The 127,810-nt window shown below is 40.4% G+C and overlaps 1 protein-coding gene across 1 annotated transcript; it reads right to left on the bottom strand.

Annotated features, from left to right (window-relative positions):
• Positions 1-6,835: 6,835 nt before the first annotated feature.
• LANCL3 (LanC like family member 3) lies at positions 6,836-99,746 on the bottom strand. Its single transcript, XM_019718415.2, has 5 exons — positions 98,650-99,746; positions 21,159-21,282; positions 19,022-19,219; positions 10,883-11,090; positions 6,836-7,132 (listed from the first exon to the last, which is right to left on the bottom strand). The coding sequence occupies exons 1-5, from the start codon at positions 99,220-99,222 to the stop codon at positions 6,973-6,975; spliced, it is 1,263 nt and encodes a 420-aa protein (XP_019573974.1). The 5' UTR covers positions 99,223-99,746; the 3' UTR covers positions 6,836-6,972.
• Between the last annotated feature and the right edge of the window lie 28,064 nt (positions 99,747-127,810).

Genomic DNA, 127,810 nt, shown 5'->3' with positions numbered 1-127,810 from the left:
GATCATAAAACAAAACTTATGCGGGCAGCATCAGAGGTCCCACTAAAACAAAAGCAAAAACATCATTTGGTAAAGATTGACAGCTGCCAAGTATAGTCTATATCTTCTTTAAACTGATTAAGTCACAGCTACTTTACACACTTTACAAAAATAGTACACATTAAAGCATGTAAATTAACACAACACACAAAATATAAAAAGAAAGCATCAGCAAGACCGGTATTACTACTTAGGAAACTGTATTCTGTGTTTACACATACGTATACACATCGAGATGTTTCTCCCCTCATCTTTTTAGAGTGCTCATAATTTCTGGAAGAATAAGAAAAAGGTGTGTATTTAGGTACTGTCTGAAGATCTACGTCCATGTGCAAGGCATTACGCCATCAGCTGGTTTCGATGTACTAGGTGGTTCCAGAACAAGAAGCTATAGCTTGGCTCTCAGGTGATTCTGAATACAAAGAATAAGTAGAGATAGGCTCCCAAAAGAGTGGAGGAGGGGAAAACACAAAGTTTTTTCTTATATAGAGATACTTGTGGCAATTTCTGGAATTCTCGTCCCCAAAAGTGTAGTAAAGAAAGACCTCAGGTTTCTGTGAGTGCAAGATAATAGGGACTAATACTCTGGGATAGAACCATTGTTCTAGTATCTTTAATGGGGGCGGGGGGTGTCGAGTGAGGGGAAGGGTGTTAAAAGTCCTCTGTAGAACAAAAACAAATATAAGCATACCATAAACGTACCATGCCAGACACTAACCATGTTTTTACAGCAGTGGCTGGGCAACAGGGACTATCAGGAGGTTGACGTTACCGACACAGAACTCAACAACTTCAAACTGGTTTCTTTACTCAAGGAGAGTTTTCTCAGAGTCTATGATACATTAATCCACCGTGTAAATCTCCACAAGGGGGTAAAAGAATAGAACTTTCCTAACTTACTTAATCATGGAATATATTTTTCCACAGGGCAGCTCTTGGTACTAGTGCTCTGCATTTGAGGAAACACCTCAATAATCAAGTAACATGCCGTGTTTTGTTGCCCTTTTCTCTCCTAACAACAAAAACGTACATTAAGCTGTAGAAAGAAGACCTTATCATTACTATGAAACCTGCACTCTTCAATACAGAGGCCAAGCGACATGTAGCTCTTGAGCACTTGAAATGTGACTAGTCCGATTTGAAATGTGCGGTAAGTGTAAAAATACACACCAGATTTTGAAGATTCAGTACCAAAGTACTGATTACATATTGAAATGATAATATTTTGGATATACTGAGTTAAATACATCATTAAAATTAATTTCACTTTTTTGTCTTCACTTTTTTAATCTGGCTACTGAGAAAAATTTTAAATTACCTGTGTGGCTCACATTTGTGGCTCTGTGAAACGCACATCTGTTATCTTCTACAGATGGCTACTAATGGCTTAAACATGGCAGAAGTTTTAATGAAAATGAATGCTTAAGACAGACAACTAGAAGTATAACTAGGGCCCTCATTAATTATGTGCTAATTTGTTAGACAGCAATTAACACCCAATGAAGACCTATTCATTAATCAATGTATGCTTGCATATATCCGTTCACTCAGATGTATCTAATAGCTAAATGTTGGGTTTTGTTTCATATGTGATACTGACTCTCCCTAAGTCATTCGATCTCTCTCTCTCTCTCTCTCTCTCTCTCTCTCTCTCTCTCACACACACACACACACACACACACACACACACACACTCACAGAGTCCTACAGGCACTAAGAAAAACCAAAGGGGAAACAAACAGCAAGTACCTGCAAACTGTTTTCACAGTCCTTGACAGTCAAGCCTTGTGTATCTTTTCTCCCTCTCCCTCTTTTTCCTCCAGATTGTGTAGGAAGGAGAAAGGCACACTAACAACCCGCCCCCCCAAAGAACAAAAATATGGATGATTTGGTTTTCATTTTAAATACTTTTTCAAATTCAGTTCAGAGGGGTAACAGGTACACAAAGGCAAAAGAAGATGCAGGAAATTCTGCAGATAAGAGACTGCCATTTGTGGAAGAGTCTTGATGGGAATGGCAGGGTTCAATACTTTAAGAAAATAAAATCAAATATTTTTTAAACCCTAAAGACATCATTCATCAGGCCTCTATTTATTAGCACTTTCAATTAAAGAAATCAGGAGAGGGCACCCCCATGATGAGATTTATGATAATGCAAGAGGCCCAGATATTTAATGTCACCATCAACTTTTCTTTTCTTTCACAACAGTACAAATAAAATGGCCAGGAGGAGAAGCAGGATAAATGCAATCACCATTCTATTCTCATGCACAGCTGCACTTGAGGTGGCTTGTTCGGGACCTGTGATCTGACTACAGTGGGCCCAAGTCCTTCTGCTGCTGACCTTGAGGCCGGCCCTTCAGTCCAGAGTGGAATCCAGCCTTATTGAGCCTGTAGCTCTTAGCTACAAATTGACATGGATGGAAGACATAAGGAGAAAACCTGCCCTCTCAGGATAAAGTAGGTCAAATGATTAAGCAGACATAGGAAAACAAATTCAGAATATACTATTAAAAGAGGAAAAGGACTAGAAGTTGCTGAATGAGGGAGGGGGCATTAGAAGTCCCAGGAAGCAATAAAACCCATTAAATGTGCATCCATAACTCCCACTGAAATGCTGAGCTGCAGAAAGTTTTCCTCCACCTTTTGCCTGCCTTCTCATTTGCTTTCCTTGCCAAGTTTATGCCAAGGTCACATGGCTTTTGTGAATATGAGGCCTACTTATTTAGCTATTAATTTAGGATAGCATTGAATAAATAACCAAGGTCCCCAAAAGAAGGCCTTATATGTGACTGAGAATATATTTGTATCATTATGTCATGCAGTTCTGAGGCCTGAATTAAAGTACAGACCAAACTCAACCCAAAATATTTTATTTCCCAGTTCATTTTTGCCCGGGAGCTCTAGCCTGCCAACTCCTTTTCTCACACTACGGGCACTGTAATTGTTTGTTTCCAGCAAGCAAAATAAATATTTGCATTAAAAGGAGTTCTTGAGCTAAACCAGCCTATTTCTATATACTACGCCCTGGTGAATCAGAACCTTCTGAGGCACAAATGCCATAGTCAGGATTGGTTCTAGAATATAAAAAACATACACTTTGTTTTTACCCATCAAGTGATCCAGACCCTGAGTACTGCACCCACATATGGAGATTCCATTTGGCTGAAATGCTTATTAGAAGTCATAATTGAGCATGATTTTCTATGCATTGTAATAGGTACATAAAATAGTGTCCCCTTTAAATATATAAAGGACCTGCATATTACAAAACTGTCATATCCATTTCATCATTGACAATCCTCACGACAATTCTGTGAAGTGGAGAGGGTGATGGTGATGATGATGATTGCCCATGGAAGTGGCAGAGAAAGGTTTTAAGATTTCCAACACAGGGCTCTTTGTATTACTAATGTGTTTTTTTTCTCCTTTTAATCATGTTTCCTTAATATGATTATATCACAAACTTAAGTTTGTTGCATTGAAATTACTGAGATTGAAACAATTTGAGTACTACCTTAATTAAAATCTTAGTGTGTCAAAGAAAGTTAAAGATACAAATTGCCATGGAAGAGTTCCAATTTAGCACAGACCAAGAAAATGATTGTTTCTCGAGTTATCAGAAAGTGAATACTATTGTTTAATAATTAGTCAGTTACCTGAATCACAGGGGAATATATGCTGTCAATCTCTGTTCTCACTTATCCGATTACAAATGGAACAAGGAAAGTAAAAACCGAGGACTGATATGAGATTGGGCATAATGAAGATATATAATATTTTAGGGTACGTATGGAAGAGAAGGCACATAATTGTGTTAGTGCAACAAAATACACAAAATTGAACTATGTCCCCAAAACTTGGTGTTCTCAAGGAATAATGCAGTCTGCCCATTGTTCAGAGATTCTTTCAATCTATCCTCAAATATTTCCACTGTTACCTTCAGGGTTTACAACAGTTCATGCTATTAACACACATAGTAAATAATATTAAAGTTATACTAGTTGTGGTGAAAATGCCCCCATAGCCTTCAAGAGGCAAGATGCTTGATTAAGCACTATTTAAAAATAATGTAGAAGGGAACAAATTGGTTAATTAAAGAAGTGACATGCCACACTTTTTTATAGCAACACTTCGGGATATTTTTTCCCCTTCTTGGGAAAACAAGATAGAAAAGGACCTTCCCAAACCTATAATTCTACTCTTTCAGGAAAATTAAAACTTAAAACATGTTTAAGTGCTAAACAAGCTTACCCTGGCTTCTAATTTCCCGAGGTGTCAATTCATAGACACACTCAAACATGGCCTTTGCTTGGATTTGACACACAAAAGAGTTGCCTTTTTACAATGGGCAGCACAACAAAGTCAGTTACCATACTGGACCTTGCAAGGGCAGGTGAGCAAGAATGAGTCCAGTTTTTCTGAAGTTCCCAGAAATGAAACTGATATTTTGAGCTAGATAATCACTTCTTAGTGTTTTAGGTTTTAGGTCTCAAGGATGAATGGTGGAGCCACAAACAGAAACAGATGGTAACTCCCAGGGGTTTTTTGTTCACTGCTATAGCCCCAGATTGTAGTCTAGAATGATGGATAAATACACTTGGGAAGTGAAACCTAGATTTGAATCCTCACGCTTCCCCGTCCTAGCTATGAGACTTTGGACCAATTCCCTAAAGCATCTCAAAGGCTTTCTGGATAATGAAAAAAGCATGTGTTCCATAAAGTCCTGTTTATCAGATGCTTATTACCTTCAGCCCATAGGGGTCAAATGAAATGAACTTAAAACCAGATGGTGGAAGGTAGGTACCACTATCATTTCAAAAGGAGCCTACACTGTCAAAGGCATTTTGTCTTAAGGCTTTCTGAGAGGTCCTTGATTATTCTTGAAAGAACTTCTAGAATCCAACTTTAGGAGTCATCTGAAAGCTGCTGTTTATGTGGTATGGCCCCAACATGAGTATTTTCAAAGATAAACAATTGAGGCCAATTTTATATGTTTATATCTGAGGATGTGAAAATGAAACAAGAAGCTAAACAAGTACATGCTATTCAAAATCATTCTGTCCTAGTTTGTTCTGATGGGTGTGAACATAAACAGTCACAAAATATACAAAGGTTCTTAACTTTCTTCAGTCACAGATTCTTTGAGAATCCTATGAATGCCAGACATCCTCTTCCCAGAAAAATGAGCACACACACACACACACACAACACACACGCACACATGCATACATGCCAACACACACACGCACCCCCACAAATATTTTTCGGCAACAGAACACTCCCCAACTCTTCCCAAACTTCATATATGAATCAAGAACTACTGAACTAAATAAGTACTTGGATTTACATGGGGATAGATGTAAAATATTTACACATATCCACGTATTTAATGGCTATTTAAATAATTCTTAAATCTTATACAGTACATAACTTCCTCCTCCACTCTGATACATGAAATTGCCAGTGACCAAATTCTAGGGAAGGGGTAAACTCGTGTTCTGAGTATTGAAGTGACAGATGCTCGTACAGTGTTCTACAAACCACTATGACTTGAAGGAGTTTTGCAACCTCTATGTGTGTACAGCAGGGTTGAATTTAATGTGACAACTTGGCTCAGTGGGTATTGTAGACAATTTCTAGTGCAGCCTGTGTGTTGAAAGATAAGGTGATTAGCCAGGGAGTTCACTCATCTCTTAATCTAGCAGCATAAAACTGAGCTACGTTCTTTTCACAATCACTAGCTCCTTTTTCAGCCAGTGTCTGTCTGTTCCAGGGCACACAGTATTATACCATCAAAGGCAAAAACATCACACTTTTGTAGTGGTTACCCTGATCTTTGAGATTAGTGACTTTTACCAGGAGTATACTTTATAGTTCAGCAAATAGCTTCATAGGAATTATATAGGCGTTTAAAAAAATGACAATAGACAATAACAGCTCACACTTCAAATTGAGAAAAACATTTGACAGCAACACTTGCTACAGTATTTACTAGCCTATGAATTTTACTATTCTCACTGAGCTTTAGGAAAGAAATAGCAACCAGGAAAAAAGATGCTCTAAGACTTAAGGAAATTGTATTTCAGGGTTGAAACGAAGTTATGATATCTTTCAAGTGCCCAGGGTAATGATAAAAATAGAGATTCATATGCAAAGTTCTCCATTCAGTAAAAATCATGAATTTCAATAACTAAAGGCATAGGATAGCCAAGAGTTCCCCTTTTTGTCCTTCAGCAAGCTGACACTTCATCCCTCCTAGCAGTTTTCAGCTGGGCAATTATTTTAGCTTTAGATTGTCTTTATTTCTGAATTTAGGTGTGGAGGGCACCCACAAATGATCAAATTTTCTCTTCATTTGCAAAAGTATGGGCATTTTATTGCTGTAGTCCACATTTCAGTTTTGCCCTAAGTGAAAAAAAAGATGATTTCTCTTACTCTTTCTCCTCTGATCTCTGGTGTCACATCCAGTCCCTGAAATATTGAATCTCTACACTTTTTAGAAGAGTTTTGTGGTGTCTTTATTTTGCAGGTTCTCAGCCCATCCTCCCTTAAGTCTGGTATCATGTTGCCTTCACCTGCCTCCTTCCTTCCTTCCCTTCTGTCTTTCCTTCCTTCCTTCCTTCCTCCCTTCCTTCCTTCCTTCCTCCCTCCCTCCCTTCTCTTCTCCTTCCTTCCTCCCTCCCTCCCTCCCTCCCTCCCTCCCTCCCTCCCTCCCTCCCTTCCTTCCTTCCTTCCTTCTTTCCCTCCCTCCCTCCCTCCCTCCCTCCCTCCCTCCCTCCCTCCCTCCCTCCCTTCTTTCCTTCCTTCGGGCAGCAATGTTAAGGCTCATGGTTGTGATACCATTGAATGTGGCTTGTGTGGAAACTGCCTCAAGTAGGCTCAGGAAATCTCCAGGACCTTCTGCAGGGCCACAGTAGGAGATGGAGCCTTCTAAACAAAGACGCTGAAGAGCGGGAACTCAGCCTGACTGGGCTGCAGCAGATCAATCAGAAAGCACACCGTCCCGGAGAAGCCTTCATACAAGCTGTATATACTCTCAAGGACCCGAGAACCGGCCTTGAATTCCTCGGTAAATAAAAATTCAGCAAACCTAAGAGAAGAAGAAGAAAATATGAAGAGATTTAACATGAGTGTTTCCACATTGTTGGCCTTGGGTTGCTTCTTTCTCCTCTCTGCTGAGTTAAAGTTTTAGCATCATTTTCTTTCCAGAATTGTATAATGTTTTAAGAGAGACTTTTTCTCTGTTCAAACAAACAAACAAACAAACAACAACAAAAAACAGAGGAGCCCTACAGAGGAGCCATTATGTAATTGTATATGTTTCACAACAAATCATGTTGACAGGCAAATTCAACTATTTTGAGCATTTGCAAAGCATAGCAGTTTGGTATTTACTGAGGATTTCAATCCTTCTGTCATCCAATTAAAAATAAAAAAAGACAGATAAGTAGCCATACTTTTATTTATTTTGAACAGAAGCAAGCTGATGTATGACTGTTCCTTTAAAAAAGTAAATATGCTGTCTTTCTGCAGGCATATTATTGCTAAACTAGGTTTCATTTATATGTGACAGGGAACAGAGACTATGAAAATAAATGGGCAAGTTTTTAGACACTCTGCTTTGGGCAAACAAGGGAATACGATGAATGGGAAAAGGCAAGCCACATTTTATAATCATGACATCAAATAGCAAGATAGATTATTTTTCGGACATCTGCCTTAAAAATAAGTCACTGGCCTCTAAATTCTCTATGAAAGAGCTTTTTTCTTTTACTGATATTTGCCACAAATCCTATTCAAATTGTTTATCATGAGTAACATTTTTAGTAATGAACAGCATTTAAAGTTCTGTCAGCTATGTCATCTCTTTACTGACTAGCTCTCCTTCTTCCCATCAACAACAAAAATAATCACCAATTCAGAGGCTGGCGCTCAAGGGTTAGTAAGGCCTGACAGCTGATCCTGCCATGATTTTGATGATTGCTACTACACAGGGGGTCTTATGAAGAGTAATTACTTATTTGATCTTTGTAGGGTTCTTAGAATTATTGCTGGCAGCTTAAAATAAATCAGCAGGAAACACTGCAATTTTGTTTGGTACGAATTTTCTATCAACTGTTTTCCTGAAGATGTAACAATTTCTAAATGGAATTCAGAATTTTAAACAGTAGAATAATGATGCATCTTAAGAGTTTATTCAAAATTTGTAATTATACAATCAAGCTTCATTGTATAGCTTCAAAGAGTCTTAACCTTTTTAGTGCTATGGATTATTTGGCAGTCTGGACTCCATCTCAGAAAAAAGTCATCAAATACATAAAATAAAATACACAGGACTCCCAAGAAAATTAATTATATTAAAACACAGTTAGCAAAATTTTGCAGCCATTATGAAGGCAGTGTGGAGGTTCCTCAAAAAATTACGAATAGAATTACCATATGACCCAGCAATCCCTCTCCTGGGTATCTACCCAAAAAATCTGAAAACATTTATACATAAATGTTTTGTGTACTCCAATGTTCATTGCAGCTTTGTTTACGGTGGCCAAGACATGGAAACAACCAAAATGTCCTTCGATAGATGAATGGATAAAGAAGTTGTGGTATATATACACAATGGAATACTATTCAGTGGTAAGAAAAGATGATATAGGAACATTTGTGACAACACGCATGGATCTTGAGAGTATAATGCTAAGCGGAATAAGTCAGACAGAAAAAGCAGAGAACCATATGATTTCACTGATGTGTGGTATATAAACCAAAAACAACAAAAGAACAAGACAAACAAATGAGAAACAAAAACTCATAGACACAGACAATAGTTTAGTGGTTACCAAAGGGTAAGGGGGGTGGGGGATGGGAGATGAGGGTAAGGGGGATCAAATATATGGTGATGGAAGGAGAACTGACTCTGGGTGGTGAACACACAATGGGATTTATAGATGATGCAATACAGTACTGTACACCTGAAATCTATGTAATTTTACTAACAATTGTCACCCCAAAAATTAAAAACAAACACAGTTAGCAAAATTTTTAAAACCAAATTTGTGATATAATAACATATGTATTCTTTATTAACATATTAAATAACAAGATCTAGTAGTGGGTCTAATAATTGCAGACATTTCTAACTAATGATGGGAGTGAAATATATTTCACAATATCTGCAAAAATAGTAACATGATGATATGTGAATATCTTTGACATCTATTAGTGACATTTTTAATAGTGAACAGCATTTAAAGTGCTGTCACCTATGTCATCTCTTTACAGATACTGCTAATTGTCCTGTGGCTTATTACCTATATTCAGATTTGAAGGCAATGTTATATTTCAATTTGAGACGTAATATTTTTCTCAAGTAAATTCACAAACCCTAGATTAAGAAGTGCTGGTGTAGTAGAAAGAGCAAGAACTTTAGAGTTGAATTATCCAACTCTGATAATTTCATGTTATATGACCTTTGGCAAATATCTTAATCGACTTTAACATGGTGAAGTTGCAGAATTGCATAAAGTTACCTGTGAAGATTAGAGATATCATATGCTAGTCTCTGAGCATATAGCAAACATTCAATATATGGTAATTTTCATTTTTTTCACTTAAACATATTATAGTGGAATAGTTGTAAAACAGAGACAACCATTGCATACTTTAAAAGAAACCCACAGTTAATTTTACTCTCTCTTCTTCCAACTTTTTCCCCCCTAAGCTTTGATTGATTTATTACATTGTTGACATTGGGCTGCATAATATTTGGTCTCCTACATTGTTTTACTTAAAAATAATATGATAAACATTTTTTGTGCTTTTCAAAATAATTTCTAAATGATATACAGCAATTTACAAGAGCACCAACAATGTGTGAGAGTAGCTGTTTCATTGTATTCTGGCATGTCATCATATTAACCTGAAAATGATTTGTTTTCAAAATCTACCCAATGGTACAGAATTAAAATTAACAAACTCATTTTTCTAAAAAATTCTGTCAAAATAGAAGTCAGAATGGTAATTAAAGTGAAATACATCAGTCACAAAAAGACAAACACTGCATCATAACACTCATATGAGGTATCTACAATAACCAAACTTATAGAAGCAGAGAATAGAATGGTGTTTGGCAGGGACTGGGGGAGGAGAGGGAAATGGAGAGTTACTTACTGCTCAGTGGGTATAAAGTTTTAGTCATGCAAGGTAAGTGCTAGAGATCTGCTGTACGACACTGTGCCTATAACTAACAATATGGCATTGTGAACTTTAAAATATGTTAAGAGGATAGATCTCATGTTAAGTGTTCTTAGCACAATAAAAAAAAATCACAAATACACATATCCTTTGGCCCAGAAATTCTACTTCTAGGGATTTATGTTTCAGATATACCATACATGTACAAAATGATGTACAAGGTTATTCATCATAGCATTCTTGGTAAAGGAAAATACTGGAAATAATCCAAATGTCCCTCTGGGACTGGTTAAATAAATTATGGTTCTTTCATACAAGGTAATACTATGCAAAAATAAAAATCACAAGTCCTGTATACACTGATTTGGGTGATCGCTAAAATAACAAGTTGCTACCATTTGTGTAAAAAAAAAAAGAGGCAGATTTTTTTGCCCTATTTGCTTGTATATATATATACACAGACTATCTCTGAGAAGATAACTAAGAAACTGGTGACACTGATTATCTCCTGGGAAGTAAACTAAATTATGTACAGTGCATAGTTGATGTATTTCTTTTTACACTTTTTAAACTATGTGACTCTATTATCTATTCAGAAAATTCGTTAGAATAACATTTGGCAAAAAAATACATGTGAAGAACAGCTGACCTTTGGGCTCGGTAGATGTACTTAGAGTTTCCTGTGAGCCGGTATAGCAGCAGGAAGACATAGGCACTGCCAGCTACACCATGGCAAATCCCCGGCCCCTTCTTTAGCAGGCCCTTCTGCCATGTGAGTTCTCCACATCGGATACATGTGTCCAGGTACTGTGGTTTCTTGGAAACCAGATAAGCTTTGGCAAACAGATAGGCAATTCCTGTGAAAACATCAAAAGACATTAGAGGTGACTTTCAGGGCTTAATACTATAGAGTAGAACTTCTCAGATTGTAAAAGGGTCACAAATCACCAGTGTATTGGTAAAATATGCATTCTAATCTGGCAGGTCTGAAGTGGGCCCCAAGACACTGCATCTCTAACAAGTATACTGCCGGGGACCTCATTTTGAATAGCAAGGCTACAGAATTTTCTACAAAGAAGTCTTATTTTACCTGTGAGATTTAGTTTAAGTTCTTTGAATTGTATCATGGTGTTGGCTGGTGGAGAAAGAGCAACAAGTACATAGGTTGATAAAATCCATAATTTACAAATGGGTTAATATTTAATGCATACTCTGGTGAGCATTATGCATATCTGGCTGTTTGGAATGGCTAAATGTTTACAGTTTGCCCATTCCCCTTCAGAGGTTCAGAATTTGTCATGTTAAAGTACTTATAACTCTACACCTTTTCTTAAGAACAAAACTGGTAGTCCTGCCAAAAACAACAATGATCCCAAACCACTGAGCCAAGACTTCTATTCCAGCTGTGAAGTGAATTTTTTTTCCCAATTTGATTGTTCCAAGGAAGGACACTTTCCTTCAAAACTTCTCAACAAAGGCAATCTCGATTACACAGGCAGGAACAGAAACAAGAGAAGTGACAACTATTAATAGAATCATTTCCCCCAAGCTCCAGGTGCTCATACGCAGAGTGAAGATTAGTGACCTAAGATAACTCTCTCTCCTGCGTGGCCTATCGTCTCCTATATAAAGTGGGAAAGACTGAATTTTAGTTGGTATCTTGAGTAGCTCATCCATGAGGGTTTCCCTGCCTTTCCTTGTCTTTGACTAGGCTCTTTTACAACTCTGTAGAGATAGGAATTACCATGTAGAAAACTGATAGTAATGTAAAGAATTCCTGTCCCTAGAAACTCACATTGTCTGGTAGCAGTCAGACTGATTCTTTCAACCCTTGTGGAAGCAGCCAGGTTTTCATCTATTAAGCAAATTCATGTCTGCATTCCTAATGGCCTGTAAATCCATCTGCTCTTTGGATTTTCCTTTGAACCAGTCGTAACACCTTTCTGGTTCCGTCATTAATTAATGAGCAAATAAAATTACTGACATACATTTATTTTATATTTGTATGAGAGTTAACTTTATTCTCTTTTAAAATTTATCATTTAACACTTCCTATGATTAGCACTTACATAACAGGCTCTCCTCAGCCAGTGCTTTCCAGTCAACCGCTGATAATGTCACGTATAGCATTGTCGTCCTTCAGTTTTAGGAACAAAGTATCTCCCACAAACTAAAGGATGATTTTAAAAGAACTGAACTGATGTAATTATACATCCATTCATTCACTGTATCCATTCATTTGAAAGTGTTCATTGATTATCCATCCACTGTATGCAGAGGCCTACGCAGGACTGGCTTTATGGGCATGTGACCTGTACAGCATCACAAGGGCCTCCAGAAGGGCCTGATGCTGGCTTTAATGCTCTGCTGTCGCCATCTTGAAATTCTTCCATTGTTTAAAAAGAGGTTGTATTTTCATTTTGTACTGGGCCCCCCCAAATTCTGTAGCCAGTCCCAGCCCTGGGTGATATAAAATAAGTGCTAAACATGATCCCTGCCCTTCAGGAAGGCAGTGTCTAGAAAGGGAGAGAAAAATAGTACATGTGACTGACATATAATAGGACGTGTAGTTCATGATGCTAATGGAGCATGAAATGAATGGTGCTATCAATAATACTAGAGGGATCAGAATAGTGGAAGCTCCCTGAGGGAGACAATCAGATGAAGCAGCGTTTCTTCAGGACTTTGTAGAATGCCTAGGGAACTCCAGGCCCAGGGTGAGGTAGAGAGAGCATCCTAGGCATCCAGATGGGCAAGGGCAGGACAAACAAGCCACACAGAGACCAGCAGGTCAGTGCTCTAATCAAGAGGACAGTGAGGTGGAAAGGAAGATCGGGTTCACATTATGGATGGTTTTTGTTGGGTTTCATGTTTTGTAGTTTGTTTGTTTTTTCAATCTAGTTGTGGAGGGAACAGCTCCACTGGCCCATGTATGACTTGAACCAGAGACCTTGGTGTTATGAGCACCGCGCTCCAATCACTGAGCCAACCGGCTGCTGACCGGCAGCTCAGCTCCAAGCTCAAGCCGTTGTCTTCAATCTAGTTGTGGAGGGCGCAGCTCACTGGCCCATGTGGGAATCGAACTGCAACCTTGCTGTTCAGAGCTCACACTCTAACCAACTGAGCCATCTGGCCACCCCCATTATGGATGGTTTTATAGGTCTAGTTAGGCAGTTTGGACTGTATTCTGTGGGCAATAGGGAACCAGTGGGAATGTTTTTGTTGTGGATTGGTTTTTATTTTTAATGATGTAATTAATTATTATAAACAAAATACCCCACAGTGGTGTTAAGAGAGACCTAAAGAAGGGCAATGGGATAGCTATGAGCTGATCATGTTGGCAGAAAGATGGCAAAGGGGCTAATGAAAGAGACAGCTTACAGGATTTGGTGGCTGTTTAGATATTCCTTGAGCCCCGACTATACGCCAGGCACAGTAGTAGGTGCTAAGCCTTCATAGTGTTTACAGCCTAACTGGGGGAATTGATTAGGCTAAGTGAGAGGAAGCAGAGGTGCTGTGGAAGCACACAGGAAGGCTCCGAACCCACACCCGGAGGGAGGAAAGGCCCATGCTGGGGAGTGACACCATCTCACCTGAGTACCAAAGGATGAGGAGTTATTAGCCAGGCGAACCACAAGCCCTTGGTGCTCTGCCAGATCCCCTTTACCTCCCCAGCAGCAGGTGCCCCATCTCCCAGTAGCTATGGCCACTAACAAAGCTCATATCTGCCCTCTTCTTGGGAGATTTGCCCTCCGCCAAATGGGAGACTGGGCCATGCACCCACCCCCAAGCAGATTTCGGCCAATGACTGACTGACACGGGTACAAAAGAGCAGCCACTGCCTTACGACAAATGAACGCTGAAGTGTAACCTGTGCCTCTTAGTTTCCTCTTGGAATCCAGGTGAGGCTGGAATCCAGGTGAGGCCAGTATCCAGGTGAGACACAGAAAGCCCTTTGTGACCCAGCTCCTACTCTGTTCTCCTGCCACTTCTCCTCCATTCCCTACTTGCAGTTCTTCACTTAAGTAAAGCCAAAGCACCTGAAGTTCCCCTTCCTTTGCTATGTGGTTCCATGCCTCTGACTGACTTTTCTTGGAACTTTCTACCTTTCCTGGCCTGGCCAACTTACCTCAGGCATCAGCTCCTCCCGGAAGCATTTTCTGAGGGAGAGGCACCAGGAATCCCTCTGAGTTCCCATCACTCCCTATACAAACCTTAGCACTTATACAGGATCATATTAAAATGACCTGTGTACATGTCTGCCTCCCCTACTATAGTGCAAACTAACCAAGGGGGGACCTCTATCTTGTTCATTTTTGCTCCCCTAGTCTGTGGCGTAGTGTTTGACACATGGCCAGGGCTCCACACTTGTCTGCTGACCTTATAATGTCTCATTTCTCACACCAGCACAGGCCAACACTGAGGTAGAGATGAGAGATGTGGAAGGAAGAAGGGCTGAGATGGTCCAATTGTGATACTAGGCTATTAGCCCCAGGCAGTTAATGGGTATCGATCCTATGGTTCCAGCCAGAGAGAAAGGGCCTCTTCCTGCAGGCTGGATCACAGAATGGTACACGGAAGGGACCTTGAACAACTTCTTAAGCTATTGTCTCCTGACTGGACTTAATGAAATCCACAATAAGACAGCTTAATCTATAAGAAATAATGTTGAATTTCTTTGCTTTTAATGGGAATGTGTCATTTCATCCTGGGAACACTGATTATGGTGCATTGATAAGAAACCTGAGTCAGCCACAAATCTATATGTCTTTGCCAAATACAATTGGAGAAAGGAATTATTACTTAAGAAATATGGTTTGAGAAACTAAATCTTTGAAAACATGCAGTCTAGCAGAGGTTTGTGACAGCCGGACTTGGCACACACAGTTTCAACTTAGGAGAATCACCAGGCAGGTCCATTCCGGGATCTGTTATTTCACATAGGCATACATTGCACAGTGTGCACTACAAAGCTTAGCAACCAATGATACCTGCACTGCATAAGCCCTTGTTGCTCTCTATTCAAAGTCACCTCCCCAGGAACCTTTGTGAAATGACTTAGAAAAAGAAAGCCACACCTGTGTTTCACACAGAGGAAAGGAAACGCACTATCAGTGTTACCACAGTGATAATGTAACATAATGCAACCTAGAGTTTATTTTAGCCACAGTATTTGTTTTAATGATTTTGTAAATGATTCTCATCCTGTATTGCAGAATCATTAAGGCTACGAAGAGGTCATATCAATCTGCCTGCTATACTTCTTGCATTTAGTGATAACAACTACACACCATACTGGGTATTTATAAATGTGGTGTCTACAAATCTTTTGGGACATATCCCTCAGCGACAGCAAGGATCCACAGGATAAAAGGGGTCTGTGGTGAAACAAGATTGAGTTTCCCTACTTCATCTCAATGTGCTCATTTCACAGATGAAAAAACAAAGGCACAAAAGACACAATGTGGTTTTCTCAAGGTCACTTAGCTGGTTAGTGTTGGAGTCACAATTAGAACCCAGAGTTATTAACTCAGAGTCAAGAACTATTTCTATACTTCAAAAATGATGACTTACGCTGTCACCTGTAGAGGTGAGTTGAGAAAGCCAATAGGAAACAATCATAGGGGGAAATAACATATCATTGATGAAGTTCGATACTGTGGATTATTTCTGGAAGGTTTTAAATCACAGAATCAGTCTGCTGACCCAAACCATCTGCACTGTTCATAAATATACTCTCAAATATTTTCCTCAAACAAATGAAAATTATTTTTCTAGGTCTTCTCCTGTTTTAAATTTTTGGAGAGTTTACTGTTGCCAACTTCAGAGAAATCTTGGTGGTCTCTGACCTGCACTTATCAGATTTATAATCACTCTTGATGCTGTTTTCAGCACATCCCATAAGAGGAAAACCAATATCCTTGAGATGGGAGTGCGGATTGGCAGAAATAAAGGGCCCCAAGTGGTTCTTTATTCATTTGCAAATTGATTTTTGGTAGTCCAGTGAATACGTGGGTTGAACGACTTTACTTTGCAACCTGTGTTTAATCTTACCAAGATATTAAACATGAATGATACACGAGGATAATAAAGTCCCCAAGCTGATGAATCCTGTGCTGTACTGTTACGGTACCTGATTTACAAACAGATGGAAGGTACAGAAATGATGGAATAAGTGCCCTTCGAGATATCTACATCAATGAACTGACCCACTCGTGTTAGATTATCTTTCTTTCCTTTTACAACTAATACAACTGAGTCCTTTTAAAATATTCTGTATTTAACTTGGGACATCTCTAAAATTCAAGGATCCTGAGGTGCGTGGAGGATATCCAGACACCATCCCTGAAAATGATTAAAGAGAATGGGAAAAAGAATTGCTGAGTGTAACATGAAGAGCTATAATTTCCAGAATGGTAAATAACTGCTGTTTGTCTCCAAAAAGCTCAAAGAAAGAAGAAGTGAGCTCAAGTTGGAACTGGCAGAATTCACCTGGACATTACGCACGATGCGCTGGCACTGGCACCAGCGCACACAGGAGCCTGCGAAGTCCCTTCCTTCCGTAAGTGTGGCAGGCAGAGAAAAGGTGACCAGGGGACTAAGACGTATGTTATTCATCAACTCAAACTGGACTAAGGGAGAAAAGTGAAATTACAGTTGGATTAAAGGACATTAATTAGGTAAGGAGAGGGAAGGAAGTAATAAAAATCAGGTAACAAACTAAAGAGAAATCAAGTGTATTTTATAGCTGTGCTCACGGGATTGAGGCATATCCTGGAAAATTAAATCCAAATCCAGTCTTACAAAATAAAGAGGCCACCAACTGAATGGGAGAAGATTTTTGCAAACAGTGCCTCCGATAAGGGGCTAGTATCCAGAATATACAAGGAACTCATGCAACTCAACAACAAAAAAACAAACAACCCAATTGAAAAATGGGCAGAGGACCTGAAGAGACATTTCTCCAAAGTGGACATACAAATAGCAAATAGACATCTGAAAAAATGTTCAACATCACTAATCATCAGAGAAATGCATATAAAAGCCACAATGAGATATCACCTCACCCCAGTCAGAATGGCTATCATCAACAAATCACATAGTAACAAGTGTTTGAGAGGCTGTGGAGAAAAAGGAACCCTCATGCACTGTTGGTGGGAATGCAGACTGGTGCAGCCGTTATGGAAGGCAGTGTGGAGGTTCCTCAAAAAATTAAAAATGGAATTACCGTATGACCCAGCAATCCCTCTCCTGGGTACCTACCCAAAAAAATCTGAAAACATTTATCCATAAAGACAACGTGTGCTCCAATGTTCATTGCAGCTTTGTTTACGGTGGCCAAGACATGGAAACAACCAAAATGTCCTTCGATAGATGAATGGATAAAAAAGTTGTGATATACACAATGGAATACTATTCGGCAGTAAGAAAAGATGAAATAGGACCATTTGTGACAATATGGATGGATCTTGAGACTATAATGCTAAGCGAAATAAGTCAGACAGAAAAAGCAGAGAACCATATGATTTCACTGATATGTGGTATATAAACCAAAAACAACAAAAGAACAAGACAAACAAATGAGAAAGAAAAACTCATGGACACAGACAATAGTTTAGTGGTTACCAGAGGGTAAGAGGTGTGGGGGGTGGGAGATGAGGGTAAAGGGGATCAAACATATGGTGATGGAAGGAGAACTGACTCTGGGTGGTGAACACACAATGGGATTTATAGATGATGTAATACAGAATTGTACATCTGAAATCTATGTAACTTTACTAACAATTGTCACCCCAATAAACTTTAATTAAAACAAACAAAAACAAATCCAGTCCTAATCCAAAAATGTGCTATTTGGTATTTTAAATCTCTCCCTGGCCATTCAACCAAAAGTAATGGATTTATTAGAATTAAACTTCTTTCAAATTGCCCCTTCTCCAAAGGCCTAATTAGCAGTGTAATGGGATTTAAAGAAAAAGGCAAAGATGGGGTCTGATAAGTTTCCAGGCTCAGTTCCAGAGAGTTCACTGCAGACAGCTTTTTATTTCTCTAGACTTTTTTATTAGGTGATGATTGAAAGCCTCATTTGAAAAAAAATTCTAGAATGGTGCCATCTCAAACTCTAATGCGCATACTAATCACTCAGGGATCTTGTTAAAACTGATTCTCCTTCATTGGGTCTGGGGTGGGGCCTGAGATTCTGGATTTCTAACCATCTCCCAGGCTGCCCATGCCAGTAGTCCAGGGACAACATTTTGAAATGCCCGACTTCAGATTTGCACTGTCCAGTGTAGCTACTGAGCAGTTGCAATGTGGCTACTCTGAATTGAGATGTAATTTAAGTACAAAATATACAGTGGATTTCAAAGATTTAATATGTCAAAAAGTGAAATACTTCGATTTTTAAATTGGTTACATGTTGAAATAATACTTTGGGTATATTGGGTTATGTAATATATAGTATTAAAATTAATTTCACCTGTTTCTTTTTACATTTTTAATGGCTACTGAAATTTAATTTGATATGTGGCTCATTATATTTTATTGGACGGTGCTAGTTTAATTGATATACAAATAAATGTAGATCATATATTTTTAAAAACACAGGATCATTTCTGGAGATCCTTTATAGATCAAGAAAGATATTTTGGCTTTGAAAAGTTTCACCTTGACCTTTTTATCTCATGTAGTAATGATGTAGAGGAGAACTACCCTCACTTCTCAAAAAAGGTATCTCTGGCTAAGCCCGATGAAAGGCAGTGTTTTCAGATAATAGTGAGTGTGAGACCTGGGGCGCCGTGGCACCAGTGTACCAGCTCGTTCTCTCTCTCGATGGCCTCGCCGAGCTCAGGTGGCCAGTTGCAGTTCTGCTCCTGCTCCATAAGGAAGTCCACACTCTGCCATACCAGTTCCTGATCTGAGGGCTTGAGGTGCTCATGGTAAGAAAGAAGCATCTGGAGAATGGACGACAGGCCATGAGCTGCTCCTATATTGGCAAACAAAGCATAATTAATTTACATAATTGAGAGGTGAGCCGGTTTAATTTAGTGAAAAGACAGTCACAGTATAAATAAAAAGAAAGGCAATAATACTTGAAAGCACACATAGTGACATAATCATTGAGTTGCCTAAGAACGAGGCTTCTGGGGAACATAGGTTAGAGCAGGAGTTGACAAACCACAGCCTGTAGGCCAAATCTGGCTCACAACTTCTTTTTGTAAATAATGTGTTTTATTGAAACACAGCCACACTCATTCATGTATTGTCTATGGCTGCTTTTGTACTACAACAGCAGAGTTGTATTTGTGAGATATCATATGGCCCACAAAGCCAAAAGTATGTATTATCTATATCTTTATAAAAAAAGTTGAGTAACCAACCCGTTTTAGAGAAAAGACTTTTTTAAAACTTTGTAATGAACATATCTATAGCTTTTATGAAAGTGCTTCTAAAGTGCTTGAAATAATTTGTTCTTGGTATCCTAAACATTCATTCATTCATTCGACACATAAGAATTAAGTACCTACTATGTGCCAGATACTATTCTAGGTGCTGAAAATAGATCAGTGAACAAAACAGACTAAATCCCTTCTTTATTGATTGAAGCAGAGAGTTGCGGAATAAACACCCCAGCTTTCTTACCCCTTGGGTGGGACAATTCTGAGGCATGTTCTATACAGTCTCCAAGTGTCCCCTGTGGAACTGAGCCTCAGTTATCCACAATTGCTCATTACCACATGCTCTATTAATTTCTTTGTCTACCCTGTCCGATTTCCTTACTCTTCTATCAACACTTTGTGAGATCACCTCCCAAATAAACCATTTACACCCAAATCCTTGTCTCAAGGTCTGATTCTAGGGAAATTTAGAGCAGGAACTTAAAGGTTCTTTGAGAAAACTCTCAGAGAACTGCTAGTCTATAAGCTCATTGTTCATCAGCCATCCATTCATTCACTTGGGCACTTGGGCTCATTATGTGCAGGGTCTTGGTAAAGGTCCAGGGATCACAAAGATAAATGAGAGAAAGTCTTTATCCTGAAGGTGCACAGAACCTGCTAAGGCAGTTGGACAGGTAAGCCACTAATTACAGTGCGATGTGATAAGGGCTCCAATAGGCAGGGTGATATGACACGACCCAATTGTGCTTCAGGGCAAAACCTGAACCGTGTAAATGTTTCTCCCGAGAGGGTTCAGTAAACCTATTTTCCAAAAACACACAGTTTCTCAATAGAGCTAATGATGTTTGAGCAGAGCCTTGAAGTCTGGGTGTAAGTATTGCAGATAGATGAAGGGGTTGGGGAAAGCCAAGCATTCTAGGCAAAAGGAACAGGCACAAGAGTTACACAGATATGAGAACACTTTGCTTGCAGAAGACTATGCTGGACAGAACCAGCAAGGGGAGATATAAAGCTTGAGTTTGGAGAAGCAGGCAGTGATCTACAAAAGGCCTTGCAAGTCATGCTCGGGGTAAGGGTTCAAAAGAGAAGCAACTAATTTTCACTTTACAAGCCTCATAGCTCAAAAGTCGCGATTGTTAGTCAGTAATCTATTATTCATCCACTAATATTAAAAACTTGAAAATGTTAGAGGAACTGAATCCTGTTTCCCTGTATAGAGGCAGTATTTGCAATAAGCCTGTGAACTGCTCACAAACTCAGCAAAATTAGGCCAATGAACTCACAATCTAGAATAAAATCTTTATTTTAGTCTTCAGTGAAATTATTGTTAAAATGGCTATACTTGTCAGGCAGACTGTGAAAACAAATATTAAACTGTGACTTGTAATATCTATCAACAGTTGCTTTTTAATGGCATTTCAAAGTATTTCTAGTTAAATGAATAGTGATGACCTATGCAAAAACAAAATCTTCCCATCTTTAGTCAATGCTGATATTAGAGACTCCTTCACCAATGCCTTCACTCACCCAAGTATTCGGTTCCATAGTAAGAATACATCAGGGGAAATGGTTTCCTCTTTTTCATGGCATACTGCTTCCCAGAATCCAGAATCGCCTGGCAAATTGATTTGATCTGTGCTGGGGTCAGCACCTGAGGAAGGAAGTCAAGAGACAGAAGTCAAATCAGGATCTTTTTTCCTCAGAAAATGTGTTTTCTTGCTTAAAACGTCCATCAGCATATACCCCAAATCCTTTTCTTATGTGTAAGTAAGCTCAACCAACCATACCTAGCTTTTAACCTCTGATTCTCTCCTTGTTGTCATTTATCAGCCCCTTTCAGAAAATTTGCTGCTTTGACGGGAAATACACACCTTTACTGCTATAGGCTTTTATAATATGCAAAGACCGTCTTACAGTTGTTATATCATTAATCTTTGTCACAGGAACAAGAGATTGCTCAGAAAAGAAGACGGGTTCGAACCCATGATGTTTAACAAAGGTGTTATTCCTGGTGTACGGTGCAGATCTGCCCCAGACAATGGGCCTTCAGTTTGTGTCACTAAACAGTGCTTAGAGAGCCACAATTCTATGACAAGCTACTGCTACATGACAGATTCACTTTTCCTGAATGAAACCAAAGTCCAAAATGTACCAAGGCAAAATTACTTCTAATTTCAAAATGACTCTGAATAGAGAAAGGCTAAACTACAATGATTTGCAGTTGTCAATACTTTATTCAGTCCACCAACAGTCATTTTCAGGATAATAGAGATAAAAATGTTCTCAAGCCTACAAAGCATCATTGAGTTTATTACAATTCTGCTCAGGTTTCAGATTCTTTCTTCCTCCCACTCTACCTCTGGGCAGATTAGATGCTCCCTTTGGCACACTCTTGTATGAGGTGAGACAATTAAGTTTGTGAACTCATCCTAGAAAAAGTGCTACATACCTCATTGCTTAATATCACTACGGTCACCTGTTAAGTACTCCCCTTGGGAAGCTGTGCACCAACGCCAGTCCACTCTTCAAAGCAGTTTTGGAACTCTTTTTCTGGAATGGCCATCAGACCTGTCATTGTATTACCCTTGATGTCCTGAATGTCATCCAAATGTCTTCCTTTCAATATTTCCTTTATCTTCGGGTAAAGAAAGAAGTCACTGGGGGCCAGGTCATGTGAATAGGGAGGGTGTTCCAATCCAGTTATTTGTTAACACGTTGTGTACGGATCACGAGAATCTTCACGAGGGATTTAAACCCCGCCGTACGCAATGTGTTAACTAGTTAAAAACTCCCTCACAGACAGTGCCGTGTGAGCTGGTGCATTGCCGTGATGCAAGAGCCATGAATTGTTGGCGAAAAGTTCATGTTGTCTAACTTTTTCACGCAGCCTTTTCAGCACTTCCAAATAGTAAATTTGGTTAACTGTCCAGTTGGTATAAATTCATAATGAATAATCCCTCTGATATCAAAAAAAGGTTAGCAACATCGTTGCAACAAGTTCGCGAACTTAATTGGAGACCTCAGATCACCATGACTCCTTGGTGTAGCACTTATCAACCTAGTGTGTTACGTCTCTCTCTACTAGACGATCAGTTATTTGAGGGCAAAGACTATGGCATCTCATCATTTTGGTATCCTTGGTTCCTAGCACAGAACCTGAGAGGTCCTTTGGTAACAGATAAGTGAGTAAATAAGTGCCAGGTTTACCAGCATGAAAAACAGAGCCCTCCCTCCTGTCTTTCCTTCATTCCCTCTCTAACCTCAATCCCTCCATCTTTCTTTCCTTTCCTTCCACAATTGTCTCTTAAGCCCCTACTATCTGCCAGGGAAGCCTGTTCTAGATGCTGGAGATACGACAGTGAGGAAGATAGACAAGACCTCTGTTCCCATGAAGTCAATTTTCCAGAAAGGCTGACCTGCACAAGAAAAGTACTTGTCAGAGTAAACACACACACACACAGACACACACACACACACTCACACACACACACACACACACACGCACGCCACCTATAGTTCAGCCCTAGCCTGACTGAATGAATCTGGGATCAAGGGAAAAAGTCCATTGGATTTTGGCCTCTCTCCTAACACACGAAATTTTCCTACCTGATACCTGCCCTTAGATTCACCAATTCCTTTTGAAATAAAGTACTAATGACTCCTTAACTCATAACTTGCTCCTTTGATTTACCCAACATTAGAAGGGTAAAATATAATCCAGGTTTTGGCCTCCTCAAATCTGGCATCTAATTTGGAAAAATAATTACATAAAGAAGAAGCTGTTCATTAATTAATTCTGCCAATTAACATTTAGTGAGCCTTGTACTAGGTACCATAGGGGGGATTCTAGAAAGCATGGGACACATTTTTTTTTTCCTACAGGGAACTTTCTATCCAACACTGGAGATGAGACATAGACAAAAGTCTACAATAGAGCAATTAAAGTTCATGAGCCTCAGGGAAAGAAACAGTAAGGCAGAGTATGGCACACAGGCAATGAAGCACTGCTCAGCTTCACTAAGACTTTACTATGTCCTCGGTTTCCATGTGGTTGTTCAGAAACAACTGACTTCAATTTTCCTTTTATTAGCTACCCATTTTGTCTCTCGGGTTTACTCCTTGTTTCTGCCTAAAATTCGGAAACACCCTACCTTCCCATGCATTCCCACAATCATCTCAGGACTCAGCTTTGGGTCTTTCCTTAGCCGAACAGCAAATTTCTCCTAAATGATTTCTGCTCTGCATCTATTCAAATTACTACCAAAACTTTCATTTGCTGTTAAAAACGTCTTACTCTGTGTGTCTTCATCAGTACCGACTGGGCTTACATTTAGTCTTACTCTACTTAATATGCGGCATCATCAGCCTCATATTAATCCCCCTGTCCTGGTTCACTCTCGGAAAGCTGCTAAGACCCTTGAAGGGCATGAACGTAATAGGACTCTAACCTGGTCCCACTCCCTATTTTCCCAGTAATATATCTGGCTCTTTGAACTTGGGTCCTGTCTGCCGATACTGGTACTGAATCCATGTGAAAGAGGCAGTTTTCATGACAGGAAAAGGTCACTGCATTTTCGGGGTATATACTCATTTGAATTACTCAAAATCTCCCTATTTGACTCCTGCGCCAATAATTGAAAATCAGCTTATTCTTTCCTCAGTTGAACATTTATTCATATACCCCGACCCGTGTGTGTGTGTGTGTGTGTGTGTGTGCGCGCGCACGCACATGTGTGTGTACTCTCCTGCTTAGTTTTAACCCAGATTTTTAAAAAATCAACTTAGGTTATATGTGGTGCATTCTCCCATTCTTTCCATACCTAATCCACAGCTCAGACTAGAGAATGACTTTATAAAATATTTCAAAACCTCCCCAGTCACGCACCATGTCTGGGTGGTTTCCTCTTATCTCTCAGAAACACTATGAAAAACAAAGAGAAACTGTGCTTGTTTGGCTGGATAAAGACCGGTCATGCATGCAGTTCTTTATCTTTGGGAACAGACAAAACCTACCCTTGGGTTTACTGATCAGTAAATAAAAAGTGAAAACAGTGCTCATTAAAAGTATGTGAAGGGGAACACTGAGGAAAAGGGCGCTCTTTTTCCCCTCTACACAAACAGTACAGAACGAAGAAAGGAGAGGAGTTGTAAGGGGAGGGGCCTGTTCTTGTTCTCTCATTTGCCTGCTTTCTCAGCATTCCCCGCTCCCAGCACATAGGAACACGCGCATGAACACGTATACTACCTCCAAGAAGATGACCTCCAAGCTTCTGAAACACTCTGAGGCCCTGGGAATGAGGAAATGGTATTGCCAGTGGGAAAAAGTAACTGTGATGGCAGGGAGGGGCACCCAGCCCATTAAGCCTTTATCAAAACAACCCCAAATTCCCTCTCCTGTATTTGGAGCATATAAGACATATGCACATGGTGGTATCTTGGTGGATTTAGTTCTCTTTTTTTTAAAATTAAAGTTTATTGAGGTGACAATTGTTATATCATCTATAAATCCCATTGTGTGTTCACCACCCAGAGTCAGTGCTCCTTCCATCACCATATATTTGATCCCCTTTACCCTCATCTCCCACCCCCCACCCCACTTACCCTCTGGTAACCACTAAACTATTGTCTGTGTCTATGAGTTTCTGTTTCTCATTTGTTTGTCTTGTTCTTTTGTTGTTTTTGGTTTATATACCACATATCAGTGAAATCACATGGTTCTCTGCTTTTTCTGTCTAACTTATTTCGCTTAGCATTATACTCTCAAGATCCATCCATGTTGTCATAAATGTTCCTATATCATCTTTTCTTACCGCCGAATAGTATTCCATTGTGTATATATACCACAACTTCTTTATCCATTCATCTATCAAAGGACATTTTGGTTGTTTCCATGTCTTGGCCACCGTAAACAAAGCTGCAATGAACATTGGAGCACACGTGTCTTTATGTGTAAATGTTTTCAGATTTTTTGGGTAGGTACCCAGGAGAGGGATTGCTGGGTCATATGGTAATTCTATTCGTAATTTTTTGAGGAACCTCCACACTGCCTTCCATAGCGGCTGCACCAGTCTGCATTCCCACCAACAGTGCGTGAGGGTTCCTTTTTCTCCACAGTCTCTCCAACACTTATTACTATGTGTCTTGTTGATGATAGCCATTCTGACTGGGGTGAGGTGATATCTCATTGCGGCTTTTATATGCATTTCTCTGATGATTAGTGATGTTGAACATTTTTTCAGATGTCTATTTGCCATTTGTATGTCTTCTTTGGAGAAATGTCTCTTCAGGTCCTCTGCCCATTTTTCAATTGGGTTGTTTGCTTTTTTGTTGTTGAGTTGCATGAGTTCCTTGTATATTTTGGATATTAGCCCCTTATTGGAGGCACTGTTTGCAAAAATCTTCTCCCATTCAGTTGGTTGCCTCTTTATTTTGTCGATGGTTCCTTTTGCTGTGCAGAAGCTTTTAAGTTTCATATAGTCCCACTCATTTATTTTAGCTTCTACTTCCCTTGCCTTTGGAGTCAAATTCATAAAATGCTCTTTGAACCCAAGGTCCATAAGTTTAGTACCTATGTTTTCTTCTATGCAGTTGATTGTTTCAGGTCTTATGCTTAAGTCTTTGATCCATTTTGAATTAATTTTGGTACATGGTTGAGGATTCTTTCTTTGTCGTTGATTTTTGACAGTTTCAATACAATGTGCCTTGGAGAAGGCCTGTTGGGGTTGAGGTAATTAGGTGTTCTATTTGCTTCTTGGATTCGAAGATCTAGTTCTTTCCACAAGTTTGGGAAGTCCTCATTGACTATTTGTTTGAATATACTCTCTGTTCCCTTCTCTCTTTCTTCTCCTTCTGGTAAGCCATTATTCTTATATTGCTCTTTCTGATGGAGTCAGAAAGTTCCTGTAGAGTTCTTTCATTTCTTTTAAGTCTCTCGTCTCTTTCTTCTTCCATCCGTGTCATTTCCAGGTTTCTATCTTCGATGTCACTGATTCTTTCCTCTGCCTGGTCAACTCTACTACCTAAGCTGGTTATTTCATTCTTAATTTCTTCTATTGAGTTCCTAATCTCCAGAAATTCTATTTGGTTCTTTTTTAAAATTTCAATCTCTTTGGTAAAATGTTCATGTTGTTTTTTTATTGTGTTTCTGAGTTCATTAAACTGCCTTTCTGTGTTTTCTTGCATCTCTTTGAGTTTTTGCAGAACTGCAATCTTGAATTCTCTGTCATTTAAGTCACGTATTTCCATATCTTTAAGATCATTTTCTGGAGACTTTTCACTTTCTTTCTGAGCTGTCTTGTTGCCTTGATTATTCATGGCAATTAATGATTTATTATTTCTCTTTGTAGACAGCTACAGGAGTGGGTTCTGCAACAGGTTGATAGGAAGAGGTTTTTCTTTTGTTTTCCAGCACGTGTTTGTAGAATGTTTTATTTTCTCTCCGACTGCAGCCTTTTTTTCTCTCTCACACGGTAGTGCTATGTTTTCTCTGCACTATTCCAGCTTCTCACACAATGGGGCGATTCCCTGGAAGGCGGGCTTCTCCTGTGTTAACAGTTCGCCTGGGTCATAGGGCACCGCGTCGTGTGGGTATGCAGAGAGCTTTTGAAGTTCCAACGCTCTTCCTGCACCAGATTCAGAGCCCGTGTGTTTCAGCAGTTCTGTTTACTCCTGTCTGCTGTGCAGGGAGTCCTTTGTGGAGTTACAGTTTTTCAATTTGTTGTAAATTCCAGGGGAGATTTCCAGAGGCTCACCTCACACCGCCACTTTGATCAATTTAGGTCTTTAAAAATGTTTTTACACTGAATTAAAATAAATTAAGATATCTTAAAAATATCTTTTTTTAAAATACAAGTCTGGTGGTTTGGTTTAAAGAGTTTCATTAGTTTAATCGATTCCCTTCACTGATCCTCAAACAGAGGAGTTTGCTGTGAAATTTTCCTGTTGGGCTGGGCTCTGAATAGGAAGAGATGAGACAGCAATGAACCTCATGCTATGCTTCTTGGCCCTAACTGAAGGTTGTGCTGTGACTGAAACACCGCCATGCTGAGGAAAGATGACCTTTGTTGTTAAGGAAATGAATGAAATGCACCAACCACAGACCCTTTACCAGGGCAAGTGTCCTTTCCACAGGCAGTCTGAAGTGGCAGTCTTTGCTACTATATATCAACCACTGCCAACATCACCAAGCAATAGTCCAAAATGCCCTGAATATATGACTGCCCATCTACATGAAATGTAAAAACTCACTCCAACAGCATGCGAAACACATACTTAACAGAGTAAGAATCTGATATTAACTAAGGTGTTTTCCTCCAGCAATGTATTTCACCCCAATCTTTTGTCCCCTCATTCTGGTGGTAGCAAAGGCTTCTGCTCAGAGAAAGAAACAAGCCATTTGACTACCAATGAACATCAAAATGACTTTTATTACCCATGGACAACAGCTTTGAGGAAAATACCATAAATAACAGACTTGAAGAGTACGTAGAATCAGGAGGGAGCTGAAAGCTGTTCAAGGTGGGAAGAGATGACATGGAAAAGAAACCAGGAAGTTGAAAGTCTGGGTGGAGTTCCTGCTACATCCTGTTGTGCCAAGCCTTAGAAGAGATCCTATAACTCCCAGATAGGTTTGAGGGTCGATAGGTAGTTAGGATGTATGCCCCCACTCTGCCTGGAATTTGGGGAGATGGTAGCCTCAAAGATGTGTGTCCTGCCTCAGGGTATGGGGCCAGTAAAAGAGATACTACCAGATGGCACAATCCATGAGACAGCCAGAGACAATCCTGAGTTTCCTGTGGGCACCATGGTAGACCAGAAAAACATCTTATCCCCAAAAGTAAATTTATTTTTCAAAATTCCCAGTCAAAATAATTTCAAATTAAATAGTTGGGGACTTATTTTGCTTAGCATAATAATTTCAAGATCCACTCATGTTGTCGCAAATGGCATTACTTCATCTTTTCTTATGGCAGAGTAGTATTCCATTGTGTATATATACTACAACTTCTTTATCCTTTTATCTACTGAAGGACACTTTGGTTGTTTCCATGTCTTGGCCACTATAAATAAAGCTGCAATGAACATCGGAGCACATATATCTTTATGGATAAATGTTTTCAGATTTTTGGGGTAGATACCCAGGAGAGGGATTGCTGGGTCATATGGCAATTCTATTTGTAATTTTTTGAGGAACCTCCACACTGCCTTCCATAACGGCTGCACCAGTCTGCATTTCCACCAACAGTGTATAAGGGTTCCTTTTTCTCCACAGCCTCTCCAGCACTTGTTACTATTTGTCTTGTTGATGATAGGCATTCTGACTGGGGTGAGGTGATATCTCATTGTGGTTTTTATTTACATTTCTCTTTTATGAGAGATCATATCAAGTCAAAAATGTAAACACAAAATCTCTGAGACCAAGAAGGGCAGGTTCTCATGGTAACCCAAGCCTGGGTTCAATATTTGAAATTAATGTACTGGAAGTTTCAGTGAGGGTCAGAGTGAAGAACCCAAGGCTCAATTTCAGTCTAGCAGACTCTGCAGAGATGAAACACGTGGACACCAGTGACATCGATATGCTCGGCTTGGTTTCAGGGAGATAGACTTCTCCATTTGTTAAGGACTTGATTTTTATTCTTCCCTTAAATGAAACTTTTTTTCTTTTAAAAAAAAGTTAGGGAAACTTTTTGTACAAAGTCAATATTCACAATTGATTAGATTTTTACTTTTGATGTGTCTTTGGGGTTGTGGTTCGCCTGGAACCCACTAGGTTACAGGGAAGAGTCAGGCCTTTAGAAAATCTCCAAGCGGTTCGAGAGTTACTTCAGGTGTGGAGATGACAAAAAGTCAGGGGATTTGCTTTGAGGCAGAAGTTTCAAGAGACAAGGTAGGGCTAAGGGAAAGCTTTCAAGCAGGAAACAGATCTTGATGAATCTAACAATTCATATTATATGCAAAGCCTGTGCTAGGCACTTTTGAGGGAAGATATAATCTTAATAATTAGACTAAGCTAACATCTGAACCATTTAAACAATGAAACATTCAACATTTGTTTAAATTCTAAAAGTCAAGACATACAGGTATAAGGTGGAGGGAGTAAATATTGGGGGCTTCACAGAGGGAGAGGGTATGAGCTATGCTTTGAAGGACAAGTAGGAAGTAGATAAATGAAAGTAGGGGGGAGAGAGGGCATTTTAAGCTATAGGGGGAAACCCTGTTTATTGGGCAATGCTTCTCAAATTGCAATGTGCACAGAAATCACCTGGTTAAAATGCAGATTCTGATTCAGTAGGTCCTGACTGGGGCCAGGATTCTACAGTTCTAACAAGCTCCCAGGTACGTAATGCTGTTGCTGCTGGTCCATGGAAAACACTTGAAGTAGAAAGGGATTATGGGAACAGAGAGGCTGGTTCCCACAGCAGAGAATTTCTCTTGGGAAGGGTGAGAAATTAGACTGTAAGAACTACAGGACATTCCCAAAGACATTCAAGGAAGCAAGAGGGCGCACCAGGCAAGAACACTGCACACCGTAATTTCAATGATCAGCTTACCCAGGAAAAAAGCAGCGGCAGCAATGGGAAATTCTCTTCCAATATGCTACATGTAGGAAAAATGTGTCCAAAGTTGCAAACCCCAGTGGGGCGCTCTCTTAGCCAATGTGGGCAGGTTTGTTGTTTTCTTAATTAGTCTCCAAATGGGGCACGTGTGCTGGTGCAGAGTGAGCAGGTCCCTTCCATCTGGCTTTCCTGATGCTCCCTGACCATGATTATGCTGGGCAATGAAGAATGGGAGTTGGGTTGCTCCAGTAATGAGTATCTTCCAGTCATTAAAAGGATTCAGCAGGGAATTTCAGTTGTAAACATTTGGTTCCAGATACCATTTCAGAGCTGGTTCTTTTCCTTTCTCATGTCAAGAAACACAAGCCAAGAAAACACTGGAAACCAGCAAAGTAAAACAGGTTTTACCCCATTCCTGTAGGCTGACTGCTGGCTTTAAAGATTTATTACAAGTACCTGGTAACCCAGTCTGCACCGGGTGTCACTAGGTGATTTCAAGTTTCCTGCAAGAGACTAACTGTCTCAGAGCCTGAGCTTCTTTATCCTAAGATGATGGTGAGACTCTTATGAAAAAGCAGTTCCCAGTATTTGGCTGCACACTGCAGTCACGTGGGGAGCTTTTACAAATCCTGATGTCCTGACCACACCCCAAAACAATTTCATTAAGACTCCGGGTGTGGGACCCAAGGCATCAGGATATTTTAAAGCTCCCCAGGAGATTCCGAAGTGCGGTTAAGTTTGAGAATCACGGCTATGAAATACTGAATGAATGTAAAAATAGTTTTTCAAAACAAAGAAGAATGTCATGGTGATGATGACTATAATGATGAAGACAGCTAAAGAAAAGACAAGCAAAAGACCTCCCTCCCAAGCCAAAGGCACTCGCAGGTACATAGAAACATCTTTGGTCTGAGTCATGGAAGCATGGAAGGGAGAAACCCTATGTGCACATGAATAGACATGCTGGGTCAGGCCAGAGGGCCACTGAACCTCAGCCAGTGTTTCTCACACGGACACTGATGCACATTTGTGGGAGAGGAACAGAACACATCAGCCGGTGCACTGGACTAGGATTCGGGAGATCTGGGCTTGAGATCCAACTTTGCCACAGTAACTATGGCTAAGTCATCAGAGCTCAGTTTCCTCATCTGTAATATAAAAGGACGGGACTAGATTTTGTGCACTAAGTCTGTGCGTCTTCGATTTTAGTGTACATACAAATCATCTAGCGAGCTACGGTGTTTCCCCGAAAATAAGACCTAGCTGTACCATTAGATCTAATGCATCTTTTGGAGCAAAAATTGTTATAAGACCCGGTCTTATTTTACTATAATATAAGACTGGGTCTTATATTCTATAATATAATAATATAAAATATATCATATAATACCAGGTCTTCTATTAATTTTTGCTCCAAAAGATGCACTAGAGCTGATGATCCAGCTAGGTCTTATTTTGGGGGAAACACAGTAGCTAAAACATAGCTTCCCAGGCCTCACCCTGAGAGATTCTGACTCAGTACCGTGTTTCCCCGAAAATAAGCCCTAGCATGATTTTTCAGGATGACATCCTTTGAACATAATCCCTAATGCGTTTCTTGGAGTCAGAATTAATGTAAGACCCAGTCTTATTTTCAGGTAAACACGGTAGCTGTGGAATGGGGCCACATGTGCTGGGCTGGGAAGCACACACTGAGCAGCACTAGGTGACCTCTAAGGTTCTTCTAGGCTCCAAACCCTCCAGTTCTCTAAGGTATTGGAGGAAATCTGGCTCTTGAACCAAAAAAGGAACAGCACGGTGATCAAAAACATGGGCTTTGGGGTCAGATAGACCAGAGTGCCAAACTTAGCTTCATCACTTCCTGGCAGTGCGGATTTAGGCAAGTTACTTAATACTTTCTAAACCTCAGTTTACTCATGTGTAAAAAGCAGCAACAATGAGACCTAGCTACCTCACTGGATTACTATGCGGATTCCATATAAAGCACTTAGTACTGGTCCTGCCATAAGGCACACACACGACGCATGGAGCTGTAGTTAAAACAGACATCCAAAGTCCAGTAGTGATTCAGCTCCCAAGATTCAGCACCATAGGTCATGGAACTCTGCGCTCAGGGTATCACCCATAAAATAACCCTGGGAGATGGATTGCTCACCTCCCACCCCACCTTCCACTCAAGGACCAGCTTGTGTCAGCTTGCATTCCTAAGTTGTTGTCACTTGTAATTCATAAACTAGTCAAGTATGGCCCTTCATGTCTGTGTATTTACTTTTTTTTTCTCATCACCACACTTTGAGCCTTTCACTATCCCAGTTTCCCCAAACCACTTTTTTTTTTTTTTGCTATTTCGAAATATTTGTCAGGTTTATCTGGTTTCTAGACAAGTCTCTGTCACCAACTATGTATATTTAGCCCAACCATGTAACCTCTCTTGACCTCAGTTTCCTCATCTGAAAAAGCCAGGACTAAAGCTGCGGCAGTCTTTAATGTGCCTTTCGGCAATACTATTTTGTTATTTGTGATTCAACACGTTATGACAACTATTTACAAATCTACATATACTTATTTGGCCTCTAATTCTGGGATATGGATGTGATAGTATGTTTCAGTGGATTCCTTTCGTACAGGCTAGGGACAAAGTCCTCTCTGCAATGAGATGATAGCACATGTTTAACTTGGCCTCTATTCTAGGCGTTTTAGTCAAGCAAGATGCATATTATCTTATGCACTTTCTTCCTAGTAGAAAGCTTAAGGAATTAGAAAATGTTTTAGCCTCTTAGCATTGGTTACTTGACTATCTGGAGTCTTTGGGCTCCCGATGTCCCCAAAGTAAATGACTATTATTAAGGCTGGATGCAGAATTGAACATTTCACATCCAACCCTCCTCTAATGCACTGTTGAATGAATGTCATTGCAGTGTCCTTAAACTGTGGTTCAACAGACATTTTTCAAGTTCTTGCTGGGTGCATGGCACTGTGCTAGAGTACAGAAATTCTAGAGATTAGTCGTTACATATAATCAGGTAGAGAGTAAATGCCTTTCTTATTTGGAAAGACCAATTCCAATTATATATCTGTGGTTTACAATATTAATTAGCTTCTCAACAAGCATTCTCTCCTTATTCCTTGCTAACTAGATCTCAGTTTTATCAGGGTGACAATTGTGTTTAGCTCTAGGTGATAAACAGTGAATACCCTCTGCCAGTCTTGTCAATCCGATTGTCCCTTGCCAGGTACTCAGTTCTCAGCCTTCTTTGAAGCTAAGGTTGGCTAGGTGGCCTCATTTTGATCAACGGGGAAATCTGCTGTAGCAGGAGCTTCTTGGACAGGTTTTTACTTCATGGTAAATGAAAATAAAATGGACGAACTTGGCTGTTATCTGCCTTTCCTCTTTTTGGTGTCTTGAATGCTTATGTGAGGCCTGGAGCTATAGCAGCCATTTTGCATCCTGAAGCAATGAGCATGTGGGTGAAAGACCAACATTCAAAGGATGATGAAGGAGAAAGGAAGATCCTGGGGTTTGTGGACATCACTGAGCATCTGTACCACAACCAGGACCACCTATCACCAGACTCTCGTTATTAGAGAAAAATCATTCCCTTTCTTACAGTCACTGTTGATGGGATCACTTACAGTCAAACTCACATCAACTGGGCAACCATAAAGTATCAACCCAACAGCACTGCTAGCATTCATTTCCCTGTAAAGCGATTTTTGCCCATGTGTACCTCTGTTTCCACAGAAACCTCTAGCTCCAGAGGTCTTTGAAGTGAGGCTGATTGTCTGAGTAGACAAATTCAAATGCACATTCCACTTCTGGCTGCACTCACAAAGTTGTGATTGATTTTTCTTGGTAAGTGCTATATCCTAGAGCCCAGAGACAAAGCCTGAGAAATATACTATCACTTTGCTGCCATTGCCCTGGGTGGCCTCCCTACTCCTTCCAGGTCAGGGACAATGGACACTCTGCAATTTGCCACCATGACAGTGGCTCCTCAAATTCTCAAAGTCTATTTTTTAAGACACAGAGAAAGAAGCCCATGGGCACCTCAGCAACAAGTGCTGGAAGCAAGTATCTTCTTTTCCAGGAACCGCTGTCACCCCAATTAAGTGACTGTATTACATACTACCTACCCTGTCATTTTAGAGAGCTATTCATGAAAATGGTCCTAGAAGAACAACATCTGAACAATTTGTGACATTTTAAGGTTCAGTAACTATTACATCTAGATACTTTAGACAGAACAAGTTCAAAGGGGTTTCTGTTGTTGTTGTTTTCGCCATGCTCTTTGACATGGGCCTGTGGGATTGATGGGTGCCCTGCAGGTCCTAAACAGGGGAGGCAACAGAGATTCTTCAAAACTGCTTTATCTTTTTTTTTTCAGTACCTCAAAACACATTTAAATAAATGTGTTTCTTGGGGCTAAGGAAAGCAGTGTGATACAGTAGAGATTTGGCCATGAATGGTATGTTCTCTGTGGGCAAAAGAAAACCTAAAGCTATTGGGGCAGGGGTGGGGTGGGGTGGGGCCACGGTTAGGAAATTTGGAAATTCTGGCTTTGTCATTACATGGCTCTGAGTAAATGATAACTTTTCTGGCTTCACTGTCTTCATCTGTAAAATTAGGTGGCCAACCACATAATTTCCCAGGACCTCTCTGATTCATGATTTACATGATTTATAAATATGTATCTAACTTTCCTCCCTCCCCTTGTGTTCACTTAGGTGTTGTAGGGAATCCTCTGTCTGATCATGTCCAATGCAGTTTTGATATGTTGACATTGTGCTTTCAGGTACTTTACAGGGAACAATGATTGTTTTCTGGTTTCTTCTCAGAAAGTTTTAGCCAGGGATCTTTAGGAGAACTAGATTATAAAATTCAGATAGAATCACTTTCTATATAAACAACACATCAAAAAAGGCGATTTGGGGTGACCTGGCCATGAAGGCATGCTAAAGGGGAGCTGCCCCCCTACCCCCAATTAGGGATCAGGCAACCATGATGAACAAGTATCACTGGCTGGTTTCATTTTTAATTTTCCACCTCAGGGAAGCAGAAGGAATGGAGAATCTCAGGAGGAGCCGGCACTGTGTCTGAAGTGGAGAGAAGAGTGAAGTAAATCAACACCTTTACTCTGTTAAAGACAAGAAGCTCTGCAAAGCCTCTTCCCAGGATTTGATCTTCCACAAGTTCCAAGTGGTTGTTGCTAAAGGAACGTAGCTGGGGAGGCTGAGAAAGGCTGGCGTGAGCGACTGGGATACATAACCAGTACTGGGCAAAGCAGGATTTATAACCTTATCAGTTAGTGACTAAGGTTCTTGTCTTATACAAGGTTTGTTCTGGAAATATTTATTGAGCCCTACTATGGCTCACTAGAACTTCCAAGAACAAAGGAGAGAAAAATCCCTACCATCGTGATTACATTCTAGTCTGAATAAATTCATATTGTGCTCTATGGTTTATTACCCCGAATGTGTCTTATTCATCCACTCTCCATAATTTGTTCTTATTTTAATGGGGCTATCTTCAAAAAGAAATCAGTATTAAGTAAATTGTGTGCCTTGTCTCATGTTTCCTGGGGAAAATTTAACAGGAGATGAAATCCACTCACAGGTCCCAATGTTCAACTGAGGGTAATCACCAGAATTGTAAGGATGGACACAGGAAAGAGTCAGCTGCCAGCTGCTCTAGCATATGATCACATGGGAAGATTTAAAAACAGAAGCCCCAGTCTAGACCAAGATTTTATGGTCGTAGGACCGTACACAGATTTAAAAAAAACCACAACAACAAACAACCTGCACACATGATGCTGAGACCCAGGCATTGCTTTACAGGGCTTTGCATGGCAAATCCAGCTCTATTTAGTATTGCAAATAGCACAGGTGGTTGGAACAAGGATCTCAGCTTAATCTTACGTGGTTCATGTACCTTTGCTGTATTTATTTCTGGTCATAGCTAGACTATTAATTATAAGCTTAATGCCAGGTACCCTCCCTATAAATTTGTTTCATTAGTTGTAACACAAACTACTACTAACCGTTTACCAATTTTTAAATAAACAAAAGATGCATCCCCATAATACTGATAGAGTAGCCCATGTTTAATATGTAAAAGGAGTAGGTACATTGCACACATAATTATGAAGTACTTACAAAATAAGGTCTCCCAATTACATTACACTATGAAGGAACACTCAAGAGAAAAATTTATCCAGGTGCATACCAGATACACATCTATTAGATACATATGTTTTTTTACAATTTCTATTAAATTTAGGGGAGTGTCATTGGTTAGTCAAATTATATGAGTTTCAAGTGTACAATTCTATAACTATGAAAGATGTATAATTTATACTTCCAGTACAGTACATCAGTGTCCAAGGGAAATAAGTATCTAGGTCAGATTGTATAAGAATGTCCCCAGCAGCTTTATTCATAAGAGTTTATTCATAAGAACTGCAAACACCCTAACTGTCCTTCTCAACAGGAGAATGCATGAATAAATTGTGGCATAGTCACCCAATGGAACACTACTCAACAATAACAAGGGAACTACTGATACATGCAACAACGTGGATGGATCCCATGAACATGTTGAGCAAAAGAAGCCAGACACAAAAGTGTACTTGCTATATGATTCCATTTATATAAAGTTCAAGGACACGCAAAATCAAACTACGGTGCTAGAGGCCAGAAAAGTGGTTGGCTCCCTCCCTGTGTCCCTTGTGTGTGTGTAGGAAAGTGGTACTGACTGGGATTAAGGGGCCCTCTGGGGTGACAGAAATGTTCTTTTTGTTAATCTGGGTAGTGGATATATGAGTCACACAGTGAACCAATTCAACTAGCACTTAGGATTTGCACATTTTGCTATGTCCACTATAATTTTAAAAAGCAAAATACATCAGGCATATCTATGAAATAGTTTAGCTGTTTGTTAATACATTTTGTCTGCATGTTAAGGTCCTTTGGTTATAAGACACCGACTTTACTAGTTATCCTGGAGAAGGGTCTTCCTAAGTCTTGTGTGAAATTAAAAAAAAAAAAAGGTGTGCACCCTACTGAGCAGATGAATGGCAAAAAGAAGCACATTACCTCTGGGCTGATGCAGCTCCAAGGTCAAGGCTTAGTGATCAAACATGGAGGCTGGATTGCACTTCCCTCGCCCTTCTGGCCAGGTGCCCTTGTTCAGGACACAGCCCTGCCAATCACACAGGGCTGCCCAGCTCTTGGGAAGGAGGCTGGAGCAGCTCCTAGAATCTAAGGGCAGCCAGACCCAAGAAGGGGTGAATACTTGGATCCAGAAAGCTGCTAGGTCCCAGAAAGTGAACTCTCTCTTGATGACATTAGTCTCTGCCTCACTTTCTACAGACCCGTTATCTCTGCTTCTGTATGGCTGACGGTGACCTCCCTTCACACACACCATCACACACACAAGTTTTCAAGTTTTATTATGTCCCTCAGTTTTCACCACACTGCAGGATCAACTAGAACCACTAAAACCCAATTTTGAATACCTATCAGAAATCATCTGATTGCCTCAGCCTCAGTCAGGGGCGCTTAGCCCAAATGCATCAACATGGATGCAAAGATCCACCCAGAGAGGGAGCGGGACAGTGTTTCACAGAGAACTGGGGTTATTTTGAGCTGGGCAGACTGCCGCAGAAGGGGCTATGACACTTGTATCAGGAACGTGTTTAACCCAAATTATTAGAAAATCTGACTTCCAGTGGCCTAATCAAATAAAAGGTTATTTTTCTCATATAATAAAAAGTCTGGCAACAGCCAACTGCTGACATTGTTTAGTGGTTTGTTATGTCAGAGCCAGGGTGTCACAATTCTCTTCCTTCCCTCATGTTGGCCCATAGACACAGAATGGTTGCTGTAACTCCAGACATCATGTTTATATTCAAGGCAGGAAGAAATGGGGAAGGGTAGCACCAGTCACATCCATTCTTATTTTTCAGGAAAGCAAAAGGTTTCCTAGAACTCCAGAGCAGACTTACAGGGATATGTCATTAGCTAGTACTGTTCGACATAGCCACCCTGACAGAGAGGTTGTAAAACCAAGAAATAATCTGAGAACATGGCTATGCCAAAAAAGGGCTGATGCAGGAAATATGGAAAATGGGTATCTGGTAGGCAATAGATGGCATCTGTAATCAGAAAGAACTATAGGAAGCTATATTCTCTGAAAAATTTGTTAGCCATTCGTGATGGTGTCTGAACACAGCTGATGGAAAGCATATTCCTTTCTTTTTTTTTTTTTAATTCAATGCTTTTCACTACACACTAAGCCACTATATATTCAATTTTGCACTCCACCATCTAGGATCATTCAGCTAGGATTTTCATACTATTTCAAAAGCTATCACAGAGGTAATTGGTCAAGGCAGGTTTATCAGCTCCCAGTCTAACTATCCAACCACCACACAAATGTCTTTTCTATACCAAAAGATAATACAGGATTATAGGAAGCATGATTAAAGTAGCTCTGCTTTCTCTAATATACTGCTATTTCAGAAGTGATCTCAAAGATAAGTATTTCAATATACACAAATGGATACTATTCCATTTTAAATCTGTTCCTTTGTGTGAAACAGGCACAGGAGATGGAGAGTGAGTAACCAACCGCAGGCAGTTTTCACCTTTAAAAGGAGTGGGTGAGGCTAGATGGCTTCTAAATATCCCTACATGTCTGTTATTATGCTTTCTAAATGGACTGAAATCAGTCGCTCCAAATCATGAGGGACATTTCCAAGAATTGAGGCTAGATTAGTGTTCCTTTTTAAGCAAGAGACAATGTATTTTGTGAGGTGGGAAAAAAATGCCATGGAAAAGTACCGAATGTCCTTACACACACATTAAGTAGAGAAATTCAAATCTTCCAGCTGATTTTCACATATAGTGTTAGAAAACAATTACCATTGCTTTTCATGTTTTAATATTTTATTTATCACATACACATTGAAGGCAAAATTTGGAGGGAACCATACTAATCATGTAGGGGGATCCTGTTAAGATATTTTTCATAGAACATATTCGTGTTACAGCACACTTACCATTTACGTTAATCTTGTTCTTACTTTAACTCATATTCTAACTTAAAAGTGAAAGAAAAAGAACAAATTTTGGGAATCCATTTATAAGCCAATATGAAACGGAGTTTTAAACATCTGAGATTAGAAACTATATTTATTAGCTGTGAGTCCTTGGACAAGTCACTTTTGCCGTCTGAATTTCAGCTTTCTCATCCACGAAATGGAGACATTAAAGGACCTTAAAAGCCTTTTTCTTGCTCTAAATTTCTAGGTTTCTATCACTCTGTTAAAGAAGCTTATCCGCACTAACAATTGTCACCCCAATAAACTTTAATTAAAAAAAAAAAAAGCTTATCCAGATCAGAGTTTGCTCTGGTGGCATTGAGTCTTCACTTCCAGTTCCCAAGGCCCCCATGCTGCCCTGAGTCTTACACCTCTTCCTTTAATTCTGTGAGGTTCCCCAGTATTCTGTTAATGAACCCCCCTTTTATTTTTTGGTAAATTTTTAGTATAGAATTGCAAAAGGTTATAAGAATAGTACAAACTTTCCCGTAGACCATTTTCCTATAGTCATGTCTTGTTAACATTTTGTCACATTTGCTTTCTCATTCTCTATTTCTGGAGGGAGCATTTTAGAGTAAGTTGCAGACATAGTGCCCCTTTACTCAAAAATACTTCAGTATATATTTCCTATAAACAAAAATAGTCTCTCACCTAACTACAGTTAAATTATCAAAATCAGTAAATTTAACATCAATATAATACTATTATCTATCCTACAGTCTATATTAAAATTTTTCCAATAATCTCAATAATGCCCCTTAAAGAGATAAATACATACATGCATACACATACATATGCATATATGTATATATGTATGTATATTTTTTGTCTAAGATCCAATCCAGATCCACACATTGCATTTAGTTGTCATGTTTAGACATCATTAATCTGGAACAGATTCTCAGCTTTTGCCTTTCTTAACTTTGACGTTTTTGAAGAGTAAGGGAAATTTATTTGATAGGATGTCCCTCAATTTGGATGTGTCTAATGTTCCTCATGATCAGATTCAAGGTATGCATTTGGGAAAGGAATATTCCAGACATTATGTCATGACATTTGATCCATATTGGTGCCCCCCTTTTAAAATTAAGCTACTTCACGTTGAATCTCTGAAATTTTAGAAGTTATGACTAATTTAAGGCTTTAGTTGCTAAAGACCCACACAGGCCCCTTTAATTCGGGCTCAACAGTAAGGTGTGTCATCATTTAGACCTGGCTATATCCCAGCTGGGAAGAACCAGAATTTAGGACTTTAGGCGAAAGAAGGCCACATGATAAATATACCATGGAAGTCAGGTAAGTCAGAGGTAGGTGGTGGACAGACAGGTAGGTCCAGGAAGTCAGAGACTATGAGGGCAAAGTCAGCAAGCACCAGTCCCTAAGCACAGTAAGTACTGATTGCCGGGCAGGGCTGTGGGCTGGCTGCCCAGCACTACAAAGCTAATGGGTGGAGCTGGCCCTGAGCCCATGGGTGTTAGTCACAGACCTCAGTGGAGTGCAAGAGTAAGGTGTTCCTGGCTGTGGCAGATTCTGAGGGGCCAGCACTTTCTCACATACCTCAAGGTTGGCATTACTGTGCCATTTCCCCTTCCTCCAGACCAGTGCGTCTCAGATTTTAATGTGCACATGAATTCCCTAGAGATTTTGTGAATGTGCCAAGTCAGAAGCAGTAGGTCTAGGGTAAGGCCTGAGATTTTGCACTTCTAACAAGTCCAAAGATGGTGCTGGTGGTGCTGGTTGAGACCATAGTTTGAGTTTCAAAGCTGAAGGAAAACACTGTCTGTGGCTGTGGCAGAAATGGACGCGTGACCACTACCTCCCACACACTGAAGTCAGCACGAGTACCACAGTCCCCTACCATTCCACAGAAGCTTCTTTCACTCAATCAATTCCGAATTCACTGAACACCCTAAGTCATTTAAACCCAAAAAGTGACTCCAAAATGACAGAGAGGTGAGAAAGGAGAAGGGGACATATTTGGCACACCGCCAAGCCAGAAATAAAGTGAAACTCCATAAACATTAAGCAGTGAATAATGGCTTTATAAAAATAAATTTACATAAAATCTCGTGTTGATAGCTCTGAAATTTATGTCCTGAGAAAAGGTGGCTCCTCCTGGAAGGGGAGTTGTTGGCTTTGCATCAATTTTCACTTTTTCGATAGAAAATTATAGCCTACCTACATAACAAACCTGGTGACCAGCCTCATTTCCTTTCAGCAAGCACCTGTAAATAGGCCTGTTCCAGCCTTAAATACTCCCAGATGTTCTAAAACTGAGATTAGAATTGAAGTAACAAGGGCATTACTCACAGGAGACAAGAACCTGCTTATTATCATCAATTCACATTTCTGGCAAACTCTTCAAAATCAGTGTCTTTTGTAAGGCTCTGTCTTGAAAAAGCAAAAGGTGCTGACTGGTGTTACAGCTCGGTGGCAGGTAAATTCAGGACACGGCAGCAGAAACACTATATGAAAAGCCAGTCTAGCGATGCAGCAAATTGTTTTATTACATTTGCTTTCCATTAAAGGGAAAGGATTTTCCTCTTGGAAAAAAAAATGCCGTTTTACTCCAGCAGAGGGAGCCATGAAACAGCCAAAATCACCCGTAAAACACCACTGTTCATAGAATCTTGTCAGAGCGAATTAAGGGTCATTTGCCAAAAAAGAAAAAAAGTTACAATTTATTGAAGCATGAAAGCATAATAACGACCTTGAAATAATGATTTCAGGTGTTCAATGAATGCTTGCTTAGTGAAGAAACCGTTTGCCTCCTCCCTCAAGGAAGCCTTCATCTCGATGACTTCTCACCTACTCATCACCCTCACAGAAAGCCACATTAAATCTAACACCTGACTTCTGGGAGGAAACCATTTAGTAAACAGAGTTCGGGGGTGCGGGCGGAGATCTAACTTTTGTTAAGGGCCTCTTATGACACATGGTTTATGTTTAATCCTCACACCAACCCACAGAAGAGAGCCCAGCACTACCTTGAAGATAAGGAAACTAAGGTTCTAAGGAGTTAGTGATTTGTTTATGCTCACACACCTAGGAAGTGTGAGAGGTTGGACTACTGTTCTCATATTCATTTTACTGTAATAGAATTATATATCCACATCTTTGCCATGTTAACTGTAGTACTTCCCATTGTGGGTGGAGCATAGCTCCCTGCTCTATTGATGGCCTTGGCCACGTCAACTGCTTTGGTCACAGGAATGTTAGTGATAATTAGCAGCTTTAAACATATTACTCAGGGTTTGTCTTGTCCTGAAACCCGTGGAACTGGGCTGAACCTTACCTGCAGCCTAAAGCAGAGCGACTCCCACCATTGATGACCTGCAGGCCATTAGCCAGAAAAATAAGTATGTGCTATTGTAAACCACTGGATTTGGGATTTGTTACAAAGTAAATTTGACTAATACAACAACTCTGTGAATTGTATCTAGCCCCAACTTGCAGATGAGAATACTGAGGAGTTGAGAAATTAAATGGCCTGCTCAAATAGGAAAATAATTTCCCAAGGGCACCCAGAAGAGTTCTCCTGATGTCTCATTGGCCAGAACTGTGTAACATGGCTACCTATAGCTGCAGGAGAGGCTGGAAAAGTATCTGGCATCGTGAGCCTCCACTGTGGGGACTAAGGTCTACCATCATGGAAAGAAGGGGAGATAAATGGTTTTTGAGTAGGTACTCAACAGTGTCTGCCATTCCAGTGTTCCAGGCTCCAAAGTCCATTATCTTTACCAGCACCCTATGTTGTGTTCAATCATAGATAAGCAGAAGCTCCTTGGAAGTCCTCAACTTGACCTTGGCGAGCTCCATATGGTGGTGTGAATTGGCTTGTTCCTTTTGCACCTCTGTGCTTGCCATGAGAAGAACATCCTCCAGGTAACTGACAGCCCAAGGAGAATGAGGACACATATAGAGCCACGCTGAACCCACACAGAGCTGCCCCATGCAAAAGGAACTTAAGTCACTGAGAATTAGGAGTGTTTATTATGAATTTTAAAAATAGTAAGTGTTTTGAAGCTCACCCAGCCCTGCCTAGCTATCAATTCCAGACTCCAAACTAATGGTAGAGATGAGCTTCAATTTGGAACCTCCCAGGTTTGTCTGCACAGGGCACTGTGTGGTAGCTACCACATTCAATGAGCATTCCAAAGAATTGTGTAGGGCCTCCCCCTCCCCAGTGCCCTCGGTTTGACCGGCATACCATACTGTGGGTTTTCCTTCATTCACAGGCAGTTGAAAGGTGACCAAATCTCACATGAGAGTGCCAGGAAGGTGCTGATTGTGGACTAATATACTTATTGGGGCTACCCAAGGCCCTGGGCATCACGAGGAAGAAGCAATGTAGACCAAAGTGGAGGCTGACTCCTTAACCATCACTATCGCCTCCACCACTGCCGCTCAACTGCTGCTACCTCATTCAAGTATGGCTCATCCCTCTCAAACTTCAGGCCAGAGAATCTTTGGAGAAAAAGTTGGTAAAAAAAAAAAAAAAAAGAAAGAAAGGAAATGTCAGAAATGTGCTACCCATTATATTTTGGCCACAGGTGGTACCAAATAAATATATCAAACACTAGGTATATAATGGCTAATAAAAAACTTGGCCTCTGTTCTCATGGAACTTATAACCGATTTAAATGTTTTTGCAATCACTTAGTGTAATGAAATAATTTCCAGGTGGATAAAACATTTAAACATTTAAAAAGTAATCATAAAAGTTGCAGAAGAAAACACATAGGAATGATTTCATATATATTGGCAAAATATGACAGATGATATTAATATTTTAAAGTTTCTAAACCAGTCAGAGAAAAGCCACAATTCAAAGGAAAAATGGAAAAGAACATGAACAAGAAATTTACATATAATGATATGCAAATCACTTGAAACTTATGCAAAGATTATCTTCATTCATAATTAGAGAAATGAGATACCATTTCTAATCTAGCCAAGGGGGAAAAATGGGTAAGTTAAATTTATGGCACAGGCAACTCCTGGGGAAACAGGCACTCTCATACACCATTGAGAGGGAAGGTAAATAGATGCTGCCTGTTTGGAAGGCAATTTAGCAACATTGATCAAAATTGTCTTAGCAATGCCACCAAATATTTGTGCCCGGGTGTACAAAGATGTATGTATAATGCACTAGAGCACTGTATGCAATGGCAAAAGACTAGAAACAACTAAAATTCCTTTTAACAGGGTACTAGTTAAATGAAGTGTGGTACCACACATACAAGGAAATATTACCCAGCCATGAAAGGTATGAAATAGATCTATATGTCAATATGGAAAGTTCTCCAACATATATAGTCAATATTAAAAAGATAGGATGCATAACAGTGTTTGTAGCATGCCCCACTCACACATGCATGTGCGTGGATATGTTTAGAATATTCCTGGGAAGATTCACAAGAAGCAGGTAAAATTGTTTGCCTACGGGGATAACTGGAGACTGGGAATGTGGGGTGAAAGGAAGACTTACCTCTCATTTTATATACCGTTTGTACACTTTGTGTGTGTGTGTGTGTGTGTGTGTGTGTGTGTGTGTGTGTACCAAGTACATGCAATCCTTTTTAAAATGAAAACCTACTTAATAAAAATAAATAACTGAATAGTCCCTAAAGGCATACAGGAAAACCAAACAAAACCTAATAGCCTTCCCATTACTCTAGAAAAATCAATGCATTTAAAAGGATAACTTTTGTTTTTAAACAACGATCTAGTGATTAGACTATGCAAGGGTGAATTTTCAGGGACTATCGAATTTCATTCAGTAGGCATAGAATGACCTGAAAACGAAACTGACAGTTTTTCAGTCAGTAAGGGAGGCAGAGTTATTTACATAACTCTGAGGACACAGGAAAGACACCGCTGCATTATCTTCATGGCTCATCTTCTACTGCAGAGAGGCCGAAGGGACAAGATCCCGAAGGTAAACCTATGGTATGACTGAGTGGTCCAGGAGAATTAAAGTGTTTCTGAGGCACTAAGCCATGATGAAATTTCAAAGCAATCACTTTTGTTAAATTAGGAGGGGAAAAAGCCCACAACATTCATTCTCTTCTTAAAGTGGAAAAAAGTGTTGCACTTTCACAGGGTAAATGCAGAGTAGATTCTCAGGGAAGAACTGAACTATACCTGGTTAAGGAATAACACTCAATGCCCCCCCAAAAAAACCACACAAACAAACAAAACAAACCTCTGCCTATCAAAAGATATCACTTCTATGGTCAAAAGAGCATCGTTGTTATCCATTGATCAATGAAGAGGTGTTTAGTGCGTTTCTTATATCCTCAAAAGGAGGTACGGAGAACCAGTGCAGTTGGATGTGATATGAGATGTGATCACAAAATATGGAGAATGTAGAAATTAAAAAAATATTACAGTAAAAGACACATTGCCATGAATTCCTCTCAAAATACCACCCCCCCGCCTTGCTTCCAACACACTTGTCCCATCGTTCTTGCCACTTTCTGAAGCAGTTCTGGAAGTCCTCTTTCGTGTCTTTAGTTGCACTATCGTGGCTGCCTGGATGTCCTGAATTGATTCAAAACGTTTACCTTTCACGGTCATTTTGACTTTGAGGAAGAGCCAGAAGTCACACGGTGTCAGATCCGGTGAATAAGGTGGATGAGGACACACCATAATGTTATTTGACAGAAATTGCCATACCACAAGTGATGTGTGACACGGAGCATTGTCATGATGGAGGATGAAGACACTCACAAAAGAGGATTTCCAGAACTGTTTCAGAAAGTGGCAAGAACGATGGGATAAGTGTGTTCAAAGCAAGGGGGAGTATGTTGAGGGGGATTAATGGCAATGTGTCTTTTGCTGCAACAATTTTTGTTTTAATTTAAACATTCACCGTGGTTTTTGATCACACGTCATATGGTCATGCCTTATGGGAATGGAGGTTCTCTGGGAGAGAATTAGGCATTAATCGGTGCAGTACTGGAGGCAAAGAGTATTGGCAGTTAGAGAAGGGAGAAGGTGGAGAAGGCTTCACACAGGATCTGGCACACAAGCTGCGCCTAAAGGCAAGAGTATCCAGGTAGGTAAAATGGCATGAGCAAAAGCCTAGAGGTGGACCACCAGCAAGCTGAGAAAATGGACACCAGTGGAATAGTACATCATGTTGTGAACAGGAGAGAGAGAACGTTTAGGTTGAATAGAGAAGCTCAGTCCAGTTTGCAGCAGGCTTGGAAGCCACGTGGAAGTGTAGAGTTCATGTGTTACCCATGTGTTGACAAAATTCTGTCCTAAGAGATAACACTATCAGTAGGGGGGAAAAAAGAGGGTCCGGTCCTTGTGGTTAAATATTTGAGACATGTTAGGTTAAAAGAAGGATTTTTTTTCCACTATAGGATTTCTTGTGTGGTACGCATCTCCAAGAGTGGGTTAGAGTTTGCAAAGAAAATATGTGACAAAAAGTCCCTCTTTTAGCACAACCTCTGATAACATCACAACTCTGCTTGGGAAATGCCAGGGAGGCAACAGGGAACCCGTACTGATATCAGAGAAAGGAAATGATGCAAGGACTTGCACAGAGTCTATCAACTGTGGGTTGTAACATGAGTTACAGTACTGACATGAAACACTGGAAAGTCCCCTTTATGAGTACACAGGTTTCTCTTCAGCTTGAGTTCCTCTCACGTAGATGTAATTCACACAACTTTTCCTCACTCGAAGAAGTATGACACGAGGAAATTCCAAATGGGAGGTCAATCTTGTGGGGGTCTCTTAGAATAAAGAAGGAGCTGAGAATTCTGAGGTAAAACATGGTGAAGAGGAACAGAGGCTCTAGCAATGATGCCAGGAGAAAGACAACGGAGGATGAGATCTGCTCAGGCCTCAGAACCGTCAAGTATCCTCACGGGGTACCTGAGAGACATGTGTGAGCGGAGCTGAGCACCGGTGCTTTGGTTTGAGCTCCGGGGGCAGGGCCGAGGGGATACCACCAGTGAAGGCGAGTGGGGGCAGGAGCGGACTGGATCCACACCAACATAGCTTTTTCTATCTCAAGCCTCCAAGTGACTCCACATCCCTGATATGGGAGTTCACTAAGGTGGACGACTTGGAGTTCAAGGTCAACAATTTCAAGTCATAAAATCAGAAAGACTGAAATTCTGGACATGGGACCAGACACAGTCCAAAATTATCTTTTAACAAATGAGTATTTCGCCCAACAAAGCAAAACAAATCATGTTATTGAAACTGGAAAGAAGAAAGGCATACTTCTCAAGGGAGCTGAGGAAAACAGAAAATAGGGGGAAAATCACCAAATAATTTAAAGTGATAAATTGTCACTGGCATTCTCTTTATTCAGAATGCTGCTTTTAAAATTTTATTTCAGTGAATGTGAAAATGTTTGTAATGGTTTGCCATTGATCCACCCACACTTATTTCCAACATAAAAATGACCTCCAACCAGGATTTCCTTCAGCAGGAGGTTTTTCTGGAACTTTACACCTACAGCTAGATAGACTACATAATTGATCTTCCTCAGAAACAACCAAATATCTTGAATTATCAAGCAGCAGCAGCTGGGTGTTCTACAAATGCTGTGTCAAGCTCTGGGCAGAGTCTGAAAAACTAATAAAAGACACAGTGTGTATAAATGGACAAGAGAGGCAGGGTTACAACAAACCCTGTACTACCTACTGGACCTGCAGAGATTGCCTGAGGAACAAAATAATGGAGGGAAAACGACAAGGAACTTGTTCCTGAGATAGCCAAGGCCAGCTTGGTCCAATCTGGAAAAGGTGAAGTCTTGTATTACGATTTTCTTAATTTGGATTTAAATGAGACAGGAGAGCTATCGGTGTGTCAAAAGTTAGGCTGTGATCTGTGGGAATCAGTATTGAGAAGTTGTAAGCTAAGAGCCTGCTGCCACTTCCCCAGCCCTTTGGGTTATTCCAAGAGTGTGCTAGAAGAATGCACACCATGGCAAGGGCCTCTCAGCTTTGGCAAGGTCATTCCCTTAAGTCAGGCATGTGGGCTTCAATGTTGAAGAATAACCAAGAATCCAGATGACTGTTCTGGAGACAAGATCTCATCAGTTTTCAGCAGCTGTTACCACTGATCTGAAAATAATGAGGAATAAAGGTGGGCTGGCCCCACGCCCCCATGGCTGGGGTCTGCCTATGTGCAGTCCCTCCTGGCACGCCCCTCAAGTGCCTAATTTTGGTGCCCACCTTGGGCCCAGCTGCTTCTGTCCTGCCCCGATCTGTCATCAGGAGGACCTAGCTTTAATAAAGACTGAAGAAACAAACAAGAAAAAAAAAAAGATAATGAGGACTACAGCTGAGTCCTTCAGGCTTGGCCATGGTCTCATGTTTGGTCCTACAGTCCTGGCTCCATTTGCAAGTTCCCTGTGGCACTGGGAAGTAAGATAGTCACAGGAATGCTGGCACTTCTGGTTCTGGAAGTGGGGCCACCAACAAATGAGAACTGCATGGGCAGGGGGTAGTTTGTGCTGGAGTTTTACCGCAAATCCAGGCTACAATGGACTTCAAAGTCTTTGGACCTTCTCTGCAACTTGCCCCAGCTTCTGTAAGGCCAGGCAGAGTCTGGATCTGCTCCCCATCTCTCTAGACCTGATAGGAACTTGGGTGGATGAAATTCACTGACTCCATCACAGGCCTAAATATCTGCTTCCTTTTCTTCTTTAGGAGGGGTTTCATCCTCCAGTAGCCAAGTGGTACCCAAACCTGTATGTGTGCCCTGTTGGTTGTAGTTGTCATCCCACGTCTGAGACCCCAAGAGTCATCTGCTCTTTTGCCTCAGGCCTTCTTTCTCTTGAGGCTCTGACACTCTGCATTTCACCCTAGAAGTCAGCTGGGTCTTATGGAAGTAGAATTCCAGAAAACGCCAACTAGTCAATAATGATCAGCATCTCATGCATGGCAGACCAGGAGGGCAACAGAAAGAGGAGGAGACCAAGCTGTGTCACCTGAGGATTTGTTTACCTGCCTTTCTGGAGGCTTCCCTATTTTATGTCTTCTTATAGGTGCTCCAGAGCGATCTCCTTGGCTAAGTCTTAAAGGAACAAGGGATATATTGTGACAGAAAATTAAGAGTGAAAAGCATTCTAGGTAGGAGTGACAGTGTCAGCAAGGGCTAACTGTCATGCTTAAAGTGCTCTGAAGAAGAGAAATTGAAACAGGCCCCGGTTGGGACCCCCAGAAAAGAGGCCTTGCAATGTCTCTGGCCTCGCCTCTCCCTGCCCTAGAGCTTAACAATTGAAAAACCCCCTCCTTGGGGTTCGAGCTTGAAATGGCCCCTGTCCAGTTCTTACTTTAGATAATTACCCTGAAACTTGTGCTTGCTTATGATCACAGTACCCCTTGGTTATGATCACAGTACCCCTTGCTTATGATCACAGTACCCCTTGCTTATGATCACAGTACCCCTTGCTTATGATCACAGTACCCCTTGGTTATGATCGCAATACCCCTTGCTTACTGATCACAGTACCCCTTGCTTATGATCGCAATACCCCTTGCTTACTGATCACAGTACCCCTTGCTTATGATCGCAATACCCCTTGCTTACTGATCACAGTACCCCTTGCTTACTGATCACAGTACCCCTTGCTTATGATCGCAATACCCCTTGCTTACTGATCACAGTACCCCTTGCTTATGATCGCAATACCCCTTGCTTACTGATCACAGTACCCCTTGCTTATGATCACAGTACCCCTTGCTTACTGATCACAGTACCCCTTGCTTATGATCACAGTACCCCTTGCTTATGATCACAGTACCCCTTGCTTATGATCACAGTACCCCTTGCTTACTGATCACAGTACCCCTTGCTTATGATCGCAATACCCCTTGCTTACTGATCACAGTACCCCTTGCTTATGATCACAGTACCCCTTGCTTACTGATCACAGTACCCCTTGCTTATGATCGCAGTACCCCTTGCTTATGATCACAGTACCCCTTGCTAACTGATCACAGCACCCCTTGCTTACTGATCACAGTACCCCTTGCTTACTGATCACAGTACCCCTTGCTTATGATCACAGTACCCCTTGCTTACTGATCGCAGTACCCCTTGCTTATGATCACAGTACCCCTTGCTTACTGATCACAATCTCTATGGCTAGCATTCTTTCCAGGTTACTGTCATCACTGCTCCTGGGTTGATGACCACGTTGGAGCCACATCACCTGAGGGAAGACTCCATGCAGACCCGGGGCACATCAGGTGGCCTCTGGAGGAATGTCCAGATTTTTCCTTAAATATCCCAGGCTGGTCTGAGAATGTGAAGGCAGTTTCTGGAGGTGTTAACCCGCTGCCTTCTCAGACCACCGGTGCTCTGATAATAAAGGCTTATTCTATGACCCAACTCCTGAGTCGGTCTATTGGCTGAGTGGTGCAGGCAGCATGAGCCCTGGACTTGTTTGGCCTCCGGTTTCAAAATGAACAGAGCTTGCTGACAGATTAGGATAAAGGAGAGAGAAGAGCTGATGACACAAATAAGAGTTTTTGAGTACAGGGAGGTTTGAATGCAGGTTCTTTGCAGTCATTTGCCATTTCCAGGGGAAATGGGAGAAAAGGAAATTTTCACTGACTAAGAGGAAATGGTCTGAACATCAGACAACGTGTTTGAGTGTGAGAAAGTGAAGAGACTACAGCCTACACAGTAACTTCTCCTTTTTGCTTTCTTGATCCAGGGCTGATTTTTGTCACTAATAACTACTATTTAATTAGTAAGTATCAAAGTTTAACAATAAAGTATGTCACCAAATTAAGACCATATCCTCTAAATCTGGCCCAACCAAATTTTAACTCCACCTTTTATCAGTGCCCTTATTCCTGAACATTATGATTTTTTTTTAAAACTCCATTTTATGTTTTTTCAGTGTCTCATTTACTATCTCTCTCCATCTTCCCTTGGGTTTCAGCTCAGTGTTGCATGAACTCTGCTAAATTTAAGAAGATTCGGTTATACCTCTAAGTAAAGGGTTTTCTGCAGACAATCCTGTCAGAAAATGTCCTCAAGGAAAATTTATTAAGGAGTAAAAGTGGATGGGAAAAGGGGATCTTGATCACTGGCAGAAAGAAATGTGCTTCCAAATGAGAAGCTGTGTGGAAGTGCTATATAAACGGTAATAGTGGTAATAATTAGAATAATTTTTATTCAGTCTTTTGATTTCCCTTTTTTTATTCATACTTAGGATCAGATACACAAGATTGAATACAGTGGTAATTTAATCTCAGTTTTCTTTTCATACACGATTCCACACAATCACCTCTTCAAACAGAACAGTGAAGATGAAATTTTCCTTAAAATAACCCATCTTCCCCACTAAGTTCCACTGGTGTAAGTTGACTAGACTGTGGCCATTGGGATCAACAGTGGGAGGGAAAGGCCCAAGAGGAAGGGAAGTAGAGGTTTGGAATATGGGGTGTGTTACGGGCTAATTTGTACTCCTCCAAAAAGAGATGTTGAAGTCCTAACCTCCAGTACCTGTGACTATGACCTTATTGGAAACTGATGATGAAACTATGATGAGGTCATTAGGGTGGGCCTTAGATTGGACACAGAGGGGCATGTACCCAGGGGTGACAAAGTGAAGGCAGGGCGGGAATATACCATGTAAGGAAGGTCAAGATCTATAAGCCAAGGAACGGAAGGGTCCTAGCAAACCACCTGAACCTAGGAGACAGGCACAGAACACACACTTCCTCACATCCTCAGCAGGAACCAGCCCTGCCGACATCTTTATCTCGGACTTCTGGTCTCCAGAACTGTGCGACAATACATTTCTGTCGTTTAAGCCACTAAGTTCGCGGTACTTTGTTACAGCAGCCCCAGGAAAGTAATGCAGGGAGGTAAGGGCAGGAGGTGAGGAGGCAAAGCACTTCTCAAAGAGCATAGAGCTCCCCTTCCTCTGCTTGTTTCCCCATGATGCTCTCAAGTCCTATTTCAGGGAGTCAGTGTCGGGAATAGGATTAAGAGGTACAGGGCCACACGTGGTATGTGCAAAGAGCAACACCATAAAAACATACATACCCCGCCTGTATCATATATTTTCAATACAAACATGTGACGTGTCCACTTGAGGCCAAATGGCCTCTTGGCCTCCTGTGAGGAGAGGGTCCCAGAGAACTGTAGGTGTGGCAGGGTCAAAGTAGCAGTGTTGGGGCACCGTTCTTCAGCTTGGCCTTCGAGAAGCCCTTTCAGTACAACATGACTATAGTTCACACTGCTGTATGGTCTATTTGAAAGTTGCTGAGAGAATAGATCATACAAGTTCCAATCACAAGGGAAAAAAAACATTTTTCTGTGTCTGGCTATATGAGATGATGGATGTTAAATAAACTTATTGTGGTAACCACTCCACAATACACACAAGTCAACTCATTATGTCGTATAGCTTAAGCTTACACAGTGATGTATGTCAATTATATCTCAACAAAACAGAGAAAACAAAACAAAAGAAAAACAACTACTTTCAGCTGTGGTTGGCCAGAGGCTGAGCAGGCCAGCTCCAGACCGCCCATCCTACTTTTGACCAAAACAGCTATGCTTTCCTCTCCTTTGTGAATTGGGCTTTCATATATGATTCCAATTGAGCACAGGGTTCCATAGACTAAAAATAATGTCTTGAATTCCTTCATAAGATCCCTATGCTTCGGTGAAATGCATCTAGCAAGCACTCTTCACGTACACTTCACCTGCTGTGCCTTCTTCCTTAATCCCTTTCCCTCTCCTGGGAACGCCCTTACTCCAGACTCCACCAGCTGAAGTCCCTCTGTGTCATAAGATGTCGGTGGACTACTCAAAAACTTTGCCATTTAAAAATACTTGTTCCCTGCTAAAAGAAGCCCAACTCGAATTGAATATTGGACTAGGATTCCTAGAAGCCATGGCAGGTCGACCAGCCTCTGGTGCAGTGGTGGCCATATGCCACAGTTCCAGTCAACGAGGCAAAGGGGAGGTTTGTGGGGAGGCCTCTAGGAAAGAGTTGCCTCCTTGATAAGAAAACAGAAGAATTCTTTCCCTCGTGCATCTAAGCTTCTTGAATACAGTTGGATGAAGATGTGATTCTCAGAGCTACACCAGCCATCTTGTGATCATAAGAGGGGAGAAAAAGGGCTGCATAGATGGACCTTGAGGACATTATGCTAAGTGAAATAAATCAGACAGAGAAAAACAAATACCATATGATCTCACTTACTATGTGGAATCTAAAACAAACAAATGAACAAACAAGCTCATAGACACAGAGAACAGATTGGTGGTTGCCAGAGGCAGGGGTTGGGGATTGGGAGGTGGGCAAAATGAGTGAAGGGGGTCAAAAGGTACACATCTCCAGTTATAAAATAAGTTAAGTCCTGGGAACGTACCTACAGCATGATGACTACACTTAATAATACTGTACTGCATATTTGAAAGCTGTTACGAGAGTGGATCTGAAAAGTCGTCAGCACATGAAAAAAATTTTAAATTATGTATGGTGACAGATTGTATGGTGACTAGACTTACTGTGGTGATCATTTCACCCCATATACGAATATCAAATCATTATGCTGTATACCTGAAACTAATATAATGTTGAATGTCAATTATACCTCATTTAAAAAAAAACACAAAACCAAAAGACATCTGCAGAGTCCCTGATCTGCTTGATACCCAAATCAGCGCTGGAGGCCGACTACCTCCCGACAACCTCTTGTGTAAGAAAGAACAACCCCTCTTCTTTAAGTGACCCTCATCAGATTTTCTGTTACAGACAAATGCAGTCCTGATACACCTCCTGTCCTCCTGGGCTCCCTCCAGGAAACATTCAAAGATCCCCTCACCTGCCACCAGGTAAAATTTCTCTACCTATCTCCCAACCTCTTCTTTGTTCTTATCGTCACATCTCTTCATGTTCCTTATCACATTTGATTATCCATATTCAAATTTAATTTTTTCTTCTAAGTTATAGGCCCTGAGGACAAGATCTTAATGCGTTCTTCCTCTGGTAGAGGTGATCTCTGAAAACAGTGTTTCTCAGCAAAAGAAACCATCGACAAAATAAAGAGGCAACCAACTGAATGGGAGAAGATTTTTTCAAACAGTGTCTCCGATAAGGGGCTAATATCCAAAATATACAAGGAACTCATGCAACTCAACAACAAAAAACAAACAACCCAATTGAAAAATGGGCAGAGGACTTGAAGAGACATTTCTCCAAAGAGGACATACAAATGGCAAATAGACATGAAAAAATGCTCAACATCACTAATCAGCAGAGAAATGCAAATAAAAACCACAATGAGGTATCACCTCACCCCAGTCAGAATGGCTATCATCAACAAGACAAATAGTAACAAATGTTGGAGAGGCTGTGGAGAAAAAGGAACCCTCATACACTGTTGGTGGGAATGCAGACTGGTGCAGCCATTATGGAAGGCAGTGTGGAGGTTCCTCAAAGAATTACGAATAGAATTGCCATATGACCCAGCAATCCCTCTCCTGGGTATCTACCCAAAAAATCTGAAAACATTTATCCATAAAGACACATGTGCTCCTATGATCATTGCAGCTTTATTTATGGTGGCCAAGACATGGAAACAACCAAAGTGTCCTTCGATAGATGAATGGATAAAGAAGTTGTGGTATATATACACTATGGAATACTATTCAGTGGTAAGAAAAGATGAAATAGGAACATTTGTAACATGGATGAATCTTGAGAGTATAATGCTAAGCCAAATAAGTCAGACAGAAAAAGCAGAGAACCATATGATTTCACTGACATGTGGTATATAAACCGAAAACAACAAAAGAATAAGACAAACAAATGAGAGACAAAAACTCATAGACACAGACAATAGTTTAGTGGTTACCAGACGGTAAGGGGGGAGGAGGATGGTAGATGAGGGTAAAGGGGGATCAAATATATGGTGATGGAAGGAGAACTGACTCTGGGTGGTGAACACACAATGTGATTTATAGATGATGTAATACAGAATTGTACACCTGAAATCTATGTAACTTTACTAACAATTGTCACCCCAATAAACTTTAATTTAAAAAAAAAGAAAGAATACAGTGCTTCTACAATTGTAATGTGCATACAAATCACCCATTAAAAATGAAGAGCCCTGGGCTCCAACCACAAAGTTTCTGATTCAGTGCGACTGGGGTGGGGTCCAAGAATCTGCATCTCAAACAAGCTCTCAGATGATGCTGACACAGTCCAGAGCATGCTTTGAGGAAACGCTGCTCTAAGACACTGTGTACCGTTCATATTATCCTTCACCCACACCATCTCTTACTGTTAACATCTTTCCTTTTCATATTATACATCTGGGAATTTTATGAACTCCTTGAGGGCAGGGACCCTATTTTATGTTCCTTCCTACTACGTCCAGAGTACCTAGTACAGTGAGATTCAAGAACCTTTATTGAATACCTGAATGAAATGAATCAGTGAATGAGTGAAGTGAATACAGCCACTAATCTTTAGGTGTAGTTTCTTATTCCCAGCAGTGATACACATGAGACAAGCCAGTACTTCAACTGACATTTCTGCAGAGAAAGTAACAGCTTCCAAATTCTAGTCAACAAATGCAGCCAAGTGTCCTTTTCTTAACATTGGACCCCATTAAGATGTAGAGACACTAGGATTTCACCCCTAATTTCTGTTGCATGAAGTCACATATTTTTATGAGTCACATATTTTATATCACATACTTTATTCCCTCTGGTTCTCTGAGCCAAGAAGTGCCTCCTAAAATAATCTAATAAGGAAATAAATTTTCTTCCAAGCAAAGCCTCTTTGTCACATATATGCATTATCTGATTGGAAAACACTATATCCAGAATGGTGGGAGTAGGTAGAGAGTTCTTCCTGGAACCTGTAATGATTAAACTGTTGCAAGAAACATGAAATTTGATTCTTATTTTGTTCTCTGATGGGCCTTGTGCTCAGGAGTAAATTGAAGGTATTAGGACAGAGCGAGAGATGGGAGTCTGAATGTCATCCTCCACACAACTGCACTGAACGTGGGGGTCAAAGCTACCGATGGAAATATTTCCTTTCAGCCAAAAAGTGGAATATAACTTTTTTCTGATGACAAAACCTTAAATAGCAGACATGTTTTTGAATGAACATTGTGTCTGTATCGACTGGTATTTTTAATAAGAACTATTCCTATCAGGAGGATGCCAGTGTCTGAGTCCAAACTGACCAAACTGCTTGCATCCTAGGTTCTATCGGTTACTATCTGTGAGCCTTTGGTATGGTACTTAACCAATGTGTGCCTCAGTTTCTTAATCTATAAAATGGGGATAATAATGAAAACTGGGTGAGCTCATAGGGTTGTTGAGAAAAATAAATGAATGACTACATGTAAAGAGCTTAGAAAAGGACATAGCACATAGCACTCAGTAAGATTCTTGTTATACTGAGGATTGAGTTGTAACTACTGAATGCACTAAATAACAAACAGAAATGATCTATGTAAATGTTAGCTGCAGTGGACAAAATACTGTTGGGTGTTGTCAGGAAACAAATGATTAAAATATAGACCCTGACCTCATGGCACTTGTGACCTATTATTGGTGCTAATTCTGCTTATATGTGGTGCCCATGGGAAAAAAGAAAAGAAAAGAGTCACAGTTAACAGCCTCAGAAGCATCCATTCAGTGATAAAGTGAAAGCATCCCTGCCACAGCCTGGATTTTAAATGATGGATCTAAATTGTAATTCATGAGCCAAGCTTGATTTACTACTTCTCTAGACACCACGGAGTTAACTAATACAGTGGAAGAAAAAGCCACATTGCTCTACTTGCTCATTTTCAAGCAGTTCCCATATAAATTGCTCCCTGAGATTTAGAAAGGTAACAGCATTTAAAAGAGCCCCATCAAGTAAGTTATGTGAAAACAAGTCGATTCTGCCTGATGGGGAGAAGAAGCTGAGTTGATTCTATACATATGCTGTTTCCTAGGATAAGATGTGTCCTGCAATGGTTCTCAAACTTGGCTACCTATTAGAATCACCTGGAGATCTTTCCAAAAGTATTAATACCCAGGCCCATGCCCAGAGACACGGATTTAATTGCTCTGGGGTAGGGCTCAGGAATGGGTATTTTTTTAAAGTTCCCCACGTGATTATAATGGGCAACCATGGTTGAGAACCACTGCTACAAAACACATTAGGCCCTGGGGCGGCCGGATGGCTCAGTTGGTTAGATCGTGTGCTCTCAATCACAAGGTTGCCGGTTCGAGTCCCACAAGGGATGGTGGGCAGCGCCCCCTGCAACTAAAAATTGAACACGGCACCTTGAGCTGAGCTGCCGCTGAGCTGCCAAGGGGTGGCCAGATGGAATGGCTCACTTGGTTAGAGCTCGTGCTCTCAACAAGGTCACCGGTTCAATTCCCACTCTCCACCTCCTGCCCCGCAAGTAGATTGAAAACAGCGACTGGACTTGGAGCTGAGCTGCACCCTCCACAACCAAGACTGAGGACAATAACTTGACTTGGAGCTGATGGGTCCTGGGAAAAACACACAGTTTCTCAATAAAGCCCCAGTAATACACACTGTTCCCCAATAAAGTCCTGTTCCCCTTCCCCAATAAAATCTTTAAAAAAAAACAAAAAACCCATTAAGCCCAAAGCTGCTACAGTTAGTGGAAGGAATTAGCAGCAAGTGAACAGATTCAAGAACAAAGAGGAAGAGAAGGGAAGGAGGTTGTTATTCTGCTTCTATGCCTTGCGACGAACAACCAGGAACGTGGCTTTGGTCTACCAGGCCAAACAGTGGTTTTGTAAATTTGATTTAGTTTCAGACAGACATCATAGGCATAAATAAGAACCCTGAAGTAGCAGGAAGAAGGGACAGTTCCAGAAATGTAGGACTGAGAAAAATGGGATAAGGAATAAACCATCCAAAACAGCTGCCATAAAATCCATGCCCTTTACTCACAGAGCCTGGCAGAACCATTCTCAAAACTCATTTTCCATATCAGCCAAACCTGGAAATAAGCCACATGGAAGGAAAATGGGTTAAATATGTTGCAGTAAATTCACGCTGAATATCACAAGCAGTGACAGAAAGCAGGAAGTGCCGTTCCACGCGGCCACATGGATGAATGTTACAGACATGATGCTGAGAAGGCTGACAAGAGCCCAAACTGCATGATTACATTTATATGAAAAATCAATGGTGATAGAAGTCAGAAGCGTGGTTACCTTTTGGAGGAGGTACTGATGGGGAGGGGTCTAGGGAGCCTGCTGGGTGGGTGCTGGAAATGCGCTGCATCTTGGCCTGGGTGCAGTGATAGTGTGTACGCATACATACACTATTCATTGAGCCGAACACTTACGATGGGTGCACGTTAATCGATGCAAGTTATGTCTCAATAAAAAAATAATGAAAAAGAAACATATTTGCTATCATTACTCAATAAATATTTACTAAAAGCCTCCTCTGAGCCAGGCCATGTTCTAGGTGCAGAATACAGAGAGGTAGCCTACACTGACAGAGCCCCTGCCTTCTTGGCACTTACATGCCAACAAAGAAAACAGACCACAGAACATAAACAAATGCATCTAACACGTCATCAGATTGTGATAAATGCCACAGAGAAAAATCACGCAGGGTAAGGGGGCTGCAGCGTGTGTATGGGGAGTGGGCCATACTACTTCAGACAGCAAGGTCAGAGAAGGCATTTCTAAGAGGGCAACATTTCAGCAAGTTCAGGGTATCTGGTTTCCAGCCCACGGGAGGTTAGAAGTAGTGTATTAGATGAGGGGGGGAATGCTGTTTGAAGGCAGACAAACTGACAGAAGCAAGGGGTGCCCATGACAAAGGAAGGACGCAGGAGTTAGGAACTAGCTGGCCCAAGCACTCAGAGAGCCCCGCAGGAGGGCCACATACCTTCCCTTCATTAGCTTTTAGGACATCCCGGTGACAAAACTCCAAACAGCCTTCTATTCTATCGCTTCTCTTACTGTGTCATAGCCATTTCCTGGCCTCTCCTCCACTAGACAGTGAACATCTTGCAGGCAGGGATTTGGTCCTGTTTGTCACTGGAGCCTCAGCACCTACCATGAGGGGACAAAGCAAGGCAGTCAATAAATATTTACTATGTGCCTGGCTGTCTGATGATGCTGAGACACCCCGAAAATAGTGCTACAACACGATTTCCAGATTCCATGTAAGCATGTAATAGAATTTAGACTTCAAGATAAGTAATACATCGAGTTGTAACTTTTAAGATTGCGTATTTAAAACAAGAGGAAAGTCAGCCATCTGGAAAACTCAAAGGAAACTCCTCATTTCCCCCAGTTGTTGAGGAAATGAGGTGTTACTGTGCTAATCAGTCTTGTCTTGACACCACCTGACGGCTCTCTCCGCCTCTCAGCCTGGAGCACATGAGGGGCTGGTTAGAAATGCACATTTCCAGACTCCACCTTCAGAGACTGATTCACTAGGAGTGGGATATGGCCAAGAATACTCAGAAAACAACTCCCGTTCCTGAATACTTAGTCATTGCCAAGCATCATTCTAAATGCATTTCATGTTCTAGCTCATCAAACCCACAAAACAATCGTAGGAGACGCACTTTACAGATGAGGAAACTGAGGCACAGCCAGCTTGGGTAAGTTGTCCAGGGTCACAGAACTAGTGAGTAGCTCTGGGATTCAAAGCCAGGCACTCTGGATCCAAAAAGCCTATGCCCTTGCAGCTCCCTCAGTCATGTGCCAGTCGGGACGGATTTCTGTCAAGCGGGCCAATGATGCTGGCAGCCTAGGAGCTTCACTTGAACAACTCCGGCCTATATCGTCAGTCTTTTCCTTCAATTCCTGCATCCTCTATCTGTAATTATTGTTACCCTGACCCTGCACATTCAGGCAACCCTCACATTTCCCACATCAGAAGGGGGCCACAGGCCCTATCCTTTTGGTTTTATGAATTTATTTTGCATAATGAAAGAACAGAGTTTTCTAGCTTTTATTAAAAGAACTCCCAAAACTTGAGGAGCCCACTGTACCTCACCCCCTGAGTATAGACTGAGCAATCGCAGTTGCAATCCCCAAGCTGATCATACCCCTATCCTCCTTGTTTTAAATGAGAGGACCACTAGGCCTACATCCATGGGAAAGACAGAATATGACACAAACCAAGGTAAGACAGGTCAGCACAGGTACCTCAAACCATAGTTTGGGATGGGAGACCACAAAAGAAACCAGCACAGCCATGGAGCAGAGGAGATGGACAAGGGAGGGATGCTATGTGAGAAGAGGAGGAGAGAAAGCTAATCAGCATTCAGGATTCTCCTTCTCTGCCTTGGGCTGAACCAGCAGCAGCATCTGGGAGGTAAGTGAAGACTGGCGCTGCCTGCCTAAAGCCTTTCTCTGGCTTCATGAGTGTGTTTAGTCTGGGCATGGGACAGGCTGGAAGTGTCAGATGCCCCCACCCAACGAGAGACAGGAACTGGTGGATAAATGCTCCACTTTCCTCACTCCCCCCAGGGGACACATCTAGGGTGTGTACTACACCGCGTATCAAAGGTCCCTGTGGGGTTGCAGCCCAGAAGCCCACAGGGGCAACATGCTCATTATCACACTTTGTTGGCTTTCTGGCCTTCGCTACTTCACTTTCTATTCCCTCACTGTGCTTCCCGGGATCACGTCCCCAGTAAACTACTTGCTCCCAAATCTTTGTCTCGGAGTGTACTTTAGGAGAACCCAAAGTAAGACAGTGAGTATACACAGCAAATATAGTGCCCACTACCAGTGATGTACAAAGATTGGTGAATCTTTTAATGTGTTCGGGAAGGCCACTGCTGGTTGGAAAGGCCACTGATGAACAACTTGCAACTTCTGTTTCTCTTCTTTAATACTTTTTGACTCTCTTCTTCCCAGCTCTGGGACCTGAAATGTTTAAAATGGCCCAAACTGGCCTCTTAAACAAAGATGGGGGGGAAAATGAAGATTGTTTTTAGGATTGGACTTTTAGGATGGGCCAAGCATGCTGTCTACAGGGATAAAAGGAGGAAAAGGAACAAGGCGAGAAACACTGAGGCATCTGTTTAACTTTTGTAAACACTCATTGAAAGCCTAAAGCATGCCTTAGGTTCCCTTGTGAAGCAGATATTATCCAAAAAGGTCCACAACAGTCCATCCACATGCTTTTCCAGAACCTTTCCATTTCCCTTGAGCCTCAAAGGCCATTGTGACTGCTTTGACCAACAGAGTACTTCAGAAGTGACACTATGACATCCAAGGCTAGGGCATGAAATGCCACGCACTTTTGCCATATTCTCATAGGATGCTCGTGTAATCCAGTCACCATGTTGTAAGAAAGCCCACGCAGTCCATGAAAAGGCCAATGGGGAAAGGAAGCAAGGCTCCCAACCCCAGCTGACTCCCAGCAGACAAGTAGCACCAACGTGCCACCCATGTGAGTGAGCCATCTTGAAAATGGTTTCCTTAGCCCCATGTTGGGCCACCCTGGCCGACAGGGGAAGGAGAAGAAGCAGGCCATCCCTGCTGAACCCTACCCCAATTACAGATTTTTGAGCAAAATAACTGAAAATGAAAATGCTGTTATTTTGAACTACTGAATTTTGAGGAGGTTTGTTGGCAGCATTAGGTAACTGATACACTCCGTTTCCCAAGAATGAAAAGCTGACTCAAAGTTTTTACCAGAACCTGTTTTTGAAGCCACAGTACATTTTCGCCTTTCTGAGGCCTGTGTAGTCTCCAGTTCTCCCCTGGACCTCCATGCCCCTACCTCTTTCACTACTTCTGCTGGTGCAACAGGAAACATTGCCCATCTCAGCAACAGCAAGAGCTTTCATGTGACTGCAAATATTCATTAACTGATGGACAGGAATAGTGTTCCTCACATCCCATCCAGGCTGGTTTCCTTGGAAACCTGATTTTCCATGAGTTCCCTTGATTTCCTCTTGCAAACAAACTTTATTGGAGAAGAGACTGAGTTATAGGTCCCCTGAGTAAACTGAACAAGCCTAAAGACCCACATGGACCATTCTTGGAACAATATCTCTTTGGGCAGCTACAGATCATCAAAATCCATCTTTCTTTTTTCATCTTTCAAAGTGCAGTAACAGAACTCCATTCGTACCCATAATAACACTTCCTCAAACCCCTTCCCCATTCTCCAATTCCTTTCTTTGCCCCTCACAGCTGCTTCAGAATATTTTAAACACAAATGATTTCTTGAGCCCCAGAATCCATTTGGGCTCTTCTTTTTTTCCGCCCTCTTTCTTTTCTCTCCCCTTTTCCCAAAACCTTGATTTAGCCTCTAGGTCAGCAAGCAATAATTTTTACCCATTCTAGGAAGGTGAAAGGGACAATGAAGGGGGATTCTGAGCAGGCAAATATGGATTTCCTTTCAGCAGGTAGGAGGTTTCTGGAAGGAGGTGGGAAGGAAGGTTGCTACCCCCAATTTTGATTTGGTCTCTGTATATTACAAACCATCCATCCATTTTAATCTAAACTAGCTAAGGAATACAGTCAAAAGATAAAAACAGGGGGCGACCCAGTGGCTCAGGCGGTTGGAGCACTGTGCTCCTAACACCTAGGTGGCGGGTTCGATTCCCCCATGGTCTGGTGAGCTGCGCCCTCTACAGCTAAGACTGTGAACAACGGCTCGACCTGGAGCTGGGCTGCCGTGAGCTGCCGCCGGCCGAGGGCCAGCAACCAACTGCCTCAGCCAGGTGGAGAGCATGGAGCGCAATGCTCCTAATACCAACAAGGGCCAGGGAGCTGCATTACCCACAACTACGTAGACTGAGAACAACAGTTTGAATCGGAGGCTTGAACCAGAGTTGCAGGGGGTGGGAATAAAAAAGATAAAAATAGGAAATAAGATAAATTTAAATTTTATGTTTATGAAAAGATATGCTTAGAATCTATGTAAGAATTTGTTTGTTTTTTTTTTAATTAGTTTCAGGTGCACAAGACAAAGCAAAACTTAGACATTTATCATTTATATCCCTCACACTGTGTGAACCCCCCTCCCCCCATCCACTATCCCTCTGTACATTCCCAAAACCTCTCACCTTCCCCTTATCCCCACCCCCCTGCCCCTCTAGCAACCCTCTGTTTTTCCTCCATGTTTCCAAAACTGTTTCTGATTAGTTCATTCACTTATTCTTTTCTTTAGATTCCGCATATAAGTGAGATCATATGGTATTTGTCTTTCTCTTTCTGACTTATTTCACTTAACATAATGTTCTCTAGGTCCATCCATGTTGTTGCAAATGGTGTGTTACGCAGCCATAAAGAAGAATTTGGTTTTAAGATTTAATCTTAATATCAGGAAGTCTTCCCATTCTGTAGCACCAAGGAAAACTTGAAGCACATTTCTGGCAACAGATTTGTTAATTGGCCCAGACAAACAACATTTGGAGGGATTAAAGTCCTGCTTTAAAAGTTCAATTCTCTTTGTCAATTCAATTACCCTTTTTTTTTTTCTTGTTTTCAGTCATCATTCCTGGATGTCTTTTTTCCTATGTGAATATTCCAGCTGAGCAAACGCAATTTGATGATTTCCTGATGAGGATTTGGATTCTGAAGACACATTTACAATTAATCATTATTCCATATTTTGAAAGACCTCTTAGGGATTTTCTTTTCCTTGGCATTGGTTTGCTATGGTCCCTTTCCCCCATTACCCAGGCCCCCAATGGGTCATAATTCTGAGCCAGTCAAGAAATTTACCAGGCATTTGTGCTAATAGTACTAGAAACTTATTTAACAATTACAAATGCAACAGGAAAAGAAAAATGACTAAAATACCTTCTATTCTCTGGGTACAAAGATACTCAGGACTAGCTAAAATCAAACATGCCCTCTTCCCCTCACAGAAAATTCCACATTTAGTTTCCAGACTATTCCTTCCACGCCTGAGCCCAGTGGTTCTCCAAGTGTGGTCAATGGATCAGGACCATCAGAACCACCTGGGAACTCGACAGAAATGTCCAATTCCCTGTCCCTATGCCAGACCTATGGAAACAGAACCTCTGGAGTAGGCCCCGCCATCTGTGTAGTAACAAACCCTCAGGGTTATTGTGATGCCTGCTGGACTGTCAGGACCACGGCCTTAGAACATCAAAGTGGACCAAGAAATGGCACAGCGACCTGAAAGTGCAAGGACCTGAGTCTGTTCTGTGCTCTGCTATTAGTTTACTGTGTGGCCTTCGTCAAATCACTGCACCTCTCTGGACCTCAGTGCTCTCATCTATAAAATAAAAGATTTGGGACAGAAATTCTTTTTTTTTTTTCGGTCCTTGCCAGTTCTAGAAAGTAACAAAGTCACTGCCCTCAAGAGCACTAGCCGAGTACTGAAATATGGTTGCATTTTTTTCATGGCAGGTTTTTTAAAGTTTCAGGAAAGGCTAACCCAATCTTGTCAAAATGACAAAATACTTTAAACAGTTAGAAGCTGTGTTTAAAACCAAGACCTTCTGTCAAAACCAAGTCATTTGTTAAAGTTGCTAGTGAACGCTCCCTGACAGTTTGTCTCCCTCAGAAATTATCATTTCTCTACCAGAAATATTAATTCATCTGATCAGTAATCTTGATGTGCAATTATTTTTTATTTGCCCTAAGAATAGATTCATAATCACTCTTCCATTCAGAAGAGTATTTTCCCTGTATAAAAGTGACTTAGCATTAGTTAGGATGATTATTAAGATACAAACCGAGCATATTCAATTGGTGGGAATGGTATGTCAACACATTCTTGCAATAGTATTAAAAGTTAATTCTGATGACAAATACCACATAAGATTTATATTCTAAGACAGTGCTATGCTATTCATTCTGAAAACCTTTCATTTTCTCCAGCTGATAAATTCAATTGAGTATTTTTGAGCTGAGACCAATCTTAAGCAGAGACACAGAACAAGGGCTGGGTGTTCTTTGTTGAATTTCAACAAATGATTCATTCCATCCATTTGTCAAACTTCCGAATGTGACAAGCAAGCCTCAGGTGAAGTAGACACTTTCTAGACGGGATGAAATTCTGACACAAGTGGTTTTGAAATTAGCTTAATCTCTCTATTACTGATGGAGCAGGGTATGAAAAATGAGGTTTTTACCTGAAGAGTCACTGATAATAGGTAAACTAAAGAGCTCACATAGTCACAGTGAAAAATGGTTCAGGATCTGGAAACAAAGAAAAAGAAGGAAATATATATGGCGTGTGTGGGGAAAGTCCTTCAACATGGCAGTTTTGTCTTTAAAAATAAACTTTAAAAGAAGAAATGAAGACATTGCTTGCATAAATGTCACAGACATGGGCAAAAGTCAAATAGTCCACCCAGGCCAGTTTTCAGTCCAAACCAGTTAATAATGTTTAAGACAATACAGCGTTTACTCAGCACTGTACTCGGCACTGTGGAATGGAGGGAAACAAATGTGGTAAAGGGAAAAAAACAGGATCAAAAGAGCAGCTAACTAGGTTACTCCAGACATGTTGCTCCTGGCCCATGGACTCGTAAGGGAGAAGGTCCTTTGCAGCTCCTATGCTGCCTGATTCCATCATAAGACATTGGCATTTGTTGAAGAGACGGCTTCCATGTGAGAGAATCAGAGTAGAATGTGGAGGGTCAGCTTGTTTCAGGTCCCCTGGCCAGGGAGTTGAGTGAGTGGGAGTCTATGGGCCTGCTGGTTTGCGTAAGGCCTCGAAGGGGTAAATCAGGAGACTGTTCCTCCTTTTGTGTGGTATTTCTGCCACAGAGAAAGTCCACTCAAGGGCCTGGGTTCCGTCTCTTCGTTCAATAAATACTTATTGAGCACTGAACTGTGTGTCAGATATGGTTCTAGAGGATGTATCATGAAACAGAACCAAGATCTCTGTGCTCAAGAAGCGTATATTCTTGCAAGGTGTGCAGAAATGAATTTTCATAGTAGACCTGAGACTGCCATCCTTAGAAAGGCCTGCTTGCAAGGTTGGCCCTTGGCTGGCATTTGGGAACTTGGATTTCCAGACAGGACAACCATTCCCAGGGCAGGTAAGAGTGGCTCACTGGGCCATAACTGTTTGTGCAAACAATATATGCTGAATACCTGCTTTCCTTCTGGGAGTCTGGAATTTGGGTACATGCTGGGCAGAGGGTGCCCATGGGACCAGGCCCCAATAAAAACCCTGACCCTGAGTCTCTAATGGGCTTCCCTGGTGGACAACACTTCATATGTGTTGTCACAACTCTTTCCTGGGGGAATGAAGCGTGTCTTTTTTTCACTCCACTGGGAGAGGACCCTGGGAAGCTTGTGCCTGCTTTCTCCCAGACTTCACTCCAGGCGCCTTTTCCCTTTGCTGATTTTGCTTTGTGTCCTTTCACTGTAATAAATCATGGCTGTGGTTAGGACTATATGCTGAGCCCTTTGAGTTCTCTGAGTGAATCATCAATCCTGGGATGGTCTTGGGGACCCCCAACATGCAGGAGAGGGAGGTTCAGATAATATGCAATTAATATCGTAAATTATTTAGTAAACGAGAAAATACTGGTGTTAAAGTAAAAAGAAAATGGGGGTGGACGAGTGGCTCAGTTGGTTGGAGCGCGTCCTCTCAACCACAAGGTTGCCAGTTCGACTCCTGCAAGGGATGGTGGGCTGCGCCTCCTGCAACTAGCTATGGCAACTGGACCTGGAGCTGAGCTGTGCCCTCCACAACTAAGACTGAAAGGACAACAACTTGACTTGGAAAAAAGTCCTGGAAGTACACACTGTTCCCCAATAAAGTCCTGTTCCCCTTCCCCAATAAAATCTTTTTTTTTTTTTAAAAAAAAGAAAGAAAATGTAGGTCAGGGAAGGATTGGGCTGTTGTGGTGAAAGGGCGCAATGTATTAAAATAGGAGGGTCAATGTCTGTCTCATTAAAAGGGGGCCATGTGATCACAGACCTGCAGGAGGTGAAGATATTAGCCAAGGTGATGTGTGAGGGAAGAGTTCTCTAGGCAGCGAGCACAGCTCATGCAAAGGCCCTAACGTGGAAGTATACCTGTGTGTTTGAGGAACAGTAAGGAGGTCAGTGTATCTGGAGCAGTGACCACCAGGGGGAGACAGGCAGGAGATGAGGCCAGAGAGGTGAGGCCCGGGAAGGAGGATGCCCATCATATAGGCTTTGTAGGCCACCACGAGGTTAACAAGAAATAAAAATCAGAGCAGGATAACTGAGATGAAGTCAAGGGTGAGGTGAATATACAAACACAGATGCACCACGGACTTTCTTAGTCGGCAAGTGCGCTATATATTTGTATTGGTCTGAGAGGGAAAAATCTCAGGTGTTGAGTCATTATACAGCAGGTCCTCAAATAATGTCATTTCGTTATAACGTTGATGAGATACCGCAGGAACCTAACTCATTTATCTCAATTAGCCCGTGGTAAACTGGGTTTCATTATACATCGTTTCACCTAAAGTCTCAGAACCTATCCATGACGTTAAGTGAGGACTTGCTGTATTTCAATCTTAAGGCAGGAATATGTCAAATGCAACAACATAATAAATAGCCTAATAGCTGGTTTGAATAATCAGTATTTTTTTTTTTTTTTTTTTTTTTTTTTTTTTTTTTTTTTTTTGCTTTTCACCAGAACGGCAAATAGCAAAAGGCAAAAGCACACTACTGAACAATACCGTCTCCTTTCAGGCCTCATTCTGCACTTATGTACACGGAATACCTAGCACTGGCCTTATGAAGGAGCAAAGGGATACATGGGCTATGATACGTGTGAGGTGAAGAAAGCTGTTTGAGATTCTTCATGGCAGCCCTAATGAGAGATGTTACAGGCAAAAAGGACTGGAGGGTGTGCAACACTCCTCAGAACCTGTCCCACCCCTTCTCCAGCACACACATCTCCCCATACTTCCCAGAAGTCTCGAGCCCTGAGAACACACATCCATGCCCAACATACTACTTCATGATGCCTCTGACATCACACTCTGTGACAGACTGAAAAACCTGCCCCAAAGTTTTTCCCTCTCTGCCTCCATGCCCTTGCAATCTTACTTTGTAGTTCCTTTCATCCAGAGGTGAAGTCCAGCTCTTTACCCTTTGAAACTGGACTGGCCACGTGACTTGCATTAGTCAATAGAATTCGGTGGAAGGGATGATGCAGCACTTCTGAACCTAAGCCTCAAGAGGCCTTGCGTGTTTCCATTCCCGCTCTTGGAATTCAGTCATCCCGATCGTCACCTCAGCCAACAGCTGGCTGGCTGAGAGACACATGTATAGGTGAGGCCATCGCAGACCAGCCAGTTTCAGCTGGCCTGTCAGCTAACTGCAGACACGTGAGCGAGCCCAGCCAAGGTCAGCCGAGCCTGGCCCAGATCAGCAGAACCACCGGGCCTACAGACTTGTGGGCAACAATAAGGAATGACATATAAGCCACTCAGTTTAGAGGTAGTGAGTTCTGCAACAATAGATAACTGATACATGTGCCCAAGCTTGAGTGTCTCTGAAAAAGTTCTCCAGATGCCTCATAACAGAAGCACCAAAGTTAAAACCACCACAGAATCTCTCACAGGATCTCTTAGGACCCTGGCAGATGTGACCACCACTTCAAAGCCAGAAGGACCTGGTGTGAGGCCACTCACTTCAAAGATGCAATGCTTAACTTCAGAACAGCACTCACATTTTGGCTTGAGAGTCCAACAGTTGTTACACTGTCTCTCCTTCTCTCTCTACCTCTCTTCTTCCCTACCTCCCTCCCTCCCTGGCTCACTGGGAGAACAGCAATTGAAATGTTGGAAATATTCTCTACTCAAGTACAACAAAGGGCAGATTCTCACATGGCTCAGGGAGGCTGGGCCTTTGGCAAAGTGGGGAACAGCAGAAAGGTCACAGATGCCAGAGCAGCTGAGAAAGAATTCAGTGCCAGGGTGAAATGCAGGCAGTGTGCCCAGCAGGGAGGCTGGCATCATTTCAATATTACAGCCTCATTTTGTAGACCTGAGAGAATATTTCCATCTCCCAAGAATAAGTTTCCCATGTTACTGTATGTTTCTTAGGCAACAACATGTGAAGTTAATTTAAAACCTGAACACATCCGTGCCTGTCAACCTCCACCTTTTTCATTCTCTTCATCCCCAGACTTTATTTTTGTTTTACTGCTGCACAAGATATCCCTTCTAATCATTGTGCTCTGAAAAGAAAAGGTCAAGATATTTCAAGTACCTTTCAAAGTCATACCAAGAATTCTCTCAACACAAGTTAAATAAGTACAGTGAAAGCAGGCACAACTTTCCAATGAAAATGTGGATCATAAAATGAGATACAAACTCAGATGTAAGAATCACGAAGAGGTTCTTCACTTGTTCGCCAATTTATTTGGCATCAACTATGGTGAACCACACAGAACACACTCCCTGCCCTCTGGAGTTTGACGGCTTCGGTCTGCCCTCAAAGAGCTCTCAGCCCTGGCAGAGCTCAGGACCCAAAGTGCCAAGTACTATGGATCTGTGCTGACACAAAAGAGGTCCCAGTGCTTACAAGTACATCAGTAAGAACAGAGGAACCAACGTGAAGTTAGAGCACAGCTTTCCACTGCAATGTTCACATGGCCCGGGTTCCGTGAGTTCAGTTCATTCACTGGGAGGCATACACAAAAAACCCTGAAATTCTATTTTCTCGTATCTCTGTCACACGATCCCACCAGGACACTACCCACCCTTTAGATACACCACGAACTATTTTACACTCTTTTGGAAGCAAGAAAGGGAATTCTCTGTAAGAACCAATCTCCTGTTTCACGATAGATTAAAAAGAAGCCCATCCTTATCTTTATCTTTCCACAATCACCATCTTCTGCCAGACCTTCCATGGGAATCTGTGAAACATTTCTATTTCCTTTTGATGGATGAAACAAAATTAAAAGTTGTCTTTTACTTCACTTTTCTCCTCCAAATTCTAAAATCTGCACAACACAGAAATTGTCACTCCCTTTCATCCTGTGACTAAGGTACAGATAAAAATGTATGAACTAATTCAGAGCCAGAAAGCACAAAGAGGATTAAACAAGGCAATCACCTTCAAAATGTTACAGAGCCAAGCTCAAAAGCTTGATCTTGACCATCTACATATTTTTAATCAAAAGAGAAATACATCACCCTCTTCCCCCGAAAACTGTATTTTTCTTCATCTTTGAAGGAAGAGTTAAATCCTAGCAACAAAATGATCTTAAGGTTAAATGAAGGAGGAAAAAAAAGCAGTTCCTCAGCTCAACAATGTGCAAAATCCTAATCTAATACAGATCGAATGAACTCTAACTGATGCAAAAGGTTGACTAAAAATCAACAGCAAATATATAGTAACATCATTGGAAAGATATTTATTATTCAAGAATCCATGTCCAAAGAACATTTTTAAAAGAAATAAGCCCCCAAGATTTTCACATTCCATGCTGCTTCATTCTTTGTCAAAAAACCTTATTGATTGCTCTTTATCAAGAACTGAATCTTCAACTGTCCCAAGAGGCACTCTAATTATAATTAATAGTGCAAGGTTTTCTTTAAAAATCATTAGGGATTCATTAAGCTGACAACACAACCTGTTTAATACTTGAATGTTCTTTTGAATCAAACTGCAGGATAAGGATTACTGCCACATTTATGGCATTGGAAATTCTGTTGCTGAATTTCTAAACTACTTTGTGTGCACCATGTGATATCCATTTACCTTTCCTTTTGATTTTAGGTGTAATTTGTACCTTCAAAACCCAATGTGTATACGTATCTCCCTGGGAGGGAATGGAGTTTGGATGTTGACAAGCTGTTTGATTGTTGCTGCTTCTTTCTACCTAACCTTCCCCTGCCATACACTCACTGTATTTCCTAGCGATGAATGTTGGATTCTGCTGAGAAAAGAAGAAAGTTTTAATCACAGAAGGTAGGGAAATTTTACTTCTAGTTACTTTAGGTGTGGCACATAGTTCTTTGCCAACCCAATATCTATTTCTCCCTTCTTTCTTCCTAACAGAACCCCAGTAGTTTTTCAAGTGGCCCAGATAAATGCAAGCTTTCTCAGTCTTTCTTGTGTGGCCAGGTGACAGCTCTGGCCAATAGCTAGAACAGGGGTGTCCAAACTGCAGCCCACGGGCCAACTGTGGCCTGCGATCCATTGTTAATTGGCCCGCAGCAAATTCCAAAAATATATTTAGTTTACTGAAATAAACCAGGTGAGGCAATACGTACTTCACCTCGAGTGAGCGGCCCGGCTGTTTGTGTATTTTACCGCATATGGCCCTTGGTGAAAACCGTTGAAAAAAGTTTGGACACCCCTGAGCTAGAAGGACAAACCTGCTGGAGATATCCTGGACAGCTTTTTCTTCCCTGAGAATTTCAGGTGCTGTTAGAACAGCCTTTGCTCTTCCCCGGGGCCTTGAACCCAGACATGGTATTTGGAGTTTCCACGCACATTCTGCAACCATGAGGCGGGAAAGGCAAAGAAGTGTAGAGACACTGACCCTGAAACCACCAACTCATTAAGTGCCAGCAGCCACCTGCTTCCAGACTCCTTTATATGTTAGAATAGTAACCCTGGCTGTGTAAGCTGCTGTAAGTCAGGTTTTCTGTCACAGCTAAAAGCATTGCTAACTGACACATTTGGCCAGGAAAAGAATCCAGCCTTCACCCTCACATCTAAGTAGATTTCCTTGTTTAAAATACTCCTTGTTGGGTTCCTGCAGTTTGCCTGCTCCTTGGGAACAGAAGCATGTAAGGGCCACGCAGTGAGCGATGGCCACATACAGGCTCTAATATCGCTCATCACTCCTGTTTCACCCAAGAGCAAAGCAAGCAGTGAAATGATTTTGTTAAAGCAGTAATCATCCTCATGCACCACTGACCACTGGTCACAAGTTCAAGCTTACAAGTGAAAGCTGTGGCCTTCTGAGGACATCATTTAGGCCACATCACAGAGCTTGTTTCTTCTCTGATATGATGCTATGGAATTACCTTCCACGTGGCGATCGTGACAATTCTTCCCAACAGCATTTTCTGATGGAAATAAATTTGGCATCTTTAAAACCAAAGTAAAAGGATCATAAAGGAGACAGACAGAAAAGGAGAAGCTTCCAACGTGAATACTGTCCGTAGAGGAAGGAGAATACTGTCCGCAGAGGATGCAGGCAATGAGCACTTTGGGGGACCAGGCTAAGCTTCTGGGTGAAGGGCTACACCAATACCCCACTTACTATGCAAAAAGGGATCCCCCCATGAAAGCAGGTGGTTCCATGATGTTTAGCATCTTGCCACTCGATGTGTGGTCCTCACACCAGGCACACTGGCACCACCTAGGAGCTTCTGGGAAATGCAGAAGCTCAGGCTCCATTCCACATCTTTAATAGGTTCTCCAGGTGCTTCAAACGCATTCAAGTTTGAGAAGCACTGGTTAAGAACCAGTGAGAGGAAGGTTCCTCTCACGTTATATAACCCCTGAAATCAGGAGATGTTAATTATTCCCACTCCAGCAAATGGCAGTATTGTCCAGTATTCCGAGGCCCGTAAATGTTCCCTGCGGACAGTGCAAGGATTCACAGCACTTACCATTGCAGCAACGAGAAAATTTACTCTGCCTGTGGCATCACTGATTAATACATGTGACTCATCTAAAGATATTAATTTTCCCCTAAAGGGTCATTTATCAAGGTCTCTGAGGTTAATACATATTCTTCAAGATGACAATGTAACAACAGTTGTTGCTGGGAACTATGCTATGTACGTGCAATACAGATTTTTCATAAAGACACTTCCTCCTATTGCCTTAACAATGCGATGTCCGTATTTCAGAAGTCGGGTATGCAGTCTGGTTTATACCACTGGAGAGGGTTATCTCGGGCATTTGTGCTAGTTGGTCATACCCTAGAATTCTGTCAACAGATTGTCCAAGGCATTATCAAAAGATCCGGAAGCTTATTTACACCCCAACATGGCACTAATTCACTTAAGGAAAATACACATTTTGCTATTCTAGAACTGTGACTAGCTAATCAAATATGACCACATATACCCTGCAGCCTATATTGATTGAGCCAGCCCTGAAGGTCAGTGGTGTTCTGAACAAAGCACCAAGGAAAGGAGATTAAACAAACTGAAGTTTAGGCAAGTTATTCTTTTTATTATTACTAAAATGTATTGACGTCTATGGCCATAGCACCCTGTCATCTGATCTCAGAAGCTAAGCAGGGTCAGGCCCAGTTGGTACTTGGGTGAGAAGTTACTCTATAGTCATTAAAAGTAAGAGAGATCACTGCAAGCAGAACTTTCCACAAGAACATCAGGACTTCTTGTCCTACAAACCAAGCTGGAAATCCTTGGCAATAAGATTTCTGCTTCCAGGAGGACTGTGCTCTAGGGCAGTGGTTCTGGAAGCATGGTCCCTATAATAGCACGTCAACATCACCAGAGAACCTGTTAGAAATGGAAATTATCACAGTCCACCCAGACCTACCTAAGGCCAGAAACCTATGATTTAACAAGCCCTCCTGGTGATACTGCCTGTAGCTAACCTTTGAAAACCATTAAGATCAATGCTACTCAAACTATTATCAGTGAAGGACATGTTTTGCTTTTGCTGTTGTTTTCTAATTGATCATGGATGGATACTTTTGTAAAATAACATACTGATACATCGCCAAGAAAATGAAATACAAAAGACATGTGAAATACAAATCCCAATGTTGTATTATTAAATTCAACTGACAAAAAATAACTTGGTGTAATTACTAAAAAAGTTCCTAAGTGCTTATTCTCAGTTTCTGCACTTAAATCCTCTTAGACCAGTAACCAATTTGCAGAATGGTACTGTCCTGCAAGCCACAGTGTGAGGAGCACTAGTCTAGATACTCAGAAAGTCCTTTTTCCATAACCAAGTAACTATGTAATTTTGTCCATTCTGAGACGCACTTTTTTTTTTTTCACATTTTAACCTCTCTGAAATTGGAATGTATCTCAAAATCCCTACCCACCTGGAGGCAGTAGGACTTAGTTCTCATGGGCTGTGCATGTGCATTAAAACCTCCAAGATGGGTGTCAACCACCTGGAAAAATGCCAGAGACAAAGTAGAAGACTGTTAAGAAACGCTGCATCACCAGTGCTTTTGATGGTACCGAGGATATTTTGTGGAAAATCATGGTCATCAGTGACTCTGAGGAGGAAGTGATTCAGACCTGCTGGAGGGTGAATATGAGAAAGTTTTCTGACTGTCTTAATGAATTTATTTTGCTCACATTTTTCTTTAAGGTGTACCCACAAGTGACATATGAGAAAAATCAATGTCTAAATAACTCTAAAAGAGCTTTCTCAATAAGTACAAAATCCTAAATGATGAGAAGTACTACATCAGTCTAACTGACTGCATTTTTCCTCTTTCTTACTGGTATATTAAAAATGCATCTTATAATTGGCAGATTATAATTGATTAAATATTGCACACCCTTTATAAATCTTATTTACCAATACATAGCTAGGCTCAAAACAAGTAAGGGGAAGCCCTAAGTTCCCCCTAAAAAAGAAAAACAAGGGCGGCCAGATGGCTCAGTTGGTTGGAGCGCGAGCTCGGAGCCGCAGGGATGCCAGTTCGATTCCCACATGGGCCAGTGAGCTGCGCCCTCTACAACTAGATTGAAGACAACGAGCTGCCGCTGAGCTTCCAAGGTAGAGAAGGAGGCATTGATATTAAAAAATGGAAATCATAATCTCGTTTTAGGCAGTCTTCTTAGGTAAGACACCAAAAGCACAAATGACAAAAGAAAAAGTAGATAAACTGGGCTTTATAAAAATTAAAACTCTTGTGCTTCAAAGGAAATCATCAATACAGTTAAAAGACAACCCACAAAATGGGAGAATATATTTGCAATTCATATTTCTGATAAGGGACTTGTATCCAGAATATATAAAGACCTTTTACAACTTAACAATAAAAAGCAAACGACTCAACTAAAAACGGGCAAAGGATTTGAAAAGACATTTCTCCAAAGATGTGCAAATGGCTGTTAAACAACTGAAAAGATGTTCAACATCAATGAATCATCAGAAAAAAATTGCAAATCAAAGCCACAGTTATATACCACACCCATTCAACATGGCTATAATCAAAAAGTCTGATAATAACAAGTGTTGGTGAGAGTTTGGGGAAACTATAACCCTCATGTATTATTGGTGTCAATGGAAAATGGTGCAGCTGCTGTGGAAAACAGTCTGAGAGTTTGTGAAAATGTTAAACAGAGTTACCATATGACCCAGCAATTCCACTCCTAGGTATCTATCCAAGAGAAATGAAAACATACATCCACACAAAAATGTATACATGAAATGTTCATGGAAGCATTATTCATAATAGACAGTAACTAGAAATACATCAAATATTCATCAACTGATGAATGGATAAATAATATGTGGTCTATCCATACAACAGAATACTATTTGGCAATAAAAACGGAATGAAGTACTGATACAGGCTACAACACAGACGGACTGTGAAAACAGTTTGCTAAGTGAAAGAAGCCAGCTGCAAAAGGCCACATATTGTATTATACCCATTTGTATGAAATGTCCAGGATAGGCAAATCCTAAAGACAAAAAGTAGATTAGTGGTTACCTAGGGCAGTGGGGGTTGAGGTACAGAGTAGGGGTTGGGTAGAAGAGTGACTGCTAATAGTTTCAGGGTTTCATTTTGGGGTAATGAAAATCTTCTAAAATTGACTATGGTGATGGTTGCACAACCCTATGAACATACTAAAACCACTGGTTTGTAAATGGGCAAATTGTATGGTATGTGAATTATATCACGAGTTGTTACAAAATGGAGAAGAGGAAATATTTGAAGGAATAATGGCTGAGAATTTGCCAAACTGATTTGATACATGGATCCATAAATACAAGAAGCACAACAGGTAACAAGTAGGATAACTAAAATGAAATCTACCCTAGACACACTACAATGAAACCGCTGATAGCCTAAAACAAAGAAATCCCTGGCAATCAAAATTCAGAGGGCATTGCAAACACACTGAAATCATCACAGTATCTTAACTGCCAGAGAACAGAACTTCAGAACAAGGGACTACTCAGAAGGTACCAGAAGGTACCACATTTAGCCTGAAACCTCTAGGAAAAAACAAAACACTGGACAGAAACAAATTGAAGCGGTATTGCCCTGCCTTTGATTCACATTTGATTTGTCAGAACAGGAACATAGCTTGCCTGATGGAAAACATAAAATGCCTCAAACTTAAAACCTAAAATGTTAAAGTCATCAGTAGTTTTAGTTAGAATCTCTAAGAAGTCATCTGCACTAAGGGGAAGAATGGAGACTTTTCTCTGACTGCTGGAGATACGTTGGTCAATACCCAAGAGTATAAATCAGAATCCGCTGTCTGTGTACATCCACACAGGGTACCATCTTACTAATTGAAAGCCCATGCTGCCTAAGATGAAGAGAAATATTAAGTTAAGTCATTTGTATATGCTGCAGGAAAATTCTGAGGGTCCATTTTTCCTAATTCCTGATTAAATTATCCACTTCAGTTATCTGTTTATTCACTATGGGAAGGACATGATGAGGTATTCATTTTTTAGCAGTAGTAAAAATATACTTCCTGAAAAGTGGCTTTGAATTTTCCATTCCTATAAATATATAATTCATAAATATTTAATTCAACTGTTTAAGGAACAGTATTTTAAGATACAATTAAAGTGACAGCTTTCTACATTACGTTCTCCTTTCTTTACAGGAAAAGTGGTAAGTCCTTTAAGACAAACAAGAAAGAAATTCTAATAGTTCATTATGTGCCTACATCTGTCAATGTATAATTTATCAAGAGTGAATGCAAGTTTTAAAACAGAGGGAGATAAAGGTTGAGAAACATACAAGATTTTATCATTTGCATGACTACAAAAGTAACAGATTAATTTAAAAAAACAAAACAAAGACCTTTTTAGATGTCGGGTATTGTACAAGTCCAAAACTATAGTTTCCTAAAAGGTAACTTTATGTTAACAATCAGAGAATTCTGTTTTTGAACACAGAAATACGTAAAGGGCCACGTTTCTCATTTTGTATTGTAAGAGTGGTAGAATTTTACCATCCTTTGGCTGGAAAAAGGCTGATTGTGCGTAAGAATTTGACAATACTCATGACCAACCAAGTATCCTGCCCATCAAATCCTTAATCCTAAATAGCACTGTTTTCAGACCCATAAAAGCTAAAACACATTTAGGTAGGAGCTCCTTTTAAAATGTGAGTTGTCCCTTCTTGAGCCTCAAATAAAGGTTGTTATCTAGTTTCATGAAATTAAAAACACCTCATCTGCATTCCTTCCTTTCTTCATTAAATATGTATTAATATCAGGAATTTTCTGTTTGCTAGGAGTGAGCCTGTTACTCATTCAGCTCAGCAGCAGTGAAAAGAGTGGAGATTAAGAGCTCATAGTTGCCCCAGTTTAGGGTGCATATAGGCTCCCTCAGAAACGTGTAGGATGAAGATAAACATACGTATGCGTAGTGAATGGTACACCCAAGGGGGAAGCCAGAGATGCTGGGGAAAGGGATTGATTCAGACAAAAGGCTTGTGGGAAAAACAGCAAAAGAAACTCAGGCAACAAATGCGATGTGAGAAGCCTTCTGCTAAGGAGTTTTCTTTTTATTTCACAATTTGCTGTCTACTTTCAGTCCTCACACTTAATCATTCATGTTTGTTGTCTCCAATATCACACTACTAGTTATTTTATCATGTTCTATTAGGTTGGTGCAAAAGTAATTGCAGTTTTTGTAATTAATCTTTAAACCGCAATTACTTTTGCACCAACCTAATATTTGGGAACTTCCCACCTGTACCTGAGTGCCTTCTAGACACCTCTCGGAATTTTCAAACTACCGTGAGCAATCTTGGGTGAGAGTGAGCAACAAATTCAGTCCTGAATCCCTAGGACTGATTCAGAAGCCCTGCCCACTCCCTTGAGGGTCCTCTCAATGAACAGAAACAATTACTGATATTATTGGACAACATTTCTTGGAATGTTTAGGGAATGGAGAATTTTCTTTAACACTAATGATACCACCAGCCCAAGGCAGCAGAAAAATCACAACTCTGAAGAACTTGAATTCTAGACTAGATTCAACCCCTTATCAACTGGGAGCCAAAAGTCCCACAGGAAAGGGCCCGTTCGGATCTCTTGTCTTAGATTCCCAACTGGTTGGTTCCTATCAAAAGCATCCGGGTTAGGCAATAAGTGTTACCATTATCCAACTTTTCAACCCTGTATCCTTGGGAAAATTACTTTACCTCTGCAATGTTTTCTATTTCCTATTCTGAAAATGCAAATAGTAATAATATATAACTTGAGATATTGTGAGAATTAAAAGGGACAGCTTATGTAAAAAGTACTTAGCAGACCTAAAGTTCTATATAATTATTAGTTACTTTGGGTTGTAATGACTTGGTAGCATTTTAGGATCTTGGAGTATTTTAAAGGCACTACCGTGAAAAAAAATTCTTCTTCTGCTGTATATAAATGGTTCAATCAGTCTTTATTATATTCAAATCATCTATCTTTTTACTTCTGGGCAGAAGCTTAATAAATATAGTTCTGGACCTCATTATTTTATTAAAGACACAACTATTTAAATTAAACTATATGAAGGTTTTAATTGACAGCTATTAAACCATTCAAATAAAAGTCATCATTAAATCCTAATTTAGTATTATTTATAAGAATACAAGGGATGTATCAAGCCATATTTTTGATGGGGAAATATTTGTTGACAAAATTTATCTACAAATGACACTGTTTCTGTTATTGGGTAACATTCCATAAATGTTCTGGAAATATTTTTAATCATTGAGCAGGAATGGAAATGTGAAAAGCTAAAATAAATGAATGGGGCTATATCAAACTTAAAAGCCTCTGCACAGCATTGACAAAATAAAGAGGCAACCAACTGAATGGGAGAAGATTTTTGCAAACAGTGCCTCCGATAACGGGCTAATATCCAAAATATACACGGAACTCATGCAACTCAACAACAAAAAGACAAACAACCCAATTGAAAATTCGGCAGACGACCTGAAGAGACATTTCTCCAAAGAGGACATACAAATGGCAAATAGACATATGAAAAAATGCTCAACATCACTAATCATCAGACAAATGCAAATAACAACCACAATGAGATAGCACCTCACCCCAGTCAGAGTGGCTATCATCAACAAGACAAACAGTAACAAGTGTTGGAAAGGCTGTGGAGAAAAAGGAACCTCATACACTGTTGATGGGAATGCAGACTGGCGCAGCCGCTATGGAAGGCAGTGTGGAAGTTCCTCAAAAAATTAAAAATGGAATTACCGTATGACCCAGCAATCCCTCTCCTGGGCATCTACCCAAAAAATCTGAAAACATTTACACATAAAGACACGTGTGCTCCAATGTTCATTGCAGCTTTGTTTACGGTGGCCAAGACATGGAAACAACCAAAATGTCCTTCGATAGATGAATGGATAAAGAAGTTGTGGTATATATACACAATGGAATACTATTCGGCGGTAAGAAAAGATGATATAGGAACATTTGTGACAACATGGATGGATCTTGAGAGTATAATGCTAAGCAAAATAAGTCAGACAGAAAAAGCAGAGAACCATATGATTTCACTGATATGTGCTATATAAACCAAAAACAAAAGAACAAGACAAACAAATGAGAAACAAAAACTCATAGACACAGACAATAGTTTAGTGGTTACCAAAGGGTAAGGGGGGTGGGGGATGGGAGATGAGGGTAAGGGGGATCAAATATATGGTGATGGAAGGAGAACTGACTCTGGGTGATGAACACACAATGGGATTTATAGATGATGTAATACAGAATTGTGCACCTGAAATCTATGTAACTCTACTAACAACTGTCACCCCAATAAACTTTAACTAAAATAAAATTAAAGAAAAAGAAATGTGAAGAACAGAATATGGGGAGATGACGGCCAAAATAGCACAGGTATGATTAAGAAAAAGATGTTTATTTTCTTAGTGTTTATATTTTTCAAAGAAATACACGTGCATAGTTTAAAAAGTGAAGAGGAATTCTTTAAAATAATATCAGGCTCCTGCCCTACCCCTCTCCATCCACATTCTGACTCTTCTGAGGCAAAAACTTAAAACACTTTTACGTGTATTTTTTTCTAGCTACTTACAGTGAGCCCTCACTTAACATTGTTGATCGGTTCTTGGAACTGCAGTGAAACAATATATAACAAAACAATTTTACCACAGGCTAACTGATACAAACAATGGTTAAGTTCCAACAGCATTTCAGCGTTATAACGAAATGATGCGATTTGAGGACCTACTGTATCTTCCTATTTCTAAATGACATCCTTTTACAGCTATAATCTGACTTTTTCATTTTAGGTGTTCTCTTAATCTCTTAACTTGGAAGATGAAGGTTTAGCTCTCTTATACATATATTTCCTTTCTCACACATCCAAACATGTATTTCCTTTCTCAAACATCCAAAACAGTCACATTACATTTTTACTAAAACAATATTTATTTGGGTAAATCAATATTCATTGATCAAAACTACATGCAAGATTACCAATTCCTTTCTCCTTCTATCCCCCACCACCCCTAGTTAACAAACTGCCTTTTCCTTTTATACTGTTGTTTGGTTTTCTATTTGTCTAGAACAAATTCATACCCAAACTTTCTGACAGATCTGCAAAACACTGCTAGGTATAGCCAAACACATCAGGTAAGCCTTTTATTTCATTTTATTTTTTTTTTTTTTTTCTTGCCAACATCCTGGCTGTAGCTATGCTGTTAGTACTCAATGTTGGCGTTCAAGGCCTGATACCCAGCTGTCATCCTGGGACATCCTTTACCATCACTCTGGAAATTTCCTATGATTCCACCTATATTGGTGCTCCTGGTTTTAAGATCCCATATTTTCCTATTTCTTGGTTCATTTTCCCTTTGCAATGGACCAAAACAAAACATTTCACCAGTTAGCAAGCTGTTGCAGTATTCCAGATGGTAGCTGGTTCACTTGGAACTTTTGGCCCCTAAGTTCTTTTAACACTTGTTCTGTGAGCCTAGATAACCTGCCTTACGCTTTTGAAAGAAAACAAAATTTTTAATCTTTTTGAGATCCTGCAAAGATATTTTTTTCTACTCTTACACTTGACTGATAATTTTGGCTGCTGCAGAATTTTAGTTGACAAATAATTTTCTCTGTGAATTTTGGAGGCCTTGCTCCATTGTCTTGTAGCTTTCTAAATTGTTATTGAAAGTCCAGTGCTAATCCTTTTATGGAACTAGTTTTTTTGTTGTTGTGCCTTTGCCCCTTGGAAGCCTTTAGGATCTCTTTATTCTTTTTCCATCCAACATGCTGGTGGGCCCCTTAAGTCTGGAAACTCATGTCTTTCACTTGTGGAAAACATTCTTGAGTTCTCTTTTCATAATTTTCCCTTTCATTTACTCTGTTCTCTTTTATCGGGACTAACTATGAGACTGGTTGGACTAATTAGTCTTTTCTCTTTTTATCAATCTCATTGTCGTAAGGTTGAACTTTCAGGGACATTTCCTCAACTTAATATTCTATCCTACTGCATTATCTATTTCTCCTACCATATTTTTAATTTCTAAGAGTTCTTGTTCTGTTCTCTGAATATTGCTTTTAATATTACCCTGCTTTGATTTCACCTATGTGATCACTTTCTTCTCTGACAATATCAATTATAGATTTTGGCACTTAGGGAGTTTTCTTCTGCTCCCCATATTCACTGTTTACTCCAAGTTCAGTTTTCCTATTTGTTTATTTTGTTATGATTGCTGTGCTTCACATCAGATGCTTTTCAAACGTTTTCTGACTGACAGTTCCTACTTAAAAATCTCATTGGAAACTCTGGGTGTAGAAGGCTAGCGATTTGGTGGAATTCACTATAGAGTGAAGGCAGTGCCACTGCTTTTTCATTGGAAGGCGATACAAGTGCAAAACGTCAGTATTTGTGGTTCTTTTTTGTCAAATAACTGACAACCATGGACCGTCCGTCAATCTACCACATGGTGGACGAGTGCGTCTGCCAGTGTTCTGGGAGCAACCTGAGGAAAAAGCTAGGTCAGCGAGTGAGGGGAGGAGATGGGGGCATGTCTCACCACTGAGCATGTAATGCTCTTTTCATGGAAATACCTCCTCTCTGCCCTTGACACTGCCTTGAGCCTCAAAGTCCAGAATTTCTCTAATTCAATCTGTCAAGAAAGTGAACTTCAAGGTTTCTACTAAGGTCTGGAGGGCCCATGTATGGAAACTGTGGGGGTTCCCACCAGATCCCTTCGGATCCTTCCTATTGATTCTATTGAATCCCTCCCCCAGTGTCCATGTGCTTCGCTTCTAACAACTCTCACCTTCACCTGCAGCCTTCTTCAGAGACCTGCTTTTAGGCTACAAGAGCCACTTTGGCAGCATGTCAACAGAACTGGCACTACCTGGAAGATAGCCCCCCCCCCCCAGCTATAGTGCATTGTTGGTGCCAGAGTGTGCCTCTAGTCAGGACAATCTCTGAGATGTAGTGTACACTCCAGAGTTCCCTACACGATGAGACAGAAACTAGGACTTAGCCTTCAATTGTCCCTTTGCTTGGCTTCCTCCCCTTCACTGTGTCCCTCACTCCTGTACTGCTTTCTCCTGGGAGCACGTCCACATGATGGTAGGGAACTCTGGAGCGTACACTACATCTCAGAGATTGTCCTGACTAGAGGCACACTCTGGCACCAATAATACACTACAGCTGGGGGTCGGGGGGGGGGTTATCTTCCAGGTAGTGCCAGCTGTGTGATGACAGGCAAGTTACTGAACCTCTCTGTGACCATTTGCCCCCCAAGAAATGGATATATTATGCTTATCACAGTGCCCGTCATGTAGTGAGTCCTATCATTTGAATTATTTTCTGGTGGTGAAAATACATTGTTAGTACTCCCACCATATGCCTTCACCTAGTTCCCACATTTCGGGGATGTTGGTCAGGGTTAAGGGTATAGTGTAAGGCAGTGACTCAAAAAATGTCGTCTCCAGACAAGCAACAGCATCACTGAGCATTTGATCACAGGGCAAAGTTTCAGGCCCTACTCCAGACCTACTGAGTCAGAAATTCTGGGTATGGAGCCTACTGTGTTTCCCCGAACATAAGACCGGGTCTTACATTAATTTTTGCTCCAAAAGACGCATTAGGGCTTATGTTCAGGGGATGTCATCCCCAAAAATCATGCTAGGGCTTATTTTCTGGTTAGGTCTTATTTTCGGGGAAACACGGTAGCCACGTGTGTCATCGCAGGCCCTCCACAGGATTCTAATGCACACTCAAATGTGAGAAACACCGCCTGAAGGCTACAGATCAGAGAAAACTATAACAGACCCCCATGGAGATAAGACCACGACCTAGAGCGAGTTGGTGTGGTATTAAAGATCGTAAACAGAACAAATGACTATATACAAAAACTCAATCATTAGGGCTAGGAGGAAGTCATAATTATACCTTTATCATTAGAGTAGTATAGTTGTAAATATTAAGGTCATGTTATAAATGAATATAAATCAGAGCTGGGAGCTAAAGAGTAAAATGCAGATTCTACGTTTCTAAAATTGACAGGAAGTCTATACCATAGAGTCTTGAAATGCAAATAGAAAAGTGCACTAATGCAATAAAAACATAATTCCTGGGCCCAGAAGCTGAAGAAACACTTGATAGAGTCCTTTACTGCATGAATGCTTTTCTGAAACAAGCTACCAAATGTACATGGTCTGGAACATTTGCTGAGGAAAAACTCATTTGAAGTTGTCACTTCACCAGACACACAACTATTGAAATTCGTTTGAAATTCTGAATTACTGCCATGCAATCAGATGATCTTTAGAAGCAAAGAGAACTTCAGAGCAAGAAAGAGCTCCCTGAACGTGCTGCTCAGAATCTGGGGGAACTGAGCAAGAATCAAACATTCCAACATCACCTTCGTAGGAATTTACAGTCGCTTAAAGTCAATTAGGTGATTTACTCTGAGGAGTACAAAACAGAGACACAAGAAAGCTAATTCCTAGATTAAGTCAGCCAAGGGCCTGAAATTTTAAAGAGAAAAGAACAACCCTTTCCCTGAAGGAAGCAAAGCGCACAGGGTAACTCACACAGGTTAGTGTGCAGGGGTGATGACCAGCCACTCAATTTACTTTGACACATAATCTCTGAGCAGCTCAGTTTAATCTCCTGCATGGCAGAGCAGAGGATATTTCCCTCCAGCCCTTTCTGGCCTCTGTGTGAAGACCTCAAAGCTCTGCTATTGAGATCAGGGACAGAGCAGCTGTGAATACCACCACAGGGAATATTAGACCGGCTGAATGTCTGAAAAGCAGACCTATTTTATTTAATCAATGCACACTCTCACTTTACATTAATGACAATACTCAAACTACTGATGAAACAATGGCTAACTTATACAGTCTTTACTGTATGCCTAGCAGACCTCTGCTAAGCACATGACATGTACACTCTCAGTGGATCTTCATAACACACCAAGGAGGTGGGTGCTGCTTGTATTACATTTTGCAGATGAGGAAATTAAACTTCAACAATGCTGAGTAACTTGGTTAAGGTCAACCAGCTACTGTGGTGGAGCCAGGATTCAACCCCAAGGCTATCTGACTCCAAAAACTCTGTACTTAACCCCAGATGTTTCAATGCCTTCATTGAGAGAGTCCAACCTATTTCCACAGTTGCAATCTGTGATACATGCAGTTTTCTTTGCCTCACCAGGAAAGGAGAAAACACTTCAAATAGCAATATTATCTTACTGAAACGTGCATGAGGACAGTACTTCCTTTCTGGTTGAGTACTGGATCTCTCAGCTTTAGACAGCTGTAAAATCTGTTCAGAATGTGGCACCCTCCTAAAGTCATTGTGTTAGGTGGGTGCCAAAGTAATTGCGGTTTTTGGAATTTTTTTTAACCTTTTAAACTGCAATTACTTTTGCACCAACCTAATAGTAGTGGAGATTCAGCTGGTCCCCACAGTGCTTGCTTTGAGATTCGTGATGCTTTGGTTGCCATGGACACCAAATTTCAACACACCACTGAGCACCGGGAATTCATCCCCTGCAAAGCAATGGAGCCAGCAGATGGGCACAGTAACAGCTAACTGCTCATAATGCTATGGCCAATATTTGTTTTGCCACCTCTCATTTAGATGATGTTCTCACCCGTGAAGTCTGTAAAACTGTCTCTCATGTGGGAAACAGCTTCCTTATAACCCAGGTAGCAATACTCACACTTCACCACATCAAAGTCATTCATTTGTCTGGGTTGTTGAATGGGTAAAGCTATTCAGAAAAGGAAATCTGATCTTATACATACCACTTCTTTGTTCAGCTTGCTAAAAGAAAGAATGGATCAAATGACTTCTTGAAAATTCAGTTGGTCCAAGTGGCTAGCACCCCAAGAACAATCAGTCTGTTAACTTGGTAGGTTTCCCTAAAACTAAATCCATAAAGAAAACAATTAGGAAAAGACAAGTAGTGTTTATATATGTATATCTATATCTAAAATGCATGAGAACAACGTATTTTTCCTTGAGACAAACCAAACATCCAAGGCATTGTATTTAATTAATGAATGTAGGTCAGAGATCAATTAGAAAATGAATCATGAAGAGAAACACTTAGTTGCACACATCATGGACTGTCGGCCAATTTACCAAAGGACCATCACCACATGGGGATATTAAAAGACGACTCTGCCACATGGAGCAAATCTACTGTGTATTGTGTAAGAGCCACTCACATGACAAACATCACTCATTAAATTAACCAGCAAAAATGAAATTAGCCAAATTAATAAGAAGTTAATACCATCTATCATTTTCACATTCAGGTCAATAAAAATAGTGAAAGTCCATTAAAACAACCTCCTCGTAGAACACTGACAGGTGGAATTAATGGCAAAGTAAATAATTCAGTACATTTAAAAGAATTTTTACTATGCTTATTTCCCCATTTATTCAGTAATAAGAAAATTACAAAACCATGCTCTCTTCAAATAATTACAATAGAAATAAGTTTAGGTTTTAGTGGAGAGTATGTAAACAAATGAAAAGGTCTACATAAATTATACCTAAGGAAATCTGGGTTATTTTGAGCAGAGTTGTTAAATCACTGCATCAGAAAAAAATAAAAATAATAATAAAAAGGAAAATGTCTAAGTATGTTCAATTTAAACTAATTCAGAGTTGTAGGCAGCACTACTTTATGTCACACAGGCAAATGTAATTCGATGATTCTAAAGTGAGAATGGTTCCATGAACCTCAAGATCATATCTTCTATCTGATCTGGGAATGTGTAATCAAGTGCCTCTTCTTTTACCATTATGAAATAACTTAACACTGCTGGAACATCTATTTGGGCCTTTAAAGAACTTCTAAGACACCATCTGTCTAGAGTGCAAAATTACATTTATCAGAAAACAGAAATCCACGCATTCACTCATAGATGTGAAGAGTCCTTAATCCTGAAGGAGGTGTGCCAGGCAGTGACTGTTTCCTTCAGCATAAACTACAAACTGGAGAGCTGATATTCTTGCCTTTGTGGAAGAGGTCATCTTCAGTACAAAGGACAAATGATGAAAATCATGAAGTTTCATGGGAATACATCAAATATGTTGGTAGGCAATCCCATAAGATTAAAAGAAATAGTTATTCAGAGTTGTGTACTCAAATCTGCTCAATGAACCAGCAGCAGTAGCATCATCTGGGGGTATGCTAGAGATGCAGAATCTTGGGATTCACCCTAGACTTGCTGAATCAAAACCTGGTTTTTAAGAAGATCCCCAGGAGATTTTTGTGCACATGAAAGTGTGAGGAGCACTAACTGAAAGCACAGATTTGGCAACCAGCCTGTGGGAAATGGGACCCCTGTCTCTGCCACTGGCTAGCTGTGTAACTCAGAACAAGTTCTGCAACCTCTCCGTGCCTCAGTTCCCTCACTGGGTATGATGGCAGTAGTAATGGCACCTACGAGTATGTCATACGATCGCTGGTAGCATGAATGACAGTACATGTAAAGTGCTTACAACAGTGTGCACAAGCAGTGTCAGCTCTTATAGCCTTTTACCAATCACAGAGCTCTATATCAAGAGGAACAAAGGATCTAAGCTGTAGCCTACAGAAGTACCCCACTTTCTGGCAGGTGTACAATTAGTAGGAACTGAACTTGGACTTGGCCTACAAAAAAATCCAGCTTCCCCAATCTACCGTCATTTCAAGCCAAACTTAAGGGTTTCCTTATGCAGTGCACACACACAGCTGCTTACAAAATAGGGAGCACTCAAATCCAGACTGAGTGCAATCCAACACCTGCATTTTGATTAGTGAGTGTTGAATCCCCACAATAAGGGGATTCATTTTCTACCCTAGAAACTTCTATCCTCATTTCCTACCCATCAGTTTGTCATACATTAAAAAGTCTGATGAAACCCAGTGCTGAAAATAATGTGGGAAGACAGGCACCCCCAAACACTGGTAAAGGGAACAGAAATTGATACAACCTTTATGGAAAGCAGTTTGGTAATCTGTACCAACTTAAAAATGTCTGTACACTTTGACTCATCAATTGTTATAAAAATGTATCCTACATGTACACTTGCAACAGATGGCAAACATACATATACAGAAAGATATATGTATGTGGGTATGTACATACTACGTTTAAATATTATATATGTATATATGCATATTTTATGTATATGTGTGTATCTTTTACAGCACTGGGGTTTTTTTGGGTTTTATTTATTTATTTATTTATTTATTTATATTAGTTCCAGGTGCACAAGACAAAGTAATACTTAGATGTTTATCATTTATATCCCTCACACTGTGTGACCCCCCTCCCCCCATCCACTATCCCTCTGACATCGCACATTACATTTCCACTGTCTCTATTCCTAAAGTACAGCACTGGTTTTGATAGAAAGAAAAAAAACTTGAATCAACTTAATGTCCATCAATAATGATTAAGTTATTGTATAGTGTGGGGACAGAGCCCGAGAGAGTAGTTTACAGGCTTTCGGCCTCACGTGGAAAGGTGCTGGCTCAGCTGTGGCTGATTGGCTGTTGGCTGTGGCCGGTTAGCCAACTGGCCGCTGGTATAACTGCTGCGGCTACCGAGGATTGCTGAGGATTGCCGAGGATTGCCGAAGAGCCGAGCAGAGCCGAGGAGAGCGGAAGAGAGGAGAGGAACAGAGTCGAAGAGAGTGGAGGGGAGTCGTCGGTAGGTCGGTTGGCGGAAAGGCTGAGGGCAGGTCGCGCGTCCGGTGAACCCAGCCTCCAGTGAGATCATAGTGGTATGACTCCCCTACCTATGGCTCCGTGGGTGTTCCTTTTTGGCCTCACCATATCCTGCGTTCTTGTGTGGGGAGCGGGAGCAGAGACCCCGCAGGCCGCCCCGCCTAAAAAATGGCGCGGCGAGCAGGCCTCCGCGCACGACAAATGGCGCAGCGAGCAGGGTCTCCCGCATGACATATAGCCATTAAATCAAACCAGTATAAAGAATGACACATCTCTCTATGCAATAATGTGCAAAGACGCCCAAGATACATTAAGCAAGAAAGCAAGCTATATCTTTTGGTATCCTCTTATTGTTTTACCTTGTTTGATGACAGTAATAATTTTTAAGAAAAACAAAGAAAAATCTTAAATAACCTAACATTACACCTCCAGGAACTAGAAAAAGGAAGAAAAAAACTGAGCCCCAAGTTAGCAGACGAAAATAATAAACATTAGAACAGAAATAAATGAAATAGAGACTTGGAATACAATAGAAAAGATCAATGAAACTAAGAATTGGTTCTTTGAAAAGATAAACAAAAATTGACAAACCTTTAGGTAGACTAAGGAAAAAAAGAAGACTCAAGTAAATAAAAACACACACGAAAGTGGAGACATTACAACTAACAGCACAGAAATACAGAGGGTCTTAAGAGACTCCTATGAATAATTATACACCAACAAACTGTACAACCTAGAAGAAATGGATGAATTCCTAGAAACATACAATCTACCAAGATCGAAGCATGAAGAAATACAAAATCTGAACAGACCCATAGCAAGTAAGGAGATTGAATCAGTAATAAAAAACTCTCCCCCCCTCCAAAAAAAAAAAAAAAAAAAAAGCCAGAACCAGATGGTTTCTGGTGAATTCAAACACTTAAAGAAGAATTAATACCAATACTCCTCAAACTCGTCCAAAACACTGAAAGGAGAGAACACTTCCAAACTCATTTTATGAAACCAGCATTGCCCTGATACCAAAGCCAGATAAGGACATTACAAGAAAAGAAAACTACAGCCCAATATCCCTGATAAATATAGATCAAAAAATTGCAACAAAATACTAGCAAACAAAATTCAACAACACATTAAAAGGGATCATACAACATGATCAAGTGGGATTCATCCCTGGGATGCATGGATGGTTCAACATATGCAAATCAGTGAATATGATACACATTAATAGAATGAAAGCTAAAAATAATATGTTCATAGATGCAGAAAAAGCACTTGAGAAAATTCATCATCGCTTTATGATAAAAATTCTCACCAAGTTGGGTATAGACAGAACATATCTCAACATAATAAAGGCCATATACAAGTCCAGAGCTAACATCATACTCAATAATAAAAGGTTGAATGCCGTTCCTCTAAGATCTGGAACAAGTGCCCACATTCACCACTCCTACTCAACATAGTACTAGAAAAAATAATCCTAAAGTTCACATAGAACTACAAAAGACCCCTAATAGCCAAAGCAACCTTGAAAAAGCTGGAGGAATCACACTTCCTGATTGCAAAATATATTACAAAGTTATAGTAATCAAAGCAGTGTGGTACTGGCATTAAAAAAGATATATAAAAAATGGAACAAAATCAAGAGGCCAAAAATAAACCCCAGTTTCTATGGTCAACTAATATCGGACAAGGGAGCCAAGAGTACTCAATAGAGAAAGGATAGTCTCTTCAATAAATAGTAATGGGAGAACTGGATACACATGCAGAAGAATGAAACTGGACCCTTAGCTTACATCACTCACAAAAATTAACTCAAAATGGATTACAGTCTTAAACATAAGACCTGAAACTGTAAAACATAGAGAAAACATAGGGGCAAAGCTCCTTGACATTGGTCTTAGCAACAATTTCCAGGATATGACACCAAAAGCACAAGCAACAAAAAGCAAATCAATAAGTGGGACCACATCAAACCAAGAAACTTTTGCACAGCAAACCAATCAACAAAATGAAAAGGCTACCTATTAGGAAAATGCAAATCAAAACCACAATGAGATACTACCTCACACGTGTTACAATGGCTATTATCAGCAAGAAAGAAATAACAAGTGCTAGACAAGTTGTAAGGGAAAAGACACCCTCACACACTGCTGGTGGGAATGTAAATTGGTGCAGCCACTATGGAAAAGTGTGGAGGTTCCTCAAAAAATTGAAAATATTTTATTTTATTTATTTATTTATTTATTTATTTATTTATTTTATATTAAATTTATTGAGGTGACAATTGTTAGTAAAATTACATAGATTTCAGGTGTACAATTATGTATTACATCATCTATAAATCCCATTGTGTGTTCATCACCCAGAGTCAGGACAAAAAATTGAAAATAAAACTGCCATATGACCCAGCAATCCCTCTTCTGGGTATCTGGCCAAAAAAATCTGAAAACGTATATCTGTAAAGATATATGAACCCCTGTGTTCATTGCAGCTTTATTTACGGTGGCCAAGACATGGAAACCGAAGTGTCCTTCAACAGATGAATGGATAAAGAAGATGTGGTATATATACACAATGGAATACTATTCTGCCATAAAATGAAATACTGCCATTTGTGACAACCTGGATGGATCTTGAGATTATCATGCTAACCAAAATAAGACAGACAGAAAAAGTTGAGAACCATATGATTTCACTCATATGTGGGATATAAAACTGACAAAAGAACAAGACAAATAAAAACTCATAGACACAGGCAACAGTTTAGGGGTTACTAGAGGGAAAGGGGGGAGGAGGAAGGTAGAAAAGACTAAAGAGGGTCAAACATGGTGACAGAAGGAGGACTGACTCTGGCTGATAAGCACACAATGCAATATATAGATGATGTATTATAGAATTGTACACTTGAAACCTATATAATTTTATTAGCCAATATTACCCCAATAAATTTAATTTAAAAAGAGAAAGAAAAAATATTCAATAAAAAAGAAAAAGCAACCTACAGAATAGGAGAAAATATTCGCAAACCATGCTTCAGATAACGAGTTAATATCCAAAATATATAAAGAACTCGTTTACCAGGTCTAACAATTAAGTTTGCGAACTTGTTGCAACAATGTTGCTAATCGTTTTTGATATCAGAGGGATTATTTTTTATGAATTTGTACCAACTGGACAAACAGTTAACCAAGTTTACTATTTGGAAGTGCTGAAAAGGCTGCGTGAAATAGACGACCTGAACTTTTCGACAATTAATTCATGGCTCTTGCATCACGACAATGCACCAGCTCACACGGCACTGTCTGTGAGGGAGTTTTTAGCCAGTAAACAAATAACTGTATTGGAACACCCTCCCTACTCACCTGATCTGGCCCCCAATGACTTCTTTCTTTACCCGAAGATAAAGGAAGTATTGAAAGGAAGACATTTGGAAGGCATTCAGGATATCAAGAGTAATATGATGACAGCTCTGAAGGCCATTCCAGAAAAAGAGTTCCAAAATTGCTTTGAAGGGTGGACTAGGTGCTGGCATCGGTGCACAGCTTCCCAAGGAGGGTACTTCGAAGGTGACTGTAGTGATATTCAGCAATGAGGTATGTGGCACTTTTTCTAGGATGAGTTCGTGAACTTGATCGTCAGACCTCATAACTCAATAGCAAAACAACAAACAACTCAGTTAAAACAATGGGCAGACGGGCGGCGGATAGCTCAGATGGTTAAAGAGTGAGCTCTCAACAACAAGGTTGCCAGTTCAATTCCCACATGGGATGGTGGGCTGCACCCCCTGCAACTAAAGAATGAAAACGGCGACTAGACTTGGAGCTGAGTTGCACCCTCCACAACTAGATTGAAGGACAAAGACCGATGGGGCCTGGAGAAACACACAGTTCCCCAATATTCCCCAATAATATACCTATATGTGTGTGTGTGTGTGTGTGTGTATATATGGGTGTGTGTATATACACACACACATATATTAAAAAACCCAAACTCTTGTTTAAAAAAAAACGGGCAGAGGAACTACATAGACATTTTTCCAAAGAAAACATACAGATGGCCAACAGGTACATGAAAAGATGCTCAACATCACTAATCATCACTAACCAGGGAAATGAAAATCAAAACCACAATGATATCACCTCACACCTATTAGAATAGCTATAATTAAAACGACAAGATACAAAACGTGTTGGCCAGGATGTGGAGAAAAGGGAACCCTTGTGCACTGTTGGTGGAAATATAAATTGGTGCAGGTACTATGGAAAACAGTATGGATATTCCTCAAAAAATTAAAAATAGAAATAACAATAATACTCACTTCTGCGTATTTATTTGAAGGAAATGAAAACAGGATCTCAAAGAGATATCTGCATCCCCATGTTCTTTGCAGCACTATTCACAATAGCCAAGGAAGTGGGAGGTCACAAGACAGGCCTCGCCAAGGGGCAGACACTTAGGTAACCACCTAAGAGCCATCCCTGTCTCCTTTCTTCTTTCTTGTCAGGACCTCCGTCCAATGATAAAGGTTAGAAAGGAAGGACACTTAACCTTCCCAGCCTCCTCCAAAACCAGAAGTGGCCAGTGACCAAGTGCTGGGTAATAAGGCAAAAGGGAAATTATTCAAGGATAGACTGTTCCATATGATTAAAAAAAAAAGCCTCAGATCCTCCCTTTGTACTTCAGTTGCTTAGGAACACGACGATTGGAATGGCAACGGCCATCCTGCAATCCTGAAGACTGACAGAGCTCACACACTGAGACTAGCAGAGAAAAGGGTTGGAAAGAGCTTGGGTTCTCATGACTTTCCTGAGTTGCTGAACCAATCCTGGAATGTCCTAGCTCTACACTCCTTATAAAGTGAGGTAATAAATGCTCCCATGATTTAGATCACTTTTAATGAACATTCTGTTATTTGCAACTCAAAGCATCCCCACTTCTACAGCTGCGGACTACCTGCCTTAGGAATGAGCTGAGGACCCAATTAACAGTCTTGCAATAGTTTTGTTTTGTTTTGTTTTAATCATCCATGAAGCTGGATTCCTTGTACTGGGTCCTCATAATTTTCTATGTGATGTTCAGAATCACTTTTAATTTTCTGTTAGTAGATGCAAAACGAATAACACTGATTTTGCAGCTGCTACTATACGCCAAGTACTATATCAGACATGTTATCTAGGGTGAGTCATCACAGCAACTTCCAGACTAGTCCCCTTTGGGAATATAAAAATCACATTTATATTTTCTCAAATCTTAAACAATTTCACATTTACTTTCATTACAAATGCAGACTACAAACCACAGCAGTACTTGTCACTTGTCGTCTATAGAAATCACAGATGAATTCATATCACACTGCAGTTGTTGAAGATATCTCAAAATATCAATGACCCCCATCACTGTTTCAAAAGTACCATAATCCTTAGGCCCGCTGCCAAATCTTTTTATTTAATGTGTTAATACAGAAGCACATATGCTACTGCATCACACATTCTAAAAATATTTCGGTATTTCAACGCCAATATAACTGGCTTCCTTTGTAAGCCTATGTGATTTGACTTTATGCATCGAAAATGTTATTAAGAGGTACCAGATTTACAAAGAAGTCCTTGGCACAAAAGGGGTTTAGACCCCCTGTAACCAGTCTCGCTTGTGACCATTCTTAACACTGTTCAATTCACTTTCTATTTGGAAAACCAGGGGGATCCTTTTAAAAGGTAAATAAGATGAAGAGAGTGCCCTGTTTAAACCTGAAACAAAGGTAAACTCACTGTGACTGACATGGCCCTGCAGGATCTGATTTCACCCTCCTCAGGGCTCCTATCTGGCCTGGCACTCCTCTATCCCCCAGCCCTGGCTCACTCTGCTCCAACCATGCTGGCCACCTTCCATTTCTTTGAAATCTCCAAGGAGTTTTCCACCTCAGGGGCTTGCTCTTTGTTGTCCCCTCCGCCTGGAATGTCTGCTCTTAATGCAGCCACTTCACTCTCCTGCTTCTGTGGTGAGCCAGGAAATCACTCCCACAAAGACTTCCTTACTAACCTATGCCACACAGCGACCCCCGCCCCTTGTCCTGCCCCCAGTTAGTTCCTGTTTACTTCCTTCAGAGCACTTACAACATAATTATATTGATTTTTCTTCACTACTAAATTCTGGTACCTAGCAAGGGGCCTGGCACACATAAAAACCTGACATTCACCGAATGAGTGAATAAACATAGTAAGTGAATGAGGAAGCTGTTATTAATACATTTCACAAGTGAGAAAATTGAGGCTTAAAGATGTCGAATTATTGTCCAAGGTCACCCAGTGGCAGTTATTTTAACTGTGGTCCCTAGACCTCCCCTTAATCCCGTCACTATTTTTTCTAACTTCCTTTTCCCTGCTACATTTCCGCCAATCCGTGGAAAGCAGAATAGACCCAATACAAGTTTCTATGGCGTGATCTTTTGGGACTTTAATACCCCATTGCTCAAGGATATCTGCCTAACAAATCCTTAAAGCTACTTCCCTGGAGTATTTCCAAGAAGGAATATATTACCTGGATATAGTGATTCTTTCTGTCTCTCTGTACACACATATTTTTTTCATCTCTGAATCTTATAAACATAAATGCAAACCAGAAAATCAAACGCAAGGCAGAAAAGGGTACATTATGGAAGAAAAAATATGTAAGATAACCCCAGGGTAAATGCTAGTATACAAAAGTACCTATGATGAGGCACTGTACACAGCCTATGGGGACCACAATTCTGGCCATATGCTTCCTAGGAGCCAACATAAAGTGAAAAACACAAGCAGTTACGTGACACATCCTGAAGATTAAAAACTCAATCAACTTCCAGGAGGAGCACAACTACTCCTATTTCCAAGTCCTGAAAGAAATTCCTCTTGTGAGTCCCCAGAATGAAAGCTTGACAGGATATAGTGATCAGTATTCTAAACTACAATCTTATAAATACATATATCAAGCTTCACAGAATGGGGGCTCATAGCACACCTGAATAGACACGGCTGGTATAAAGCCACAACCTATGTACCAATGTATTGCCCTGCTATTAAAGCGTGGTCCCTGGACAAGCAGCATCACCTGTGAACTAGTTAGAGATGCAGAATCTCGGGCCCAATCCCAGGCCTGCTGAGTCAGAATCTGTATTTTATTAACAACCTCTTCAAAGTTTAACAAGCACGGGTCTAACGGTTAAGCTTGATCTGAGGCAAAATATGTGAGAAACTGGTCTTCACTTATTCATTCATTCAACAAATACTTACTGAGACCTTGGCAGTAGGATTTTTAAAAATATGGCACCAAAAGCACCACCATAAAGGAAAATATTGATAAATGGGACACCATCAGAACAGAGTGATAAATCAACCCATAGAGCAGACACTATTTACAACACCACTAAAAAAAGGAAAGTTGAGCACCTAAGTATGTACCAGGCACCATCTTAATGTTGGCAATACAGCAATGAAACGAAAACTCTGCTCTTATGGAGCTTACATTCTCATTGGAGAAGACATCAATAGAACAAGTAAAATGAAGTAATAAAGGGGCATAAGTCAAGGGATGGCATTGCAGTTTTAAATAGGGTGGACAGGGAAGGCCTCGCTGAGGAGGTAACAACCTGTGCAAGGTCAGGGAGCCAGGTGTAAGAATAGCTAGGGAAAGAGTATTCTAAGCAGAGGTAACAACCTGAGACAGTAAATGTCTGAAACAAGAAGAAGGCTAGTGTGGTTGAAGCGGAGTGAGCAGGAGTGGAGTAGGTATGCAGGGGGCCAGAACATGTGGGGCCTGCCATTTTAAGTGGCATAGCTCTAACTGTCAAAGTGAGATGAGAAGCCAGGAAAATAGGTAATAGGGAGCCACTGCAGGATGTTCACCAGGAAAATGACATCATGAAACATGTTTTTAAGAAGACTGGTTTCTCAGAGGCACATGGAATGGTTTTGAGTGAGAGAATCCAGCTCACAGTATATCACACTAATCCCAGTAAGTTGTGATTCATTCATTCAATTATTAAGTGCCAAAGAGGTGTGGGGAGGATCCAGACTGTGGTGGTAACTGAGGGAAGTGCCAGAGGAAAATGACTATACATGACAGTGGAGAGAAAGAAACCCAGGACACAAGCACAGATTATTTATAAAGAAATCAGAGAAGTTTGAAATTCAATTTTATCAAGGTTTATGAATCATCTACTGATAAGACTTGTATTTTGTGCATAAGAATTGTATCTTCCCCTCGAAGGGCTTCCAGCCTGGCATGCTTAGCCCCTGCCTTTCACCTCCCTTTCAAGCCTGAACTTCATGAATTGCTACAACTGGGGCTGACCCTGTGGCTAGCTGATTTGCTCATGTTAAGGGCTGGTTTTTTGTTTACTTGGTTGGTTTTGGTTTTTTTGTGGCTTTTTTTTTTTACCCTCAGAGCTTGTTCTGTCTCTAGGAGCAGGGGCCAAAGCACCTCAACTTGGTTAGCATAAACAAACAGATCTGGTTTGGCAGAAGAGCAGAAGAGACGTCCTAATAAATGGCTTAGTGGATCAGCCTTGCAGACTGGCCCTGGGACCACAGTTTTGGGGCAAGGAGTCCTGGTCTGTTTCCACCTTTATGACCTGACGAATCTCCCACTCTTTGCCATTCCATTCAGGAGAAAAGACCCCAGGCCCCAAGGCATGCAAAGGGAATGAAACAAGTTTAAGGAAAACAACTGGGGGGAAAAAAACGAATTTGAAAATTGCCTACTGCCAGACTCAAGGTCTGAGGGGTATATGCAACTATAATGCAAAATATATGTAAATAGCCCTGTGGCCCTCTAAAAGGTTTTATAGGAAACTGCTAGCAGATAACAGTGACTCAGGCAGAGTGAACTGTTTCAAGACAACTTTGTCACACAGACCTTTGCTGCCCTGGTAGCACAGCACAGCCTTCAGTCATCGTTTTTTCTCACCTGGGTCAACCTCACTTGCTATAAAAAAAAAAAATCAAGTCTGCCTCTGTTAAGGTTATCTACGTTAATTACAATTTTAAAACACTGTGTACCTTTAATTTTTCTTCAAACACGTCTCTCACCCAACTAAACCCAAGTTAAATGTGTCACTTCCTCCCCAGAACAACACTTGGCTCCAGTGGGGTATGAATGAAAGAGCCTCTCTTTCAGTTCTAGTTACTATGATCCTTTGGAGGATTTTTTTCCTAGTCACAGGAACTGGCACAGTCTCTTCTAATATCCACACGCTATATTACAAGTGAATCCAGAAAAAAAAAAAAAACACCTATATACAGGTGTGAGATCCAGTTCACTTCAAGAAGTCACTGGAAAAGCTTTTCATTAAGAAAACCTGCCCTGTCCAGTATGCTGTCATCTTGACAATCCTAACTGCACATTTGAAAGTGAAAAATGCACATTCGATTACAACGGGGTGCAATTCTGTCTACATTTCTATATTTAACAGAGACCACCTCCATCCGATATGCATTTTATAAGAGCCATGAGATTAACTGAATGGTAAGCACATCAGATCTACAGCTGGGCAGTGATTCTAGGTTACAGCCCTGGGGGTAGAAGCTACTTACCTCCACATTAATGATGGAATCAATGATGGCATAATCAGCCCCCAAAACTTTCATCACTTTTCTAGCACTCTAACATTCAAGGGTGCTTCCGCTTTTGACAGGAGGTTCAAAAGAAGGGAAATCCCTTTCATTTTCGAGGTTCTTAAAATCTCACTTGAAAGGGCCTCCAGAAAGTTATTGGGCAATGAAGCATCTGGGGAGGTGGCACGTTCAGTGGAAAACACGAACAAAGTGCAAAGACGCGGAATCCCAACAAATGAGAGACTCAAAAAGAGGAGGGCAGATAAACAAAAGCAGGAGCTCAACCTCAAGAGAGTGAAGCAATGACAGCTCTAAAGAGTAACAAAGAGAGATGGAGAATGGCCGGGAGCACCCAAGCCGGAGCCCGGAGTCCGGAGTCCAGGGGAGGGTGGCGGGGCAGGGCCCGGCAGGCAGCGAGCGCCCCCAGGTGGCCGGGCTACGTCTTACCTCCTGGGCGAGTTTCTGCTTGAGCACCAACGCGGCGCACAGGTAGCCAGCGCGACCCACGAACAGCTCGTCGGAGCCGCACTCCAGGAAGGAGACTGGCACGCAGACGGCGCACAGAGCCCGGAACTTGCCCAGTGGCTGCACGTAGTCGGACCGGCCCAGGGCGTGGTACACGAGCGTGGCCACGGTGTACACGCCCGCGCCCCCGAGCAGGAAGGCGGCGCGGGTGTCGGCGTCCGGTTCTCCCCATTCCTCCGCGCGGGCGCACGCGTCTATGAGACGCTTGGCTGACCGCAGGTAGCGCTCCCGGGCCGCTGCAAAGAGTGGGCTCTGCGAGACGTGGTAGAGCATGTAGGCCACCCCGGCCACTCCGCCGTACAGCCCTCCCTGGCAGCTGCTGGCCGCGGCCGCCGCCCCCCGGGGCTCAGCGCCGCCCCCGAGCGGGGGCAGCTCCTGGAGGATTCGCTCGATGGTGGCGGTGACCAAAGGCGCCACCGCTTCCTCGCACTGGCCCGCCAGCAGGCTGCCCTGGTAGTCATCGAAGCGGTTGGCGAAGCAGCGTTTGGTGTCCATACTGCTGCCCGTGCCCCGTAAGGCCGAGCCGGGGTCCGCTTGAGGGCGCGCTCTGAAGCCCCACGCACCACCTCTTGTTCTCTGAGGCACTCAGATGGCTGGGGATCCGGCCGGGATGGAGCAGGGAGGCTGAGACGGGAGGTGACAAGAGGAGACGGGAGGTGACAAGAGGAGGCGGGCGCGAGAAGCACGGAGCGAATTGCCAAGTGGGACACAAGGCTGCCGCGTGGTTCCTAGTGACCCCGCCAAGCGCTGGGGATGTGAGTCGCCGCCCCGCTCCTAGAGGCCGCGCCCTCGCTGAAGCCGCCCCCTCCTGCGCCGCTGCAGCTCCGCCGCCTCTTTAAGGGGCTGAGGTGATCTCTGGCAGGACACATGCGGCGCCCGCGCCACTCCTCCCGCTCCGCCTCCAGCTCCTCCCCTTCAGGCTGAAGGCCAGGGACACGCGGGACTCCGATCGGGAACGCTGAGTCTGGGCGTAAGCACACCTGGCGGGGGAGGTGAAGACCTCGAGTCCCTTGTATATTCAAAGTGAGGTCTCCAAGTCAGCAGATCAACATCACCTGGGAGCGTGTTAAAACTGCAGCATCTCAGACTTCGCCTCAGACCTATTGAAGCCGAATCACCATATTTAGCAAGCTTCCCAGGTGATTCATATGCATGTTAAAGGTTGGGAAGCCACTGAACTAATCTAGAGTACTACGTAGGGGGAAACTGAGCGCCCTCCAGAAACTTGGTTTGCATCTTGGTCACTTTGGAGTTCTCATTCTGAATGCCTTGATCCCAGAGGCTGAGGGGTGGGGTGGCCAGTTAGCTCAGTTGGTTAGAGCATGGTTCTAATCGCACCAAGATTGCTGGCGTGATCCCGGCATGGATGGGCCACCGGGAGTTGCGCCCTCCTTGAAAAAAAAAAAGACTGAGGGGTTTGAGTACATCACGTTTCATACATTAAAATAGTGAAATGCCCCATAGGGAAACTTTCTTGGCCTTGGTTGTCGTGATGTTTTTCTTGGAGTAAAATTTCAAAGAACCACACCAAGTTAAGGTAAAAGAGCGGGAGTTGTCTTTCTTCCAGAGACCCCCACCCCCGCATGCATAATAAGAGCCCCAAAAATATCTTGAGGTCATTAGCTATAATATAAGGATAAATGCTCCATAAGAATTTTAGGTAGACTTTTTTTACCCTTTTCTGCGTGTCCTTAGTTACCTCTTTCCCTTCCTTCCCATGTTTCTTCCTTTCTGCTCTCCTTCCACAGATGGTAGTGAGGGTCTCTATGTGTCCTGGACTCTGGAAATAGAGGGATAAACAAAAGGGCCATGGCCCTAGACCTCCCGAAGCTTGCAGTCCAGTGGGAAAGGCAGGAAATGAACAATTACACAATGAGTGGCCTTTCTTTTGCTCAGCTGTTTTAAAATAATTCTTCCTTTCCCAAAGTGTCCACTAGTGAAGGCCAAAGAGGTCACCTCTCTCCTGGTATTTGCATTTTGATAGGGATGGTGCAAGACACAAAAGAATAAGTGACTCATGGAAAAGTTTCTGACACTTTGTGGGAAGAGCAACTGCTCCACTTACATTAAAGGCCAGTTTTGTTTGGAGGCAATTTTTTTTTCTTCAGAATTGATAATTGTCACAATGATTTGGAAGCAGAGATCAAATAGCCTTGCTTGATGCCTTCTGGAAAAGGAGCTCACTTTGCCAAAATGGCTGCCAGAACTGACATCTATATAGCGGATGGTATGGCCTCCATCCTCCTATAATACTGTCAAACAGGTTTGTTTTTAACTATACTAATAAGCTAAGTCCACTTTTAGGTAGAGAGCCTAATGGGTTAAGGTATCAAAGGAGCCACTAGAATGCTGAGTTTCTGTTTGGGCCTTCTTCCTTATCGCTCAACCATAGCAAGCATTAGGGATGATTTTTGTCCCTTCACACGGGAGACATAAAATGCAAGCCTCACAGGCAGAAATGAAGTCTTATTCCACTTCATTTCTCTGCGTCTCACCCGTGTCATGAATCTAGAGACAACTGTTAAGTTTGACTCTGATTAGCCTTCCACACAGCCCAGCACCGAGGTATCACCAGCAGCAATGACAGGGACCTGTGCTGACTGGCTTCAAAATGGAACTGTAAGCAGGTCTCCAAATAAAGGAGCTCTGCCTTTTCCTGGTTGGGTCACCCCTCTGTTGCCCCCAAATGCTGCATAACTATAATAGCAAGCACAAAATCTTGTACCATATAACAATAAGTTAATTGCTCATGCATTTGGGACCTTGGCTGGGCTCATTCCGGTGGCTGGGGGTGAGCTGGCTGTTGGTTAGGGAGATTGGGGTAACTAGGCTCTAGTCCACATGTCTCTCATCTCCAGCAGGCCAACCCCAGCATGCTTGCATGGCAGTGGCAGAGAGGCAAGAGCATAAGGAAAAACATGCAAAACTTCTTTAGGTCTGGTCTCAGAACGGACACAGTCGTGTCTGCCTTGTTCCATTGGCAAATCACATGAGAAAATATAAAGTGTCTTTATGGAACTTCAAGTTATATAACCAAGGGTATGTATACAGGGTGGGGTGAAGTATTGGGGGTTTAAGGGGTTTCTTTTGGAGAGTGATGCCAACGCGTAGAACAAAGGTCATAAGATGGATGTGAAGCAGTATGATTTGGGAAAAGCACAGAGGTTAGCTATATCCAGAAGCCCTCTTAAACTCACGGGACAAATTAACCCTTTCATCTATACAATTCTTTCACGAAGACCTCACTTTGTCCGTTGCACAATCACCTGGCAAAACTTCAGCCCAGAATACACTTCAGAATATAAACAGATGTACTATTTAGACCACATGAGGCCTCACCTCTAACTGTCGTCTACTAAATTCACAAGTAGTGTGATTTATTTTAATGTCATGACATCATTAGAATACACTCTCCATGAAGGCAAGGCTTTCTGTTACATTTATTACTGATATACAAGTACACCAAGAGCCTAGAATAGTCCTTGGCACATGTAGTAGGCACTCACTAAAAGTTTGTGAAATGATGAATGAGTGTAGAATGCAGAGTGAAGCCTTTATTGAAATTTTTTTTTATAATTTTTTTTGGGGGAATATTGGGGAACAGTGTGTTTCTCCAGGGCCCATCAACTCCAAGTCATTGTCCTTCAATCTAGTTGCGGAGGGCGCAGCTCAGCTCCAGGTCCAGTCACTGTTTTCAATCTTTAGTTGCAGGTGGCACAGCACACTATCCCATGCGGGGATTGAAGTGGCAACCTTGCTGTTGAGATCTCGCACTCTAACCAACTGAGCCATCCGGCCGCCCCTCCAGAAACTCAGCAGCAGCTCGTTATCGTCAATCTAGTTGTGGAGGGCACAGCTCACTGGCCCATGTGGGAATCGAACCGGCAACCCTGTTTAGAGCTTGCGCTCTAACCAACTGAACCATCCAGCCGCTGGCCTTTATTGAAATTTTAACCTGATTTAATTAAGCTCCCACTGTTTTCTTGGATCCTTTTGCTCTTGTGAATGCAAGAATGTGAACATTCTTCAGTTTCTGACTCTTTACTTTGTTTCTCCACAAAGTCTGGTGACCTCTATACCTTGAATTCAGTGACTTCACACATTCTGTTTTTAATAACTAACTCTGTAGCAGATTATATTTTCCAAACATGGCCCAAATAATGTCTCCTATGCCACATGCTCCTCTACAATGTGACCTTGACATTCCTCTCATCAAGAGGTAAGGTGTATGCCCCCTCCCCTTGAATCTGAGTGAGCTTATGGCTCACTTGGAACCAACAGAATGTGATGGAAATGACACTGCATGACATCCTAGGCTAGCTCATCCAAAATGATGCAGCTTCCATCTTACATGCTAAATACTCAGATTTGGAGCCTTGAACCACCTTGTAAGAGTCTGACTACCATGAGGCTTCTATATTGTGAGGAAGCTCAGACAACATGTAGCAATCATTTGTGGTACTTGAGTCAACAGCCCATCTGACAGCATCAACTGGCGGCCATGTGACTGAGCTACCTTGGATATACAGCTCAGTTGACCCTACAGCTACCATCCCAAGCTCTTCCATAATTCCTGACCCACAATATTATCTGCAAAAGAAAATAGTTATCTCAGGCTACTAAGTTTTAGGGTAATTTGTTGTGCAGTGATGGTAACTGGGATATCCTTCTAGCTTCCCATTATCCAAGACCATAGAAGTCCCCTATGAGCCATAGTGCCCACTCAACAGGGCAATAAGCAGTTGGGCAGAGGGATATTTGGGGGGAATCTGGCCTGAGAGAAAAGAAATATGCAGGCACACAGAAAGTTGTGTTCCAAAGTAATAATTCTAGTTGGATTTGTTAGATTTTAGAGGTAGCGATGACCCCACAAGAAATATGCAGCCTATACAAATCTTGCTGAAGCCATTAATTTTGCTCTTATCTGCAAGATTTGTCCTGATCTCTAGCAGCATTTGCTGACAGGCAGCTCCCAACACATGGTTTCTGTGATCTTGCTGAATTGCCCAGTTCCTAATTTTTCCTCAGTGCTTCCTAATTATGAGATTATGCAAAACTAAGCATGGAAAATAGTTTTAGTGGCTTCATCAAGGAAATCATAAAAGTTATGCGAAACTACCCAGGAAACAAGTATTAAAATCAAAGGGTCCATCTTGTGCAAATAATTCTGTGTATCCCCAAAAATAAGACCTAACCGGACAATCAGCGCTAATGCATCTTTTGGAGCAACAATTAATATAAGACCTGGTCTTATTTTACTATAATATAAGACCGGGTCTTTATAATATGATATAATATAATATATTACCGGGTCTTATATTAATTTTTGTTCCAAAAGATGCATTAGAGCTGATTGTCCACCTAGGTCTTATTTTCGGGGAAACATGGTTGCTATCTAAGGGTAAATATGAAAAAAAAAGTAGTTGTGTAACTGTCAACTCTCAACACTTAAGGCTTAGTACATTTTATGGAATAAGCCATCTTAAAAATACTTTCAGAATACTTTGCATCCTGGAAATGTTTTAGGTAACTGAGTCAGTGCTATGTATAGTCCATAGAGAACATTCTCTTTGGAGATGCATCTCGATTTATTAGCTTAGCAACCTAATTGTAGACTTCTGCTTCTGTTCTTTCACCCCCATAGGCCCTTCTTAAAACAGCAGCCAGAATGTTATATCAAATCTTGCCTTCTGATTGATTTCAGTGTTTCATCTGTCCCTCAAAGTCAAGTCCAGCATTCACAGGATGGCCTAAAAGGCCCGCTGCCATCTGGCACTCATTACTTCTCTGATCTCTTATTCTTCTTGCTCCTTCAGTTCCAGCCACCTTCATATTCCTCAAACATACTAGTCATAGTCTTAATTTGAAGAGTTTCCTTTGCAGTTTCCTCTACCTGGAATACTCTTCAAAAGATATACTCATGGCTTGCCCTTCACCCCTCTCTCAGTGAAATCTTCCATGACTTATTATTTGAATTTTTTTTTTTAAGGAGGGCGCAGCTCACACTGGCCCATGTGGGGATCGAACCGGCAACCTGGGTGTTACCAGCACCATGCTCTAACCAGCTGAGCTAACTAGCCACCCCTCCATGACCTATTATTTTCATTTAAAACAATACCCCCCCCAACCATTGGTATCTACAAACTATATTTTTACTGATTTATGTTGTTTTCTTGTCTATCCCCCTCCACTAGAATGCAATCCCCACTAGGACAGGAATTTTTGTCTCTGTTGTTCCCTGCTTTATCCCCAGCATCTAGATGAATGCCAGGCACACAATATTTGTTCAAGAGATATTTGTTGAAGTCTGCAATGCCCTTCATAATGTCGAAAATTTCAACCAATTCCTAATTGATGGATGAGGTTTGATGTCTATTTTCTGGACCAGTTTCTTGATTCTGCTCTTCTGCACAAACAGCCATAAAAATGTACATTTGAACATAGGATTTGATTCTCTTTCTTGTCTCTTTTTCTCTACCTCCAGCATTATTAATTTTAAGTATTTTCTTTTAGCCATTATGTGTCAAACAGGATCACCAGTCCACAATGTAATGGCAGAATTAGAAACCAGGTGCAATAAGTAAGTGAACTGGCACTCATCACGGGTGCCTAAAGCTGGCATTGCCAAAGGAGAAGGATTAACCCTGCAGCTGCTGGTGGCCATTCTATGACTGCAAGGAGAAAGCAAGCTGAGGATAAAGCCACACAGGAAAGGAACTGAATCATAGACAAAAAGTAGGACCTGATGACATTGTTGGCACCCCGCTTTACCTGAAGGACTGTTCAATTATGGGACCCAGTGCATTCCTTCTTTTGCTCAAGTGGGTATCTCTCACTTGCAAAACAAAGAGTAACTTGGGACTAACTTGGGTTTTTAATAATTTAAAGTACTTTGCTGTGATTTATTTAGAGAAGCTGGGTAGGCAGGGAAGGAATCAAGAAAAATGTTCGGAAAGCGTGTAGAATTCATGTTTGAGGGGAGGGTTGGCAATAAGAGCTGATGGAGAACAGCTCTTGAGCAATAGAATGAATGGAGGTGTTGAAATGAGATCTGATATCAAATTGCTGCTCCACCAAATCTAGCTGTGTGCTCTTGGGAAAGTGATTCCTAACCTTCAGTTCTCTCATCTGAAAATTGGTAATGATAATAGACTCTGTCTCACAGAATGGTTAGGGTAATGCCTATAAAGGGTTTAACTTGATGTCTAGCTCTGAATGAATGTTAGCATTTGTCCAAAATCATTATTGTTTTCCATGTAGTTACTTTAAAAAGTAGATTCCCACTTCATGTTTACCATCTATCCTCTTTTTATCATCCCCTTTTTCTAAATTGGTTCTTAGAAAAGAATCATGGGTTTTTCTTCTTTGTTTATTCATTTTGCTCATTCTTTCTCACTGATTCCTAAATCAAACATACTCCACATACAAGCCTAAAGGGTTTTTCAGTGTGAGAAATTCAACTTCTAGGGTAAAAAAAAGAAATTGTGCTGTATTTTTTCAGCTTTGATGTGATCACTGGTAATAAAGATTCAAGTTGACAAATTTTATTGCTGATGCATAACACAGAATTAAATCAATCCTTTTCGAGACTATTTGGTTCCACAGTGCTAAGAGTAGGCAGGAAAGGAAAACATGTGACATAAAGCCATGTAGGTGAGCAGATCTACAAAGAAAGGATAAGCATGCACTGCATGAAGGAGATATTTAACTCAGTGGTTTTCTATCTTTTAAGTATAATGGAAGCTTTCCACAATTTCTCATTACTTTACCAAACTCTCACCGCTTTGAAAAAACCCTGCAAGATGTCTCTGGTTGTTTTGGTTATTTGAACTGTTTCTGGAAAGACTGATAGAGAAATTTGGTTTATTATTGGTGAGAAGTTGTACAAGACAAATTTAGTTAAAAGAGGAAAACATCAATGATAAACGACTAAGTTTTTGCTTTGTCTTGTGCACCTGAAACTAATAAAATTTTAAAAAAAAATCACCCAAACTGCTATATATACAATAAAAAAAGAGGAAAACATCAGTATCTTCAGTCTCTATTTGTATTTTCCTTTCAATTAAGATGTTCCATAAAGTTGTCAATATTAGCTTTCTATTTAACATGTAGGTGAGTGGTTCATACATAGTTACTTAAAATTCACAATAAGCACCTTCACATAAATGAATCTCCAGGCCACCACTACTCAGTAAAATAGGTTTTTATTCAGATGGTGACTTTAGCCTTTTTTTGCAAAGAGCACTGTACATTTGGATTTTAAATTTTGCATGAGACATAAAAAATTGGAATTAAGACATAGAGTGCTAGTGAATGCAGAAGAGATAAGTAAATAAGTACATATAAATGATGAGTGTAAAAGCATCCAAAAGATTGGTCTTCTATAAAAGGGAACCTGGAGATAAGTCAATGGAATAGAACATTATGACAGTCTAATATGTTCCTGCTACCAGATAAATGTAATGAAAAAGCAGAGATATTTATCTAGTCTCAATATTTATTTTAAAATCTGAGGTCTATTACCTCTTCTAATGGCTTTATTTCATTTACCAAATGGTTAAATATAAATAAAATGAGACCATTTATTTAGTACCAGCTGATTCTGGTTTCTGAGCAGACTAAGTTTCCAAACCAAAGAAAGATGTGGAGTACGAGGCAAGCCAAGGGATTAACATCTGGATAACTGCTCTGTTCTTCCTAATTAACCAAAACAGCATGAGAACCATTGTTTTCCTATCAGTAAAAACAAAAATGAATCAAACATGAGAATTTGCTTTCCTGGGATCTGCAAGTTTATATATTTTTTAACTTCTTTTTCAGAAAATATTTTGGGAAAGAAAAATACTTTGAATCTTACATTTATATTGTCCTAGATTTGTAAAGTTTTAAGACTTCATCTAATATTAGCTACCACCCACAGCAGACATCTATCTGTATCCATTAATATTGTTAGATTTAGCTGGTTAAAAAGAAACTCTCAAAAAAATTCTAACCACAATAGAAGTTTATTTTTCTTTCCTATTAAAAAGAAAGAGTCAAAGGTACAGAGAGTGATGTCATTAAGATGGCAGAACAGTAGCCCCAGAACTTCCTTCCTCTCAGGGAAATACTGATTCAACAATATATGGACCAATTCCCACTCTGAGAAATCCAGAAACCAGTTAAGAGGCTTCTGCACCCAAGGCAAGTGTGAAACCAGTTACACTGAAGTCCATAGGAAAATTTGTAGCAATCTCTTGCCATAGTCTCTCTCCCCAGCACAGTGCTGTGTAATCTGGAGCAAACTCCTAACTCCTGGCTTCTCTGGGGGAGTGAAAGAGAAGACTGGATCATACATCCAATGTCCTGACTTTCAAGGGCTGCCAAGGGACTGGCTTCTGTTTCACCTGTCTGGGAACACTGATGGAAACCTGCGCACTCTGGATGCCTAGAGGTTGCTCGGAACAAAAAAGAGCTGGACAGCATGTTGGAACTCCAAGAGAACAACAGCACAATGGACAGAGGCTGACACAACTCACAGCTTCTCTTTTTGGGGGGCAAGAAAAGAGTGGAGAATGTGTCCAACATTCTGGATTTTCAGGGGGCTTCCTGAGAGACTGACTCTGTCTTGCCCATCTCAGAATTGGATGGACCCAACAAAGTCTAGATGTTTAGGGGCCAGTCAGTACAAAAAAGAGCTGTGTGGCATGCTGCTACAATAGAACACCTGTGGCACAGCAGACAAAGGCTGACACAGCTTGGTGGTGTCTCCCTTGGGAGTAGAGGTCTATGGATGGAGTATGAATCCAAAATTCTGGCTTTTGGGGGGCTGCCCAACGGACTAGCTTCTGTCTCACATGCCTCAGAACACATACAGGAACTGGCATCCTTTAGATGACTGGGGTCCTCTGAGAACAAAAAAAGAGTTGGGCAGTATGCTGCTGCTTCAGAGGACCCACAGTCGAGCATACTGACACCAGAGGAAACGAGATCATAAGCTCCTGAAAATAAGAAACCAACAAATCCCTTTAATTAGGAATCTACATGCACAAGTCCAGAGAAGACACATCCACAGAAAAGGTTTGAGAGACCCCAGAATCTCTACTTGGGCTGATTGGTGAAAGTACTTCCTTGTATGAAGCTAGTCCATAAAGACTGGGAGAGTTAACTGCTTCTTAAAATGGCAGATACAAATACAAAGTTACAAGGACCACAAAGCAACAGGGAAAAATGGCCCAATCAAAGGAACAAAATAAATTTCCAGAAAAATCACTAAAAACACAGAGGTATATGAATTACCTGGCAAAGAATCAAAATAACTGTCATAAAGATGCTCAAGAATCTCTGGAAAGTTATGTATAAATGAATTAAGAATTTCAACAAACAGATAGAAAATATAAAAAAAAATGAACAGAAATTTTGGAGCTGAAGAATAAAATAACCAAATTGCAATTTTTCTTAGATTCAACACCAGGCATGAACAAGCATAGGAAGGAATCGGCAAACTCAAAGAAAAGGTAATTTGAAATTATCAAGTAAAGGAGAAAAAAGAAAAAAAGTCAGAATAAGAGGGAAGAAAACCCAATAAAATTATGTGACATAAAAAAAAAAGGACCAATATCTGAATTATGAAAGTTCAAGAGGAAGAATAAGAGAGAAGGAAAGGGACAGAAAGCTTATTTAAAGAAATAATGGCTGAAAACTTCCTAAATCTGGGGAGGAAAATAAAGTTCCAGATTCAAGAAATCTAACAGATCCCAAAGAGGATGAATCTAAAGAAGTCCAAACCAAGACACATTATAATCAAATTGTCAAAAGTCAAAGATAAAGAGAAAGTTTTGAGAGCAGCAGGAGAAAAGTGACTCCTCACATTCAAGAGAACCCTGTAACAATATCAGTAGATTTCTCAGCAGAAACTCTGCAGGGCATAAGGGAATGGGATAATATATTCAAAGTGCTGAAAGAAAAAAATGCCAAACAAGCATACTATATTCAGCAAAACTTTTATTTTTGCCATACCACCATGTAAAATTAAACAAATTTTCCAGATAAACAAAAGCTGAGGGAATTTATGACCACTAGAGTTGCCTTATCAGAAATTTTAAAAGCAGACCTTCAATTAAAAATGGAAAGATGCTAAAAAGCAACACAAAATTATAAGAAAATACAAAGCTCACTGGTAAAGGTAAATATATAGACAAATACACAATACTGTAGTAATAAAATGGTGATGTGTGAATCACTTTTAATTCTGGTATAGGAGTTAAAAGACAAAGTATAAAATGTAACAATAATTATAAAAATATATTAATGGATATACAATATAAAAATGTAATTTATTACTTCAATAACAAAGTATGTGGGGGAGGAAAAGTAAAAGTGTAGAGTTGTATTTGATTGGTGTTAAGTTGCTATCAGCTTAAAGTAGCTTGTTACAACTATAAGGTGTTCTTGGTAAGCACTATGGTAACCACAAAGAGAATACCTCTAGAAGATACACACAAAAAAATGAGAAATGAATTGAGGCATGCCACTATGAAACAAACAACCCACTATAATACAAAGGAAAACAGCAAGAGGGGAAAAGAAGAACATTATAACTACAAGTCAGACAGAAAACAATTTTTTAAATGACAAGTAATTGCCTATCAATAATTACTTTAAATGTAAATGGATTAAATTCTTCAATCAAAAACATGGAGTGACTAAATGGATTTTTAGGAAGACCCAATTACATGCTGTCTACAAGATTCACTTTAGTTTTAAGAACACATATAGGCTGAAAGTGAAAAAATGGAAAAAGATATCCATGTAAATGGTAGCCAAAAAAGAGCAGGGGTGGCCATACATATACCAGATAACATAAGTGAAGTATTGTCACAAGAGACAAAGAAGGACATTATATAATGATAAAATGGCCAATTCACCAGAAGATATAGCATTATATAATGATAAATGGCCAATTCACCAGAAGTTTTATATATATATATATATATATATATATATATATATATATATATATATATATATCTTTATAAGTTTTATATATATATATGTGTGTGTGTGTGTATAACTTCTAAGAATAAGTATACAGCAGAAATTGGATAACTTGGAAGAAAAGGATGAATTTCTAGAAGGATGTTACCTACCAAAACTGAATCATGAAGAAATAGAACATCTCAATAGACCTAGTAAGAACATCTCGATAGACCTACAACTAGGAAGACTGAAGCAGTAATCAAAAACCTCCTAACAAAGAAAAAAAAAAAAAAAAATATATATATATATATATATATATATATATATATATATATATATATAGCCAAAAAATGTATACACATTTTAAGAAAGGAAAAAACTGTGTTAAACTTGTAATACTCAATATATACCGATAACAAAAGATGAATGGATGAATACAAGTCATGTGTGTACATTTTTGGCACCCCCAATATATATATCCATATATATATATATCCAAGAAGAGAGCACCTAAATATATGAAACAAAACACTGACAGTACTGAAGGGAGAAATTGACAGCAATACAATAATAATAGGAGATTTTAACATCTCACTTTCAATAATGGATAGAACATCCAGACAAAATATCACTAAGAAACAGAGGATGTGACAACACTATAGACTAATGAACATAACAGACATATATAAAACATTCCACCCATCAGCAGCAGAATAATCATTCTTCTCAAGCACAAATGGAACAATCTCCAGGATAAAGCACATGTTAGATCACAAAACAAGTCTTAACAAATTTTCAAAAATTGAAATCATATCTAGTATTTTTATTGACCACAATGAAATGAAACTAGAAATCAACAGCATAAGAAAAACTGAAATTCACCAATATGTGGAAATTAAACAACATGTTTTTAAACAAACAATGGGTCAAAAAAGAAAACAAAATGGAAATTAGAAAATATTTTGAGACAAACAAAAACATAATATATCAGAACTATGAGATTCAACAAAAGCAGTACTAATACAGAAGTTTGTAGCAAAAAAAAAAAAATGCTCACTAAAAAAGATCTATCTCAAATTAAAAAAACTAATTTTAGACGTTTATCATTTATATCCCTCACACTGAAACTAATTAAAAAACAAATAAATAAATTTGGAAAAAAACAAACAAAAAAAACCCTCATAGACACAGACAATCAATCGTTTAGTGGTTACCAGAGGGTAAGGGGGGTGGGGGGTGGTAGATGAGGGTAAAGGGGATCAAATATATGGTGATGGAAGTAGAACTGACTCTGGGTGGTGAACACACAATGGGATTTATAGATGATGTATTACTGAATTGTACACCTGAAATCTATGTAACTTTACTAACAATTGTCACCCCAATAAACTTTAATTTAAAAAAAAACAAAAAAAAACTAATTTTATACCTTAAGGAACTAGAAAAAGAAGAACAAACTAAGCCCAAAGTTACCAGAAGGAATGGAGTAATAAAGATTAGAGCAGAAATAAATGAAGTAGAGAATTAAAAAAGCAAAAACATAAGTTGGGTTTTTTTTAAAAAACAAAATTGACAAATCTGTAGCTAGACTGAGAAGTAGAGAGAACCGAAATAAATAAAATCAGAAATGAAAGAGAAGGCATTACAGCTGATGCTACAGAAATAAAATGGATTATAAAATACTTCTAAGAATATGTATGCACCAGAAATTGGATAACTTGGAAGAAATAGATAAATTTCTAGAAAGATACTACCTGCCAAAACTGAATCATGAAGAAATAGAACATCTCAATAGATTTACAACTAGTAAGATTGAAGCAGTAAATCAAAAACCTCCTAACAAAGGAAAGCCCAGGCTTCATGGGTGAATTCTGCCAAACATTTAAAGAACAAATAATTTTCGACAAAGGAGCCAGAAACAAACAATGGAGAAAAGAAAGCCTCTTCAACAAATGGTGCTGGGGAAATTGGAAAGCCATGAAAAAAGAATGAAACTAGACTGCTATCTGTCACCGTACACCAGAATTAACTCAAAATCGATCAAAGACCTAAATATAAGACCTGAAACAATAAATTGCATAGAAGAAAGCATAGGTACTACACTTATGGACCTTGGGTTCAGAAAAGATTTTATGAATTTGACCTCAAAGGCAAGGGAAGTAAAAGCAAAAATAAATGAATGGGACTATATCCAACTAAAAAGCTTCTGCACAGCTTCTGCATCAACAAAACAAAGACGTAACCAACTGAATGGGAGAAGATATTTGCAAACACCACCTCCAATAAGGGGCTAAGATCCAAAATATATAAAGAATTCATACAACTCAACAACAACAAAAAAACAATCAATCCAATTTAAAAAAAAAAATGAGCAGAGGACCTGAACAGACACTTCTCCCAAGAAGACATAAAAACAGCCAGCAGATATACAAAAAAAATGCTCAACCTCACTAGTTATTAGGGAAATGCAAATCAAAACCACAATGAGATACCACCTCACACCTGTTAGAATGGCTATTACTGACAATAAGTGTTGGAGAGGCTGTGGAGAAAAGGAACCTGCATGCACTGCTGGGGGGATTATAAATTGATACAGCCACATTGGAAAACAGTATGGAGTTTCCTCAAAAAAAATTAAGAATAGAATTATCATGTGACCCAGCAAACTCTCTCCTGGATATCTACCTCAAAAATCTGAAAACATTTACCCACAAAGATATTTGTACTCTGATGTTCATTGCAGCTTTATTCATGGTGGCCAAGACATGGAAACAACCTGTTTCCTTTGATAGATTATTGGATAAAGAAGATGTGGTACATATATACAATGGAATATTACTTGGCCATAAGAAAAGATGAAATACTGCCATTTGTGACAACATGGATGGATCTTGAGAATATAATGCTAAGTGAAATAAATCAGACAGAAAAAGCAGAGAACCATATGATTTCACTGATATGTGGGATATAAAACTGAAAGCAACAAACAAACAAGACAAACAAACAAAAACCCATAGACACAGACAACAGTTTAGTGGTTACCAGAGGGAAAGGAGGGAGGGGGAGGTAGAAAAGGATAAAGGGGGTCAAATATATGGTGATGGAAGGAGAATTGACTTCAGGTGGTGAACACACAATGCAATAGATATATAGATGACATGTTATAAAATTGTACACTTGAAACCTGTATAATTTTACCAACAAATGTCACCCCAATAAATTTAATTAAAAATATTCTAAGGAAAACCTCTGATTGACTCTGAGTCATGGACTTACTCCTGGGCCAATCAGTGATGGTCAGGTGGTGCTTGATAAAAGGGAGGACCCTATCTCCAGAAATTTGGGTTCAATAGGTGGATCCTGGGAATTTTCATTGTTAACAAGCTCTTCCAAGTGATTCTGATTTAGGTGATTCTTGAAAGAAACCCAGAAACATTTTTATCTGGCACCAAGGTGCCATTTTTGGCATTGGCTTAGAGTGCCATACTTCTCTCCACATGCCATAATGCTAGGAGATATGCTCTCTTCCAGCAACACATTTTGGTACTGTCATGCGGGGTCTCTGGTCCCACTCCCCACATAAGAACGCAGGACATGGTGAGGCCAAAAAGGAACACCCACAGAGCCATAGATTGGGGAGTCATACCACTATATTCTCGCGGGCAGCTGAGTTGGAGACACAGGAAGCAGGAGCCACACTATCCACAACCCGCCGTCCACTTCTCTCTGCCAACAAACCTCACTTGCTAGCTGCAATCCACCGTGCTAACTGCAATCTGCTCTTGCTAGCTCAGCCACCATCTTCTTGCTAGCCCCCATTTTCTGCTAGTGTAGCCACAGCAGTTATATTAGTGGCCAATGGCTCACTGGTTACAGCTCACGGCCAACTAGCCACAGCTGATGGCCATGCAATCACAGTTGCTGGCCATTTACTACCTGAGCCAGCACCTTTCCATGTGAGGCCAAGAGCCTGGAAACTGAACTCCTGGCTCTGTCCCCACAGGTACTTGGGCAATAAGGGTCAACCATGACAATATGTGAAAAACTGTAGAATTAAAATAGCAACAGCTACATTGAAACAATTTGTTTACTTTTGTGAACAGCTGGCATAAGGTAGCAACTCAGGCATGGGGAAGCTTATGGAAAAATTACTTTACTACATGTGGTGAAAAATACTCCAGGTCTTTTGTGGAATTTCTGCAATAGCTCTTTTTTTTTAGGCTACATGTTTAGCCAAGCCTAATTTGCATGGAAATTGGTTGAAGTTGGAGATCAATTTTATATCTAATAAGACGACTTCTGAAATTCAATGTACTAGTGCCTGATGGGAAGAACATTCCAAGGCCTTGCAGATAAGTGAGTTAATGCAAACAGACAGGAAGGGCCACTTTCCTTGTTCTGGGTACTGTCACTGCTGGGAGATAATGAAAAGGGGTGCTTTGCAGGGCAGTGAGGTTGCCAAGCTCATTTGCCTGCTGTAAGAATTTCGCACATGAGTGTCTCAAATGGTGTTTAGCTGAAGGATGTTAGGGAAACAATTCATGAAAAGGAGTTAGTTAGGACTGGATTGAATGGTAAAAGAAAGAGACTTGATGAAACCTTTTATCTCCTCTTTCATATCTAATTATGGCTTTTTGAAAAATCTGTGTCAGATTATATTTGAATAATTTTAGTAGGCATTAATCATAAAATGGTCCAAAAGAGGTTCTGTAGTGGTGTAATTATTTTCTTCATTTCTTACTTTAAAACACAATTTGTGATGAATTCATTTTAAATAACAATTCACTTGGTTATTTTTAAGTCATAAAATTTTAAAATATACCACATGTTCTGCCAGCCTAGAAAAATAATCCTTTAAAAACATATGGTTTAAGTTCTTTGACCATTCTTAATTAATGTATGTATCTATAAAATATATGTGTATCCTATCTGGTTTGAAAAATCATAAATATTATTGAGCATGGATTCTGTATGGGTCGTCTATGAGGTTTTGTGGTGGAGGTGGGAGGGAAAAGAACAAGGGACACAAAGGGAATAAAACATTTCCTATTCTTAAGGACCCTTTAACTCAGTGGGAACAACATGTATAAATAATGTGACATAAAATATAGCAACATAAAATATAGGCTACTGTGGGGACAGAGCCAGGAGTGCAGTTTCCAGGCTCTCGGCCTCACATGGAAAGGTGCTGGCTCAGGTAGTAAATGGCCATCAACTGTGATTGGATGGCCATCAGCTGTGGCTAGTTGGCCGTGAGCTGTAACCAGTGAGCCATTGGCCACTAATATAACTGCCATGGCTACGTAAGCAGAAAAATGGGGGCTAGCAAGAAGATGGTGGCTGAGCTACAAAGCGGCGGAGTATGGATTGCAGATTGCAGGGAAGCAGATTGCTAGCAAGTGAGATTGTTTGGCAGAGACAAGTGGATGGCGGGTTGTGGATCGTGTGGCTCCTGTTTCCTGTGTCTCCAACCCAGCCGCCAGCGAGAATATAGTGATATGACTCCCCTACCTATGGCTCCGTGGGTATTCGTTTTTGGCCTAGACACATCCTGCGTTCTTATGTGGGGAGCGGGAGCAGAGACCCCGCAGGCCGCCCCGCATGACAGCTACATAAAATATAGGCTAAAGAGTGCTGAGTGTGTAAAACTCTCCATATATATTTATATATTTATGTAAAAATACACCATAAAAATTGCCTTAGGTCATGATTCTCAGAAGCAGACCCTGAGAACAGGATTTGCATTTGAGTGACTTATTAAGGAAATGCTTGGCCAGGTGGGGGATTGTGAAGGGGGGCCTGGGGGAGGCGCCAGTAATGGGAGTGGGAGAAGTAGAAAGGGAAAAGAGAAAAAGCCAAGTGTAATGCGGGAGACCCTGCTCGCTGCGCCATTTGTCGTGCGGGGCGGCCTGCGGGGTCTCTGGTCCCGCTCCCCATACAAGAACGCAGGATATGGTGAGGCCAAAAAGGAACACCCACGGAGCCATAGATGGGGGAGTCATACCACTATATTCTCTCTGGCGGCACTATACTCTCACTGGAGGCTGGATCCACACTGTCCGCAAACCGCCATCCACGCTTGCCAGCCCAGCCGCCATCTTCTTGCTAGCCCCCGTTCTTCTCTCTTTCTTCTCTCCTTCTCTCTCCTCCACTCTCCTCCGTAGCCGCAGCAGTTATATTAGCGGCTAATTGGCTAACTGGCTACAGCTGACGGCCAATCAGCCACAGCTGATGGCCATCTACTACCTGAGCCAGCACTCCTCCACGTGAGGCCGAGAGCCTGTAAACTACTTTCTGGGGCTCTGTCCCCACACCAAGTAAGTGTGCCATTTTAGGCAAATCTCGTAGAGGGTAGCTTCAATCTGTTTCCATGAGGGAATGCTGGAGTGTAAGCTGTGTTTTCAAACTTCCATGTTTGCAATCATTGTGCAGCAGTTCCAGTAGTCAGAGAGCAGTCCTCCTGAAGAAGAGCTGCAGGTGTTGGCCTGGTTGTTGAAAGTACAAAACAGTTGAGGCAGGAACACACGGAAGCCCATAATATGGGATCGTTGTGCCCTCTACAGCAAGTGTGGGATAGTTTACCTAATTGCAAAATATACATCGCCTCCTATTGGAAGACATTATGATATGATGGTGGTATTTCTACTTAATCCTGCGAAGGTGTGATACATTCATATTGTTATTCCCTCCTGTAGGCACTTAAAACATATAATCTCTCAGAGTAGCTATTTAAAATGACTTATTGTTGAATTAATTAGTGAATAAATGAATGAATGAATGAATGCACAAGGAACAGAAGTCTGATTCTCATAATATGAAAATTTCCTTGGAAGTCTTATATATGAAACAAGAGACTCTATAGTTCAAGGCTTTAAAGAATGCATTATTTAAAATTTTTCCTGTAAACAGTAAGTGCCTTATAAAAATAGATCTCATAACCTATCATTTTCAAAAGCAGATGCTTTCTAGTGGTTTTCTATTCTGCCTGAATAGAAGCAGCTCTGCCATGCACTTGGCAAACCTCCATGAGGGGAGATGGTTCTTTCTTTTTAATTATTGATTCAGTATACATATCTTTATGGAGGGTGTCATGCGGGGGCAGCCTGCGGGGTCTCTGGTCCCACTCCCCACATAAGAATGCAAGACATGGTGAGGCCAAAAATGAACACCCATGGAGCCATAGATGGGGGGGGGTCATACCACTATATTCTCGCTGGCGGCGTCTGCCTCTCTGCAATCCGCGCTTGCTAGCTTAGCCACCATCTTCTTGCTAGCCCCCATGTTCTGCTAGCGTAGCCACAGCAGTTATATTAGTGGCCAATGGCTCACTGGTTACAGCTGACAGCCAACTAGCCACAGCTGATGGCCATCCAATCACAGTTGATGGCCATTTACTACCTGAGCCAGCACCTTTCTATGTGAGGCCGAGAGCCTGGAAACTGGTCTCTGGGGCTCTGTCCCCACAGAGTCCTTGGAGTTCAAGAACACCTGGTCCTTCTCCTGAAGGAGTACACAGAGTAGGAGCACCTACAGCTTCACAGCAGATGCTGTATCATCCCAGAAGGCCACACATTGGAGGGACTCCTCACGTGAGGGGATTTAGGATGAGGCTATACAGGGAATCAGCATTTGCCAGGTGAGGAAGGAGAGAAATGGACATTCCAGCCAGGGAGATTGCTTATTTGAAGGCAGAAATAATAATAATATCTAGCTAATATTTCCTGAGAGCTTCCTCTGTGCAATGTGAATCATCATGGATGTGTGAAACACTTTGGGGTCCAGCAGGAATGTGACTGAAGTCGGTGGAATCTGAATGTGAAGTCTCATGTGATGAGGTGTCAGAGTAATTATTACTGGTAACTGATTTCCTGGGGGTAATAAGGAACTCTTAACAAGGAACAGAAACATCCTTTACTTTGGGTGGTCATTACATCTACCCCTGGACACAAAAGACTATCAACACACATGACCTTAAAATCAGAAAATGTTAAACACAAACGTTAGCGACTACCTACCTCAAACATAGCCAAACTACTAGTTGGAACATGGGTCACACTTATGACTGTGGCCTTATTACCCACGATCATTCTTTTGAGGACTCTAGAACAGAGCTTCTCAACCCTTAACATGCATGTGAATAATCTCAGGATCTCGTTAAAATGCAGATTCTGATTTAGTAGGTTTGGGGTAGGCCCCACGATTCTGTACTTCTGATAAATTCTCAGGTAATGTGGTCATGGACCACACTGTGAGTAGTAAGACACTAATTCACTGATTCTCAGCACTGGCTGCACATTGGAATCACCTGGAAAGTTTTACACACTACCGATGCCTGGATTCCACCTCCATGAATTCTGATTTCTGTGTCAGGGGTGTGGCCTGAGCATTGGAATTGTTTAAACTTCCCAAGGTGACTTCCATAAGCAGCAAACGTTGAGAACCTCCATAGTTAGTTTTAAATGCACAGGTAAATGATTAAAGGGTATTTGTGACATCTCAACAAAGCACAGTTCAGAGGAGGAAAAAAATTGTTGAAGAGGTGATTTTGTAGAGTGGAAGAACTATCACTTCTGATTGGAATAAAATATTTAACGTATTTAAACAAAAATTACCAAGACGTGCAATTGAAGTTTCATGCTGCAATAGTCAATCATTCAGGCTTTCTATTAATAACTCAGCAATTAGGACTGAAAGTCTGTTCTTTAAACATTTACATACACTATAATACTGAATTCTTAGTAAAAATATTTTTCCTGTGTGCTCAGGGTAGAAAATGTGAAAAATATATCCCATAACCCAACATCTAGAGAAATATAACATTTTCATATATTTCCTTTCACAATTTTTTTATTCATTTACACAGTGTGTCTTGATTGTTACAAAACTGTGACAGTGCTGTATTTTTTTGTTAAAAAAATACCTTAAAATATATTTTTTAATGCCTACATTCCTCTACTGCTACTTATCTAGTATTTCATTTTTTGTGTGTGTAAGTCGATATGGAACATAATATCCTTTCCCCTTCTTTGGCAATGATTAATGATAGCATATGTCACAGCAGACCTTAAATAATTCAATTCAGTAATTTTTACTACATTGCCACACTCTCATTTCTAAAAGCAAAGACCTATTGTGAAATCTCAATATGAAAATTATGTAACTATAAATGAGCACAACTAAGTTATTATACAGAAATGCTTTAGTTATTGTTAGTGGTTGGGTTTTACTTTTGCTTTGGACAAATGGGGCTTACCTTAAAAACACTGTGATTTCTTATCTTGCTTCGTTATTCATATATCTAATTGCTAATTTGGATGTTGGGACTGCTGCCAAAGAAATACATAGAAATTGCTCAAGACCCGACAGATACTTAAAATAACTCAAGCCAGGCAATGAAATAGCTTTTGGCAGAGAAGGTACAATCAGCTTTGCTCTAAGTTGTCTGAAGGGAGAATAATCATCTTTCTCATTGCTAGCATAAATTGAACAGTAACTCTCATTATTTAGTTTGATAGGATTCTTGGGTGGCATTTTACAATTTACTCAGCCTAGCAGTTGGTGGCTTTATCACTTCACTAAAACTCCCTGAATACTTTATGTATAAAACATAAAGTAATCAGTGATGAGACCTTGAAAATGGGATTATAATCATTCCCTTACTATTATTTTCAGTTGGATGATTTTAAGACTATATCCTTATTGGAGATTATGTATCCTCCCACTCTAAAGGTTATCACAACCTCAATTGGGTATTTATTATTTCCATTCATATTTTGACTCTATGTATGTATGTATGTATGTATGTATGTATGTATGTGTATATATATATATATATATATACACACACATACATACATACAAGGGGTACCAAAAAAATGCATATACATTTTAAGAAAGGAAAACTGTATTAAAATTATAATACTCAATATATGCATATACCGATAACAAAAGATGAATACAAGTCAAGTTTGACTTCTGCAATTACAAGAGGTGCTCAAAGTGGTTACCATCAGCATCCAGACACTTCTGATAACCGCGAATTACTGCTTGGGCAACGTTGACCAAACTGTCCACTTGTATACATTTTTTTGGCACCCCTGGTATATATAAATTATATATATGTATTTGTATATATATTTTTACATGTTGGTAAACTACAAATGGTATCATACTGTACATACCCTCTGTGACTTACTTTTCTGATCAACACAGGTTTTTGAAATCTATCTCTATTGATACATGTAACTCCAGTTCATTCATTTTCATTGCTGTATAATATTTCATTGTCTGCTCATGCTATACCACAATATGCTTATCCATTTTGCACTGATGAATATTAGAGCTGTTTTACTTTTTTTATTACTATAATAATGCTATAAACGTCAACTCATTTCTTCATATGAGAGTGTCTTTAAGGAGTATACCTAGGATCAGAATTACTGGGTCATAAGATAGGCACCTCATACATTTTACCAGATAGTGCCAAATTTTAAATCAAAATGGTTGAGGCAATTTACAATCCTACCAGAAATAACTGAGAGGTTGCACTGATTTACATCCTCATTGATCCATGGTGCTATCAAACTTTTTATTTTTTGTCAATCTGATGGATGCAAAATAGTATCTCATGGTTGCTACATCATTACTTTGTTCATTGGTTAATGCGTTTTCCTAGTCTATGAATTGTTTTTTCATATCCTTTGCCTATTTTTGATTGGGTTTTCTTTTTTATATTGATCTATAGTAGCTTTTAACATGTTCTGATAACTAATCCTGTTAGTTATGTGTTATAAAAACCTATTCACAGTCTGTCTTGACTTGTCAATGTTTTATGGTGTCTTTCATGAATAGACATTTTTAATCTATTTTTATTACTTTTAGATGTACAAAACAACACAGTGATTAGACATTTATATACCTCACAAAGTGATAACTCCAGTCTGCTGTGCATCTGACACTGTACATAGCTATTATAATATTATAAAAGTAAACAGAAAAGTATAATGAACCTCTATGTTTAAACATTTCAGTTTCCACAATTGCCAAGTCACGGATGTATTACCCTCTTCCCACTCCTTCCTTTATAATGTATTACCCCCTTCCGACTCCATTTTCTCCCTCCCAGATTATTTTGAAGCAAATCTCAAACATCATATAATTACATTTGTACATCATATAAATACATCTTCAGAATGTATCTCTAAAACTGGTTCTCAGTTGATGGTCCCTATATCAGCAGCTTCAGCATCACCTGCAAACTAGTCAGAAATGCAAATTCTCAGGCGCTCCCAAAGATCTACCAAATTAGAAATACTGGAGATGAGGGCTCAGCAATCTGTTTTTAATTACCCTCCCTTTTATGCTGATGTATATTCTAGTTTGAGAAACCCTCTGCTAAAACATCAGAACACTTGGAAAAATGACCTTAATGTCATTGATATATTCTTAAATAACAATTCCTTTATATCATTAGTGTTCAAATTTCTCTAGAGGTTTGGTTTGCTTGATTTCAATTTTTGGCAAGAATACCGTATAGGTGGGTTTTGTACTTCCATCACGAGGCTCATAATGTCTGACTTTCTTGCTTTTTGTGCAGTTAGTAGACACTGGTGATCACTTACCAGATTCATTATATCATTAGGGTCACAAAATGGTAATATTCTAACTCTATCATTCTTTATTTATTGCTGGAATATTTCTAACAACAGAAAATTTCCTTCATCAACTACTTAATTACATTGACATATGGTGCTTATAGGAAAGGCAAGATAAATGCTTGTTTCTTTTCCTTTATTTTCCAGGTTTCAAGATAATAAGTTGTTTTCCTGGAATAAATTGAACATATTTGAGTGCTTTAATTATTGTTATTTTTATTGATGTCCTCTTTCTTTCTTATAATTGAGTTTTTATCTATATCAAAGCTATATTTGCACACAGTATAAAAAGTATAAAAAGTCAAATCATTTTCCCATTTCCCCTTCCAACAGCAACAATTTTCAATTATTTCAGCTAATTAGTTTGATATCTTTAAATAACTTGCTTATCATTTTCATCCCTCTAGCCCCCTCCACACATGTGCACCCATCATCTACCATCGTCATATAGTTATATCATAATTATGGTGAGCTCAATGTTTTCATTGACTGTAAATACTATTCACAACTGAGTGCCATACAATACTGTGGTTATTTTTCCCTTTTTTGCACAACTTTTTATTTTCCCTGGAGTTAATGATTGCCATTGTTTGCTTGCTTAATTTTCTACATTCTTATTACCAACTCAACCCCCCAACTTTCCATTAGTTGTCTAAATCTCCTCTAAACACCTTTGATACATCAGGTGTTCTCTCCATTTCGACATCTTGACTAACCTCTCTAAAATCTACTGACAACCTCCAACCTGGAGTGCTGGGTCTCTTCTCATGCACAGCAGCCATTCTATGACCTTGCCTCACCCTTCAGCCTGTGAATTTCTGTGGCTTCTTTAGTTGCAGCCATTGTTTCTGTGCTCCTTTACATCCCTTTTCCTAGATTTATTCCCTCATTTTGATGGAGCTCATCTTCTAGTTGTTTCCTGGGAAAGGACTTAAAAGAAGCAAATTTGGGGGGACTCTGCTTATATGAAAATATTTTTATTCTATTCTGACACTTTATTGATAATTAAATAGAATTCTAGCTTGGGAATCATTTTCTGTTAGAATCTTGAAGGGATTTCCCCATTGCCTTCTAGCTACTGGGCTGATGTTAAGAGGACTGAAGTCATTCTAATCTATGGCCTTTTGAATATGAACAGTTTTTCCTCTTTCTGGAAGCAAGTAGGATTATCTCTTTGTCCCTAGGGTTCTGAAAATTAGTAATGACATGCCTTGGTGCAGGTAGTTTTATAAATTTTTCTGGGCATTTGATAGACCCTTTAAACTGAAAACTCACGTCCTTCAGTTATAGGACATTTTATTATTAGTTCTTTAATAATATCTCCCTCTCCATTTTCTTTGTTCTGTTTTTCTGTAATTCTTATTAATTGGATGTTGGACTATCTGGATTGGTTCTTTAATTTTCTTATCTTTTCCATACTATCTCTTTGTCTTCTTGCTCTACTTCCTGGAAGATTTTTTTTCAACTTTATATTCCAAACATTTTATTAATGTTTTTCTATTATAATTTTCATCTCTAAAATACTTTTTTTTCAGTTCTCTGAGTGTTCCTTTTACTAGCACCCTCTTCTTATTTTATGGATGCAACATTCTCTTTTCTCTCTGAGGATATTAATGAAATTCTCTTCTTTAAAGTTTTCTTCTTGCAAATTCAGTCCCTCCTCCCACTCTTTTTTTCTGTTTGTATGTTAATTTTGTATTGTTTGGCCTCTTTCTTTCAGCTGAAAGGCTTTCCTTAGAAGATTGCTTTCTGTGGTTTGTCTGTTCATACTTAAGAATGAAGTACTCAAAAGTTGACTGGAAATTCTATGGGAGTAGGTGGGTTTTGTTGAGTGTTGGTGACATGGTAATGTGGTGCTGTGACTGACATATTCCCTTGAGGCCCATCTGATGTCTACATCTAGAAAGGATTATCCTATAACCTGCATGGAAGGCAATGTCTGGCTGCCATTGCTACAGGGTCTGAGTAGAAGGAGAGGGCTGGGAAAAGTGGCTCATCAAATTCATCATATAAATATTCACTTATGTCCTATTTTTCACAGAGTACTCCAGACCACAACTCTACCTGGTGTTCTCTAATCCAAAAGTCAGTCCCCTGTTTTATTCTTTCCAGAGGCCAACCCATAGTTGCAGCCAGAGTGTGGGCAGGGCGATCAAATGCTGCACATAGTGAAGTAGGGGATCTGGACTCTAAATGCTTCATAAAAAGAATTTCACCTAATCCTCCTGCTTTTAGTCCCACCCTCACCCCAACTTCTGGGGTTAGCTTTTATCACCAGTTCCTAAGCTTTTCAAGGTACTACGGGGTCTGTCAGATCATTTCTCAGCTTTTCCTGCTACCAGTTTAGGATTCAGATTTCTCAGGTTTTCTAGGTCATTTACTGCTTTCCCGTTTCGAAATTTTGTTGCTGTTGTCTTACCTCCTATTGCACTTATCCTTTCAGATTTCTGTCTTAAAAACATTTCCTTTCCTATTGTTTCAGTGGAGCTTTAGGAAGAAGCAAAAGGAAGGTCATACATTTCCAGATTCTCACTTCCTTCTGAAGTAAGAACTCTGTTATCCCAAGAAGATAATTCTCTCATTGATCTTTCAGAAATAAAATCGGGGGCAGCCTGATGGCTCAGTTGGTTAGAGCGTGAGCTCTCAACAAGGTTGTGGTTCAATTCCCACATGGGATGATGGGCTGTGCCCCCTGCAACTAAGATTGAAAATGGAGACTGGACTTGGAGCTGAGCTGCGCCCTCCACAGCTAGACTGAAGGACAATGACTTGGAGCTGATGGGCCCTGGAGAAACACACTGTTCCCCAATATTCCCCAATAAATATTTTTTTAATTTAAAAAGTAAATAAAATCATCACCCCATTTTACAGATAGAACATTTTGGGGTCAGAGAAGCCAAGTCAGCTTCCAAAGTGACAGAGTTGTGGGAGTGTGGCTCCGTGCATTTGTGGTGAAGGAAAAAACAGTGCTCTAACACTATGCAGTTATCACATTTCTGACAAAAGTTACTCTATCCTGCCTGCTACTTGCTTTGCAGTTGACCTCTACCAATGTCACAGCCAAGCAATAAAATCCAGCATTAGTTGCTGAATACAAAATGACCAGGCTAAACATTCCTATATTACTCTCTTCTGCAAAAAAAAAAAAAAAAGGAAAGGAACTAATGTGACCTAGTATTTTTCATGATAATGACTGTAATTAACTAACCAAGCTGAACGAGGCTTGGGATTCATCTGAGGAAAGACTCCTATTGCCAGCTTTCCTAAACTGGAGGCGTAACAAATTTGTGAGTTGGGTCTTTTAGAGACAAGAGATAGCTGAGGCCATCTAAAATTTAATTTAGCACCCGAAAGTAGGTCTCAAAATAAAAATGATGCTTTACCCTTTAGAAGCAGAGTTTTCTGGATCCTTGTGCTTCCTGAAGCAATTTACTGCATGGATTTCTCTTAGGTCAGCAGGACAGTTAAGTCCAGGTTTAAGCCAAGAACACTTCACAATCAATTTTTGCTCAGAATAATTACTCTTAAAGCTAGCTGTCAGACTTATATTGTATCATTAGGAGTCAGTCTAATACTGGCAGCAGATAATATCATAATCTGTTGATGAAATTATTCATTTTTTTTTTACCATTTCTTTATTTACTTGGAATATAAACTGCATCTCTCCTATTAAAATGTATCGGCTGTGCTGATGTTCTATATATGCCTCAGTTGTATTCCCTTGACACTATGGGTAAAATGAACCTATACCAAAAACCTGGGTTTGCTCTATAAGAAGGCCTCTGAATTAATTATACTTCCTGTTAGTACAATTCTATTTTAAGATGCATTAAATTGCATTTCCAGACATTCATATTGAAACTGGTCATTGTTGCCAGTTTGTGGCTTTGCGTTCAGGAAGAAGGCTGCTATATTTAAATGAATCAATAAAGAATAAATACACTTGAAAAAGAATTTATGACTTGGTGTTGTTAGAGTGAAATGTGGAAAGAAAAGTCCTGCAAAGTGTGAGAACAAGAACTCATCCTGGAGACTATCCAGACCAGCTCTTTCATTTTGTAAAAAACTGAGTCTAGGAGTGATTATTTATTTATTTAATTTATTGGGGAACAGTGTGTACTTCCAGGACTTTTTTCCAAGTCTAGTTGTTGTCCTTTCAATCTTAGGGAGGGCGCAGCTCAGCTCCAGGTCCAATTAGTTGCAGGGGGCGCAGCCCACCATCCCTTTCGGGAGTTGAGGAATCCAACTGGCAACCTTGTGGTTGAGAGCCCGCTGGCCCATGTGAGAATCGAACCGGCAGCCTTCAGTGTTAGGAGCATGGAGCTCCAACCACCTGAGCCACTGGGGCTGCCCCTCTATGAGTGATTTAGTGACTTTATCCCACAATGCTCCATTATTTGTTGGTGGAGCTAGTAGTAATGAGTTCTTTTCTCTCCACTTTACTGTGGCATCAGGGTATTTTTTTTTTAAAACCCTTTCTTTGTGTTATTTACTTTTAATACAATAATAAATAAGTGGAATTTTAAATTTTTATTGGGAAATGATTTTAAATTTACAGAAGAATTGCATATACAGTATAAAGAACTCCCTATATTTACCTTTTATCTAGATATATCAATTGTTAACATTTTTCCATATCTGCATTATACATGTACACACACACACACACACACACACACACACACACACACTGAATTATTTCAGGTTGAAGGGGCAGATGGATGAGGTTAACTTCACCATATACATATATAGTGTAAGATAAGGGAATTCTCTTACAAAACCGTAGGACAATTATCAAGTTTGGGAAATTTAATATTGATACAATGCTATTTACTATATAATATACAGTCCACATTCACTTCTCACCAATGATTGCAATAATGCCCTTCTGGCAATTCTTTTTTTCCCCCTAGATCCAATCCAGGTTTATATATTGTATTTAGTTGTCATGTGTCTCTAGCCTCCCTTTGTCTTCCATGACATGGGCATTCTTGTACAGGCCAGATGTTTTGTAGGAGTTTCTCAGTTTGGGTTTATCTGGTGTATGCATATCCTTAAGATTAGATTTGATTTATGTATTCTTCTGGCAGAAATGCTACAGAAATGGCTTGGTTTCCTTCTTGGAACATCATATCAGCAGGCACACGATGTTGGTTTATCCATTATTGGTAGTAACATCTTTGACGTTCGGTTAAGTGGGGTCTTCCGGGGTTTTCAGCAGGATATTTTCAGCATAGCATAAGAAGTAATAAATTCTGCATGGCAGGAGATACCTAAAATCTATCTGTGACCTGCACCAGATAAAACTTGACATGAGAAAGGATTAAGTACAGTTCCTTACAGTGCTAGCCAGTGTGATTCAGCCCTGCAGCTGAGGGTCCACACCAAAGATCTCAGCTTGTACAGTATCTCCAGGCTTCCTTCTCCTGCCAAGCCCTACGGTTTGCAGTGCTTGCATGGCAAGCTTTGAT

This window comes from Rhinolophus sinicus, chromosome X (genome assembly GCF_036562045.2).
Source record: "Rhinolophus sinicus isolate RSC01 chromosome X, ASM3656204v1, whole genome shotgun sequence".
NCBI lineage: Eukaryota > Metazoa > Chordata > Mammalia > Chiroptera > Rhinolophidae > Rhinolophus > Rhinolophus sinicus.
Note: the sequence above shows the minus strand (reverse complement) of the source record. Positions and strands in the feature narration are given on the sequence as shown.

Coding starts and splice junctions, on each gene's coding strand:
- LANCL3 (XM_019718415.2), bottom strand. CDS start 99,222: ATGGACACCAAACGCTGCTTCGCCAACCGCTTCGATGACTACCAGGGC. Junction 19,220..21,158: donor CTATGGAACCGAATACTTGG/GTGAGTGAAGGC, acceptor TTGCCAATATAG/GAGCAGCTCATGGCCTGTCG. Junction 7,133..10,882: donor TACATCTACCGAGCCCAAAG/GTCAGCTGTTCT, acceptor TTCTTCTCTTAG/GTTTGCTGAATTTTTATTTA.